Source organism: Eubalaena glacialis, chromosome 3 (genome assembly GCF_028564815.1).
Source record: "Eubalaena glacialis isolate mEubGla1 chromosome 3, mEubGla1.1.hap2.+ XY, whole genome shotgun sequence".
NCBI lineage: Eukaryota > Metazoa > Chordata > Mammalia > Artiodactyla > Balaenidae > Eubalaena > Eubalaena glacialis.
Window position 1 is genome coordinate 34,144,682 of NC_083718.1, and position 137,542 is coordinate 34,282,223.

Sequence of the window (137,542 nt, forward strand, 5' to 3'; positions counted from 1 at the left end):
GCTGGAAATAGCTTGAAATGGCTAGAATTTAGGGTATATGTGAGGAGTAGTAAAAAAAAAAAAAAAAAAATGAGGCTGCAGATGTAAAGTCTAACATGTCAAACCACGGAGTTTAGATTTTATCCTATTATAGCAAACAAGGTTATTATAGCAAACAAAGTTATTGTAGCAAACGTGAAGTTTTCCAGTAAAGGAGTGACATGATCAGATTTGTATTTTAGAAGACCCTTTTGGCTGCAGTTTCAAGGGGGAGTAGGCAACAGAGGAGGCAAGGACACTGTCAATTCAGGATGAAGCCTTGGACTAATGGAGGGACAGTGCAAGTGGACATAAGGAGCAAATTTCTGAGACAATCTGTGAACTTGAGAATGATAAGGTCTTTCTCATATTCCAACAAGTGAATAGGGAGGTTCAGAGGTGGTGTGTGATAAACCCAACGAGTTATTCAGAAGGAGCCAGACCTGGAAATAAGGTCTTATTTTAATCTAATGAAGCAATAACCCCTCAAGTCAACGATCTTTTCTGAAGGAAGAATAAACACAGGTGGCTTGGATGGTTACTTTGCGGTTCTTTGTCCGAGAGATTTGGGTCTACATTTGCAGGGGAATCTTTTTGCCCTTATTTCCCATTACTGTCTATAAACCACTAGTTATCTTTCTACACAAGCAGAACCACTCTACTCCCCACACTACCCTGAGGAAAGGGAGGGGGCTTAACAGTGTCTGGGTGCATCCTCACGCTGCCTGGGTGATGGTCTTCAGCCACTCCTCAGGGGGAATGTGCACAACTACAGGCCAAAGTATCAAGAAAGGCGGCGTGATGAAACCTGAGCGGTGTCCTTAACTAACACAGCCCTCTCTGTTTCCTTCCCTTCTCTACTTGCTTGTTGATTGAGATTCCTTTGAGTCTATTAAGAGGGGGTTTTGGTTTGTTGTAAGCAGTTTTATTCATCCTTTCAACGATATGAAATGTCTGTTCTGTGTCAGGCACAAGGCAGGGCATATGCCAGTGTTCTCACATCTCAGGGCAGGCAGGGCTGCAAAGGAGGAGCGGCTAGGAGGCAGAGCTTCACTGCACATTCCTTTCCTTCTCCCAACATCCCAACACGGCACTTCTTAACAGGTGGTTGTGCACAAGCACACGTCAGTTACATTGAATCGGGGTGTCTCCATGGCTGAGCACTTTCCTATACCACTCGTTCTACGCTGAAAACACTAACTGTGCCAATGAGTTTTCCAAGATAAGACCAACTTCAAGATGGGGGCCGGTATCGCAGAATTCTCTGTGTATGCTGTCTGTTGCCCATGAAAAACCCCATGATTCATTTCTGTCATTAATCCCCGGACATCCCTCTTCTACCCACTAAGGAAAATGAACAAATTACATGGCCAGAGTCCATTTTGAACAACTTTTATTATACGTTTAGTGTTCTCTATACAAAAGAAATCAGTTTTTTTTACAGTGATTCAAAAAAAATTCTGAATAATTTGGCCTTTTCATTGCTCATGCAGTCAGTTTATAAGTCCACATATTAGATGGTCCTCACGACCCAGAAGCCTTCCCTGCTGAAGGTCGAGCGTGACACCCTCAGATACGCATCTGTCACTGACAACGTTGGTTAATGCAAAACAACTCGCAAAAAGGAAAGAATACGATGTGAGAGGGGTTAAAACAAGGTGTGCCATGGTGAGTTAAATATTTAACCAATGGAAGAAAAGATCAGACCAATTTGTGGGTGTGTGGGTAGGTGGGAAGGGATGGAGACATTCGGAAAAGATTTCCCCACTGAAAGGAACAAACTGGAAAATGTGTGCGTTGAAGGGAGGTGAAGGGCAAGAGGTCCTCCAGGGCCCAGCATGGGTGAGGGTGGGACCAGGACAGAAGGCGGCCACGTCACAGGCAACTGATGCTCAGTGCAGGAGGATGTGAGGTTGGCAAAGAGCTGGGAGCTGGGCAGAGGGACAACACTGACTGAGGACGTCGAATTTGGGAATCAGAAAGGAGAGCAGGGCAGGGTCACCTGATCTGCATCCTTTTTGAAAAAGAAACAGAGAAGTACACAAAATCTCCTGGATTTCTTCTCCCAGATTTTTGTATTTATTGCTTCACTGAAGTCTTTACACGTGCTGACCTCCAGCCCAGCAGATCCTGGGGGTGGAGCTTCCATGGGCCCTGCTGCCCCTCGGCACCCTGTGGCCGGGGGTGGAGGGGACAGCGCCCTCCACACCCGCTCTTCCGAGGGACACAGTATGCTGGGGACCCGATGCGTTATGAAGCAAGAGACATCACCCTAGGGGATACTCTAGGCTTCATGGTGACAAACACCAATCAGCTCGTCACTCTCTTCTCCTGGCTTGGGTCTCCCCTTAACAGCACGGCTGGTTCACCACAGGCTGGCACAGACTGGCTGATCTGGGACTCAGAAAAATCTGCTGATTTCATCTGCGGAGGTGTATGGGGATGTGGGAGAAGTGGAAAGAGACGTGGGAGACAGTGAACCAGAAGGCCAGATCTTAAGTAACACCGCTGTTCCCAAGGCGGCAGCTGCGGTGAGATGAAAGAACACTGAACAAGGAGTCAGAAGGCCTGAGCTCAAGCCCTACCTCACCTTGATTTACTAGCTGTGTGACCTCGAGCAAGTCCCTTTACCTCCCTGGATTTTAGCTTACGATGCGTAGTTTCAATCAGATCAGCTCTGCGATCCCTCTGCATGCTAAAATCCGATCCTGTCTTAAGCTAGACAGCTTTATACCTATTTCACTTCCATCCTTATCATTACAAAACATCCATTTAATACTAATGTACTGCTAGAGGGACACTGGTTTGGGGTGTGGCTTGAGACACTGGGTGGTGGGGTCTGGTGGCTTCCCTGGACAGCTGTCCTCCTTTCCCTCTGTTCCTTCTCAGGACCCGTTCTTAGTAGGGGAGGGAAGGAAAGGGCACTGCCCTGGCTTGGGCTGGGCAGGCTGGGGACAGCCACAAGGTTGGCTTGAACTCCCATGGGGTGGCCCCTGTCTGGTGTCAAGGAGGGGCTGCCCAGGAGTCGGGCTCTGACCGGGGCACTGAGTGTCCTCCTGACATTTCAAGCTCTTTGTTTCATTCGTTTCACTCCTCTGATTTTCTATTTTAATCAGGGATCTCCCTATATGCTACTCTTAAGCCACCATGTAAAGATCAACCAGGATCCACAGGGTGATTTCTTTCCAGTGGACCTAGCTGGGTGGAACGATTTACAACACGGGCTTGTGTGTGTGTGGCAGGGGCTGCTGCAGTGGTGACCGAGGTATTGCGGGCGGGCGGGGAGTGGGCTCTGTGCCCTCCCACCGAGAAGTGATTCCTGACACCAGCCCCACCAGCTGAGAGCCCAGGAAGCCTCCCCTTTTCAGCGTGTTAGTGGAGCAGCCTTGCAAAGACTGAGGCAAGAGTGTGTGAAATCCCCACGGCTCTCGTCACACGGGCTGTTTGGGATGCTCTGTGACTTGGCTCTGATACTGCAAAGAGCCCCAGGAGCCTTCAAAAGCTGCTGCCTGTGCTGTTCCTGGGGAAAATTTGCTCTCCTTCGGATCAGACTCTGTCTCTCTTGGTTTGGCCTCCAAGAATTGCCCAAGTGGGGCCCAGCATCGGCAGCCTCCTTCCCCTGCCCTGAGTTGTGCATGGCACTCCACACAGCCCTTTACATTTCATCTCCAGCGGGCCTGGCTATGAACTCATCCTCTTCAAGATAAGGTCGTGATCTGGATTGTTCCCCCGAAAGCGCCGCGCTGCAAAGGGGCCTAGGTCTGCTGTGAGTGTGCCGGTGCAGCTGCCGGCTGTGTGCAGGGAGGCAGTCCAGCAGCTGGAAAAGCCACAGACATCTGTGGGTCTGTTCCCACCCCTTTTCCAGGGCTAACTGCGTGCACGGAAACCATGAAAGCACTCTCTGGGCCCAGGCTGCGGTCCCCTTGCAGGGTGAGCAGTACTGGCACCGGCAGCCTCTCGGACCTTGGGACCTGCCAGGAAGGGGGTAGACCAAATGCCTCCGACCCCTCAGGGCAAAGGCAACGGACGAGGGAAGCAGCTAGTTTTCAGCTGAAACTCTACCATCTCCCCAAAAGCAAGGTAAGGAAAGAAGGGTCCCATTCACCACGATCCAGGCAAGGTGAGAGGCAGCTGTCCCCCGGCCCTGCAGTGGTGCCCTCCCCAGACACTGGCCTCCCCGCTCCTTTAGCTGGGCCCGTGCCCCTCTGTGGGGACAGGTTTTCAAAGGAGGGACTGACTAGGGGAGACAGAGGCACCAAAATACAGACAAGTTCAGCAACTTGCCCCGAAGGGCAGAGAAGAGAGGCTCAGGCAGCAGGACTGCCCCTGTCTTGCCCAGCCTTCAGGACCAAGTTCCCCCTCCAAAGCTCTTCCCTTTGAGCCTGGAGCCACTGGCGGCTTAAGCACTGAGTGCTCCCAACCAATGCCACTCTGTCCCAAGACTCAGTTCCGCGACTGTCAGCCCTTCCCCCATCATCAGTTGTGTGGAGGACCTTCCTGAGGCAGGGGGACGGGTGTGACATCTCACGGTCCATCCTGCCCAAAGAGCTTACTTCCGGTGCAATGAGTTTACTAGTGCGGACCGTGCAATACGGAATGAGGGCCCGAGAGACGGACTGCTCTGCTCAGATCCAGAGTGTTTTCTGGAAAGGCCGGTCCTTTAATTCAGCTCGCAGGCACACTTCCCTGACATTCCCTAGGCTACAGGAATGCCCAGCAGTATCCAGGCAGGTGGAGGAGGAAAGCCAGGGGAGGGGACCCCTGAGCTGGCTCCCTAGCCCCCTGCTATTCACCCTGTCCCCTATCATCACGAGAGAGCTGCCCCCCAGGCTTCCGGGCAGCACACCTGGCTACGGCTTGGACCAAAGGACAGTTACTCGCTCAGGTTCAGACAACATAACTGGCTCAGCTCTGGGCTACATTTTCTCACCTGCAGACAGAGTAGGTATGCCTATGGGCTTGACCTTCAACTGACTGATTATTAAGTGATGCGAGCATTGCTAATACCTTTGTGGCTTAAACATGTGGCAAACGATGCTTTAATAACGTCTCTGAAGGACACAGCCCTGCTCCTGCCCAGGTCGCCTCGCAAGAAGCTGGAGGCTCCAATCAGAGGCTGTGTCTGTGGCAGGTGGTCCACTACTGGGGGTCAGCTTCACCCTCCTGAAACCGACTTTAGCTGCAGCAACAGCTGAAGGGTTACTCTTAGGCTCTAGGTCTCTCTCTTTCTCTCTCTGAGGCTAGGTACCTTTGGTTTCAAAATGGAATAGGTGGGGAGCATGAAGGCAGTGCCTTGGGTCTCAGAGAACTGCAGGTCTGCGAGTGTCTCCATCTGGGGCAACGGGCTGCAGGGCACATTTTGAGTGGCTGCTTCTGGTTCTGCTGTGACACTTGCATAGGCCGCCCCATTCTCCTTGAGACAGATGTCACTGGAGGCTTCAAGGCTTGCAGGGAGGGGCTGGGAACCTGGGAACTGCAGGGACAGGTCAGAGCTGCATAAGGCATACGAAGAGCACTCCCAGGCCAGGCTTTACAGCACTGTTAGTGCCGCGTTCCTGCGGGGCGGGGGGGGGGGGGGGGGGGCGGTGTCTCCTGATAGGTAAATACCCCAAGGAAAGGACACACCGGCTCAGTCTTGGGGGCAGCAGGGCCCCATCCACACGCCACAAAACACCAGTTTCAACATCATACAGAACTGAGGAGCTGCTATCTGCTAGAGACGAAAGGGGGAGCAGTGCTTTCCACCCCCAAGCACACCAGCACAGCCTTCACGTCGCAGGGGTCCATCTCCTGGAGGGCAGCAGCACAGACCCTGACCAGGTGGGAGGCACCCTCTACTCTGGATGCAGCGGGTGTGGTCCTCTCTCCCACATCCTGAGTTTCACTGATGGGGAGGAAGGAAGTCCAAACCTAGCCCTTTCCTTCTCTCTCGAGGTGGGCACAGCTCCCTAGGGACAGACGCCTGGTTTTCCTCTGCTTGAGGTACACAGTCACTGGAGCTGAAGTCCTTCTCACTCCTGTTCCTTAAACTCCTTCAGTCAGTGCAGCTTTTGTCTCAGACACTCCAGAGGAAGGGGCAGGGTAAGAGCGAGGGGCAAGAGGTAAGCCCACCTCCCAACTGAACCAGAGCAAGGCAAGGAGGCCTGCTGACCCTCTCCCTGCCAAAAATACTGTCATTTTCCAGAAAGGAGCCAAGCCCAGCTCAGCAACTGACAAGGCTGAGGTGGATGGGTTGGGGGCCAGGGGAGGCATCTGGCGAGAAAGGCATCCTTCGGAAATACGTTGGCCCAGCCGCGGTTTGAATACTATAGCTTTTCTATATGTTCGTTTACGGATCAATCCTTTTTTTGCCTATCTTTGCAGTTTCCTGGGGGAGAATCCACCTATTCTTTCTTTTTTTCCAGGGACATTTCTTCAAAAGGAAAAGAAAATGGAGATGTTGGGTCTGGAGGAGAAGACCCACAAAACAAAAAATAAAGACAATGAGTAAGTACCGTAACCAACAGAAACTGGTGAGTGTGTGTGTTGAGGTCAAGGGCAGGCAGTGTGGGTAGAGGCTGGGGGTGGCTGTGAGGCTGAGCAAGGGACCTGGGCTCCCTCCAGCTAAGCTTAGCCATGGCTCCAGCTCGCCCACCGGTGGCACCCCGCGGGGGTCATCGGGAGGGGGCTTGCGGTTGGCTGGGTGGTCACTGGTCCTCACAGCTTGGCAGACTCCCATGTTGTACCCTTGTCCCTGAAGGTGGTGGCGGCTTTGTGGTAGGTCTGCAGTGGCTCGTCTCCCCCTCTCCCCTCCTTCTACTTGCAAAGTAGTGGCTGTGCCTGGGGGGCTCTGTTAGGCCAGAGAATAGATGGCGTTGACAGGAGATGTGGCCTCTGAGCTTTCGTTGCCCTCTGTCTCTTCCTTGTCCTTTTTGACTGTGTACTGGCCGATGAAGGAGCCGTCCTCATTGAACTGTCCCTCGCCGCCCTCGCCATAGTCCACCAGGCTGTCATCACTCTCCTGCTGCTTGATGGTGCCATCCAGGGACGTCTGGCTGCCCTGCAGGGGCTTGTTGTCCTCGTCACTGGATGGAGAGAGGACAGAGAGTCAGGGCTGGCCCACCCAGCGCAGCCCAAACCCAGGCCGGGCGGAAGAAGGCCTCCAGCCTCTTGCCAGGCATGCGTACCACACAGCTCAGAGAGGACGGGACCTCAGGGATGACCCAGACCAGCCCTCACTCCCCTCCCTGTCCGGCCAGTTCTGCAGAAGGGAAGCTGAGGCCTAGAGAGGATGGCATCATCTCCCAGGCGAGGGGCAAGCTGGTGCAGAGCTGGGAGGGACCCACACTCCTGGACGCCGGGTCTGGGGTCCTCTCCGGGAAGCTGGGTCACTCTCCGGGGTGGAAGCAGGCAGGACGCCACCCCATGGTGAGGCAGAGCCAGCTGCTTGTAGCCCAGGGGGACAGGAAGGGTCAAAGAAGGGTAGTCAAGGACTTGGAGTTCTGGTCCCATGTGTGTCACTGTGTGGTTCTGTGGCCTTGGGAAAGCCCTTCCTTCTCACTGGGCCTTAGTCCCTCCATCAAGAGGGTTCAACTAGCTTTGACTCTCTGTGATCTGTGACTGTCTCTGGAAAGACTCTGCCCTTGACAAAAAGCAAGGGTCTGGGCCTTAAAGGGACAAACCTCTCCCTGCCTTTCCGCTTCTCTGTCTTGGTGGTGTTCCTCTCAGCTCTGGTTTATCCACAGACAGATGCTGTTTCAGGGCTAGCAAGTGATGGAGGGAGGAGGGAGGGGCATGCAAACGAGATAGGAGGGGCCAGCAACTTGAGACAAAACCAGCAAGGCTCAGAGGATCCAGCTCAGCCCCCCTCTGAGGCCCCAGGTCCTGCCCTTAAGCTCCTCTCATGCAAGGAGAGCTGGTAGTTAAAGTGGCATCTACCCACTGGGGTGCCTGCTGTGCCCCCAGGAAGTGAGATACCCCTAGTGCGCCGGCATCTGCTCAGGCACCACATCCCTTCCCCTGGCTCTTTTAGGCTCAGAGGCGGGGACCAGGTGCTGCTGGCTGCACTTCAGAGGAGAGACGAGGTCCCGTGCAGGGGGCAGCCGGACCTGCAGTGGGCATCTGGGTCCCGGCAGGCAGGACCACAGTGGTGCCAGGCAGTCTGAGCAGACACCCCCCACCCGCACTCCCCTGCCCCAGGCCACACTTAGCCCTTCCTGGGCTTGTGGCAAACCACCAGCTGAGTTGCCATTAGAGTGGGCAGTGCTGGTCAAAGACAGCTGTCGGGGGAGGGCTGCGAGCCAGAGGAGCTAGGCGTCAGAAGATGGAAGGCTATTAGCCCACTGCCCCCATGAGCTGAGTGAATGTGGCCCCGTTACCCTGCTTATCTGTGTTCTCTGACGGCAGTGCTGTGGGAGAGGCAGCTGAGTGAGGGAAGTGGGTGTCTGGGGTTATGTTGTATTTGTTCAGGGGGTGGAATTCACGTTTTGAGAACCAGCAGATTCTAATGACCAGGCTCCTTACCCCACTTGCCAGTCTTTTTCACAGGCACCCTCTCCCCAGGGCCCTCCACTCCCCCTGCAGGGGAGTGACGATTGTGTCTCTGTGGTTCTCGGGAATTCCAGGCCCCCAAGCTAAATGCAATCACTGAACAGGGTGGCCCAGTGGGGGTGGGAGGGGTCCTTAGTGTGTCAGGTTCTCGTGGGGAAAGAGGATCTAGGTCTGGAAAGAACAGACCTCTCCTAAGGGAAGCCTGAAAGAAACCCAAGGACTGTGGTCCCCTGGTCCAGCCACCTGTTATCCTACCTTCCAGGAGACCTTCGAGGACCAGGTGGCCAGACAAGGGAGAGAGAAGCAGAGAGAGACACACCAGAGAGGTGCTTGGGCAGCGAGGTCCCAGACGAGCAGGGTGAGCCAGCCCCCCCAGCCTGTCCTGCCCAGAAACTTGGTTTTTCCTCTAATGTATTAATTTCTCCCCTTTCCCAGTTTCGGACTCTTGGACTCATCCAAGTGGGGGCTCTAGGATGGATGCCGCAGGCCTCCCCAGAGCCGAAGCCAAGGGGTGTGTATGTGCGTGCGCGCGTGTGTGTACATGTGTGTGCGTGGCGTGGAAGCCCGTGCGTGCGTGCACCAGTATATGTGTATCCAGCCTCAGTGTCGGTGGGTCAGGGGGTTGGGGTGGTGAGGAGGCAGGTGTTTTCGCCCAACAGCTTTGGTGTCTGGTGGAGGAGAGGTACCTGAGGAAGTGCTTCTCATAGCGCAGGTTACCTGGCCCTGCATTTGAGGAGGTCCTCACCCTTCCTCACGCTGCACTGAGGGCCTGGGGAGAGAAGGCCCAGGGCCTTTGGAACTGACGGCCAGAGGATAGCTCCTGGCCCATGGGGAAGCTGGGCCCCACCAAGGGTGCTGAGGACAGCCTGGGGAGAGATCTCTCGTGCTTGTTCTTTGGGAGGCTACTGGGGATGCATGAATTGGATGGATAGACAGGGTCTATATGCCGCCAGACGGGCTCCTGTGTAGGCAGTGGCTCTGCCGCCCATTGATCTGATCCTGTTTGAGAGGCTGCTGATGGGCAGAGTGGCGGAGGCCCAAGATAGGATAAGGAGAGGTCAGAGGAGGATGGGGTGACCTGGCCCCAGAGAGTGACTTGGTGGGGGTGGGGAAGGAGGGCTCCAATCAGAACATTTCCTCCCTTTGCACTTGGCCTGGGAACGAGACCTCCATGACTCATCCTGCACCATTCCTTTACTCAAAGCATACTTGCCAATAAAATGGACAGATTACAACTTTTGTTAAGCCAGATACAAAGGCCCGTCCAGGTCTGAGAGGGAGCATGGGCATAAGACAGTGGCAGTAGCTGGACGCTGGTAGCTGGATGTTGGGCACCTGGGCTCTCCAGTTCTGCACTAGCTCACTGAGTGGAGAGTACAGGAATCTTCCAGGTCACTTCCCAGCCTGGGCCTTGGTCTTCTTATCTGGGACGCAGGCACTGGACCAAATGCCTCTCCAAGGCCTATTCCAAGCTGCAGCCCAGAGAAGTCATTCTAGTTCCTAAGGAAAAGGCCTAGAACACCCCCCCACGCCCCCTTCATCCCTCACCTAGTTGAGTTTTAAAGACAATACAACTTCCCCAGGTCATCATCTTCAGAGTTAAGGTGGGGTGTAGTCAGAGAGGAAGCTGAGAGCAGAGCTCATTTCACAGCAAGGGGGGCCTGGGTGCGCTTTCAGAGCGAAAAGGTGGAAACACACATACAAAGAATGCAATAAATCTGAGTTGTGCAGTTGAATGAATGAAATGCTGTTCATCGAATGAGTGTAAGTGTGTTGGGCAGTGCTCCCCGTCCCCGGGGGGATGGGGGGTGCTGTCGCAGAGGCAGAGGTGACAGCCTGATGGGAGAGGACATCCGTGCAGGAGCGTCTCAGCCCAGCTGAGCAGCTCTGAGGGAAGGGGGCTGCCTCGGGGGGCGGTGAGGAGAACCCACCTGACAGGGGGTGCTCTGTGTGAACAGGAGTCAAGGAGATCGCGCACCTGTAATCAAAGGAGCCATCCTCTTCTTTGGGGTCTTCAGGGCCAAGGGGAACATCCTTCTTTTCTCGCACTTGGTCAGTAAGGGAAGCAAAGACACAGACGTGATGACTGAGCGCGCTCCTGCTCTGCGGGGCCCCGAAGTACAGCCAAAGGAGCCGCCTCGGGGTTCCGTGACTCTCCCTCTTAACAAGGCCCCATCCATGCCCCCCTTGTCCTTGCCTCCCACAGTTGATCGGGTGCCAAGTGAATTCTGCTTCCTCCTCCCCGTCACTGGGGCTTTTCTTACATCTCCACTGACAACTGAAATCTCCCCCCACCCGGCTCCCCACCACCGCTCCATGAGGTCTTCTCCAAACACCAAATGGATGTGATCCTTGGCACCTTTCTTCTTTTCTTTTTGGCTGCGGCACGCGGCCTACTAGATCTTAGTTCCCTGACCAGGGGTCAAACCCATGCCCCCTGCGGTGGAAGCGCCGAGTCCTAACCACTGGACCACCAGGGAATTCCTTGGTAACTTTCTTAATCTGGCTCCGTGTTATAAGTATTTGTGCACATTTATTTTGCCTGTAACAGAATGCCAGTTCTTTTCTCGAGGGTGGGGACTGTGTGTTTCTTCAAAGCTCCTAAGAGAGTGCCCTGGGTAGACAGGACACGCCACACACACCTCTGGAATGGAAGGTGCTCTCTTCACTGTGACCTCACTTGTTTGTGCGACTCCCTCTTCCCACACCTCCTCTGTGATGCGTCAGCGTCCCTCCCAGGCCCTGTCTTGTGTTGTGATCCTCCTACTATGCCAGCTGCACTGTCCTTCAGGGAGAGGTCACCTCTCCTTCTAGTATCCTTAGCACCCAGCACAGAGCCTGGCATACAGCAGACACTGAGGTGAGTGACTTCGTTTCTTTCTGAGGTACGAGGCAGGATAATCACCCCTATTTTAGGGGAGGGAAGCTGAGGCCTTGAAGATGTCACATAACTAATTAGCAACTAAACAAAGTTTAAGGTGGAGACTGGAGCCCTGGCCTCAAGGCTCCTGGTTCACTCATCTTCCTAATGGACGGGGGACTTCCCTTGGAGCTGGAGGAAAGGAGATTAGCTGTAAGAAGAACTTTCTGGAACGGGCAGAGGAAGGCTCAGAGTTTATCTGATCAGTTCTCAGGTGCATCAGTTCCACCTGGAACAGAGGGTAAGCTCAGAAAGGCTGCCCTTCTCCTAACTCTGCCTTTCTCCCTTACAGAAGAAAACCAGTCCCAACACAGCACAACAAAGTGAAAGAAAACATCATTCACCAATAAAGAAGTATAATTTCCTGTCCTCCCTGACTTGAAGGAGAGGCATAACTCTTTAGAATCCTAGGGTCTGAGGGCACACGGGCCAGGGGAAGAAAATAAAACAGAATCTCCTCTCTCTTTGAGTTGAGTTTTAGGGGATCGTGGAGGAGGATGTGTCCACAGAGATGCGGAGAAGCCGGCACTTGGGGAGCATGGGGTGTGTCTGGCGATGGCTTGGGGGGCAGGGAGCAATTTCATTGTGCAATCCAGCCGGATTTTCACTCTCAGGGTCATCCATTATCCTGTCTCCTGTCACCCTACCCACTCCATCACAGACAGATGGCTTTCTCATCCCTGTTTGAAAAACAGTCAATATTTCCAGACACAAAAAAGCCAGAGGTCCTTGTCCTTGACCTTGGTTTGTCTGGGCTGGAGGATCTTCAGGCTACAGAAGAGAAATACTGCTCTGGGACTCAAGAAAAGCTCAAAGCCCTTTAAGGACTGGGGGTCCCTCTCAGTGCAACCCACCCCGCAGCCTCTGCCTGCTCCTCATGTAGGAGCATCTGACCCTCTGTTGGTGTATCTGTGATTTCAACCCAGCCACGCTGACAGCCCAGCTCTGCGGCCTCTCTCATGCATGTGCTTCTTCCATCCAGACCTCTCTTCACTCCGGTCTCTCTCTTACGGTTACAGAAAATGCATCTCTCCTTCCCACTTCACTGGGACATAGGATCCTAATGAGATTCAGGCTGAAAAAAGCCAATTACTGAGCAGATGGGTGGTGAGTCAAGGGGAGGGAAGGTCATTCTTAACGGGAGTCAGGGTTCTTTCCATCTCCTCTCTGGCTGCCTGGACTGCTCCATCCCCCCACCTCAGGCGAACTTAATTAACTCAAGTGCTTTCTGGCAACTCTAAGATGCACGGAACAGGCAAGAGGACTGTACGTGGGAGCTTGGCAAGGACCGTGCTCACTGAGAGGACGGAGCCGCCTGGACCTGGCAGGGGACCTGGTGACTCGCAGGAAAGCCTGCGGGCCCTGTCCCCCAAGCCCACTCCCCTGACACATCTTACCTGGGTACTTGCCGCCTCGACTCCTCTTGATGAAACAGACGATGAGCAGGATCAGCACGAGGAGGGCGACAGCGCACATGAGCCCAATGAACCAGCCCTGGGTGGCGATGTCCGCCTGGTTGTTGGTGTAGGCTGGCGGGGGAGGGCCAGAAGCACACACGCGGTGAATGATTCACGTGGGAGGAGGGGAGGAGGGGAGGAGGGGGCGGGGAGGGAAGAACTTCAGTTATTTCCTGTCCAGGTTCCTCCTGCAGCCCAACGGTACCACCCAGCAGCTCTCCGGCCCAAACTACCCTACCCTACTACAGGGACAAAGAGAAAATAATTCCAAAGTCAAGGTCAAAAGGTCAGAAAAGAGGCACAGGAAAGGGGTCCAGGGAGCAGAATAAGCAGCAGAAGGCTGAACAGGGCCTTTAGGAGGGCAAGTTCCCGAGGATGAGGCACGGCACTCTTGCAAACCCGATGGCTGGGCACAGCCTGGTGGGGAATGAGGGAAGGCCAGGGATTCACTGTGATTTCCCACGAATGAGCCAGGGGTGAGCCGGCACACTACCCGTCAGGGAACAAGGTCAGCGGTCACATGGCAAAACCCCTGGAAGAACGCCTTCGCAGGCCTGCACAGGCACAGAGCAGCGGCCTGTCCCACCAGTACGGCCCTGAAGCCAATCGGGCTTCCCGGCAGTGGGTCGCAGGTGGGGTACAGTTCCGGGATGCCCTGTGCTTCCTCGTGTCTCCCCAGCTGCACTGTGGGCTCCCTGACAGCAAAGACAGTCCCTGTGTGGGTAGCCCAGATGGGCCGGTGGCGAGGTTAGGGCCAGGGCTGTGCCTTCAGCACACCCCATGCTGCCGCTTCCAGACCACTTCCATACGTGGAGGCCCCTGTGACAGTGGGCCCCTCGCTGTCTCTGCCTGGACATGTGGAGACCTGTCTCAAAGTGGGCAGACACCTTCATGACGCGAGGGGCAGATGGGCGGGCCTGGAGACCAGAAGCAGATCTGATGGTGTCCTGGAGGACCAACGGCTAAGGTTAGAGATCAGAAGGGGGTGGGGTGGGTAGGAGTCACTTGCCCTCCTCTTTTCTATGGACTGGAGAACAAAAGCAGCAGCCTTCCATGGAAACCATGACGCGGAGCACAGGAAGGATCACGGGGGCAGAACAGACCCCGGGTAACGCTGGGGCCAGCAGAGCGAGCGGAGTGGCCTCTGGGAGAGCCAGACAACAGCAGGAGTGCTGAGAGCCACGCAGCCAGAGCCGAAGCTCGGGGCCTCCTCGGGGAAAAGCACAGGCACAGAGGACGGACCCTGGGCCCGTGCTGTACTCTAGGGTCTGCATCACACACCATTTTGTGGGGCACGTATCTGGTTGCAGTCTACCCTTTGCTCTTCTTGGGCAGAGAAACTGTCTTTATAGCGTTCTCAGCATCTAGCCAAGGGCATTGCACCAAGATGGGTCTCCATAAACAATGAAGACTGATGAACAAGACCTTCCACGCTCTCTGTGCTCTGGCTGCCCAGGCAGCCCGGGCTGGAAAGCAGCTGAGTCCCATGGGAACACGGCTGTGACTACCCTGATCCAGGTACGCTGTGGGGCAATTCCCATCCCTGCTTCCACTCCTGCTTCTGAAGGCCATTTCCTGCACAGGGTCAGAGAGGTCTTCCTAAACCCCATGCAGGATCAGATCACTTCCTCGCTTCAGCCTCCAATGCTTCTTATTACTGTTAGGAAAAACCGTCCATTCCTTATCCTGATCTGCTGGGCTCCATCCGTCCCATCTCCCACCACCCTGGACACTCCAGCCACACTGGCCACTCCCACTCCTGCCTCAGGGCCTTTGCATCTGCTGCTCTTTTTTTCAGATGGCTGCCTCAGCAAAGGTCATCTCTTCAGAAAGGCCTTCCTGGAACTTCCCAGCTAAGGCAAAAGCCCTCTCCCCCACCGAGCCACTCTCTACCTGAGGGCTCGAATTTATCCTCTTCATAGCACTTATAACCATTTGCTATCTTACTACTACTAACAGTTTACACCTATAAGCACTTCCTATGGGCTGGCATGACTCCAAGTGCTTTCCCATGATTATCTAATTTAATCCTCACAACAACCCCATAAGGTGGATTTTTACTATTACCCCTATTTCACAGGTGGGGAAACTGAGGGACTGAGGTTAGTGATTTGCTTAGGGGCCCAGAGCTGGTAAGTGGTAGAGCTGAGCTGTGACCCCTGGCCGTCACAGCTCGAGTCTGTGCTCTTCACTACTCCACTCTCATCTCTCCACCCAGAAAGCTCACTCCTTGAAGGAGGGACTGTCAGGGCTACTGTCATCCCCCCAGTGCTGGGACACAGCTTGGAACATAGAGGTACTTGATTCACATCTGCTTCCTGACTTCCTTCCCTTCACTCAGTCCACTCATCCTCTTGGCCTGATGGGGTCTCTGCTTCCCTCAAACTCCACGCTGCCCTCCCTTCTGCATCACCCATTCCAGCACGTGACTCAACTGCCAGCTGTGGGTCCCCTTGGCAATTACTGCATCTTTTTGTGCTTGCCCTGAGCTTTGCTGGAGGAAGATGAAGACCCAGGCCCCTCACAGATTCATTAAGTCATACTTCAACTGGACCTTCGCTGCAGCCTGGCCACCCTTCCACTCCTTTCTCACTGCCCCTCCCAACTGCTCCCCCTCCCCCTCTCGCTGCCCTCATGTGACCCTCTTTCTGAGTCAGTGTCTCGGTGTCGAGCTCACCTGCTCCACTCTGGAGACCACTGAAACCTCACAGCCTCCATGACTGTCCCTTCCCTCTGTGTCCAGTAGGGCTCTCCTCTCTCCCCTCTGAAGGGACCCAATGCCTCACCTCCTTGGTGGCTCAATCCTGTAAGGATCTCTGAAAACTCTAGCATTTTCAATTTCTTCCTCTGTGCTGTCTCCTCCCTTCTGCTGTTAAACACATTGAAGCTCCTTGTATCTTAAAACAAAAAACCCTCGAGGAACCTGGCAGACTTTTTGGCTCTAGTGCATGCACTGTCCTCTTATAGGTAAACTCTTTAATCTTCCATCATCTCCAGTTCCTGCCAACTCCTTTCTCCGCCCCCAAGACGCTAACCTCGATCCCCTCTGTACTCAGTGCTCATCCACCATCACTGAGGGCATCTTTCCCAGACTTACCTCGACACCCTTGACTCTTACTCTCACCTGCCCTCCAGTCCTGCCTTTCCAACTGGTGATCCTTTTTTCATCTCTCATTGTCCTTCCAGCCGGTTCCACACTGAGGGCTTGCTCCTGACATTTCCTTGGATGGTCCCTCTGCCCCCTTCTTGCCCCCCTGCTTCTGCCAGTGGCTTCACGACTCATCTCTAAGGGCTATCGTTTTACTCCTTCCAAAATGTCTCTCATATTCATGTCACTGCCCCATTCTAAAGGAGTCCCCTCAGCCCGGTGTCCATCAGATCCCAAGGACACAATGACACATCATGTTATCATGTTCCCAGAACACTTCCATCATGCCAGTTGCTCTGGTCTTCCCCTCCCTGCATCCTTCCCATCCTGCCCCAGAGAGCCTGGATTGCCACCCTTCTTGCCCTCCACCTTTCCACATTCTACCCACTCCTTCCTGAATCTCCCATTCCTCCAGCTCACACCAGTCAATGAACTCCCACTTCACCCCTATTTACTCTGCACAATGTAACATTTAATTGCTCTGTTTCCTGGGTTCTGATGTCCAATGATACTATTAAGGCTTGAGAAAAGGGGATTCCTTGGGCCCCCTCGTACTTAAGCATGATGCTGGTCACCAAACAAGCAGTCACTGACTACTTACTGATTAATGACCAATTTAATCCTAATATACTATGGTTAACCTGGGGTATCTCTTTCATTTTCTCCTGATACCAGCTGGAGGGTCACATGGATATTGGTTTGACCACGTGCCACCTGGGCACTGGGATGAAGGAGTCACTTCAACTTGTGTTTGGATGGTGGTCACCACCTTTTGCAGAGAAGTTGGTCTGAATGTCTGCAGTGACCTGTTTGCTCCACCATCTTGCTGATAGCTGTCTCCCACGAGACTCCTTTCTCTTGGGAGAGAAAGTCACAATTCCAGGGAAAGTGGCCATATGGGCAATTTAGAAATTAAATGTAGCTTTCTATTCCTGACAGCACCATGTAAAGTTCAAATGTTACCTTCAGTCCTCACTGAAAAGATCAAAGAAATTTCTGTGAAGTTTGGACACAGACGGCTGTTCAAAACCAAGTAGATTTTATAACTATGTTTGGTGATAGATGTTAACTAAACCTATAGTGATAATCATTTTGCAGTATATACATAGATCAAATCATTATGTTGTACGCCTAAAACTAATCAGTGTCAATGATACACAAAAACAAACAAAGAAACCAAAAACCCAGTGGGATCTGGGGTAAGGTGGGCTCAACCAGACCCCATCAAAATGACTTAGTTTCTCAAGAACCAAAAGAAATTTAGGACACGATCTCACTCACAATGTGACCCCACACACAGACTCTGAGAGGAATAAGGTGTTTTTGCAAGGCTTCAGGGCAGTTACATTTGTCTGCTAACACCACTCTTAATCGATCCGTTCAACATGTTTCCAGATTCCTAATGGACACAGTAATAGCAACATTCCAAGACCAGGGTATATTTACACTCACCACCTTTGCTGTAGCTAACGGAAGCCAGAACAGCACCCGTTCACTGGGTACACACAGGTCCTAATAACTCTTACTCTGGCCTAGAGGCCATATTTTGTGTGCCTTCCACACCACACCCTACAATCCTGCTCAGAAATGGTCAATTCACCTGCAAGGCAGACAGTTCCCATAACTCCTAACTCTAATCAGGAGGAAATTGGTTTGGCCATTGGAGAGAGGCCAGTCACTCAAAGTCAGCAAAAAAATTATATTTCAGAAATAGGGCAGATGAACAAATATGACAGGGATGGGCTTTCTTCAAATGCAGTTTAGCTTGGCTGCTCTCACTTAAGTGTCACTTTACACCTTTCCATCTTCACCTTGCTCCATCCTGGGTTTCTCCCAAACACAGCAGAAAGAGGCCAAATACAAGTAGGTTCCCTAATGTCCCTCCTCCCGGAGTCCCTGAGGTCTAAGGCAGTTTGCTGTCTGTCTCACTGGCCCCCGTCAGCCCCCCATCCCACCCGCCCCAGGATGTAAGAGCTGGCAGGCCTCTTGGAGTCCAGGGTTATGTGTTTGTGGTCCCTCGGGTCTCTTTGGCTTCAAAAGCTTCAAGAAGGTGATTAACTTCCCATGTGGGATCTTTCTGGTGAGAGTCAGGGAGCTTGTTAGCATTCCTTATGGTTTTCTTCCATTTCCTGCCTGAACCACTGTAGTATGTTTGAGTCTATAGACTACAGTGATGGCCTGTGGTTGCCTAAATGACTAGTGGTTGGGCCCAGAGATGATCATAAACTTACTTTGATGAGACACAGGGACCTGGGAGATTGTGTGAACTTGACTCTGGAGTCCAGCCACTCCTTTGTGTGTTTTCAAAGGATCTGAACACACACTCACAGACACACATGAACTTCAGAAAGTGGAAATCTTTTCCTTCTCTATGTGGTTTGCACATAGTTGTTTCCAGCCAGCCAGTGAGGTAAGTGAGCAGTGTGTACTCAGGGCGAGGGTCATACCTGCCCTCTCCAGCTTGCACTGGGAGGAACTGGGAAGACATGCAAGTGCTGAAGGCCTCAATCACTCTGAAAGCAAGTTATGGGATCAGTTTCTCCATAGCAACCACAGGAAAAGAGAAATGAACATCTGAGTCAATATTCAGAAGTGTATTATCAATCATTAGTATTATTTTTCTGTATTGCATGTTTCATATCTCAAAGCAGATTGGGACATACCCCAGGGCAGGGGCTGGTCCTTTTTGCTCTGGCTCTTTCTCCCCAACCCTCACCCACAGTCCCAGGGCTCAGCACTGGGAGGAGTCAAAGTCTGAAAGCAGGCTGAGCTGGCTTTTGCTGCAATCCCTAGGATGGAACGCTATCCTCAAATCTCATCTTCGCTTTCTGCCTCTGTGCTGGACTCAAGTTTGTAATGAGCAAAATCAAATGCATGCACTGGTGAGAAACAGCTTGGGACCCCGACTGGGTCAGACAGAGTCCGGCCACCTGCTCTGCTTGGTCAACTGTCCAGTCCCCTGGCCTGGCTCCCAGGATGACCTGGCTGCTCATGGACATCCTGCCTGAGTTGGCCTGGTTAGCCTCAAGCGGGCAGCCGGACTCTCAGACTCCCCGAGTCTTGATGGCATGGGCATGCACAGGACAGGCAGAGACACAGAGAGGAGGCCAGGACACCCAGACCAGGAGGCACCAGGCTAGAAGGGGTGGAGTGAGGCCCTTATACACATGGGCAGTGACTCTCAAGATGCAAGCTACCGAGATCAGCCTCGTCAAGCCAGGCACAGGGAGAGTAAAACATACTGAAGTCTACATTCAGAAGTTCATATAAACCATTGTGTGTTTTTTCCTTTATCCTGTGTCTAGTAACCTGCATCTGATTAGGATGTGCCTTGAGGCAGGGACTGGTGCTTTCCTCTCTCAGTCTCTTTCCCCACACTCATCCTTACCCCAGGGCTTAGCAAACTGGCCACCTGGCTAGCTTGCCTGGCTGATTTTAAAGAGACACACAGACAAGCAAGTGTCCTCACGGTCTCCAGACTGCCAGCCACCCTGACCGACAGAGAGATTTCTGAACCTTATACCCTTTACTGAGCCCCAGTTGGTATAGGTGAAGAAGCTTCTCTATCCACAGCCCTGATAGATCCAGAGCTCTTTTAGGATTAGAAAGCTTCTTCCCCTCCCCAGTACGACCAAAGGTCAACTACTTTTAAGCCACGACAAACTTGGGGCAAAATTAAACCAAAACAACTTGTGTAACACACTTTCGAATTTTTAAACAACAGATGACAGTGGCAAGGCAGTGACATACATGCTGATCCTTGGTTTGGTTCCTGGGAGGATTTTTGGGTCAAGACCCTTGGGTGGCCTATCCCCTAACCCCACGTGCGAGAAGGAAGCCCCTGTGCCTCCGAGACACACTGCCCCCTGACCCACATACAGGGACCACGTCTGCATATACACCAAGACCTTGTGGTTCAAGCACAGTGGAGGCCAGGTGGTCTCCCCTGCCCTCATTCTACAACACCTCTGTTCCCCTCTGACATTCCACTCATCCCCACAGGGTCAGAAGCATGGTTTCCTATCTACTGGCATGCACTTTTGGCTCGTTTTATCTTCCTGGGAGCTGCAGACTGACATATAAGAAGAGCCGAGCCATGTCATGCAAGGTGAGGAATGGGAGGATGAGTCTTCTTTCTGAGGAGAAGAGACAAGCAGGAAGCCGACAATGAGAACAACATGCCCCATGCTTGTAGGGGACGGCCATGCCAGATCCCCTCTCACCTGTACTGGTCATAAAGGTGATGACGGTACTGCTGATGCCCTCGTTGTCCCGGGAATAAACTCGCAACGTGTATGTCATCCCGGGATAGAGGTCTGTCAGCTGTATGGGCTGGGGCTGGGCCTGGGCCTTAACAGGGACAGTTTTTTTCGTATGGTTGCCTGGGGAACAGAAACCTCAGTCAGCCTAAGGCTGGGCACGAGGAGCTGGAGAGGCAGTGCTTAGGCTCCTGGGCACCTGTCAAAGGTAGAAGCATGGAGGGTGGGGGAAGGGGCCAGGCTGTCTTGCAGACCTGGAGGTCACCGGGCAGCTCCACCAGCTTTCTCACATGCTGACTCTCCTACACAATGGCCCTGCAGCCTAGGACACTGTTCCCTCTCCTGAAGTTTTCTGTCCTCACCCCAGTCTTAAGCACTTAGCACATCATGACCTGCTTCCTTAAGCTCTCAGGGTGTCAGCTAGCGCTCCGTTAACCTGGAGAGGGTCAGAGAGCCAGTCAGCATCCCTCACGGTAACCGGAGGCGAGACGGCCTCTGCTTCTCAGCTCTCACTCCTGGTTTCCCCTCTCACTTCTCGCTGCGTGGTGAACTCACACATCAGGAGAAGCGAGTGCCTGGGTGTCCGAAAAAGTACGGACCAAACTAGGAATTCTGGATTCTGTGGATGTGAATCTCTCTCCAACCGCAGAGAACTAAGAGTTGGCTTTGTTCTCCCTCAAAGAGCTTCGGGTGGATTTCCAGCACAAGCCAAATAGGCCAGCACGGTGGGTCTGAGCCCTCAGGAACAGGGGCCTTCACTCAGAGAAGGCAGACAGCCTGACCACACTGTACAGCCTCACAAATCTGGACGCTTGCTCCGAAGATCCAGTAAAGAATGAACAGCTCAGCTCGAGCCACCAGCTGAGACGAGGGACCCTGGACGGTGTCTCTGACCTGTGAGCAGCTAGTGTCCCTCTGTGAGCAAAGCACAGCTGAACCCCAAGTCTGGACTGGCCCAGCCTGTCTAGGGGAGACTGCTGAGAATCTGGATCCTGAATTAAGGCGATCCAAGCAAAGGTGAGATCTGGCTCATCTGGGGGCCACCAGAACCCTCATCCTGGGCAGGAAATGGACGAAGGGGCCCTCACCCAGGCCGCCCCCACCGCAAGGCACCCCTGGACCTTCACGAACGGCCGCAGAAACCCCTTCCTCCTCCTCGAGTCTGCTCTTCCTACCGCGCTGCTGCCTGAGCACATGGCGACTTCGTTAAGCCACAATGAAGCGGCTGGAAGGCCTCCCTGAGCCTGGGGGAGCGCATGGGATCTCTTTAATGGCATCTCCGCCACCCGCACAGAATGCTTACTGTCGATGTACTCAACCACAAAGTCAGTTCCGGGCCCGAAATTGTGCTTCCAGGTGATGTTGGCCCATTTACTGTTGGGGAGCACTGTGACGTTCCAGATGGACTGCTCATCGGGGGCTGGTGGGGGGGTTAGAAGAGGAGTTAGTGGTGAGGAGGGAGGCAGCACCGGAGACGCACACACACACACACACACACACACACACACACACGGGCAGCTAGGAAAGGGGAGAGTAGGAAGTGGCTGTGTACAGGGCCCGACGGAGCTCCAAGCTGCAGCCTTGGTAGCCAGGCTAGGTACGAGCAAGTACAGTCAGGAGGACCCGTAATGTGAGGGAGAGCCGGAACCTATGTGTCCACGTAGGTGGGAGTAGGAATGAAAGAGTGGGTTTGATCCAGGCCATTGGAGGCTCTAACCTGGGTTTATTCCCTTTTTAGGTCCCTTGTCGTGGATTTGAACAGTGCAGCGAAAGGGGCCAGTGAAAAGCCCCATTAGCTAGGATGCAGATGGGGCGGGAGAGGTGTGCCAGCCTCTTTCCCCTCAACTATAGACATTCTACAGGAAGGAGAGAGGGTATCTTGAAAAGCCACTCGAGAGTCATGATGAGATTTGCAGAAAGGACAGGACCAAACAGGGGAAAGCCTTAATGGCATCCTGAAACTGGAGGTGGAGAATGGCAACCTACACGGGTGACTCTGGTCTGAGGAGCCCCTGGGGTCATTCTTGGTCAACAAGATGCTGAATCACTGAAAAATGGCCTCAGATTCTCTAAGGGGACTTGGGGCCTAAAACCCCAGGTCCCCAAGCAGAGACAGTATGAATCCTTCCTCTCCCTTTCATGGGCTAGAGGGGACCAGAGAAGATAACTCCTTCTTGACACCCAACGTTCAGTGGCCCAGATACCAGAAGAATCCTGCTCTGTTGCCTTCTCAGCACTGTATCTTTGAGGCCTGATCTCTATGTAACACAGAAGACATTAATCCCAGTTCCTATGAGCTGGGAGCTACTTTATCAAAGCCATCACCCTGTCTGAAACCACAGCCTGTGGACAGGAGAATGGCACTAATCTTCAAACGTAATCATTTCTCAGGCATCCCAGCGGTCTGATTACCCCATTTCCCAGCAAAGATTTAATAGTGGAATACTAGCATGAAGCCTTATATTTCAAAGACTTTACAAGTGTGGCTCCTCTATATTTTATTAGCATGCAAGGGGGCACTGTCACCGACTCACTTGTCAAAAACAAATGAATAGAGTACATTTGTGATGCATTTATTCATTATCTATTTGACATGTGACTGAGTCTGCAGGGCTGGGGAAGTGATAAAAGATCTCCTGGTCTCCCCTTCAAAGAAACACCTTCTCTGCTACAACCTTGTCAGTTGTCAGTTGCCCCAGGTGAATATGATTCATTTTAGAAAGAGATTCCATTGATGGCACCAGGCATTCTCCGTGGGGAAGGCAGAAGGCAGCCTTCTTTACTGATCTGCCAAAGGTTTTCACTGTATTGGCTGCTTTAACTCAGCCCAAATCCCAGCTCCTTAGAATCTCATGGTTCTTTCTAGTGGGAATGAATTATGATCAGTTATGATCTGGGGACTTGAGATTTTTCCTCCTCAGCCCTGGGCCCTGGAAATAGCCAAAGAATTTGGGTTTAGACAGTCTGACCACCAATACAACCCTGGCCCAAATCTGACTGTCTTAAAGGTAATGGAGATTGGGGCACTATTACATAAGGTCAAGCAATGGGAAACCAAAATGATTTAGAGGTGGGAGCTGGAAGAAGGCACTGCCATCTAGAGAGACCAAGATGACGATCACTAAAGAAGAGAAAAGCTCAAAGAAAGGCGCCAAGAAGGAAAGCATTCAATTACTATAAAAACAAGAGGAAGAAGTGAGGGGAAGCATGGATTATCCTGTCAGCTCCTGGGATGTGAGACTTAAGGCGTATCCCTTGAAATCTGAAAAAGACAAGTTAAGGACAGAGGAAAAGTCCCATTTCACCACCCAAAAAAGTAAACTTAGGAAACATTTTGTCCTAAGTTGTAAGACACGATAAAGATGAACTTTCATTTTGAAAATCCTGGACAACAGAGCCACTCTGCTGCGTTGAGGGAGATGAGGATGTTGAGGGGAGCCCCCGAGCTCTAAGGATAAGGTCAGAGTGTGGCCAGGTCCCCGCAGCATCTCAGGCTCAGTTAGCGGTTGGGATGTGGGAGTCCATAGGCTAGTCCTCTGTGGCAGCAAGGCCAATCCTTCCAGAAGGAGCAAGACCCACTCCCTGTCTTCATTCTTGGTACATCTCTTCTGTGAACTCGGAGCATTAAAGTGGGGCACGGAGGCCCACCTAAATGCAAAAGAAGCCTCACTGTGGTCCCAAAGAACACCCAACACCAAACTGCCAGTGGCAGCTTCTCATAGCCTAGCAGGTTTCTCTCAGCCAACTTTTCCCTACAGAGCATGCTGTTTAAATTCTCGTTATTGCAGCTTTAAAGCAAATCAGTGTTTTCAAGGTCTGAGGAGCATAATGTCAGCTACGTATCACGTGTCTCCCCTTATGGCTCACACAACTCCATGTAATTGGATTAAAGAAGATACTCACACATGCATTAAGCCTCTATCCTCATTCAAGTGCTGAGAGAAGAGGGGTGGGATGAGTGACAGTGAGGCCTCGGAAGGCGAAGGGACTTGCCCAGGAAACAGAGGGGGCCTACAATTCTACAGCTGCTGGAGGAGGGTTCTGGGTGCTTCCTGCCAGCTGCATCGTGCTGACTTCACAGCTGGCCTGTGGGCTCCACAAGCTAGAGGCCCTCTCCTCCGTGGTAATAAGAGTGTTTGATGTCAGTTCTTAGAAGTACTGCTGGATTCCCGAGGGGCTCTCCTCATGCTGGAAGAACAGAGCTTCCTGGCCTGGCTGCGTGATGCAGGAACAGCACATTCTCTGGGCTCAGCAGGCCAGCCCTGGGACCGATTCTTACCACGGGCCCCTAGAAAGGCTGCGGTTTTCCCTCCGTGTGTATATCTGGGGGCGTGGGGAGAGCCACAGAGTACTCTCTGGCATTACAGGACTCCTGGGTAATACCACTGCCTGGAAGCTCTGACTAGAAAAGTCTGTAAGTGCGCCTTTCGGGGAGAGGTGCAAGGGAGGCGCAGGGTTCTGGGGACAGAGCTGCCTGGCGTGGCTGGCCAGTCCCCACTCCTCGCCCTCTGCTGCGAGGCTGGGGCATCATGGCGGAGACAGGAAGCCTTCTCAGGCTGGTTGGCCAGCGTCAGGCCCTTTCCTTCCCCACTCTCCCACTTCTGGAGTGCTCAGCCCTAAGCTGATCCCTCAGCATGTGGTTGGAGGCAGCCCTACAGTCCGGGGCCTGGGGGCCCTCTGTTAAAGAACAGGGATCCGAGGTTAGGACAGGGGCTCTGAGCAGTGGAGGCCACCATAGGGGCGGGTGCTCTGTGCCTCTAGGCCACCAGACTGAGAATCCAGCCTCCTGTGCTTTCAAAGCGGAAACAAAGGGAGGTGTTGACCAGCACCATCTCAGACCCCGCCTCCTATCTGGGGAAGCCTGTGGGTGGAGGGACGGGAGCACGGATGATGGGCAGTACCGGGTTCTTGAATCTTAGTCCTGGTGGTGGTGGGAGGACTCTCCGTGGTGGTGGCGGCGGCAGTGGTTGCAGTAGTTGTGGCGACGATGGTGGTGGCGATGGTGGAGGGTGCGACAGTTGGGATGGTGGGGACTGTTGTGGCTTCGGTGGTGGCAGCAGTGGCAGTGGCATCAGTACTGCCCACCGTGCCCGTCACACCCACCGTGGTCGGGGGCGACGTGGGAGGAGCTAAGGGGGAAATGTAAAACAGCCAAGTCTGGTCGGTGTGGCCGTCCCCAGCCTGGACACACGGCCCCACGTGCAAGGCAGGCAGCCCGCAGAAGAGATGGAGCTTAGTGACCAGAAGCCTCCCCGAGCAGGATGGACTGGGTCAGACGGGTCGCCGTGAAAGAGAACAGGACCATGGCAAGGGAAGAGAATGAAGCCTGTGTGTTTCATTTTCTTCTCATGGTCTGTGTGGCTCAAAGCACCAGCATGCACACAGCCAAGGGCGGTGATGAAGACGGGACACATACCAAATCACTCAGACCCCAGGGATGACATGGAGTTCCAGGTCAAGCACCACCCAGCACAGGCCAAGCAGCACCACTTGGGTCCAGGCCTGGAGCCCTGGCCTTGGAGGTGGGCAGGTTGCGGGGCCCTGTCCTGCAGGAGCACCGGGAAGCCTGCCATTCCCAACCATTCACTCCAAAATTACCCCCTCTCCTGCCTGCTTGAGTTCTACCACCACCCAAACCCAGTGACAGACAGAGAACGATCCCCACTCTGTGGGCAAGACTTGCACCTTGGTTCGTCTTTCCTGCCTCCACCGCCACCCCCTCCCCAGGCTCTCAGCTCTTGTTCATTCCCTGGCCTCTCCTCCCTTCTTCTCTGCCCAGTGACGGTCCCAGATTACCCCAATCCACCCTGACTTGTAGTAACTGCCTTCCTCTCTAGGACATCTGGGGTCTGGGCACCCGAAGCCCTTTCCCTTTGATTAGAATGTGGGAAAAGGGTACTGATGGACTCACAGTGTGGCCTGCGCTCAGTAACACCATGTTCCCGGCGCACAGTAGATGTAGAAATCCCAGGACATGAGTGAGGCACAGGCTGGGCTGCTCTTTTGCATAAATCTTCAGAGAAGTTCAAATCTGCACTACTTCTTACTTCCTCATCTCCCATCCAAAGCTACCCTTTGTTGTTGGTCAGCCCTAAGGGGCTAAGTCTATCGTGAAAACATTTCCATAGACTGTCTTTCCTTCTACAGAAGGGTTGTGGACACAAACAAAGGGCTGGCCTATTACTCTTTAGTTCCAGTATTGCTAAAGCTGAGGGTATGAGAATGATGGGCAAATCAGAGAGAGACAGAGCTGCCTCTCCTCCTTGCCCTCTATCTCCTGTGATCTGACCACAGTCTACTTTCTAGTGTCACTGCTGATGGGCAGAAGGCAGTGATGTTAAGACATAAGTAGGTAACTCTAACTTTCAAGGAAGAGTGATATCCTACCTTATCTCAAATCTGCAGAAGATCAGGAAAATACTATCCCCACTCTCCAGAAGGGAGCCAGGGCAGGGAGGGAACCAGAGAGAAAATTGCCAGAAAGCCTTTCTCAAGAATGAATCAAGAGATCCTAAGTCTTCTCAACAAGAGCCTGACCAACAAAATCCCTTTCATTCCCCCGGGACTCCAATATTACAAGTCGCCCATAGAGAAGGAGGGACTGTTCCTGGGAACCCAGTCACTTCCCTATTTGTAAGATCATAGGCATTATTGGGCCTGAGGGTGCTGACCACAGAAGTCACACTGGGCAGCTGACTATGCCCCATGCATTCCAGAGATTCCTGGACAAGGTCAAGGCAGACAGCGCTATATTCCCCAAACCCCAGTCAACTCGCAGACATCAGGAAGGGCGGGGGGGCGGGGGGGGGGGAACGTGTGGTGGGAAAAACTCTCCCTCTCACAGTCAGTATTCAAGGATGTATTTCAGTCCAAGGTGGCCCCAGGCCTGGAATGCAAGCTCAGTGCTATAAGAGCTCAGCCTGAGGAAATTCGCCTATCCCACCCACCAAGACACACACACACACACACACACACACACACACACACACACACACACACACACACGGGCCTGAGAGATCCACAAGGCAAAGGTGAGCTCCCTCTCAGGCCTGATGCCTGGCAGCTCCCGTGGCCACGGAACACACATGGGCTTTTCCTGCTGTTCTGAGCTGCTGGAAGGAACCCTGAGAAGCTATTTTGTCCATCTGGATAGGACTGCTCTGCTTTGGCTCCTTATCAATAGTGTATTTTCTAATAATTTCTGGCAAGTGCAATGTTCACAAGGTTCCCCTTTGCTATGACTATTTAAAAGGCGTCATCAAAAAACTGAAAATCCCTTTAAAGTTAAATCATCCCACTCTGTGCAGTGCAGAGACGCGGGCTTCCCTTCCTATGCGCGCAGTGGTGCTGCATTTCCCAGCCCCCGGAAGCTATTCATACTCTCACGTGGGCCCTGGTCCTCATACAAGCAGGTACGCACGCTCATGCTCACACAGGGCCTACAGCCAGGCCCACACGCTTCCCTGGGCGCTCCAGCGAGTAGCCCTAGAAACGGAGATGCTGAGAGAGGCTAGGCTAGAGCGAGTTTCTTCCTGGGTCCTGCTGGGCAGAGACAAGAATGAGCAATGACTGAGGATGCTTCCACACTCTCCTCCCCTCCCTCTGCCAAGTGTGACAGGAGGAAGGGTTTTCTTTGATGATGGCTACCTAGATGCTTTTCCTTCAGCTCAGCAGCAACAATCAGGTATTAGCGAGAGGGGACCAGAAGGGAGTGGGAGGAAAGGAGGCACTTCCCAGGCGTCCTCCCAGAGGGTCCCCAGCACTGGAGGCACAGTGGAGAAGGCACCTTGGCTGGCTGAGGTCACAGCTGGTAAATCAGCATCCTCTCTGGCCTACTCATTAGCTGTGTCTATTGTCCCAGGGTTGGACAGGGCCAGAGAGACTGGGAGGGCAGAGGCAAGAAGGCAAGGCTCTGAGGGAAGGGACAGAAGAGTCAGGTGAGTGAGTTGTTAGTGAGTTGTTACAGGTGGGAGGGGAGGGCAGGTTTTCCACGGGAAACTGTCCAGCGCTCAGGTCTAAGGGGATTCAGATGATTTCAACCCCTGGGGCGGGGTGGGGGTAGCAGATAAATGGGGAATAAGGCCCAGAAGCGGGGCTTATAGTCAGTGTGGCCCACAGGCTGGACAGACTCGTTGCTGGGCTAGGGTGTCATCTTCAGCCACAGCAGGAACTATGGGCTGGAGAACCACCCTGGTCACTGCCCAGTGGAGACCACCAGCCTGGCAACCGAGAGTAATGGAGAGCCACAGTGGGCCTGGAGCTGGAAGCACAGGACCCCTACCTGAAGGCAGTGTCAACCTAATGGGTTACCTAATGCACACAGGAAGGCATCCCAGCTATGGCCAAGGGTTCTCCACCAGAGTTTTGGGCAACACCACGCAGGAGATGGAGAAAATTAAGACAACATGTCTCTTATTCACTTTTCGTTGCCCAGAACCTGCCATGGAGCTGCCCACCAAACACTGGCAGATCTGAGCCGAGTCAAAGACAAGGACAGCAGTTTCCAGACATTCCAAGGTGGAGGGCTCAGTCCAAAAATGTCCACTTGGTGCATGGACTACCCTGGCCAAATCACAGATGGCCAGGACAGATGGGCAGCAACCCTAAGAGACTGCAGATATGGGTGCATGAGAGGGGTTATCTTTACCGGGTGAGACAGGAACAGATCAGTCTGGGGGGGAAAATGCCCACATTTGGAGAAGATGAGAGGGAAGGGAGCAGTGGGCTGGACTCCAGGCCATCAGCAGCATAGAACCTGGGCGCCATCACTTCGCACCTGCAGATCGTGCAGGAGGTTCTTATGCATTTAAGGCTGGGAACAGCTGATGTTACCAGCACAGCTCATTTACCAAGATGCGCGTTGTGCCTCTACCACCATGTCACATGGAAGCTGGAGCCTAGGAAACACATCTGACAGATGGACAGAGGCCCTGGCACCCTCTGCACACCAGGGTGAGCTTGGATCTTTCCTAAACGAGAAGTAGGAAGTGGGGTGTTTGTTTGGAATTACATCCATCCCCCTCATACCTGCCACACATGAGAGGGGCAGCACAGACTGGCACGGGTGCCCACTGAGCAAAGCATACTCCCAGCGATCAGATCCACCTGCTTTGGGTCCTGGGTGCCAGAATGGGGAAGGTGGACTGCAAGCTGCTTGACCAAAGAGCTTCTAGGTGATTCATGGGGTACCCTCCCTGCATCTCCCCTTCCATCTCCACTAAGTCGCTTCGGCTGCCCTGAGCACCTGCTGTAATAGTCCCGGGGAAACCCTTATGCCAACTTGAATCAGGAAGTTAGGGCCACTCCCAGACTGCAAGGATGGCTTTCTCCCGGTCTCCAGGCCCAGGACACCTCTCTGCCTCACATCCCAGCAGAGGTGGGGAGGCACTGGCCCCTGCCGGCCTGGGTTATTTGGGGGCGGGGGGATGGAGAGGACTGGGGGTGGGAAGGATGATGGCAGCGCACCACCCAGATCTGACTGGTGGAGCAAACGCAAACAAAGGAAGCAGGGTGCGCAACAGAAACAGAATCAACCTAAAATGGCGGGGCGGGGGGTGGTAAATGAGCGAAGGTGGAGGGGAACCAAACCGGGTAGGGTGGCGTCCTCTTCCTAAGCCAACCTTCCAGTTCGTCACCTGGCTCGCGGCTCTCCCTGCTGCCTAGAGCCTGAGAAGGCTCTGGCAAACCCTTGCCCTAGAGCCTTGGTTCTGCCTCAAAGGAGGGCAGTGGAAGGCACCCTGGGGCCCCTGCCTAGTTCCTCCAGCTTGAGGACCAGCCTTCGGTCGTGAGGTTCCTCAAACCCACAACATGGGGACTTGAGACAAGGACCTTGGCTAGCAGGTCATCTCCTGCTGCAAACCTGCCTGCCCAACTCCTCACTGTGCGTTCACCTCCCAGACCCCAAGAGTGGACACTGCTCCAAACACCCAAGACTCTGAGAAGCTGGGTTTCTGAGGGGTGAGTGGGCAATCAGCGCATGGCGCCCACTGAGACTCCAGGTCCTGGGGCACCTGGCCCCATCCTGGGACATGCAGACTCGTTCTCACTGACTAGAAGCCATGGTGGATGGCAGAGCTGGTGCCAGGCCCCATGCAGCATGCAAGGCCAGCATGCACGGTGTGCTCACCCACAGACCACCCTTTCAGGGGATGGCAGCCTGACCAGGAGACAGGAGCCAGCTGCCCCCACTCCTTCTAGGGCACAGCTGGCCACCCAAGGGCTGTGGACCCTTTCTCTGTGCTCTGAGATGTCAAGCCTGGGCAAGGCCCCAGGTGGCTCAGGGGAAGTAATCACTCAGCTTCAGAGAAAGCTGCAGCTCCAGAGAACAGGTCTGCAGCCTATGCATGTGGGGCCCCTTCTAAGCCAGCTTCCTTCTCTAGCGAAGGGAGGAGAATGCGTTTGATCTCCTCTGGTCCCATCCTCCACATACATCCTCCTGGAGAGTCTGGCTCCCCAGCCACTGAAAGGGTGAGTCCGGAGCATGCTTTCACCCCAAGCTTCTCCCTCCTTCTCCGCTCTGGCTGGGCTGGACTCCACCTGCATTGCCCCATGCCATGCCCATTACCCCCGCTGCTGGTACGGTACCTGCGGTTGGAGCAGCTTCAGAACACAGCGCCCAAGATAGCCAGAGAGGGAGAGGGCGAAAGAACGAGAGGGAAGAGAAAACAGCACAGGTGAAACAAGACAAGCAATCACAGGACAGAGAAGGTTCTGGCTCAAATCTGACCCACGGTGTGGCCAAGTGCTGGTCACGGCCCTGAGGATGCCACCTGGTGTTCGGGGATCATGTTCAACTCCACTGGGGTCTGGCACGTTCCTACGGAAAACTTTCCTGGGTCTTGGAAACCTTTCTAATATACTCACTTCTGCCTCTACTCAAGGACATCTAAGAGGTGGCAGCCGAAACAGTCCACCTCGAGTGCTATGTTCCCAGGTCTTTCTCAAAGGGTGTGTCCTTTCCTAGCTGGGCTGGGGTGAAGGAGTCTGGGTAACCCTCAGTGACGCCAGGAATTGAGGGCATAAGGTACAGGTGGTTTAGGAGGACATCAACGCCTGTCAAAAGGATGGTTCCTTCATCCCCACTGGCAGGCGTTGAATAGTGCTGGGGTCGGGGGTGGGGGTGGGGGGGAGCGCATTTGGCTGAACGCTCTCCACACCAGCTCAGCCTCGGAAGGCTGGGGCATGTGATGGACTGGAGCCCGGAGCCACTGTCCTGCTGTCCTGCTGCCCCGCTGTATTGTATGAAGTAAGAAACTCAACTGGGGACTGAGAGCCCTAAAAGGAATTCCTGAATTTGCCGCAAACCCCTAGGTTGAGAAGAAAGTCTCTCTTTTTTCTCTTGTCCCCTGGAGCTGAAGATCCTTCCCTGCAGTGGTCACTGGGGCTGGGCAACGGGGCTTTGTTTATCTGATGTTCTGTAATGGGGGGGAGATGGGGAGGGAGAAGAGGCTCTCTTTATGTATCTCCTTACAGAATTAAGTAATCAAGAAAGTGCATCATCCCTGGCCTGGCCTTTGGTAATAGGCATATATTAACCACTTACCCAAAGTCCCCCAGCCCTAATAAATTGCCCAAGTCCCCAGGAGATTGGAAGGGTGCACTAGGAGGGGAGCTTATTGTGTAGCTCACTCCTGGTTTACAAGAGCAGAGAGGTAGAGACAAAGCACTGTCAGCCTTTCTCTACTTTCTGCCTGCCCCCTCTCCTCTCTGCTTCAGTGCTGGCCTGCTGGCCAGGGAAGTGGGGCCTGGGGAGGGATGCAGGGCTGCTTATGAAGCTGCACTGGGAGCCTGGGGTAAGGCAGCAGAGGCAGCAGGGCCTGGAAGCACTGCTCCTCTCCTGGGTTGGGGGTACCGGTGCTCATGAGGTCCAATCAGGCCAGGGTCAGGCCACCGGACCTCAGCCTTCTGGGGAAAGCACTAGACAGGATAACCTGTTGTCAGTTTCAACGATTCCTAATCACATCACCCCTTCTTTGAAGTCTTCCCTTGTAGAATCAACCCCCCTCCCCTGCACGGCCACTGCACTTCTGCCATCTAAACATACACAGCTCATGGTGAATTACAATTAGATATTCCTGTGGACGTCCCTCCTTCTAGACTGTGTGAGCTTATTAGCTTTATATCCCTTGTTTTGGGTACAGCGTCTGGCACCTCATGTTGTGGGTGTGCAAGAAATGAATGGCCTTTGAAGAGGCCATGGTACCTCTGGAAAAGCAGAGCCCCCACCCGCTGTCATAGGGGATCTGCAAATCTCGAGGCTTCTAGAGGCTCGCCTGCCTGAGAGGTTCCTGGAAGCCAGCACATGTGCAGATGGGCCTGGAGCCCCCTCTAGTGGAGTTCTCAGGCAGGCGCAGCTCTGGGGCGGGGTGCGACGCTGCTAGATGCCAGAACCCAGGAGAGGAACTCATGTGCTCTCTGTGGAGCTGGTTTGGCAAATGGCTGTTTCCAAACCCCCTTTCCTCTCCTCAGCCTGACAACTCCCTCAATTCAGGCTGCAAGGAGGGACTACACCTCCTGCTCTACTCATGATCCCGGCAATTAGCTTCAGTCACAGCTGTTCCCCTCTCTTCTCGGCGCCACCGAGAGAGAAGAAGGGGCACCCCCAGAGCCCTCACGGGGCGGTCTCCATACTACTGCTGCCTCCCTCACTAGGCGAGCATCTTCACTGCTCTTTGGAGTTCGTGAGCACATTTACTTCCAGCACGCTTTCTCTCATCCCCTCAACTCAGCTACGATTCACACTCTCTTCCCTATCCCCCCACCAGAAGGAAAGATGACAGATGTTAAGTAGCTGAGCAAGTCAAGGCCAAGTGGGGATCCAGGTCTGACTGCAACAGTAAGAAGATGTGTTTTCCAGATACATCGCCGGTACCTACCTCTCAGCACACAAGGTGGCTCCCTCCTCTGGAGGGCTCGAGGGCCTGCAGCCTCTCCATCCCAGGAGGCCGGGCTGCCAGAGGCCGAGTCCGTGTTTCTCTAGGCATCTGAATTCCCCGGGACCATTCGCCCCGAGGCTGCCGCAGTGCACCTACCTTCATTCGGGGGTGCTGGTGACTCCTCTGTGACTGCTTCCCCAGAGCCCACCTGCGTCCTGGCACTGAGGGAAAAGCGGTAGCGCGACACGGGGTCTGCTCTTTGCATCGTGAACTTGGTCTGATTGGGAGAGAAGTTTTCCACTATCTGCTTTCCTACTTTGGTTCCATTAACTGGGGAGAGACAGGTAAGTGGAATTGAACTTTAGCAACATTGACCATGATGGGTTATATAATCTGCAGCTGGAAGGACGAAGCCTTCCCGACTCTGCTGGGAAGGGAACCCGTGGAACCTGCCCGTGATCTTAAGGACTCAGGGGAGGGAGATGATTCAAAGGCCGAGGGCTGTGCAAGAACTCCTTTCCGGCTCTTTGATGACGCACCAGGGTAACACTTTTTCACTGATCTCATTATCGCCAGCTCAATGCAAAGTTATGTGGCTGATTCTGAAAGATTCAATTTTTAATCCTCAAGCCTTTTCAACAAGGACAGAACTTGAAGTTCCTTTTTTCCTTTCAAACAGAACTAGGGCAAAACCACTAGAGCTTTTTGTTGTTAATGCCTCCTTTGTAAAAGGACTCCTTTGTAAAATACCTCAAAGGGGGAAGGTCAGGTCCAGAGATGGATTCAGAACCACACACAAGCACACAGCTGGCTATTAAAATCCTTAACAGCACAATACCTGTCCTTTGAGCTTCACATTGAGGCACAACATCACCCACTTCAGAAGACTTAAAGTTTTTCAAATGAATGACACTCCTGTCCCTGCCTGGTGATGCTGAACTCTTTAGGTGAGGTCGTCCCGACCCAGGCTCCTGACTGAGCCACTCCAAATTCCGTGGCAGCTCTACATACAGCTGCCTTACCATAAATGGCATCTTATTAAGGTGTCCCCGAGTGTCAGTGTCGTGTGGATTCCTATGCACGTACTATCTGCCCCATCGGATGGAAGGTCCATCAGGTAAGGAAACTTCTCTCCTAGACTTGTAGGCGTTAGACACTCTAAGATTCCTGAGGGCAGGGGTTGAATCCCTCATCAAACCAGAAGTCCCCTTTGTCTCACCGGGCCAACTGGAAGCTCCCTGCAGGAGGAGCTGTGTCAGGAGAGCAGGGATTGGGTCTCACTTGCCTCCCCTAACCCTACAGGAAACTTTTTCCCTGGCCCCTCTATCCCTCCACAACGACCTCTGTACCCATAGGCTTTCTACCTTGATTCCTTAGGAAAAGTGTTGAGAATGGGGTTTCTGATTCTCAGGTTATCCAAGAGAAAGAAGAGCAGAACGTACAGGCCACGTATTTGAGAGTATATCCAGTCAGGATCCCATTGGGGTGTTCTGGATGATCCCATTCCAGGTTGATTGTCTCCAGGTTGGGCTGCCGGACTCGGAAACGCCTGGGGGCACTGGGTACTTGGGGAAGGAGGAGAGAGTTGGGGAGATGGGGGAGAGAAGAGGGGCGGGCAAGATGAAGAAAACACAAAAAACAAAGCACAAGTATGAAGGCATTGACCTCTGGGCAACCCCCGTGCTGGATCACTGTTAAGCCAGAACCCAGAGAACTACGAGGTGGCCAGCGCCCATCGCCCCATCCAGGATGGCGTTTCCCCACATCTAGGACAAGCATGGCTCAGACTCGGTTTACACGGGGAAGAAGTCAGTCAAGTTCTCCTTTAGCAACTACCCTGGATTCAACACATATTAGGCTCTGATCCTGCAAAGAAACCTCCAAGTTGGGCAGTCATTCCCAAGGCAGGGAACCAATTTTAGCCGTTTGGTAATAGAGGCTGCAGTTCCCAGTCCTCAGACAAGGATTCTCACCACTGGGTCCAAGCATCAGGCCCTGGCCTCTGGGCTGAGAATGCCGGGTTCAGGGGTGAAGAGAGAGAAACCCATGACGGAACATGTGGATGGTGCCAAGAGCACGAGCGATGGGGAGAGGCTGGTAATGAAAACCAGACGAGGAGGGGAGACAGGAATACAGAGACAAGAGGGGAGAACAGAGGAGAGGACAAAGGAGGAAGAGAAGAAGAATGGGGAAAATAATAGTTAAGAAGGGAGAAAGGAGAAACAGAAGAGGGCAAAGCCACTGCCCGGCTGGTTCAAGGGGAGTGGCAAGAACAGGAGATGCGCCGGGACCTCGGCCCGTGTCTGCCTCCCAGGACCGGGGCGCCCACTGCAGGGCAGTCTCTAGACTACAGTGGTGTAACAAGAGTGAAGGTCCTCGGGTATGGTAAACCAACCAGGTGCCTCTTGGGGTCAAGGTGCCTGAGCTCCCTCAGGAGGTGGTAGGCAGGCAGCCCCGGCTCCCGCAGTGCCCTCGGGAGTCCGTGTGCACATTCCGTCTGAAATCATGTCAGCAGCCAGCACAGTCTCGTCTTGATGTACAATCTCCCGTCAGGGCGGCCGCCTCGGTGACAGTGCTCCATGAGCACGGCCGGAGCTGCTCAGCTCGCAGGTCATCCCCCCTTGAGGTCAGGCAGAGGTCAATTTGCGCGGTCCAGGCCAAGCCACGCTGGAGCCGCGCAGGGCCACCTGGCCGCGCCACCCTCGTCCTGCCCTACCCAGGGAGCTGCGGCCGGACCTACCTCCTTCCGGGGTGGTGAACGCCTTGGTCTCACTGCGAGGCCCATCGCCTCGCCCATTGACCACAACCATCTCCAGCTTGTAGTTACTGTAGGGGAAGAGGCGGGACACCACGCCACGGAGGCGGTCGCCGGGGAAGCTGGCTTGCTGCCTCTTCTGAGACACCCACAGGCTCTTCAGCAAGCTGCTTTCCCTCCAGTAGTAGGCCTTCAGGACAGAGGCAGGCCGGTAAGGGTTCGGCCAGGCAGAGCCAGGTTAGTTGTTAGTGGCGGTGCTCGTGGTGACCGGTGTTCCCTTTGCTGGCCACAGGCTCCAAATCCCCAACGACCTCGTCAGGCCCACAGAGGGCTGGGGGTGTCCTGACAGTCCCCATTCATTAGCCACTAGTGAGTGGGAATTGATGTCAAACAAAATAAGAGTTTTTGGTTTCAATCATTTTCTGAGCCATGTCGCCTCTCTGGGGAACAGGCAAGTCAGCCAAACTTACAGCTGAGCGGCTCCGTCTTGAGACTTCTTTCCAAGCTGGGAATAGGTTGCTCAGGGAGTCCGTGCCAGAACCACAAATTTGAGCCAAGGGTCCAGGCACGGAAAGCTCTTTTCTGTGCTCAAAGACCGCATCACCTTGAGTTAGATTTAGTATGGTTTAGATTGGCAGCGGGCAGGAGTTGAAAAGCAGCAGGTTACCCCCGGAAGTCTGAATATAAGAAAGGGTTGGTTTAATCCATTGAAGTCAAATGGTTCCTTTTAATACTGTTTAAAGACCTTTAGGGTAGTGACATGTCCAAGCCAATGGGAGACCAGGCTGTGGGGTGGCAAGCGCTTGGATGGGATGGGACGGCCTGTGCAAGGTGGTAGTGTCACAGGTACAGTCGAGAGAGTCTGAGACACGGGGTCTGATGAGCAGTGGAGGAGAAGCCCCAGGTCAGCTGTCACACGAGCATCACCCGGGGCCTCCAAGGGCAAGGTACGGAGGAAGTCCAGACTTAAGAGGGGGACCCAAAGGGAGCTTTAGCCAAAAAAATCTCTAGGCAAGTAGGTTAAGGGTGCAAGTTGGGGAAGAGCTCATTTAAGCATATATATCACCTTGCCTTCCTTCCCCTACCTACCAAATCCATTTCCCGAGAAGAGACTGACTCCCTCTGTGTGCCCCCAACTGTCCATCAGCCAACTCTCGATGACCCCTAAGTCTGTGTTACCCTGGGGGCTACAGCCTCCCCAGGAACTTTTAAAAAGAGCTACTCATCAGGGAGAGCCTTGCATACCCTGGGTTTTCTCTCCCTTCCCTTTCAAAGAGAGAGACATCAGGGATGGAAGAGGTGGCCAGGGGAAGCCAAGGGCCTTGATAATCGGAGTTGGCTGTGACAACAGGGAAGGGTTTGTACCCTTCTAGTGGCTCTTCCGGTTAGTTGGGGCTTCATGAAATCAGACTGGGTGAGGCAAGCAGCCCAGCGGGGGCCATTAGGAGAGGGGAGGGGTGTAGCTCAGCGGTGCCTCAACACTGCTTCTGGAGATACATGTGTGTCCACACACACGTATTACAAGCATAATGTGCTATGTATGGTCAACCCAAACCCAGCACCCTTCACATGATTTCTGCTGAGCAGAATCTCTCAGCATACCCGGTGCAGGATACATCTGGGTGTATATATATTTTTTCTGGGTATATTTTTGAACAGCTACCCCTAGACATCATCTTCTTGAACCAACTCTGGATCCAACAGCTATCCCAAGGGACCCCTTCCAAATATCTCATGGCCCGCATCTGCTACCCCCTCGCCCTGGTTAGCGAGCTGGGTGGTTAGACAGGGCTCGGAGCTGGCTTCCTCACTCGGTACTCTCTGAGCTGGCCCTGGACCGTGTCGGGGTAGACGCGGTTCCACTGAAGGCTGATGGCTGTGCTGTTCAGGACTCGGATTTTAACATCAGTGGGTGCAGCCCTGGGATCTGCAATGTGTTGGGACAGAGAGCTGGTTATGCAGGCGGGGCTGGGCCCCCGACTCCAGAGTCCCCTCTGACTTGTTCTCTGCTGGCCTGCACCTCCAGCCCACTCTGGACACTGGGTACTCCCTGAGGGCAGGGGCCATGCCTCCTCCACCAGCCTGGACTTGGAAGAGTGCGGGGAGGTTCAGGACAAAAGGGCGGCAGCACAGGTGGAGGGCTCTGCCTACACATTTAGAGGGCGATTATGTGCAACCATCACACAGAGTCTCTGTTTTCCCCCCCATCCCATTGTCCACCCTTCCCTACCCTGCTTTGGGTCCCGGGAGGCTTGTCCTCTCTGGACCGTGTCAGCGGGGCTCCCTTGTTCTCAGGCTTCCAGATGGGTCTTCCCAACAGGAGGTACCAACAGGAGTTCCCAGGGCAGGAGAGGGAAGATGGTATCTATTCCCCTGGCTGCCTCTTTGCGGGGTGGCAGGATGACAGCACCGCACTCTTCTACACAAGGGCAGCCCTCGCTGGCCATGGTGACTCGCCCGCCGCCAGCCCCTCAGGGCCAGAGTGGTGTAACAGCATCCTGCTGTTGCTGGCCCTCCAGCTGGTTTGCTGTACCTTGCTGTTGTCCCTCTAACCCTGTCCTCACATTAGAAATAGTCCCCTTTGAGCGGCATTTATTTCCTGCCAGGGCCCTGCAGGAAATGTTGCCTACAGACTAAAGACACCCTAACCAAGTTCAGGAAAAGATTCTGATCCTGTGACTGCTTGCAAAGGGAGGGCCACTCCCTTCCCCATAACTGCTTCTCACCCCCGTTTTCTCTACTCTGCTGCAAAAGCAGTTGTGCCCCATCCTCTCTAAAGCATCTGCCGCAGGGGTACACAGATGCGATGGAAACTGTGAGGTGGTCCGTGAAGTCCATGGCTAGATGCTGCCTTTTCCATACTTACCCTCCAGTAGTCGCTACCGTCTTCTGTCCGGAAGTGTCTGCCACCATGGAGATGAGGAGTGGGATGGACGGAGGGCCTGCTGATCCCCTCTACTTATCTCCCAAGTGGGTCCAATACATAATCACTTCCAGGGACGTGCCCAACCCTCACTTCCTCCCATCTCACTGTTATGAACCCCACTGGCCCCACTCCTGACCCCAGCATTGGCCCTTGTGACTCTGCTCCTCCCCAAGACTCTCCTCCTCCCTTCCTTCTGGTCACCTCATCCACCTACATGATTTCTTCTTGGATCAGACCCAAACACACCAGGACATGGATTGCCCTGACCAGGAGGGGCGTCACCGACCCTCCTGCCTTGCTCAAAAGCCTACAGGATTGATGTGCTGGGAGCAGAGGGGCTACCACCATCTGGAGAGCCAGGCACATACTGCTACATATATGCCCAGAATTGTGTTGATTTACCCAGTGACAGCCTCCAAAGAACTTCTCTTTTTATGTTCAATTCCAAGGGCCAAGAGCAACACTGCGAATGTTGCAGTGCCTGGTCTGGAGCATTCCAGGCTGGGGCTCTGTGGACCTTGCTCCCTCAAGGGTTCCCCTGGGGAGCCCAGGGAGGAGTCTGGCCTGTGGCCCTGCTTCCGGTAGAGGCGTCTAATTATGCCCGTTGGGACGGATGGTCCGTGGTGCTAGCAAGCCCTGGCAGTAAGGTAGATCAGAAGGCCTGGGTTCTACTTTCAAGCCTGACATTTGCTATTGTGCAATATTGGCAGGGGTTTCCCTTGCAGGGCCTCAGTTTTCATGTTGATAAAGTGAGAGTATTGGACTAGGTGACGACGTTCAAGAATACTAACTAGCGTTTGGATGATACCATCTCCGCTCCCGGCATTACCTGGGGCCTGTCTGCTCTAGGTCACTGTAGGGGATTTCTCTTCCCTGGGAACTGGCTGTCCTCCCAGGATGCTCTCGGAAGACCCCTGACCCGCTCTGAGGTTCCTGGTCTGTGAGGGTGGCCTGTGCAGCCCAGCCGTCAGGGTCCTGGGTGGGGACAGGGGAGGGTACTCACAATCTTCTCCAGAGTAACCGATGACAGTGCCTGGTTCAGGGCCCTTCCCAAAGTCATTTTCTGCCTGGACTCGGATCTCATAGGGTACGTAGACGGGGGTCTGCCCCACCACATAGCGGGAGCCCCACACAGTGACATTGTTCCAGGTCTCTCGGGTCTCTCTCCGCCGCCACTTGACGATGTAGCGCAGGTTGGGGCCAAAGGCGGAGGTGGCGTTCATCGGCTGAGCAGGGAGAGAGATGGCAGGAGTGGAGAGGGTGCGGGCGAGGAGCCCAGGCCACCCACGGCTCGCACTCTTTCTGTGCCAGGCACCCTGCCCCAACCTGCCCAACAGCGGCCAGCCCCCTGGCAGAGCTGGGGAGACCATGGCCCCCACTCTGAGTCCCCCCGGAGCCTGGAGTCCTGTGAAGCCAGCAGCGTGCAGATTCTCCACCCAAGCCCTAGTCCCTCTGATTCCGCAGCCAGCCCCCTTGGCAGGTGCACAGGGAGCGAAAGCTTTATTGTCGACAGGACTCTTTCCTGTGATGGAGCAACCAGAAAACAAAATATGGACAGTGATATAATGTCTCCAAAGTCAGAAAGGGGTGGGTTTGGTTCAGCCACAGCATGCCTGCTGCCAATGAACTCAAAATTCCAGATTTCATCCAAAGAAGAGATACAGATTGCCAACAGACACATGAAAGAATGCTCAACATCATTAATCATTAGAGAAATGCAAATCAAAACTACAATGAGGTATCATCTCACACCGGTCAGAATGGCCATCATCAAAAAATCTAGAAACAATAAATGCTGGAGAGGGTGTGGAGAAAAGGGAACACTCTTGCACTGTTGGTGGGAATGTAAATTGATACAGCCACTATGGAGAACAGTATGGAGGTTCCTTAAAAAACTAAAAATAGAACTACCATATGACCCAGCAATCCCATTACTGGGCATATACCCTGAGAAAACCATAATTCAGAAAGAGTCATGTACCAAAATATTCATTGCAGCTCTGTTTACAATAGTCAGGACATGGAAGCAACCTAGGTGTCCATCATCGGATGAATGGATAAAGAAGATGTGGCACATATATACAATGGAATATTACTCAGCCATAAAAAGAAATGAAATGGAGGTGTTTGTAATGAGGTGGATGGAGTTAGAGTCTGTCATACAGAGTGAAGTAAGTCAGAAAGAGAAAAACAAATACAGTATGCTAACACATATATATGGAATCTAAGGGAAAAAAAAAAAAAAAAAAGAGGTCATGAAGAACCTAGTGGCAAGATGGGAATAAAGACACAGACCTACTAGAGAATGGACTTGAGGATATGGGGAGGGGGAGGGGTGAGATGTGACAGGGTGAGAGAGTGTCATGGACATATATACACTACCAAATGTAAAATAGATAACTAGTGGGAAGCAGCCACATAGCACAGGGAGATCAGCTCGGTGCTTTGTGACCACCTAGAGGGGTGGGATAGGGAGGGTGGGAGGGAGGGAGATGCAAGAGGGAAGAGATATGGCAACATATGTATATGTGTAACTGATTCACTTTGTTGTAAAGCAGAAGCTAGCACACCATTGTAAAGCAATTATACTTCAATAAAGATGTTTAAAAAAAAAAAAAAAAAAAAAAAATTCCAGATTTCAGTCCTACTTAATCCCTGCATGTCTGCCCTGTCCTTCCCAAAAGGCCAGAGCTGGGAGTGAGCAAAACTCTGTTTTTGTTCCCTAAGGGCCTGGTCCGGGAAGCAGTCCTCCGGGAGCCTGGAATATAGAGCCGTAGACCAAGAACCGACCCTGGCAAGGTCCTGCAAGATGAGCCCCGGTGTCTTAAGTCTGGGCTCAGCCCAGTTGCCAAGGCTGCTGTGAAATCAGGCTCTCCGAAGATGGGGATGGTCGTGATTCCAAACTCTGTATCTCCCTGTTTCCATCACTCACGGCAACAGCACAAAAATGTTAATATTTCAGTGGCTGAATTTGCATCTCTTAGACTTGGCAGGGGTTTGGAAAAAAGTCATTTTGAGGCCACATATCCCAGTTTTGGTTTGGAAAATGTGGTCAGTGAGCCGAGATGAAGATGAGCTTTTTCAATCCTGGCCCGGAGGACATCTTTTGAGTCACCTTGTGCATCCTGGACTTACAGATGGCTGGCACTGGAGGACCACTCAGAGGCTGGTCTCTCCCCACTCCCAGCAATCTCCAGTGATGGGCTCCCAGAACACACCAAAGCGAGGTACTGGTGTTTGGGCTGAATCTTTCCTACAGACTAATCTAAATTTCTCCCTCTTCTGAAGAAGCCCATTGATCCTGCAGGACTCTCTCTGATTTTGCCAGACTGACAGTCTCTGTTCCTTGGTCATCTCTGCTCCTGTCTCCTGTCTTAAATGTTGCTCTTAGACATTCTGCTGTTTGGTTTCTGGATGCTCAATGCAGAGAAGAGTAGCTCCCGCACCAGCCAGGTAGTCTGAGCCACCCTGCAGCCTTGGAGTCACAGGGGTGTAAAGGGTGAGGGCTCCCAGGCTGCGAGGCAAGCAAGCGCATCATGGATGGGCTGCGAGGGGCTCTTACCGTCCACGTGATCTCCATGTTGTTCTTTCTGGTCCCCTCTCCCTTCACATCAGAGGGGTTGGACTCAGGGGCTGGAATCCAAATGGATGCAAAGTTCAAGTCCAGTCTGTTCATTACCGGGGCACAGTAAGCAACCTCTCTCCCCCAACCTGACTGGTCCCTTCTACGCTCTGTCTTTTCTCAGCATCTCTCAACACACTCTGTCCCATAAGCAACTGAACTCGCTCTGCCACTTTCTCATATGGATGATGTGCCTTCCTAGCTAAGATTTAAACCCCCCAAAGCAGGGATAATTTCTTTTGAATTTTAATCCCTTACAAGACAGCATTTATCATAAGGCTTTCCACACTTTAGATGATCAGTACAGCCAACTCAATGTGGATTATCCCCTTTGTGGATTATCCACTAAGTATGTTTAATACCAGACTGGTTTACCCTGGCATTCAACATTTTTTGGGAGCATCTCCACCCTCAATGAGCCAGCATGATTTTAGAAATCTAAACACTTCATTACCCAAGTGTGTTAAGAAACCTGGTGCAACCCCAGATTATATATTTCCACTGCAAATCTTTGCCATAGCTCTTCCCTTTAAAGCAGAGCATCAAGAATTATTCATAATATTAGTAATAATAAAAATGACAGTTAACTTTTATTGTGTGCTTGCTATATGCACATCACGGTAAGTACCCGAATCCCATTTTCAAACGTAATCCTCACAACAGCCCCATGACGGAGATGGTGTTATTATTCTCTGTTTCACAGATGAGGAAGCTGAGCCTTGGAGAGGTTAAGTAACTTGCCCAAATTCATGTGGCTGGGGACCGGGGGAACTCAGTTTGAACTTGGGGTACCTGGCTTCAGCACCTCCTGTTAGCCCTCAAGCACTCACGTGCTCCACTGGTTCGGTAGCGCTCGGACGGGAGGCTGGGATGGCTGCTGCCCACCTCATTGATGGCAATGACCCGGAACTGGTAGTTGACATAGGGGGACAGCTGGAGGACGGCTGAGTTGACACTGCCTGGGAACTTGGAATGGTCATGCCAGACCCCTGGCTGGAACTGGTCCTCTTCAAACTGGACAACGTAGTCTGAGGGGGCAAGGAAGACAGGGCTGTTTGGGGAGCTGAGTTAGTGAGTTCTTTCTCAAGAGCACTCCTTCATGGTTTCCATTAGTCTTTATAATCTCCCTTGGGTAGACAAAGGCACAGGTATTCTTCCCAAAACCCAGAAAGGGAAACCAAGGTCTCCACGTGTTCTGTCAACAGGCCAGGGCACACGTCAAGTGAGGCCGAAGTGGGACCAGAAACCAGGGCCAGGCCTCTGGCTTCCGGGCTGCCGGCCCTGTTTTCTGGACAGCAGCGCAGGGCCCCGGCTGACCTGTGATGGGGCTGTTGTTATCGTCCCCTGGGATCCAGGTCAGTCTCACGCTCCTCTCGGCCAGGTCGGTGAGCTCCAGGTCCCGGGGTCGCTCTGGCCGTCCTGGCAGCAAAGGGAGAAGACACCACGCAGGCCTCCCGAGTTAGAGCCGGCCCGTCCCTGTGCTGGCCTCAGCCCTGAACACTGTCCCACGGACAGGACTCTGACGGGCTGAGGTCACCACCGCAAGAACCAACCCCAGCCTGTGCCGGAGGGTCAGCACAGGGACTGCCCCCTTCCCTCAGGGTTCAAGGAAGAACAAAGAGACAACCCCAAATTCCACCCCCCCACCAAAATATCAAGGAATGCAGGGCACAGGGAGAGCTGGTGCCAACCCACCCCATTGCTGTGGATGTTCTCGGAGTGCAAGCATTTGGGAAATGCTGCCCTTTGCATTAGACCCATGTTCACAATCTTTAGGAAAACTGGTGAAGAAGTCTGGGATTTTGTCTCATTTTCTCATAATTATCTTCTACTCTGTCTGCCGAGGCTCTGAGGGGGCAGGAGCCGGGGGGTGTTTGGAGAGCTGGGCAGGGCAGACCAGTTAAGGGAATAGGGGGGACAAAGACAGAGGACCAGGCCAGGGAGGAGACAGGGACTCAGTCTAGAAGTTTCAGTGATGGACAGCAGGACAGAGGCCCTAACAAGGGTGGAGGCAGCACCTTTTTGGGGCTCCAGTCTCACTGGATTTCCTAAGTGTGTGTAAGTGCCCTCCTGGCCTGGGGATAAAGCCATCTGGCCACTGACTGGTGAGGGTAGGCGTGATTTTTTCTCCTATCCTGGCTCCTTGAACCCGCTATTTCCACATTTTGGCTGGTTACTGGAAGGATCTGGAAGGTGAGTCACTGGAGCCCACATTTATGTGTGTTGCACACGAATGTGTGCGGATTGGAAATGGGTGTATAGTAGATGTGAAAGGCTGCAAAAAAGATGGGCCTACAGATAACTCAAAGCAAGTGGGTTTCCTGACTGAATACACTTCAGAGGCTAAGCTGGGGGAAGAGAACAGGCCACCCCAAGGGAGTGGTGGGCATGGCCAGAGGTAAGGGACTGGGGTCGCGGGGAGTGACAGCCGGACTTCGGAGCTCAGTCTGTGAAAGGAGCAGGAAGCCGGGAGTCGGGCTGTGATGGGCTAAGGTAGGTGACGTGGGCCTCTTGAGAGGAGTCAGATTTGGCAGGGAGCGGGGCAGGCCGCCCCTTGCCTGTATACAGCACTCCTGTCCGGCAGTGCCTTCCTCCTCCTAGACTCCTCCCTCCCAGACACCTCGAGTGCTTGGCGACGGTCCCCGGGATTAGTATGAATTACCTTTGGGCAGGGCAGCCAAACGGTTAGTTGGAGTGGCCTGATCAGCTGCAAAGGTAAGATGGGTTATCCAGGTTAGCAGGTTATCTGGGGATAAAGGTGCTCTCGAAGGGTGGGAATAGGCAGCCAAGGCTTGAACAGCTGCCCCTGCACAGCTTCACCCCTCCCCCACTTCCATGGAGAGTGCCCCACCCTCACAAAGGCCTTCCTGTGCTCCCTCCACAGCTGAGGGTAGACACCCTGGGTCCTTCCTGTCCCAATGCTACGACTGTGCCTGGGCCCACTGTTCCCTGTGACCATGCAGGGACACTGCCGAGGGACAGGAGTGCACTGAGAGTTATGGCAATAGGGGGCCCGGAGACAGCAGAGATGAGGAGGGGATTTGCTTCCCCAGACGGGAGAGGCTACTTCCCCAGGTCTGGGATGGCTTAGTATTTACAGTCTGGCCTGGACACGAGGGCAGGACAAGACAGGATCATCTGAAATGCACAGCACCCTGTGAAATCCCATCAGGAAAGGGGTGCAGAGAGGAAGGCTAGCAGAGGGTGTTGGAAGGACAAACACAAAGTTCAGTCTTGCTTCAAGGAGGGATCGTTTTAATTGACTTAGTGGTTCAGAGTTAGCTGTAAAGTTGGTAAAAATGATCACAATGAGAACCCCCTGTCCATTCCCTCTCTCCTTCAGGCACCCTTCAGGTGAGGATTTGGGCAAGTTAATGATTCCATTCAGGAGGTAAGGCATCCAGCACAGCTTGTTCTGAAAGGAGCAGCTTCCTAACCCTTAAACCAGAAGGCAGGAGGATCACCAGGCCTGGCTGGCTCGCTGACCACAGGCTCTGCCCTTGGAACCGTCCTCCGCTTCTCTGGCTTCGGGAAGTAGGGGGTGGGGATCAGCGCCAGTGTGGGCAGCGGCAGTTACCTAGCACGGTCAGGTAGGCCTTGGCCAGGTCTTGGTCCAGCTCAGTGCTGGCAACGCACATGTAGCTACCCTGGTCCCGCTCGGCCACACCAAAGATGGTCAGGGAGTCCTCTTCCTTCTTCATCCTGCAAAGGTACCGGGGAGGGGTTGGGAGGAAGGCGAGTAGGGTGACAGTGGAGGGGGCAGGCAGCAGGAGTGCTGGGCACTGCCCGGCTGCTTTCTCCCTGAAGTGGGGACGGTGGGTCAGAAGGCAGGAGGCGGCGCTGTAGTCTGGGCTGGGCAGCCGCAGTCCCTCCTAGGGGACGTGAGGCTCCACCTCAGTGCTTCGAGAGAGGCAGGGTCTTCATGTCACCTTGAGCACTTATGGTGCTTGCTGGAGGGGACGGGAAAGTAGGCGGAGCCAAAGCGGCCCTGACCCGTATTCACTGTCCTCAGTTCCCACACTGGGTCCGCTCTCTGTGCCTTTCCTGTGCTGTGCTCCCCTCCCGAATTAGGGCACAGTTAGGCCCACCCCCAAAAGGCAGGTCTTCTCGTACTTCCAGCTCCGTCTTCAGCCCAGATTGATGCCCAGGCTCAGCCCAGGTGCCCCGGGCTCCTCTGCACTGTCTCCCATAGAGGGAGGAGGGCAGACTGTGAGCCTCGCTGAGGGCCGTAATGCCTGCATCCACCCGCAGGCTACGCCCCTGCAGAAAACCAGATCATCACTGGAAACAGCTGGTACCGATGCTCAACCTTCCCCGAGACGGACGAGGGTGAGTCCTGAAGGGAGGCTCGGATCAGCCGTTCTTAACCCTAGGTGCACATTACAAACACCTGGGGGGACTTTTAAACACTATCTATGCCTGGGCCCTCCCTCAACTCCAATTAAATCCGAATCTGGGATGAGGGATGGATGGGGCAGGCATGGGCCTGGTAAACGGTCCCAGGTGCATTAAGGGCGGAGAACCCCATTAACCACAACGGTGAGAGTCTGCTCGGCCAACCTTGCCCTCTGCTGGAGAACAGGAGCACTGCAGGCAGGGCTGAGCGGATGGGGAGGGAGTCCTGGCTGTGAAAAGGAGGAAGGGAAAGGATCAAAATAAAGGGAGGAGGACAGGAGAAGTGAGGGAAGAGAGGGAGAGAAGTGAAGACAGAAAGGAGTGGGAAGGAGAGGAGAAGAGGGAGGGAGGAGGAGGAGAGAGAAGCAGAGCCCTGACGGGGGAGAGGGGGAAGCTGCAGTGGGAGGGGGGTCTCGCCTGATGTGGAGGGAGTCGCTGAGGCTGTCACGCCCTCCTCAGCGGTTCCCCAGTGACACACATGACACAGGTTCCCTGTGTTCTTCAATGCATCCCCAAGAGCAAGGGAAAAGAAACCGCCCCAAAGGAGCAGCAGGAAGAGAGGAGGGAGAAGCAGAAACCTGTTCCCGATGTAGAGGGGCTCGTCGTCCTTCAGCCAGGAGACTGTGAGCTTCAGGGAGGGGTCGTGCTTCACGCGACACTCCAGCTGCACCGTGGTGCCCCTTTTGGCGACCTGGTCCTCAGGCATCCGGTAGATCCTGGTGGGGTCTGTGGGGAAGCCCCCGGAGCTCGTCTCTGCCACCCCACGCCCGTGTGGCCACACAGTGTGACATGCATGACCTCCAGGTTAGATGGACCACGGAAGTGGCAGAAATAGGATTCGGTTACATGAATGGTAGGGGACGCCTGGTATGGGGGGATCCCAAACAGTAGCCAATCCCCAAATCCTTTCTCTCTGGCTCAGGAACATAGGACGTATTTTCTGGGGTGGTAGTGGGGAGCTGGTGTGGGTAGCAGGTGTCCCTGCCTAAGTCTATTTGGACCAGGCTGGTAATGACTCAGTGCTCACACCACCAGGCCAGCCAGAGGCCCTGGCCACGAAACTTCCATGGAGAGGACACACAGACCTGGAGGGAGGTCCCACTAGGTATTAAACATTAGGTGTGGCACATTTTCAAAGTGAGTGACACACATGGATAACTTTGAGGAGGTGGCTTCCTTGCCCTCCCCACCCCTCCCTCTACCTAGCAACTCTCTCCTTTACCTTTGACCTCCAGGCGGACCTGGTTCTCAGCTTTGCCCAGGATGTTGGTGGCAACACAGGTGTAGATGCCTTGGTCCTCTTTGCGGATCATCTTGATTTCCAGACTGCCGTTCTCGTAGACATGGTAGTTGCCACCATCCAGGTTGCTTCCTTGCCCATTCTTAAACCTCACAACAGAGCAGCAGGACACACAGCATACTGAGAAAGGACCAGCCCGGGCAGCGGGAGGAGCCCCGAGCCTTGGGGGTCTTGCCTCCGACCACTGGGTGGCCTTGGCAAGTCTCTGGGCCTCGGTTTCTTTCTTTGCACAATAAGAGGGTTGACCCAGATGATCTGCCAACTCCTCCCAGCTTCAACCCTTTAAGGCTCCCAGGACTTGCTGAATACCTCTCATGGGCCAGATGGAATGAGAAAGGCGAGACAGATGACCCTGTGGGGGAGGCCTGGTCTCCTGGAACTTACCATCGGAGTGTGGGGATGGGAGACCCAAAGAACGGGCAGTCCAGCCGCGTCCGGTTGTACAGGATCACCCTGATGAGCTGGTTCCGGGGTGACAGCATCCGAGGCGGCACGTCTGCAATTCCCAGAGAACTGACCTTAGGTGGGGAGTCTTCCTCTTCCTCTTTGTGGACCAGTCTTATCTCTCTGTTCCTTCTCCTCACAGCAGCTTTCTCAGCACCAGTGTACCTTCCCCCATCAACCTCCCTCCTTTAAGAAGCCTCTGAGGATTAGGTGAGGAAGGAGGAAGCTTATCCATTTGTCCTTCACCTACCCTACATCCAGTCCAGCTTTTGCAAAGGGTTCCCCCCAATTTTCCAGCAGCTTCTATACCTGCCCCTCCACAGCCCCAAGGCTTCTCCTAGCTGCACCTGCCCACTGCCCTCTCCCTGCTCTGGGAATGTCACGAACATATTCAGGACTATTTCCCACCGAGACCATGGAGAACCCAGGGAGAGTCAACATGGACACACCAAGGAGACGAGACGGTCCCTCCTCTCATCAGGGGAGGAAGGGGACTGAGACTGACTTAGCGCATGGAATGAACTCTGTCTGCACATCCAGCTCTATGGATTTTAAGTCCTCCATCCTCCCCGCAAATGTCATTCTGGGTCTCCGTGCTTCCCCCATCCTGCTGCCCTCATACTCCACCAGCCTGGCCAATCACTGGAGGAGAGAGTGTGTCCATGAGGTGAGCAAGGTCCAGGCAGGCGAGCGGGGGGAGGGGTGCACTCACCCAGCACGCTGACGAAGGCGTTGGCCAGCAGGTAGCCGTGCTCGTTGGAGGTGTTGCACTGGTACACGGCCCTGCTGCTGATCTGGGTGTCCCGGAAGATGATGGTGTCCCCGGCCACCTCACGGTTTGGGTTGGGTGGTGCCGCTACAGTTGGAAAAGACACTCCTTGTGAGAAAGGGGGAGGGCAGGGCGAAGGGCACTTGGGACAGGACTCCCTGGTAGGACTGGGGTGCTGTGGAGGCAGTAGCACTGGGCCAGCTCAGACCCAGCTTCCGGCCCACCACTGCCTAGCTGTGTGGCCTGGGTCCATCACTGAGCCCACTGGAGTTTATTTCTCAATCCATCCAATGGGAATAGGAATCCCGATCAAACCTACACAGCAGCTGGGCAGCTGTGGTTGACAGCGTAAGCTTTGGAAACAGGAGGGGTTTGAATTCTAACCACACTACCTGCCGGCACTATTCAATGGCTCTGCACTTCAGTCTCCTTGTCAACTGAATGGGGATAACATATCACCTTGTGGGGCTCTTATGAGGATGACCGGAGATTCTCTGCATGTCATTAGCAGAGGGCTCAGCACATACTGATTATTACCGTTGTTATTATTTTAATTCAATGCACATATACTCAAATGTGTTTTGAAAAGGATAAAGCAATATCCAACTAGATGGGACCTACCACTTTCCCCTTCTCTGAGCAGAGCACTCTGCAGACATTCACAAAGTTAAATCCGGAAGTCGATGCCTGATGAAAGCTGAATGAGTCCCTGTATTTGCCAAAGCTACCTGATCTTCCCAAGATGAGTGCACACTGAGAGGACAATCCCTGCTGCAGTTCTCCTGGTACCACTGGCTGGGGATGCAGAGAGCAGAGGCTGGGGAGTGGCCGTGGGGTCTCACACCTGTCCCCGTTATCACTCTAAGACCTGGGGCAAATCAATAACTCCTCTGGGCCTCATTTCCTTCATCTGTCAAATGCGGAAGCATTACTCCCATCTTTCCCCTACTCTGAGGAAGGTTAAGATAAGAGAATGATAATGAGATAATGAGCTGTACAAATAAAAGTTTTTTAGAAGTGTAAAGAATCCCTACTTTTCTCCTCTTTCACCACCAGAAGGTGCCTTTCCTCTGTAAGATTTCGGGACTGGGCCAGATGACTTGGTTTGCGTGATCTAGGAACTCATACAGGATCACTCAGACCTACCACAGAAGTCAGCAGAGAAGAACCCAGGGTCTGGCCCCATGGGCTCCACCCCACAGATAGCAAGTCTGAGCCCGGAACTAGGGAATCAGCAGGTGAACAAAGCCGAGGTCAGCATCCTTATCATCCTTCCGGAGTCTCCACTCAGCAAAAAAGCACAAAGGAAGCCGATGCCAGCAACTTTAAGTCTCCTTGCCCGGCAATTCCCACGGACCAGCATTCCTCCCGGTCACTCCCTTGAGTGACGGGGGACCTTTCCCTGGACCAAGGCTCAGCTGTAAATCCTGAACTTTGCATTTATTTAATGGTGCTGTGAAGTTCAGGCCTTTGTTTGCTTTGTCCCCAAACTGCTACCGGGACAGGGAGAAGGGCAGAGGGGAGGCCGTGTCCGTGTGTCGCTTGTATCCAGAGGCAGGATATTTCCTGGGATAACTAGATGCTCAGTACTAGACAGGGTAGGCATATTGCACTGTCACAGCAGCCCACAGCTTCCCCACTCACTAGCCATGTGACCTTGGGCAATTCCCTGCACCATCAGAGCCTCACTTCCTCATCTTTAATGTTTGAGGTTAAAGAGGTAAGAGGAATGCACAGTGCCTGGCACACAATAAATGTCTAGAAAGGTGCATTCTCCTCTACCTGTCTCCCTGCCTCTCCACCTGTTTCTATCAGCTGTTGCTTGTGAGTTACGCTCTGAGGTCTCGCCATCTATTTTTGGCCCCATCGGGTTGATAACGTTGTTTGCATTTCCTCTGACCCCTTAGAGAAAGTAAGGACAGGACACTTAAAAAGTAAATGCAACTGGAGTGAATATGATGTGAAAAGTTGACCTCTGGCTGGAAGGATCCCTGGAGTCACCCACTCCGGTATCTGGGTAGGACTAAATCTTCCTGATGTCTGTGCGCACTCAGTAACTGCACTGTGCACCTCTGCTCTCATAGGGAAGTTTTCCCTCATTTCTGACCATATCTTTCATGTTGTCGCATAACCCTGCCTCTTATTTTGCCCTCGGCAGAGAGAGGGACTTGGGTAAACGATGGAAATGAGTTACCGAGCTCTCCTCTACCTCCTGAGCCCCAGCCATCACTCAGAGCCTATACTCTCAGGAGATACAGGCTGAGGTCTCCAGCCCTTGAACTGGGCTCTGTAGTTGTAAAGGGCAGAAAGCAGAAATTTATGAAAAACCCCAGGGAGCAGAAATCCCCTAAACATGGGAACATAACCACAGGCCTTCTGTTCTCTCTCACACACAAATGAGGCAGGTTTCCTGCCTCTTGAGATGTCCAAAGAGATGGGTTACTCCCTCACTTCTGCTGCAACAGGGCTGGCCCACAGGGATGGGGAGCTGGATCCTCTGGCAGGAGACAGAGCAGAGGCAGGCGGGAGAACAGTGCGTTACTCACATTGCAAAGGTTCCCCATTCACCATCCACTGGACGGTGGGCTTGGGGTTCCCATTGGCTCGACACACCAGTCTCCCGTCCTCACCAGGAGCCAGGATAAGGTTCTTGGGTTCGTCCAGCCAGTAGGGAGCAGCTGGAAGACAAGGACAGGCATAGGCAGGGGTGTCAGATGACAGGAGCAGCCAGAAGGAACCAATGGGCCCCCTCTAGGAATGCAGGAGCCCCCGAGTGCTAGCCCCAGGCCCCCACCACCTGCCCAGGGCTCATCCTGATAGGGTGACAGTCTAGGCTGCCTTTGGTCAGCTTGGCACTACAGATGCTGACTGATTTATTTCAAGTTCACAGAACAAGAGTTCTCAACTGGGGCTCCCTGAAGAGCTGTTAACAAACATGGGTGCCAGGGCCCATCTTCGACCTACTAAGTTAGAATCCTCGGGGGACGCCTGAGCGGCCAATGCGTTGAGAGCTCCCCAGGCGCTTGTGGTGTGCACCCAAGGGCTTGAGCCAGGGAGGGTGGTAAAGTAGCAGGGGTTGGCCCTCTGGATTCCTGCTGTTGTTGCTGCAGGATCAGACCATTTAGGAAAGGCCTGATATTCATTCTTTTAGACACTAAGCTTCGGTTAGAGCAGACGCTCTTAGCTGGCCACCCCTTCCAATTTTCTGGAAATTTTTGTGAATTTGTGGATATGGATTTTTTTGAGAAGAGGGTCCTTTGGATCAGAGTCCCAAAGATCTTGAAACCCCAATAAAGGTTAAGAGCCCCTGGTTCGAGTGTGGTGCTGAAACCAAGGTCACAGGTCAACCTGAGCATGTACTAGGAAAGTTCTTGCACTGTGGTTTCAGACCTCATCACCCCAATCATCCATTCAGCCCACCATTCAGACTGAGAAGTGACTAGTGCACCCCCCTGCCACCCGTGGCTGGGACCCACAAAGGCACGTGCTCTATTGCCTACAACAGCTCAGGTGGCCCATCTATGCTTTGGGGGGAGGGAAGGATTTTTTGAAAAATAATTTGGGCCATGATGACTCCCCATTTTTAAAAGAGAACCACACACAAGTACACAGACAGCACAGGCCTAAGACAACACACCGTGAACAGGACTGAGAAATGAAAGACAGAAAGGTTCTGGGTGATCCAAATAGGCCACAGGAGAAAGTGCACCTGCTGAGGGAGCCCCAGGCACAAAGAGGAGTTGGGCAATGGTCAGGGCGGATTCCCTCCCTCAACACCTCCCTCTTTCCCCCTGCCCTTTTACACACACACACACACACACACACCCGGGGTGACACCATTCCTGCAGGACACTATTGCCACTAATCAGCGTGTTGGACGTTTTCCCCACTCACCCTGCCCCCCAACCACGCTGAGAGGGAAGGGTGGCCATGGAGTGTAGGGCTGGCAAAATCATCGTAATGAGAAATACACACAACGTACCCTTTACTCTCACCGAGATCGTGTGCCGGATGCTGCCCATCTTGTTGGAGGCCAGGCAGAAATACTCCCCAGAGTCTTCCTCGGACACGTTGGTGATACGCAGGGCCTTGTTAAAGTTCTCAAACTTGGCCTTGTCAGATGGGAGGTCCCCACCTTTCTTGTACCATGCGATGTCTGGTGTTGGGCTAAGAGGGACCAGGCGAGAAACAGGGACTTATCACTAAATGTGGCTCTGCTATTATTGTATGGAGCCCGGGACACCCAGGTGTCCTTAAAGTGTACTCGGGCCCAGGAGGATGCATGTCCTCTGAGAGCTGATGCCTCCTATGCAGAGGGGATGCTCAGCCACAGGGCGCCTAAGGGACTTATCTAAGGTCACAAGAGGGTCTAACACACATACAGGAAGCCTAGTCACCTCCCTTCCTCATTATCTAAAAAAGAGAGGCGGCCAGTGGGATGGAGATGACTATGATTTGCATCGTCCTCACTAGGAGCTGTTCGCCTCTCTTTTTGCTCCGCCACACCGCCCCCCCACCCCAAAATGTGGCAAGAACAGAGCATGCACAAACCCCCAGCCCAGCCTCCTGGAGGGTGGCCAGAAGTCGGGGTGCAAACTGTACGTACACCCCGGAGGCGATGCACTCCAGCAGGAGGTCCATGCCACGCAGCACCATCTGACTGCTCGCGGTGCCCTGGGGATACATGAAGCTGGGTGTTCTTTCTGCAACTCCTCGGGCTGAAACAGGATGGAACAAGCTCTCGTGAGCTTATTGCCCAGAGGGCTGACCCAGCTAGGCCAGAGCTGTCGGGCTAGAGAGAAAGGTTATCATGCCCTCCTGCTTACCCCCTTACCCTCAGAGGTACCAAGCCCCAGACCCTCCCCGCTGAGACCACCCCAAGGGCCGGGACATCATTAAGAGAGGTGTGTTAGGAAGCGCGGGGCTCCTCGGCCCCACCAGCACATGTGTGTGAGCAGCTCTACGTTCTGACAGGACCTGCTAAGAGGAGCCCAGCTTCCCTCCCAGTTCAGTAAGCCTCTCTGGCCCTGGAACGGGGGAGGAGTTGCCTGAGCAGCAAGTAGTCTACTCCCCGAGCATCTTGTGTTGGGATCCAGAGGCCAGCATGGTGGCCCCCAGGGAGGCCATCTCAGCAGCAGTGGAAGAAAGAGAAGGAACATCTTGGGGCCACAGGATAACCTGCTCTTTGGGACCCTGGAGACAAGGAGCTGGGATGAAGCCACAGAGACTCAGATGAACAGTCAGAGATGCAGGGAGTATTATTAATGGTTTAGCAAAGACATGGAGAGAGTTAATGAACAGAGATGACAGGAAATCACTTTGGGGCCAAGACCATTCTGCTTCTTCACTACTGACTCTGGAAGGGGGCTGGGGAGGAGGGTGTTAATTGGACGTGAGAGGCTGGGGGAGGGGTGAGAGGCAAGGGGCAGCCAAGATGGCGGAGGCGATCTGCAATTCAACTAGGCTGGAGCAGCCACGGGGTCTGGCATCAATGACATGCACACAGCTTTTGGAAGCCAGATGGCTCACAGAGAGCGACGCTGTCAGGGTGGCTATTTCCCTGTGGAAGGGGTCATGCAAGTCTGGGGACACCCCAGCGCAGCAGACCCCACCTTACCTCAGCCTCACCTCTCCCTCACAGCACAGTTCTATGGAAGCGGATAAGATGGGACGGAGAAGAACAAGGATTTTGCAACCAGGAACCACAAAGCAAAGGGAAACTGGAGCAGTCACCCCTGCTCAAAAGGTGTATGACTGCAAACAAGAAGAGTTAAAAATATAAATATAAGCTGGGCCTACCCATGGGTTTCATGGGTCTTCAACTCAGCTGGAGAGGTGAGAGCTGGAGGGGAGGCAGGGCTGCCAGGAGCTGGGAGCCCTCAGACATGCCTGGAGGGACAGCAAGGCATTCTTCCCGGCAGGAGTCAGGTATTGTTACTGGGCGCTGGCAGAATGAGGACAGAGTGGCAGGGGGAACTCTGTGTCTGTGACATTGCTGGACTTATTGAGCTAGCTAATGGCTGGCTGGAACAGCGGGGCTCCTGTCCTAGGGGCGCCCAGCTTCTCTCCATCAGCCATCAAGGGAGTGGGTTTTGTAGAGTTGGCATCTATTTTATCCTTTTGTCAAGGGGAAGAACTGATGAAACATGTGGAGGTAGTTAGGCTACTGGCACAATATATGGCACATATCGAGTGTTCAGTAAGTGTTTGTGGGATGAATAAATTCAAGAGGAGAAGAGAATAAAAAAGAAGGCAACAATTTACCCCGTGTTATCTCTCTCTCTGTAGATATGCTCATCTGTCCCACCAGCACACACATATACAACAGTGGCTACTGAAGGGGTTAATCCATTATGTGGTTAATTGGTTACTGTCTATAACTCTTATAGCATCCAGCTCTCAGTACCGAAGAAGCCTGATACCAAAGCAGCAGCTTCCTCCCACCCATCATCCCGGAATCACCCAAACGGTCAGACAACACAAGGTCAGGGGCACCATGAGGAGAAGATTTGATAGCAGGAGGCTCTGGTGCCGGTTTGGTGAATCTGGGAGAGCTGGGAACCGTGGGGTTACGTGGAAGCTCAGTCGGCATACTCCCTCCACATGGGAACAAAACCTGCAGAAACCAATTTGTGACCCTGTGGACATTTAATTCACACCACAGTGTGCAGCCCTGCAAGTACACACGACCAGCAAAGCATTAAGTACAGGAAAGGGGGAAATGAACACTGAGGCCTGCTGTGGCTGCCTTGACACACTGCAGCTGTGACTATAAAACGGTTACAGCAATACTTCATTTGTAGGATGTGGGCTAGCAGCCACAGAGTTGTTCCAAAGGAGGAGAAGCTACTGGGAAATGAGCCAAAGTTCAAAACTACAGGGAAGAACATCCTAAAGGCAGAGGTAATAATCAGGGCCACCACTTGGCCGTTTACTATGGGCCAAGCGCTGGGGCTCGGCTCCATCTCCATCACCATCATCACGTTCGATCCTCACAGCAAACTTGGAGGGTATTACTCCCATTTTCCACAGAGGAAACTGAGGCTCAGTGGAGTCAACAGACTTGCCAAGGTCACAAGCCAGTTATATTTTGGATTGTGGACCATCTGGTGTCAAAGCTTGTGTTCTAGCATCTATTCTATATTGCCTCTCTCTTTAAAGATGGATACCCTACTTGTTCCTACTTCTGACAGTCAGCTTTGGGAAGATCTTTCGTACTCAAACCAAAGAATACCAAAATTCAAGGGCAAAAGAGGTAAAGGAGAAAGATATTTTTGTCTTAATGAGCTGCTCTGGTGAAACTCTTCCATGACGTTTTCCTTAAATATTGTTCTTACCATCTCAGCTGAGATTCTATCTCTCCTCGATGGCTATTAAATAAAGTCAGGCCCAAACTGGAAAAATAGAAGCTGGGCTGGAAATTAAGAGGCTCCAAAGACATCTCAGCTGGATTGTTCAAGCCACGGAAAGCTTGAAGAGGAGGCAGGGTGACACATGGTATCATTAAGGGATGAGAAAGCTGGACCCAAAGGGGAGATCGTGAAAAAATGTGGTCTTACATGAAAGGGATTTGCAGGAAAATTTACAAAGGATAATCCAGCTGGTGGCTTTGGGAGCCACTGCTCCCAAGGGAGGGTAGCTCATTTCTTTCCCTGGAGACGTAGACCCAGAAGGAGGGTCGGAGACAAAGACAATTGATTACTCTATGAGACTCTATATGGTGGAAGATGACAGAGTCTTTTAGGGCATCATAGGATCCCACCACCTTCTCAGAGGTGGGGATCCAGCCTCTCCAGCTTGATGACGCTTCACTGACTCTCCCAAATCTTCAGGGCTGGACCTAATATCTGATCATCTCAGAATCCAGATGTTAAAGCTCACATCTGTGAGGATTCGGGAAGAGCTTCCCATGCAGGCCCATCTGACCTCTAGGCCAAGGGCAGCCCATCCTCTTCTGCTCTCACAAGCTGTGGTACGAGAGCAGTTTCCAGGGAAATCTGGTCAGCAGGGGGACGTCAGGAGATGCCTCTGCCTCAACCACCTTGGCTTTAAAGAGCCAATGAAAAATGCCTCAATTGTCTCCTGCAAAAGTACGGGTCAAAATTGCTGAAAACCCGAGTTGCTCCCCCTCTGTCAAGTACTGTGTGTTAGCAGAAGAGAGTTCAATGAATCAGATGTATCTGGAATCCACAAACAGCTTTTAGGGGCGGCTGGATCCTACCTTTAGCTGCTTGTGATTCTCAGAGCTGAGAACTCATGGGCCTGGATCCCTGGCATCTCACCACCTCTCTGGCTCTAGAAACGGCTGACAAAACAACCCCAGAAGACAAGAAAAACTCTTTGTCTAGTAAATTTGATACCTTCTGCCAGGAAATCTCTTCCATAAATCTAACCCAAATCCCTCATGCTGTAGTTGGAGCTTTTTTCTTATCCAGTTCTCAGCATAGCTGAGAATCTGGAAAGCTTTCGTTTTTCTAGTCTGCCCTAAAATTTCTCCCTCCGTAGTACTTTCTTCCCATAATTGTGCCTGCAACTCTCCCCTAAGCTTCTCTTCAAGTTCTCCACGTCCCTCTTAATTTTAGAAGCAAAGAACAATTGTACTTGATACAGTCAACACTAAGCCTTTAACACCAATAATGGTAACATTTATTAATCATTGCTGTGTCTGACACCACACTAGGAACATAAACACTTATCCTGTTTAATCCTCACAACAATCCTTTGGGGCAGGTAATACACCCATTTTGCAGATGAGGAGATTAAAGGTCTGACACACTAAATGACTTGCCCAAGGTCACTCAATGGTATGTCCTGGAGGCTGAGTTTAATTCAAGGCAGTCTGCCTTAGAGCACACATCCTTATCTTCCTTTCTCCTTTCCTGGATGAATCCTAAGTGGCAAGTTACAATTTTCAGACCAGCTTCCCCCTGCTACTTAGCAGGTCAGGGGGCATCTGGCATATGTTCAGAGGATACCAAACCACTATAGAGATCACTAGGACAAAGTATAGCTATGGGCTGGCCCTACTGTTACAAAAGGGGCATATTTCAAAGCCAAGTTCAGAGGTGTACTGGGTACTGTTCATCATACTGTGTTCTCTCTGTCCAGCTCCCTGAACTCAGGAAGGACCTTATCTTCTTTCCTTTCTTTTCACTTTCTGTTTCTTTCTAGAAGCATTCAAGTTAGCTGTCCTTCGTTCAACATGTACCTCACTTTGACTTTATATCCTTTCCAGCTGGGGTCATACTTGGTCAGCCCCACTCTACCTTGGATTGAGGAGATGAGGTCAATCTTCTTCTGAGCTCTTGTGAGTTTTGCTTGGTTTCATAGCCCTGGATGATTCTTATAACTCCTACTTATTTACTTACAATAATATCTACCACTGGTCACAAACTGGTTTAAATGGCTGGAACCACTTAAACTTATATAATTGATAAAACAACTCTATATGCATGTCCCCCTCAGTGCTTTATCTTATATAAAGCAAGGAGCTTGGATCAGATGGCCTCTAAGAGACCTTCTCGCTTTGATAGACTCCAGCTTTAAGAATACTTCCATAACAGATTACCCGGAGTCCAACTGAGAAAAAGGCACATTCCACACCAGTGCTCTGGGGCTCTTGACACAATGGTGGTTGGCCCCATTATTTTGAAAACAAACAATGCCCTGAATCCAACAAAGGTCCCCTGCTTCCTCGGGCAGTAAATCTCTTTGGCAGGATCTCAGTGTGGCTCTGGTTGCTCGGTGCCAAGTTAAAGCCTTTGCCACTCTCGCTGGCTCTCACTCCCTCTTCCCATCCCCCACTCCAGACACCAATCATTGTTTATATTAGCACATCACAATACAGACACTTCCTATCTATTTGAGCCCACAATGACCCCCCTGGGGACCTGCAGCCTCAGCTTCCGAGGCATAACTGATGATGGGAGCCAGCTGCCTCTCCAGAGCCAGCAAATGATGATTCCTCTGGCTGCTCAAGGAAAACAAGACATTCTTGAGCCATGGTTGGGGGTAGCTCAGGTGTGGAAACAGCCAATTACTCTACTAATCAGCTTGAGCAACCAGTTGTGTAATGAGTTAGAAATATGCCTCATGGAAATTGTTCCATGACTTGCAAATGTGTGGGTGGATGGGCATTGGATTTGCATGCACTCTCACAGGAGGGAAGAGACCCAGGTGATAGATTGCAGTGGATGATCCAACTTCTTTTATACTTACCTTGAAAGAGAACTCAGAGCTAGACTCTTCCTCCTATTTCCCAGATGGATTTTAAAGGGATATGGGACCTGTGAAATGGTACCCCCAGTAACTAAGGCTAGAGCCCAACACAGGCAATTCATATCCAGACACTTAAGAGCTAGCTAAGCACACACTACAAAGCTTTCTGTGTTCTTTAAACCGCTGATAGAAACGAGACCTCCCCTTTCCTCCTGACTGTGGGAACTCCCTGTCCTCAGGTAGTCTCCATCCATCCACCACTGATTCCTAAGTTTCTACTGAACCCTCCAAGAAGCTCTTTTGAAGTCCTACCCTGGCTTGACCAACTTGTCCAGAACTCAGACTGGAGGCTGGCACATTCGAAGAGATCGCACCTCCCCTCCCACACTGGCCACCTTCCTCCCCGTGAGCAGTGCTCTGGAGGTGGCGCCTTGGTATCCTGACCTGGCCAACTGTCAGACTTGGCACCCAGCATGAGTTAATGGCATGGTATCAGTCAAGTTAGGCAAACTGGGGTTAGGACCGGCAAGGTTACTCCCAAGGTTACCACGGCGACTCACCACTGTACATGTCAGGGTGGTTTCTTAAGGACGAGTCATTATAGGGGTGGTCTGCAATAAACAAAAGAGGGTGAGCAAACAGGGACCACGGAGAGGTCATGGAGGCATAAACGGGAGAGAACAACAGAAATGCAAAGCCACAAAACAACCAGGGAGCACCAGTGGTCTTTTGCAAAGGAAACACACAGCATATTTGGAAAGGAAATATGCTTGGTGAAGAACAAGCAACACAAAACAGCCCCCGAAAGGGAAGAAAAGGTTAAATCCTGCAAAAGAAGGCAATAATGTTTCTTTTTTAATAAAGAAATTAGGCTTGACCTTTAATTGCTTGGTCATACTATATTTTCAAACAAATGAGATAAGAATTAGTGGTATCCTGTAGCAATTGCAACAACTCTTTCCCACCAAAATCCTCAGTTCCCAGGACTCTGGATCAGGCCAGCTCCTGGGGTCGCTGAAGAGAAAGGAGTGTTAGTGAGCCCTGGGGCAAGAGCAAAACCCTACCTGAGCAGAAGTTAACTTGCAAGGGGTGGGCGGTAAATGAGGGGAGAAGACAGAGAGAAACAGATCATCAGCAGAGTGGGACAGAGGGACCCTTGGCAGTGCCCAGCAATCATGTGCTGACCAGCAACAAACACTCCCCAACCTGTCCAGGTGGGCACCGCCCTGGTCTCCAAGATGTGTCTGTTGGCAGAAAGGCCTCCTTCTGCGGAGGTGAGGAGTGGTCCAGGGAGGCGGGACAGCCAGGCTGAGGTTCAGATTTTAGGATTAGAAAGGCAGCCTGGGACAGGGGAGAGAGTGTGAGCTGTGAGTTCTACACTTAGAACAGGGAAAGGCCTGCTGACTAAGATGGAGGTTCAGAGCTCTCTAGACTAGCTTGGGATGAAGCCATTCCTTAAGGAACAAGATCAGTGGGCTCCAATGTTAGGTAATTAAAACCTTTGGGCATTTCATCCTCAGTGAAAGAGACATTCTGGAATAGGGCACAATCATGCCAACATCCTTAAGTAGATTTTCATTCTCCTATCACTGTCCCCTTCCAGCTACTGGGTTCAAGTTTTGACAGCACCAACGGGGGGGTGGGGAGTGGAACAGCCGGCTGGAAGCCAAGCAGACGGCCCTGAGAAACCTGGACCGAGCCCAACTGCCTGAGGGGGGAGAGGTGCTGCCAGAACATTTGCATATTTGAAGACAGATCAAATCCTGTTACAACTCATGCCAGGGAGGCAATGCGAGCTCTTTTCTGGGACCCACATTGTGCTGCATCCCAAATTTGCTTAACACCTGCTAGAAGGAGTTTCATTATTCAGAACCATGCTTTAAAATGGAGCGAGTTGTAGAAGACCTAGCCTGTGTTTGGGAAGTTGGCTTGGGTTTATCTGGAGCTAAAGGTGGGAACTGATCTGCAGTGGAAAGAAGAGACAGGGTGGCAAAGGGGCAGGAGGGGCAGCAACTGGCCTTGGGCAGTAATGTTCCCCTCCTGGGGAGGACAGGGCACACCCAGGTGAAAGGGCCCTTGCTTCATGCTCCCAGTGCCACCAGGTGAAACAGAAGTGACCAAGCTCAGGATTGACCTCTTGGTTTGTGGATTCTGGAGCACATCTGAGAGATTTAGGGAGACTTCCTGACTCCTTTAAGAAGGTCCCTGAGATGACAGACATTAGAAGGAAGCAGGGTTAGCGCTCCACCGTCCGCCTCAGGGCCAGCACTCCTCCCTCACCACGGCTGCCTCTTGTCCCCAGGAGGCACCCGGTGCCTGTGTGGTGTGGACAAAGTGGGACAGGCATCTCTTTGTTACTCCGACTTCACTGTTCGTCTTTGACTGCATCCCAAAACAAAATTTTAAAATGATTTTATATTGCCCAGTATTTGGTATTAGATCCCTTTCTCTCCTTCCTTTAATGCAGGTAATAAAAAATGGGCTGTGATGAGATGTATTTCTTCCCCAATGGGCAGACTGTGAAAGAAACCCCTGGTGAGAACAGTCTTTGAAGCTGTCCCAACTTGTCTGTTTTGTCTCCCACCCCCAGACCTGGTTCTGAAGGTACAAGAAAAAGCTTGTGTCCTTTCCAGGCAGGAAAGCAGAGAGAGCACAACTGAGTTATTTTAAGCAACTGTGCCCAATTCTGGGCTGGCTCGGATGCCCAGAACTTGCTCCCAGCCAAAGCTGCCCTTGGGAGAACTCCAGGAAGCCGACAGGGTTCTGTTCCCATCACCCAGGGGGTTTCTCAGCATTTGGGGGAAAGCGATTTCGGTGGAGTAGGGGACCCAGAAATGAAGCAGAAACAAACATCCCTTACCTCCTCTGGTAGGGAAAAGGATGTTTCTGGAAAGTTCAACTTGTAAATGTTGTTGAAATCTCCAGCTGCTTAATTATACAGAGGAAGGCTCTTCCCCGCCTCTATCTCCCTGCTTCTACCCCGTGTAACAGTGAGGGCCTCTGCTCAGGACTGCAGATGGTCACCTGACTCAGTCCCCAAACAGCAGGCAGATTTCAAGGTGACGGCACTGAAGGCTATCCAGGGAGCATCTTGCGCTTGATGTTCCTGTCTCCCCCACTGCCCAAGGCTGCCTGCTCTGTCCTGGCTCCGGAGGCCCCTCTGAGGTCCTGGGCAGACCACACTGTCCTCTCCAGCTCAGCCAGCTGGCAGGCGATCGCCCCTGCACTGAGGCGACAGCTCAGACAACCCAACTTTCTTCGCAGGGGTCCCCTCTGGGCCTGGGTCCGGAATAAGAAAACCAGGGAACAGGTAGCAAGTGGATCGGAGCTGGGCGACCCTGCCAGGAACAAGGGGGGCTTGTCCCTGGGTTGCTGGCCATCATGTTGGCTACCAGAGCACGGGCAGCTCAGAGCAGTGTGTGGGGAGCTGTACAGGCAGGAGGGGGAGAATTAGAGGAGGGTGAAACGGGGTTCAAAGAGAGAAAGATGAGAGGGGAATAGAAGAGAGAAAGAAAGAGGGAGGCGAAACAGTGAAGAAGGAAGTGAAGAAGAAAAGGGAAGAACATGAAGAGAAAGGAAGAAAGAAAAGGCCCACAACAGGAGAAGGGGAACAGGAGGGACGCTGCTTCTTGTGGGTCCCCCTCCATGCTGCGGTGGAGACGGAGTGTGGCGCAGGGCTGACTCTCAGCACCAGGGGTTCCCATCACCGGCAGGGACTGGTGGGGAGAGAAGACCCCACCTGTCCTGACCGAGGGGTGAGATCACCCGCGCCTCCCCCCACCACCCCCGCCTCCTGCGCCCACCCAGGAGGTGTCGTCAACCTCCCACCCACTTCCCGGGTGCGCTCTGGGGAGCCAGGGCTCAGCCTCTTTCCTTCGACCTGCAGAAACTGCCAGCGCCCAAGTGGGGCCCTCTGCCTGGCCTCCCCCACGACTGCCTCCGCCCATGGCATTGAAAACAACACTCATAGCTGTGTCAAACAGACGAAGGTCTTTAGGGGGGGCTTTTCTACAGAAGGCCAGTTACAAATCCATGGTATAAACCAACACAGCCACTTTCAATGTCCTGAGCAGGCTGAGGACTTTGCAGCCAAAGCTCTAGGCCGGCTGGCGCCTGGCAAAAAAGTGTCTCTCTGACCTGACTGGCTTCTCTCTCTCCTGGTGGAGGGTCACCAATGCTAAAATGGGTCAGGAAATGCTGATTCACTCTGGTACCAGCCAAACAGAATCAGGGAATAAAAATGAAAACAAATAAAACTAAAAGATAAACCTGAAACTTTTAAACACAGCGACTCCACATGGTCCAGCATATACTTATTACAGAATCAAACACAATTCATTTTGCTGTACTCACTAATTTGGATATTCCATACTATTGCTTTATTCTAGAAATAAAGATAACCAAACAAGGACTAGAAATAACCAAGCTGGCTGCATGAGAGCGATGGTGGATGACCACTTACAGTAGAGCTTCTCGAACTGTGGTGTGTCCCAAAACACCTGGCGAACTAATGAAGCCCAAAGAGGCCCCGGACTGCCGGGCAGGAGAGGGCTAGGCTTAGGTGCAGGTGCCAAGTTTGCCAGGTGATTCTGATTCCACCAAAATTTGAGAAGCGCTGGCGTGGAGTAGGACCAAGTTTAACTCAAGGCTCCAGAATCAAGAGATGTGGCTGAAGAGCAGCTAAAGTCACTCAGGCACAATGAGCTGCAAGGATTTCTAGGTCAAGATTGGGGACAAGGCTCTTCCCAGACCCAGGTGCCAGGGGCCGCTTGGGCTCAGTGGGCTGCTGCCCCCGGCCCCCAGCTCCCAGCCCCGGGCAGGGGCCTGCACTTACTGGTAAGGACCTTGAGGTTGAATGGGTTCTTCTGCTGGATGGTGTGGGTGAAGTGGAAGCGGGCATTGCAGCTATAGTCCGTCTGCATGTCCTGCAGCATCACATTAGAGAAATACAGGTCTCCGTTATGGCCCTGGGAGACACGCTTGTCTTGGGTGATGGGCTCCATGGCTATAAGGAAGCAGAGGTACAGTGGGAGGTTAGCAGTAACGATAACAGTAATAAAAATCATCATAGTTCTGGCAATTGAGCACCTACAGAGGGCCAGGTGGGGGCCGGGAGCTTGACATTATTTGATTTAATCCTTTCAACTCTGAGGCAGGGCTTATTCCCATTTTAAGGATAAGAAAGCAGAGGATTTAACATGATCTGGGTCGCAAAAGCAGCGAGAGGGGAGTAGGATTTCGATTCAGACCTGCCTGCCCCCATGCTCATGCTCCGTGACCATGCTTTTCTATCTCCTATTCATGCCACAGACGATCTGACTGGCTCCGAGGCCAGAGGGAGGAAACACAATCCTTCAGATGCTCCCCAAACTGGGAGTCAAGCTCACCTGTTTTATTTTTTAAATGTCTACTCATCCCCAAGAAAGAAAAAAGCACCACCAATTATAATTGTAAGATGTATACCAATCAATGATGCGTACCAACAATTTTAGGACACCTTCCAATTTTAGAGATGTTAAAATATGAAAATGTGTGCTTTTTAGAATTAATGACATCATAGGAGTGGCTGAGAATGCTGACAACATAATCTACATTTTTTTCAAGCACTGCATCTGTAAACTCAAATGATCAGATTTCTAGGCTGTTAGGTTTATAAAAATATACTTAATAAGGCTGACTACTCATAGGTATCTCCTTCTTATCCCTGATGATTGTTTCTCAAGTCACCATTTCTTTTTTTTTTCTCTTGAAAAGTGGTTCTATTTTATTTATTTATTTACTTATTTTACAATGTTGTGCTACTTTCAGGTATACAGCAAAGTGATTCAGTTTATTTTTATATATATATATATATATATATATAATACTTTGTCAGATTCTTTTTCCATTATAGGTTATTATAAGGTATTGAATATAGTTCCCTGTGCTATACAGTAGGACCTTGTTGTTTATCTATCAAGTCACCATTTCTTAAAGGTTAATGATGCCGACTTTCCAATGATGGGCTGGTGAGCTTTTCAATTCATTTGTCAAAGATTTACTGTAGGCTTACTATGTGTCAGGCACTGTGCTAGGCACTGTTGAAAGAGAGCTAAATAAGAAAGATAGTTCCTACCCTCAAAGCACCTTCGGTCTAGTAGAAGAGACAGCAGATAAATGCAATGCAGTGTGGTGAGTGGGAAGCCCCAGATAAGAAGGGGATGAGCTGAGAGAAGGAGCACCCAGTCCGTTCTGGGGTTTGAGCTGACGCTTGAAGGCTGCATGACATTTACCAGGCAGAAGAGAAAGGACCTAAGCGGTTTCTAAGCAGCAGGAACAGCGTGTGCTAAAGGAAAGAATCCACAGCCTGAGCAGGGGAGTTGGGGTGGGGAGAGGCAGGGGGTAGGGGAAGGGCTGGAGAGTCAGAGGGGACCACATCAGGAGCTGTGTGCCAGGGAAAGGAATCTGGACTTTATGGGAAGTGATGAGGAGGCAGTGAAGGACTCTGAGCATGAATGAATCAGTTTTACATTTTTAGAAAGACAGAGGAGGCCAGGTACAGATGATTACTCTAACCCAGGGAAAAGCCGACGGTGGCCTGTGCTGGGTAGATGCTAGAGAGGATGGAAAGAGGAGGGCCATGAGATTTGCTCGGGAGGTAGCATGGACACAACTTGGTGTGATGCGGGGGATGAGAGGAGAGTCTGAACTGTTAGCTAACAAACCACCCCTCCAGCCTGTGGCCCACATATACACACGGTGATGAGGCAAGGCAGGGACAATGATTGAGCACAAAGCCATCCTCACCTCGCAAAACAACTGAAAGCAGCCTCTTTCGGAAGCAGGATAATAAGAATTCAGAGATGGGGACTTCCCTGGTGGTCCAGTGGCTAGGACTCCACACTCCCAGTGCAGGGGACCCAGGTTCGATCCCTCGTCAGGAAACTAGAGCCCACATGCCGCAACTAAGAGTTCGCATGCCGCAAGGAAGATCCCGCACGTGGCAAAGAAGATCCCACGTGCCGCAACTAAGACCCGGTGCAGCCAAATAAATAAATAAATAAAATAAATATTAAAAAAAAAAAAGAACTCAGGGATGGAGAGAATGATGGGTGATAGAGAGGAGTATCTATAGATTGATGAAAGGATGGATAGATAGGGAAGGAGGAGGGGAAGGAGGGGATGGGAGGTATTCAAGAAGGGAGGGAGGAAGGAAGCCAGGGTGATGCTCAGGTAGATAGCAGTCTTCTATCCATCTTCATAATGCCCCCTCCCTTTATTTGACTGAAAACACAGGAATAAACATTGGTCCAGAGCAGTTAAGTGAGTCTCTGTCCAAAACTGAGCCAGGACAAGCTCTGAATGATGTACTCTGTCCCCGACTCCAAACATCCTGTCTCCCCATCACTCCTTTATCAAAAGTTTCATTCCTGAATCCCGCTTCTGTCCTACAAGAAGAGTGAATCGGAGTAAATCCAGATGGACCAAAGATTGAAAGAGGAGGCTTGCTTTCAACCTGCCTTCAATTGGCCGACTGAAAACCAGTTTCTCCTCCGTCCCATTCCCTTTGCTCTTCCTCTTCTTCATCCTCACAAATATTACTGAGCATTTATTGTGTGTCTGGCCCTGTTCTAAGCACTTTGGACGTATTAACTCATTTACCCTGACAATAATTCTATTAGGTAAGTACGATTACCAGCCCTATTTTTTCCAGAGGAGGAAACTGAGGCCCAGAGATGTTAAGTAGCTTGCTCAAGATCACACAGCTAATAGCAGCCAGGCTAAAAAGTGAGCCCTAGCAACCTCTCTCTGCAAAGCCAGTGTTCTCTGCCACATGGCCACCTTATATCTGCTTCTCACAAGTCAAGGTCGTCTAGCCTTGGGAAGACCCCTCTCCATTTAACACTCCCTAAGATTAAAAGAGAAATAAAACACCAGGCCCCCAAGACTTACAGCTGCTCATCCAGAAGATGACTGGGGACGGAAGTCCGGGTGGGGGGTTGCACTGGAGCGTCAAGGGAGCACCTTCTTGAACGACGACAGGGTCTAGGTTTTCCTTGGGCCACAGAGGAGATTCTAGGGAGAAACAGACAAAGGAGGATGCGATGAGGGTGATGGTTGGGCTGGGGCAAGGAGCAGGGTTAGAGCCTGGCACGCAAGGAGGGCAAAGAGGAGAGTAAATGGGAGAACAAGGGAGGCATGAGAGAGGGACGGGGCCTATGAGTCCAAGCGAGGCGCAGCCCTTGAGAGGCGGGAGAGGCCTATTTCATCTGACTGAATGGATGTACATCTTTAAAGCCTCTTCTCCTTCCCCGCCCTGCGCCCAGAGTGGCCAGTGAAGTTGTTCACAACCGGTTTGGAAACTTCTTTTCCAAGGAATCTTTTTGAGTTGGGGGAGATGAACCCCTGCTCAGAGGCGGAAAAGCAAGCAGGACACGCGGGGCACCAAGGTACCTGCAGGACAAGGGTGGGGCAACCCTTCTGGAATGACCCTCCATGCCCTGCCCTCCACTGACCCAGAAGCAGGGCATCCTGGGCCTGCCCCATGCACTCACTGGACACCTGCAGGCGGATCCTATTGGACAGGGCCGTGCCAAACTTGTTGCGGGCAAAGCACTGGTATTCCCCCTCATACTCCTCTGGCCGCCCGCCACTGCGGAAGTCGATCACCAGGGTGCCAGACCTCCTCCTCATCGACACCCGGGGGTCCTTGGCGATGTTGAAGAACCTACTGTTGCGAGTCCAGTGGAAGCTGTGGACAATGAAGGGGGTGGGGTGGAGGGGGGTGGTCAGGGACAACGAAGAGTAGCAGGGTGGGCTCCAGGCTCCGAGCTCCAGGTCAGAATCTCGGGGCCCTAGACTCTGACTCAGGCCCATAACTGCTCCTCCAGATCAATGGGCCCCAGCCCTGGCTGAGTAGCAGGACCTGCTAGGACGCCTGATAAAATGCCAGGACCCAGGTCCCACCCAGGTGAACCTCTGGGGCAGGTCCCTGACATTAGTAGTTTTACCCAATCCAGGCTGGGAGTCATGGCTCTAAGTGATAGATACCAAGTAGCCTCTAGGGGATTGTGCTCTTTAGAGGAGTAGGCAGCAATTTTGATTTTTAAAAATCCATTGTATATATGTGCCACATCTTCTTTATCCATTCATCCGATGATGGACATTTAGGTTGCTTCCATATATACAATGGAATATTACTCAGCCGTAAAAAGAAACGAAATGGAGTTATTTGTAGTGAGGTGGATGGAGTTAGAGTCTGTCATACAGAGTGAAGTAAGTCAGAAAGAGAAAAACAAATACAGTATGCTAACACATATATATGAAATCTAAGGGGAAAAAAAAAAGGTCATGAAGAACCTAGTGGCAAGACGGGAATAAAGACACAGACCTACTAGAGAATGGACTTGAGGATATGGGGAGGGGGAAGAGTAAGATGTGACAAAGTGAGAGAGTGGCATGGACATATATACACTACCAAATGTAAAATAGATAGCTAGTGGGAAGCAACCGCATAGCACAGGGAGATCAGCTCTGTGCTTTGTGACCACCTAGAGGGGTGGGATAGGGAGGGTGGGAGGGAGGGAGATGCCAGAGGGAAGAGATATGGGAACATATGTATATGTATAACTGATTCACTTTGTTATAAAGCAGAAACGAACACACCATTGTAAAGCAATTATACTCCAATAAAGATGTTAAAAAAAAAAAAAAATCCAGAGTCAGCTGCTACTTCCACCCCCAAGCATTCCCAACCTCCGACTAGGAATGCAAACCCAAATTCCTATTCCAACCCGACCCCAACACATCAGGGAGCCAGCCCTGCTCCTCCTGGGTCTTTATTTGATAATCGAAATGGCCCAGGTTATCTATGCCGCTGCTCAGTGGATGTAGATTATAAAACGGTGGCTGTACATTTCGGGAGGAGCAATTTTGAAAGAAAAGGCAGCCTTAATAAAACTGAGCCCCGGGGTGGAGAGACTAGAACATCCCTCTGCTTCTCCTGGGGGGACGTGTGTCTGCAGCTGCCCAGGACATAAGTAAAAGAAGCAGGAGCAATAGTGGCTGCTCAGTGTCTCATTGTCCCTGCGAAGGACCGTGGAAGAAAGACCAAACCTCAGAAGCAAGGTCACCAGTGCCCTGCCTGACTTTTCAGGGTGACTCCTGCTTCTCCCGTCATGGGCAAGAGAGGCCCTGCTTGCTCCCGGGCTCACAGCTCTGGGCCAGACCATCTCAGGCACACCCGGGGAGGGAGGCAGAAGCAGGATGCCACACACCTGAGGCAGGCTCCACTCGCCTCATTTCTCCTGCTGAGAGACACACTCTACATGGGGGCCTGTCACGTCTGGGTCTGAATCCAGCATGAGGCTCCTGAAAGCTCCAGTCTGTGGATGCTGTTTTGAAGATGGTGGACGCGTAGTGCATCCTTATCACCAATGCTTATCACTTGGTAGAAACGAACCGGGACTGGGCAGTCAGAGGCCTGGGATTAGGTACTTCACACCTCTGTGCCTCCATTTTACTTCCTCTTCACCAGGACATGAGTCCTTCCCCAAAGGGCAGTGAGGTGGTTGAACAGACAGTGTGAGGAACATCTAACACAGAGCCTGGCACAGCAGGCTTGCAACTTGTGTCTGCTGACATCTCATGTGATCCTGATGTGCACATAAATAAGCAGAGACGAGCTCAGAATGAAAGACTCGTTAGCTTGAAGAGGAACTTCCTATAACCTAAGCATGGGGTGGATGCTGGGAACACAGGCAGTGGGAAGAATGTTTTACTCAAAGTCAGAAAACTTAATACCTAGTCCTGGCTTTTTGGTGTGAACTTAAGCCAGTTAAGTTTTCTGGCCCCCAGTGTCCTCATCAGCTAAATTTCCTGGCTATCCAAATTGTACCTTCTACCTTGTGGGTGCCTAATGGACACTTTTTGAATGGATACATTTAATTTCTCAGCTGCTTCAACTATCATCAGACCCAGGGGGAAGGGGATGGTTTAAATGCCCTCTTTGCAGGCCCCTTTCCCTCCACCCAGCTTGGATTTACCTGTCAGTACACTCACCTGGGGGCAGGGTTCCCTTTTGCTTCACACTCAATCAAGATGTTATCACGGGGATCCACGATGTGGTCCTTCACTGACTGCTTGGTGATGGTTGGGGGCTGGGACACTGCAACAGCACACACAGTGGGCAGTCAGGGCTGCAGGGACCTGCCCTTGGGGAGCGGCTGAAATTAAGAGCTTCAGGAGCCACACAGACAAGCAGGCAAGCGGGGGGTGAACAGTGCCCCATTCTAGAGACCCAGCTCCTTAAACGGGGCTGCAGGAAAGGGGGTGTGTGTCAAGGACCAAGCATAAGAAGAATCCCTTTAAGATCTCATAATATCTTTGTGAGAAACTGAAGGCCAGGCTTTTGTTTTACTCATTCTTGTACTCCAGTGCTTAGTACAATGCCTAGCGTACAACAGTTCTTGACAAATGTTTGTTGAATGAATAAAGGAGCCAAAAGCTGCTCGATTTCCAGAACCTAGCGGCCATGATGGTTCTGAGCCCTGGGGGATCAACAGTTGGCCAAACTGTGGTGAGGCTGGAGCTGAAAGACGCTTCAGTCCCCAGAAGCCCTCCCAGGGACTTGTCTGCAGCTGAAGAGCCAGCTCCTCTCACTCCCAGCCCCGAACTCCAAAGTTCTCCAGGGATCTCCTCCCTGGCCTTTTCCCGCCCCTCCTTGCTGCCCTCCTAACTCCCAGAGGCACAAGTGCAGACAGGCGCCCAGGGGACTTACGCTCATTCTGAATGCTTGCTGTTAGTTCCCGATGGGTTAGCATCGTGAGGGGGAGAAAAGAAGACAACGGTTATCGGTTATCTGTGGTCAGACACGACTGATCGCCCAGGTGGCCTCACACCCCAGCATACAGGGAGAGGGCAAGGCAGGTCTGGGGAGGGCAGTGTGCGGGCTGTCTCCTCCCAGCTGCGGAACTCCGTGAATAGCCACGCAGGGGTGGGGACAGACCCGGCAAGTGCTTCACGGAGGAGGTGATGCCTCCCCCAGGAGACCAGACTGCGCAGTTGAGCAGAATGACCACCTTCTGACCAAATGACGACGCGTCCAGGGATGTCTCCCATCAGGAGCGGCAACGCTGCTCAAAAGAGGCTGGGGTCCGAAGACGCAGCCTGTCATCCCCAGATGCCCCGAGAAAAGCAGGTTCCTTGGCCAAGGGTGCAAGGGTGAGGCTGGGGGCACCAGGGAAGGAGTGGATCTGAACCACCGCTACAGGGTGAAGCCCGAGGGCCCAGCCAGGTCCACAGGCCTCACTCCTCCCTCTACACCTTCTTCTCTTTCACACCTGAAAGCACCTTCTCTCCTCATGGTCTCCTCCTTTGCCATCCTTTGGAAAACTCGAGGGACGGATGAATTATCGTCGTCTGCTCATGGCAGAAGTACATTGTTCTATGGAAACTCTGCTTCTGAAAAACTCTGGGGATGAAGCAGAGCCCACCACTCCTTTCTGTGCTTTTTACAAAGAGGGTAAAGAGGCAGGTGGCACAAATTTTCCCCGGCGCTCACCTGAGATGTGCACGTGCTCATGTACGGGTGTGTGCACGTTTGGGGTTTGGGCTTCTCACACTTTGAGAAGCATGAGAATCACCTTGCAGGGGGGTCTGGTTAAAATGCAGGTTCTGACTCAGTAGGTCCGGGCGGGGTCTGAGCTTCTGCATTTTTGACAAGCAGCCAGGTGATGCCGGTGCTGGTGGTCTGCGGACCACACTTTGAATAGCAAGGTTTCAGAGGTTTTAGAGGGTTTACTCTTTGGGGGGAGAAGGGCTTGGTTAAAATTTGTCTGCAGAAAAGAGAACATGTGTTGCTATAACTTTTTAACTTTTTCCCTTACGATTATACAATATATGTATTACATGATTATATTACTGTATGCCATTCTTATTTCATGCTGGTGGGGATGTCAGACACTGCCGGTGTTGTGAGCTGACCTTTTCCGAGTGAGCGCTTCCTGGGGGAAGGCTGAGCCATGGTGACCTCAAAGCTTTCTGACTTGACCGCAGTGAGATATGCAAGAGGAGTTTAGGGGCTCAGAGAGGGGGCGGCCTGGAGAAGGCAGAGTTAAGACAGGACTAAGAGATGCAAGAGGAGCCACAGGAGAGAGAAGGCAGACAGAGAGGGGAGATGGAGGGTAGCAGGGATGAGGGCCCTGCTACACATGCTATCAGGAAGTGAAAGTGTTGAGAGTAAGGCTTATGGAGAGGTTCAAAACAATTCTTTCATTGGGCCAGGGTTGTGTGGCCTGTTTGGGCACTGAAGAGAAATTTTATCTGCTTCACCATGTGCCTGGGGCAGCCTTGGCAGGAAACAAAAAGGAAAAGAAAAGTCCAAGGGAACAGCAGAAATCTGTGGTTTCTGAACACAGGCTCTGTGGAGCTCCCCACTGCAGCATCTTCACCCATCTATGATTTTCCTGCCATGGCCCAAGAAAGGTAATTCTGGAAAATCAGTGGGGCTGGGCAGGGAGGGGGAGGTGGGGAGAAGGGACCATTGTCAGGAGCAGCAGGGCTGACACCTGACCCACTCCTTTGAAAACCAGCCCAGGCCCCTGGTTTCTTCATCTCAAGACACAGTTTACATCTCTTGGGTCCTCCTATCCAGTTGAGGGCTCTGGCCTCACCCTGGATGGAAAGGCTGACAAAGGATCTGCTTTGCCCACATGGGCTTCAAGCCTCTTTTATATAAAGGCCAGTTCAATGGAAACAGCCCTAGACGTTGCCCAGGGTTCTTGGAAGGGAAGTCACTCAGTTAAGGTCACATAGGAAGTTTGGTGCAGAATAGGAATGAGAATCAGCTCTCCCACTGCTGGTCGAGAGCTCTTTTTGCAAATCCATCCTTGGTCGGAGAGATGAGCTAGTCTGGTGGGGTCTTGGCACTCCGTTCTCCTTGACACTTTGGACAGAGCCTGGGGAAGGGGAGACTCTCAGGATGCTGTCCCCAGCCCCACACTGAAATCAGGCCGGGGGCCTCCTGAGAAACTACTTGCCTAAAGAGGTAATGACATCTGCAGCCACCATGGTGCTACCAAGGGGTTTACTACAGGGACACAATCAACCCAGAGGACATGCCGCCACAGGGAGAAGACAGCAAGGACAGCCTGCCTAGGGACAAAGGCGACCCATCTAGTCCCGGGAACGCCCCTGCCCCCCATGTCACACCACCTGCCTTTCTCTCCTTCTATGGAACTTGCTGGATGATGATGTCAAGTGGAGAATGAATTTGCTCTTTTGACTTCCAAGGGGGAGGAAAAGTCTTCCAATGGTCTCTGCAGGGGGTGAGGCAGATGCCTGCCCAGTCTGCAAGGTTTCTTTATTCATGAACCACTTTTCTTTCCCTGGCTCTGATATCTACCACCCCAGCAGTCATCCCTTGGAGGATGGAGTGTGTGTGTGTGTGTGTGTGTGTGTGTGTGTGTGTGTGTGTGTGTGTGTTTGTGCTTTGCTGAGGTGTCCTGCAGCCTCACTACCCGGGATGACAGTGAGGAGGAAGTGTTTCTCCTACCCCAGGGCCCTCCTCTGTGGGTTCCTAGGAGAAAAATGCCGAGTTCCTTGATGTGGGGAGGGAGACGGAGAGGCAAGCTGCCAGCAGACTCACTTTTCTGGCAAGATCACTCCGGTGGACGGGGCAACCCTTTGCTTTTTCCAAAGGCCATGCTGTTCTGCTCGGGGTGGTGAGAGTTGGGGTACATGTGACTCGGCTGGCAGAGCAGTGGGAGCGGGAGGCCGGTGTTCGATGAGGGACTGTGCTCGGCCCAGGGGGTCTGTTCCAGGAAGCCTGCTGCACCCAAGCTCCCCAGGGCAGAAGCAGCGCCCTGGGCCTCAGGGCACAGACGACGCCCTCGCAAAGGGGAAGCAAGCGGAGGGCACACCGGGCCGGGGAGCCTCTGGCCTGAGCCCCTCAGTCCCTTCCAGCCAACACACAGAGAAAGTTACGAGTGCCTGATCTGAGGTGGTTCCCATTGGCTATTGTGAGCAATGCTGCCTGAACATGGGGAGGCAGATACCTCTCCTGCCTTCTGCAACAACATGGATGGACCCTGAGGTCATTATGCTAAGTGAAAATAAGTCAGACAGAGAAAGACAAATACTGTGTGTTTTCACTTATATGTAGAATCTAAAAAAGTCAAACTGAAAGAAATAGGGAGTAGGATGGTGGCTGCCAGGGGCCAGGGGTGGGGGAAGTAGGGAGATGCTGGCCAAGGGGCACAAACTTTCAGCTACAAGATGGATAAGTTCTGGGGATCTCATGTACAGCATGGCAACTACAATTAACTGTACTGTACTATATACTTGTAAGTTGTTATGAGAGATCTTCAAAGTTATCACCACACACACAAAAAGGTAATTATGTGAGGAGATGGATGTGTTAACTAACCCTATTCTGGTGACCATTTCCTACTGTATATGTGCATCAAATCATCGAGTTGTACACCTTAAATTGACATATATGTCAATAATATCTCAATAAAGCTGGGGGTGGAGGGGAGAAAGCCTGATCTGTCCCCAGCCCATTCCACTGGGGCTCAGCCCAGGGTGAGATGGAAGGACAGGCTCAGATAATCTGGGGGGCGTCTATCCTGGGCTCAGGGGGAGGGAAAATCCTGGCTGAAGAGGACTTCTTCCCATGGCAACTGGGTATTCTCTGAAGGGCTTGCCTCACTCCTGTCTTGCATTCAGCTTTTGTAGACTCAGTCTGGAGACGTCGCCACGGCCACTGTGCCTGCAGCAACCAGGGAGGCACAGTATGTATGAGGCAGGCTCCCGGCAGCAGCTCCCAGGGCACTGGGAGTGGCTTTGCAGAAGGACTCACCTCTTCATTCAGAGAAACACTGGCCCTGCCACTATGAGCAGAAGAAAACAGCTTTGTTTTTCTGCTCCTCAGATTTCTAACCTGTCAGCTAAGGATAATACCTACTTCATGGATTCGCTGTGAGAATCATGGGAGATGATGCCTGGAAAGCCCTTAGCTCTCTATTAAGCACACGGCAGCTGCTATTCCAAGGAGAATAACAGGGGCTCCAAGAGGAACTAAAAGGGGGCAGACTACCAGAGGTAGGGGTGCGGCATGTTGTGCCAGACTGGGGAGCCAAGAGGCCTGGGTTCTTTCCATGAGTCCATCACCCGTTTGCTGTGTGACCTTGAGCAAGTAGGGACCTGAGTTCCCGTGAACACATGGGAAGGGGTCCTCCAGACCCTCCTCAGGGTCCTGGCAGCTCTCTGGCCCACAGGTGGTGCTCTGGAGAGACTGACTGCGGGGGTCCTGTCCGGGGCGCGGCTGAGCTTTAGGACTCCAGATTCCTAACACAGACATCAAAGCCATCTGTTTACAGGTTCACCTTGCAGGAACCCCTCACCCACCAGCCCCGGGGATCAAAGTGGCAGGTGAGTGAGTGAGGAGAAGCGGCAGAAGAGAAACGAGCCTTCACCACTTCCTTCATAACCCAATTTCCTCTGCAGCCCCTTTCCTCTCCAAGGACGTGGCCTTATCATGCTTCTTATTAGACTATCGGCCTGGGACTGTTAATGAGAAACTATCCTTGAGCCAGCAGTGCAGATGGTCTCCACGGGAACAGTCCCCTTTACAACTCCCCTCTCCCTCCCTCCCTAAGTGCATGAGCGCGAGTGCGCGCGCACACACACACACACACACACACGTACACACATACACACGTATACACATACACACGTTGGGGCCATAGGGAGGGCAGTAGGGACCTTGTCCATCTTTCTCTGGGTCCAACTTAGAGTTTCTCCTGGCCTTCTCCATCCAGAAGCACCCACTCCTCTGAGCAACTATTACTGGCAAAGTGGGGGGCGGGGAGCAGAGATACCTGCAACTCTTCTCCAAGCTGTGCTAATTCCAGCCCCCAGGGGCTGGTTTTGGAGAGCTCAGTGGGGACTTCTTGGAGGCTATATCACTCTCTCACCCCTCCCCAGACACCTGTCACCTGGAGAGAGCCCAAGTCAATGCTGGCATCACGTGGGCCCCATCTATTCCTAGAAGCAGGGAACAGGGGACAGAGGTGGTATGTCTACATCATAGCACTGGGATGCCAAGACTTTCTGGCAGAAGTGTCAGAATTGTGGCAAAGGTGGTACACATCTAAATGCAGAGCCAAGGAGCATGGCTGCCAGTCAATGGGCCATTTACGAATGCAACACCAGATATGGTTGGTGGAGACATGGCTATTAGATCAGCATTTTAAGCTTTACTTTATAATCCTGATGGCTGAATAATGCCCCCACCATGGGAAACAGATGCCATGGATTTTACTTTTCAACTTTACCATGGGAAAGTTGAAAACAAACAGAAGGAATCCATGCCTGGTTCTCCCACGGTGACATTATAATGGGGCTCTATTTTAATGCCTCATTTAGCAACAGTCTTTTGCAAAAGTAATCTCCTTCTCAACCCTCCCAGGCCATCTGTCCTCATCACTTCAGCCAAGAGGACCTGGACATATGAGAAAGGCAAATAAGAGCTGTCCACCACGCTTGGCCCCTGGAAACTCCACTTCGATAGGTAAGTCAAGACCACGGCGGGCCAAGGGAGGGGTGTGGAGGGAAGAACTCCCCAGTGACACTCAGACTTCCAAACTCTGCCGGCTCTGGTCCCACTCAGCAGGCTCCAGGCAGCCATCAGCGCAGCCATGGCCCTGAGAGATGGCACTGCGACTCAAGGTCTCAGGTTCCCAAATATGAGGCCACCTGCATCGATTCTTCGGAGGGAAACCCAGCTCTGAATCCAGAAGCCACTGCTTCCCCGTCCCCAACCTTCTATGAATGGTCTTCACTCTCCCCTGACCTTCCCTACCCTCCAACTCCTCTGCCACAAATCAGGAGAATAAAAGAGGACAGCGCAGGACTCACGATCCATAGGAATCTCGATGGCCCCGCTGAGGCTGAGCAGGCAGAAGAGGAAGGCTGTGTGGACCCAGGGCGATGGCTGCTGCCTGGCCATCCTGAGCACTGGGTCTCGCTCCCTGCTCCCTGGCCCACAGCCTCCAGCCGCTGTAACTGGGCCTCCCGGACAGAGCTCAGCTGTGGAAAGAAATGTGACGACAGGTGAGTTTTTCTTGAACTCCTGGTTTGCTCCAGCAATCCTACAGGGCCTCGAGGACTCAAGGGTCCCCTTGGTTATAGACCTATGTTCTAATACAGGGTTTCTTAACCTTGCACTATTGACTTTTGGGACCCAGTGATTCTTTGTGTGGGGAACTGTCTTGGGTATTGTTGGATGTTGAGCAGCATCCCTGGCCTCTACCCACTAGATGCCAGTAGAGCTCACTCCTGCCTCCAATCAAAAAACGTCTCTAGACATCGACAACTGTCCCCTGGAGGGCAAAACCACCCCCTGTTGAGAACAAGTATTCTAGAAGGAAGCATAGAACAGTCTGTTCAGCATAGAACAGTCATGAAAACAAACACTGGCCCCTAGGTCCAGCACCTAGAAGGTGCCATGCACTGAGCCAGTAGGAAATGCACCAATCTCACAGCCTCTATGAACCACGTGTGATGAGTGGACCCGAGGCCGAGTGTGTCTGGGGTAGCAGCACAGAGACAAGATCACAGTGCTGTCCTTTGACCCAGAGAGAGGGGGAGGGGGCAGCACTGTGGGCCAGAAGTTTGGTAAGTGAAAACTTGGTTGCCCCAAAGACTTTTTGTAAATGAATGATTTCTGCAAACACTTTGTGCAGCTAAATATTTGGTGGTGGTCCCTGATGTTGTCCCTTAAGAGATAAAGGCAGTGCTGAGATGAGGGCCCAGGACAGGAGGCTCCAGGAGGTTGGTAGAATAAGCAACATTTATGACAGCACGATGTTCACATCCTCAAGCACAAGACATCATTCCAGGGCTTACAGGGGTAAGGGTTAAAAATGGCTGTCCAAGGAGCCTGGAACAGGTCCTTGAGAGACAAACCCTTTTCCCTTTGTCCTGAGAGAGAAGAGCAAGAATGGCCTACAGCTGAGGCTCAGATACTGAGCTATAAAACTGCCTGAGGCTCTGAAACACAGAGTCGTAAAAACTGGTCCATTTTGCTGTTCTACCTACCATGGGGCCAAAGAAAGCAAAGAGGACAGTGGGAGGCAGTTTCCCCACAATTCCTCCAGCTTTGCTGGACCAACAGCTATCTATCAAATGGGCACATTGTTTAAAACAATTTGGCAGCAATACGAAGCCTCTATCACCTGTACAACCCCACCGTCTCCCAGGTTTCCAGACTGAGGGTGTAAGGCATGCCCTGTGCTGGGATGTGAGCAAACTAGAGGATGCTGATTCAGATTTCAGCAATTTCTTTCCTGAAAGCTGGGCCCAATACCAGCCTCCAACCTCATGTGTATTTCTGGACTCCATCTGCTGGTCTCCTTTCCCATTGCTTCCTCCTTGGTTTTAGGCACCACTGTTTCACGCCAATTACTGCAACAGCTTCCTAAGTGGTCTCTCCCCACTTCTACTCTTGCCTCTCTGGTTCATTCTCCAGCCATAACCAGAGTGCTTACTCCTCAAATGCAAGTATAAATACGCCACTCCCCTAGTCAAACTCACTAGCTCACTGCTGCTCCAAAGTTGAAGATGAAGTCCGTGAAATGGCTCAGAAGCCCTGCATGATGTAGCCCCGTCTGCAAGGTCATTTCTTATCACCATCCCCTTGTGTTCTGTGTTCCAGCCAACATGGGTCTTCTACCAGGTCTCTTAGTGCATAATGCTCTATTGTGCTGACTTCTGCACAGATTAACTTCTGTCTAGAACACTCTTTGCACCTGCCTTCTCTCATTAGGCTATGCTAAGTATGACTTATGTGCCCCCTTGTCTGCGCTCCTGAACACCACTCATGACCCCCTATTATAGCACTTGTCACTTTGTATTCACTCTAAAAGTCACTAGTCTGTACCCCCTATAAAAAGGAAGGTACTGTAAGGGAAGGTGCCTCATCTTGTTATTCCTAGAATACAGCATAGTGCCTAAAACATAGCAGGCATTCAAAACCATGTGATGGGTGGATGAAAAATGAGCAAATAAAATAATAAACCACTTGGATCACATGTTTTAAACCTGTTTAAAACAGGTTTTGTGTTTCCCCACAAAACCACCAGGCGGCGCAGGAGAACACATGCTTTGGACCTGGGCAGCAAACTGTGAAGGCTTCCAATCAGTGGAGGACAAAATTCCCTCCCTACACGGGCACTGTTCTCTGGCCAGGGAACCATCCAGCTGTAAGAGAGTTAAGAAAGTAGAAAATCTCCCAAGGGGGGGACTGTCTGGCTGGAAGGCATCACAGCAGGTCTTTGGTTCTTTCTCCTAAGATGATCCTCACACTGTCTCAGAAAGACAGCCTCTCCATGGCTCCTGCATTTCCAAAGGCTAGACTCAGGTTATCCAACTGAAACCTTAGTGCTGAGGGAACCAGCACCAGGGGGAGGTTCAGCTTTCCTTCCAGGAGGACAGCGGGGATGGCTCCAGTCTTGGCTCCATGACCGCCATGTTTTGTTCAGGAGCTGCCAAGTGGTAGGAAGTGATGGGAAAGAGAAGGATATCTTATTCTGGGAATCTTGATGGAAACGGGAAGCCAGAAGCTATTCATTAACCAGATACACATTGGCAAGAAGAAAGTCCAATTATTTGGGGTGTCTTTAACTCACAATTTAAAAACACAGTAGGAAAAGAACAGAGAAATAATCACATTTAGCTGTTTGACAATTCTCTCTCTCTCTTCTCCTGGAATCCAATTTTTCCAATAAAATCTTTAAAAAGGAAGATAATTTAAAGAGTATTTAGCTTTATGCAATCCCCTTACTTCTCAGATGAGGAAACAAGAGCCCAGAAAGGGGAAGTGATGTGCTCAAGGTCACTGTGTAGGTTAGTGGCAAAGTTAGGAAAAGAACCCAGGTCTCCTGATTCCTAGCTCAGGGTTTTTCCATCCAATTTCCCTGTCTCTCAATATGCATGACAGGTCCTAAGCAAAGTTGCAATTTAAAAAAGAAATGTATAGTTTGGCAGTACCTCAAAAAATTAAGCAAAGAATTACCATATGAGCCCGTATTTCTGCTCTTAGGTATATGTCCTAAAGAATTAAAAACAGGGACTCACACACGTACATGTACACACATGTTCATAGCAGCATCATTCACAATAGCTGAGAGGTGGAACGAGCCCAAATGTCCATCAAAGAATAAATGAATAAACAAATTGCAGGTTATCGCTAGGAGAGGAGAAGCATACCATCCAGCCGGGGGCAGGGCTTGGGGGTGGAGTTGTCAGGGCTCTTCAAGGGAAATGCAATCTAACTATGGAGCATCCCGTGGAGGAATAAGGAAAATCCCATATCCTTGAGAGGGCAGATAGAGGCTGCAGAAGAGGGGGTGGTGATGACTGTCTTGGAAAGTCTGAAGAGGGCGTGGAATTTTTCTGTTTAGCTCCATGGGGGCAAAAGAAGAATCAAATGGGAGGAAGTTCCAGAGAGGCAGATGCTTCTCTGAGATGCAAGGAAGAATAATCCACAGCCATCGTACAAAACCATTCATGAAAATGAAACACACCACCCACACACGCTACCACTATGATGTATCCGAAGGATCCTTTTATATCCAATCAAACAGGTAAGAGGTGAACTGTAAGACTATAAAATACATTGAAGGGGGGCCTACTGCATGGGGAGTGAGGAAAAGAACAAAAATAAATAAAACCAAAGGAGAAATCTTTTGTGGACTGTTGGTGTACTATGAGCTGGAGAATGTGATTAATTCAATTCTTGTATATCTGAGATGCCCGCACCCCAATCCACTGTGTGCAAAGAAAAGCCAAAAAAAAAAAAAAAAAAAAAAGAAGAAGAAGAAGAAGAAAGAAAAGAAAAGAAAAAAGAGAATAGAGTCACCTGAATATGAAGTGTTCTGCATGTGACGTGCTGAGCTCACTGCTTTTCATAAAGAATCCAAACGGCATTTGGTCAGGTGTGTCCCTGACAATGTGCCCCCGCATGAGGAAAACTGGATGCTTATCAGGATCACCTGGGTGCTCTTTAAATACACAAATCCCTGGACCCTCAAACTTCTAGGTAGGGCGTCAAATCAAGCCTGCAGATTAGAAAATTTTTTTAATTTGAATGTCCTTAGAACCTCTGTTATCTTATATGGGGGTGCTTCACACACTTAGGCAACCTTCCTGAACTCAAGGCCTTTAAATTTGCAAGCCCTGAGGGAGATTTGAATTTAAAATATCTAAGATGGGGCCCAGGAAAGCACACGTGAGTTGAGTGATGATCAGCCACTGGTGGGGACAGCAGACATGACAGCCTCTCTTGGTTGAGTTCAAGAGCATTGGCCAGGCAGCAAAATCACCTGGGTTTGAAGCCGCTCCCCACTTACAAGGTGGGGATCACGGGCAAGTACTGAAACTTTGGGGCTTTGTATTTCTCATCTGAAAAATGCAGATAATAGAAGCATCTATTCCAGAGGGCTGCCGCTGTGACTTGATATCCCAAATCCTATATAAAGCACTTAACAAAGCATGGGGGCACAAGCTCAAGAAATGTTAGCTACTGCTATCCATCGGGCTTTGAACTACCTCCAGGACACTACCAGCAACAGCTCCAAGGAGCAATACTACTTATCCAACCACAATCAGTGTGCTTTTCTATTTTTCCTTTTTTCTGGGTCCTGGTTTGCTTTCTTTCCCCAGATTGGGGGGCCCCTGGTGTTGATCCCACAAGCTGTCCCTGGCAGATGGATGAGAGGCCCACAGCTCCCACCAAGCTGTTGCCGTCAGGAGCTCCCCGCTTTCCCGCAGCCCCATTCTGAGCAGGCTGCACCGATGGTCACAACACATCTGAAGTGATGGGGAGAAAAGACAGGTTGCGCTGAGACACGCCTCAGTCAGCAGCACCACGGCCCCTGCAGCAGAACCCGCCTTGGACTTTTGGCCAGCAGTCAGCCGGCCATTCGTTCACTTACCAGACCTGGTGGCAGGCACCAGTCTAGAGAATATACAGGGACAAGAGCTGAGGTTTCTCTACTCTTGCAGAGCCTACGTCTCAGTGGGGAAGACAGGAAATAAATGTTGAACAGCAACAACAACAACAAAATCAGGCAGCAATAAGTGCAAAGAAGAAAATACAATCTGACCTGCACACAACGTTTACAGTAGCCTTTTCCATAATTGCCAAATTTGGAAGCACCCAAGTTGTCCTTCAGTAGGTGAATGGATAAATAAACTGGTCCATCCAGACAATGGAATATTTTTTTAGCACTAAAAAGAAATGAGCTATCAAGCCTTGAAAAGACATGGAAGAAACTTAAATGCCTATTAGTAAGTGAAAGAAGCCAATCTGAAAAAGCTACCTACTGTATGATTCTAACTATGGAACATTCTGGAAAAGGCAAAACTATGGAGACAATAAAAAGATCAGGGGTTGGAGGGAAGAAGGGATGAATAGGTGGAGCACAGAGGATTTTTAGGGCAATGAAACTACTCTGTATGATACTTTAATGGTATCATTATAATTTGTCAAAACTCATAGAATGTACAATACCAGGAGTAAACCCTATTGCAAACTATGGACTTTGGGTGATAAGGATGTGTCAATGTAGGTTCATCAGTTGTAACAAATGTACCACTCTGGTGGGAATGGTGATGACACAGGGGTGGCTGTGCATGTGTAGGGGCAGGAGGCATATGGGAAATCTCTGTACCTTCTGTTCAATTTTGCTGTGAGTCTAAAAGTGCTCTAAAAAATAAAGTCTATTAAAAAAAAGAAAAAAGAAACCAGTGATGGTGATGTGATAAAAGAAAGTGAATGGTCAAGGAAGGCCTCTGTGAAAAGGTGACATTTGACCAAGATCTAAACGGCAATAAGGAGTCAACCTTGTAAAGATGGGTCAGAAAAACATTCCAGGCAGAGAGAACTGCCTGTGCAAAGGCCCTGTGGCAGGAAGCAGATGGGGACATGCAAGAAACTGAAAGAAGCCGGTGTGACTGGAGCTTGGAGGGTACATGGGGAAGAACAGAACAAGTCATAGTCGGAGAGAGAGACAAGAGTATACTCCCAGAGGGCTGAAGGCCAAAGTAAGGAATTAAAATATATTCTAAGCATCAGGAAACTATTGTAGGGTTCTAAGTGGTGAACCAACCCGATAAGATTTGTTTGTAAAGACCACTCTGCTGTGTGGAGGGTGGAATGTAGATGGACAACACTGGAAGCAGGGAGACCTTGTAGGAGGCGCTGCATTCTCTGGGGCAAGGTCAGCCCCTCAGCTTCCAAACCCAGAAACTTCATCACACAAAGTATTCCCGGTGGTGAGGGCAGAGCTGAAAAATTTTGCAAGAATCTTTTAGTGCTGGGTGTTTACGATGGGTCCAGAGAAGCTGGGTGGCTTCTTTGGAAGTGCCTCAGGTCCTCTCCGAGGGGGAGGGTGGGTGGCTAGCTGCTTCACAGTCCTTGTTTTACATTGGGCTTTTGCATAAGGTTTTGTTTCAAGAAAGGATTCTGTTAGTAAAACAAAGAACTGAAAACCCCTGTGCAACAGCCTAACTTCCCAAAGGCAGAAACCCTGCGCCCAGTGGCAAAAACATGTGAGTGCAACAGCCAGGTGCAGGCGTGAGGAACAGCACACCAGGCTGGGGCCGCAGCACTGCACTGGAAACTGTCTGGCTTCCCGGGGCTAGCATTTCCTCAGTGAGGCCTGGGGTGCCTTCTCGGGACAGCCTCACAATCCCTGACACCCCTGGTCAACATGTGTCCATCCCCACCCCAGCTGCTTCTGTCCTTTATGTCTCTCTTAAAATAAAACGTGCTTCGGAAGCCCTCCCTGATCAGGCCCTTGCATACCTGCCCAGTCTCATCCCCCGCTCCTCCACTCACCCCCAGTTATACTGAATTATTCCTAGTTCCATGAATAGTCCTTGCTCGCTCACCCACCCACTGAGAGAGGACTGCACAGACGACGGCCACACCATCTATGACAGCAGGAGCCTGGCCCACAGCCTCTGCAGCAGACAGCCCAGAGTGGTCAGGACTTGGGCAGTGACTACAGGCTTTCAGATATTTTTTACCAGTATTTCTAACTCAAGACCAACCAGGGAAAGACAAATATGCTTCTCAGACCAATCACATCGGATGCCTGCTTCTACTTAGCCCGCCTCCAGGTGCCCATGTCAGTCTGAGCATACAGGAAGCCTTCCCTTTCTTTCACTAAAAACCTGTCCTCTCCCCTCTCTACCTTTAAGTCTCTGCCAAAGCAAGTGATGGTGGCTGACTCCCTTGCTATAGCTCACTCCAAATAAATAGCTTCTGCTTGTTCTCATTTGGGTGGCATTTATTTTCACACTAACTTTACATAAGTTACTCTCTTTTCCTACTCTGCCTTTTCTGCTCTTTCACCCAACTTTCTGTTATCTTTCAGGCTCAGGGCAGGTGACACCACCTCTGGGAAGCCTTCCTTGGTTTCCCCGCAACACCCTATCCCACCAAGGCTGGATGCAGTCCTCATCCTCCTTGCTCCCAGAGAATTCTGGGATATACTCGCTGTAATGAGTGCTAGGTCTTTGGTGTGGATTGTTGTCTCCCCAGTGAATTCCTTGAGGCTGTCAAGCACACAGAGAACCTAGTGGGCATTTACTGGATGTTTATCCAGCATCCTTGCTCTCCTCCTCCTGTACCTGTGTTCATCAGCTAGCACTGCCATTACAAAATACCACAGACTGGAAATTTACTGTCTCACAGTTTTGGAAGCTGGCAGTCCAAGATCAAGGTGCTGGCAGGGTTGGTTTCTCCTAAGGTCTCTCTCCTTGGCTTCCAAATGGCTGCCTTCTTACAGTGTCCTCACATGGCCTTTCCTCTGTGCAAAGGCACCTCTGGTGTTTCTTCCTCTTCTTATAAGGACACCAACCCTATTGGATTAGGGCCCACCGTAATGACATCATTTAACCTTAATTACTTCTTTAAAGGCTCAGTCTCCAAATAGAGTCACATTGTGGGTAGCCTTCAACATATGAATTTTGCGGGGGGACACGATTCTGTCCATAATAGTACCCACATTTTTCTTCAGCAAATTTATCTCTGCCTCTTTCTCAGAATGATCCTACCCCAATTCCAGGGTTGGCTTGTGATTAGTATAAGAAAATTAGCATTCCCTACCCCTCACCACTATGGTTGGTTTAGGAAAGGATACTTCATCCAGCCAGAGGCAGTGTGCTTCACGTAGACTTCTGCTAAAAGCTCTGGGAAAGACAAGTTTCCCCCTCTCTTCTGAAAGAGATCCAGTGAGGAACCCCCTTAAGGGGAGAGGATGGAGCTTCAGCGAGTAGGAGTAGGGGGGTCTCCAAGCATAATGTGAGGATACTCCAACACTGCAGAAGGCAGAGAGAAGACACAGGAAGACCTGATCCTTCGCATCACTGAGTCACTGATTGAGCATTTCCTGAAGCAAGCCCTACTTGGGGATTTTAAATTACTTGTGTGTTTATATTAAAAATTCTCTTGAATTTTTAAGCCATCTGGAGTTGAGTTTTCTATCACTTGGAAATGACAGTGCTATCAGAATCAGAAATGTCCCTAGTATGTTGGTTGAACACATAAGCTTCCCGTGACCTCCACTTTCTGTATTAAAAAAGCATTCCTCCCTCCACCTACCTGCCTGCCTCTGCCTGGACCCGGCCCCAACCCTCTGCTCTCAATTGGTTAGCTAGTGGGAAGCTGCTGCATTGCACAGGGAGAGCAGCTCGATGCTTTGTGACGACCTAGAGGGGTGGGATAGGGAGGATGGGAGGGAGGCTCAAGAGGGAGGGGATATGGGGATACATGTATACATATAGCTGATTCACTTTGTTATACAGCAGAAACTAACACAACAATGTAAAGCAATTATATTCCAATAAAGATATTAAAAAAAAAAAGAAAGAAAACTCAGGGCATTTCTATCTCCTGAGGCCCTTAAGATGTAGCCAAAGTGTGTACTGTGCTGGAAACGAAGGAGATAAAGCACCCCCCACCCCAGCAAACCCTCCCGTGCTAATGGGGTGTGTGAAGAGGGACACAGGAGGGTGTCATAATCAGTGCTTTTTCCCCCATCTTAAAATAAATAAATAAATTGGAAAAAAAAAAACCCAAAAACTATCTGCTCTCGCCTGAATTTCCAAACTCTTCTCAACTTGCTCCCTGCCTTAGCAGAGAAACATCTTCATGAGTTTCGCTCATAACAAAACCATAACATCATTCTCTATATCTCACAGCCTCCCTATATGTACCTGAAGTTTTTTCTTCCATTTCTTCTCATGAAAGTTTTTTTTTTTTTTTTTTTTTTTCAACAGTGGTCAATGGCTTCTGCCTTTTCTTATTTCATTCCCATTCACTCCTCATCCAACAACATCCTGGAACTCTCCTGTCTGGACCTCCCATTGGCCTCCTGATGGCCAAAACCAGTGTTCTCAGTCTTATCTTGCCAGACCTCTTGGAGGCACTAACACTTGTTAACCACCCCAGCCATCCCTCCTAACATCCTTTCCTCCTTGGCCTCTGAAAAACCACCCCGGGGCCTCGTTTTCTCTCTGTCCCTTCTAACCTCCACGGCGGCACTGATCACACTGCTGGATCCTCTTCTGCCTGATGTCCTCAGTGTCTCCATCAGGGTCCTGACCCTCCATCTCTATTCCCTGTCTTTGTTGGTGGTACCCACCTAAGTCACCAAGCTAGACACCTGGAATCACCCTTAAATTCCACCTCTTCTCACATCTCACATCCAGGCACCAAGGCCCTTGGACTGTCTCCTTCCTGGTGTCTCTCATTCCCCCTCCCTTCTGCATGTTCCCACCTGCTTACCTCTGATAAATATCATGTCTCATGAACCACTGCAATAACCTCCCAATTGGTCTCCTTCCAATCCATTCTCCGTGTTGCTATTACAGTGATTTTTCTAAAATCCCACCTGATCATGTCAGTGCTCTGCTGCAAACCTTTCCATTTCTCCCCATCAATCTATAAGATCAAATCCAAACCCCCAAGCGTAGCATATAAGGCTCTTTGAAATCAGGTTCCTGGAGGCCTCTCCAAGCCCACCCAAACCCTAAATGCTTCCTTACTGAATGCTGTGCCATTTTCTAAGCATACCACACCATTTACAACCTCCATACTTGACCCGTGCCATCCCCTGTGCCTGGAAAGGCCTTCCCTCCTTGTCATGTGATTAATTCCTACTCAGTCTTCAAGACCTCACTGCTCAGTGAAGAATTCCTTGTGCTTCGCCTGTGCCCCCCACCACCAAGCAGAGCTGAGAGTCCATCTCATCTCTACTGTAGCTTAAACCTGCCTCTCTGAGGCCCTCAGCACACTGGCAAAACTATGTGATTAAAGTAAGGGTTGGAGACCTTTTCTGTAAATGTCTGGACAGTAAATATTTTAGGCTTTGTAAGACAGACGGTCTCTGTCACAAGTACTGAACTTTACTATTACAGCGTGAGGGCTGCCATAGACAATAAGTGAACGGATGGGCATGGCTATGTTCCAATAAAACTTTATTTACAAAACAGGCAGTGGGCTGGGATTGGCCTGAGGGCTGTAGGTTGCTCACCACTGGCTTACGCTGTCTCCCCTCTTTGTGGAATTCGTGAGGCTCAGACAATGCCCTGATCATTTTTGTGTCCCTAGTGTCTGGCAGGGTCCCTGGCAGGAAATATTTATGGAAAGGAAGATCCAAGTAAAGCTCTCAGTCCTGCCACTTCTCTTTTGTTAATTACTTGTTTTCTAAGCCTTTTTTAAAATCTCAAAAATGGAAATAAATATTCCCGCTTTGCCTGCTGCAAATGCTCATTGTGAGAATCACATGAATAATGCATAGGAATGTGAAGCACAGTACAGATGGAAGCTGTTTCACTTTTCAAGTGACTCCACTACACACAGACCTTTATCAGGTAAGCCTAAGTCCTAGAGAGGGCCTGTGATCTGCCCATCGTTCTGTCCATCTGCTGGCTGGTCTAGGGCTTAGCCACAGGCCACTCTCTGCCCTAAATCATCCTCCTGCTCTGGAAGCGAAGCCCAGGGGTGAGGTTTCTCGACCACTTCTCCTCTTCCCGTCACTCCACCTGCCTTCTGCTAGATTCCAGATTCCACAGGTGCCCCTGGGCAGGTGTGAAAGAGACTGTGTGTGTGACAGATGAATGGCTTGATGGCCTCCAAGGCCTCCCTGAGATTTGAGGATGGTCTCTGGGTTAGATTCAACAGGGTTAGAATCTGATGACCGACTGGTAGTGGATGGCGAGAAGGAGGATGGCATCAAAGCTTCTAGGTTGGGAAACTGGATTAGGATGACACATAACTGGCATCAAGAATAAAGAAAGGGGAAAAGTCTGGAAGTGGTTGGGGCTCAGGGAGATCATGAGCCTGGAACCAAGTTCAGTTCGAAATGCCCAGGGTCGTGAACAAAACAGCTCTGCAGGTAGTCTGAGGCTGTGCTCCCGAATTGCTGCCTGGGGATACACACACCAACAGATTAGTGCTATGAGGCCACGTGCCAGCAGCTAGCTCCTAGAATAAACTAATGGAATGACTAGAATAGTACTACAAGAACCAACTAAGGAATACACTCACACATCACTGCCACAGGATATTGTGGGGGAACACAGAGATAATAAAAGCCCGACAGAGCCAACGCAAAACTCAGCCATTCTGCATTAGATTAAAAAAAACAAACAAACACGCAGCAGGGTTTGTTACTATAGGTGCCCAGAAGCAACCTGTTCAGAAATCAGAGAGAGGAGCTGAAACAAAAGAGGAGACAGAGGCACGTCAAAATAAGTGAGGAAGGGCCGTGTGTGTGAGGTCTGAAAAGAGCTCGGAAGTATTCCAGACTGGGCCGGGGGGTTCCTTGTAGACAAGCAGGCAGGCCCTCTTAGCTGGAACTCAGGACTAGGATATAAGGAATTTCTCAAGTAATCTGTTCCCAGTACAAACCAAGAACAGTTGTAAATGATTTATACATAAATATAAATCTGAGTGGCTCAGGTTACTGCTATAATAATCACATTTTCCCTCACTTTCTGTTTTCTTTCTTGAAGAACAGAGAAAGAGCCAGTGTGTGTCCTCTATCACGTTTGTTTTGGCAGAAAAAACAGTCGAGGAACTGGCCTAAGAGACAAAATCTACACTCTCTGTGCACCATGCAAGCCCCTGTGACCGGACTCCCGCCCCGCTCAGCCTCCTGTCCCGCAGGTCCAGCCCAGACCTCGCACCACTCCCCAGACCGGCCAGGAGCTTTCTGGACCTTTGGCCACACTCTGCATAGGCTGGAAGTGCTATCCCCTTACCTCTCTACAAGGCCCTCAGTGGCAACCTCTCCGCGATGCTGACCCTACTTTCCCACTGAAAGTGGGCTGCAATTTCCCCTGTGCTCCCCAGCACACTCTGTTCCAGGGGTCATTTCCTCCTGCCTGTGGGAATAGTTGCTCCAACCTCCATCTCCTGCATCAGACTCTGAACTTCTTGAGGTCAGAGTCCGTGTTTTGTCTCCCTTTGTAGTGAGACAATACAATAAATATTCGTGGGGCGAGTGAACAGCCATCTTATCAGATACTTCCTATTACTGAGAGATATGCATCCCATCAATTCATTAGTATATTATAAACCCTTGATTAAATCACAAATGATAAAAACTGTTGTTACAGTATAAGCCTGAGTAATAAAAATAACAGCAATAACCTAATAATAATATCTATTAAGCATCCCATGAAGTAGATAGATCCTGTCCCTGCTCAGCAGACACACTCATCTCCTTTTTTCCTGAAATCCTCCCCCACTCCCTCTCAGGGTTTCTGTCTGATCGCAGTCGGGCCACCCTGCTTTCTCCATCCCACAGACAGACTCTCAGAATCTTGGGATTCAGCCGCTCCAGGCACTAACCCCAGAAGGGCCATCACCTCTGTTCCCAGCCTCCCCGCGTCCTCATCCCAAGCGCTTCTGCTTAGCTGCCCTGGTTCTGAGGTCACCTTCAGCAGAGGGTTGCCCTGGGCACTGTGGAGGACCCTCCTCCCTGCTTCCCCTCCTACCTCGGGTCCCCTCCTCCCTCCATCTCTCATGCCAAGGAAGGAACCATGCAACAGATGGTGACCCGAGCCCACTCACTCCCTCCACTCACAGGCATCTGAAGGCCAGAGGGGTTTCCTAGGAAACTGGAAATGCCCCCTATTAATGATCATCAGCCTGTCCCAAAGAGACAGAGCGCCAAGCAGGGAGAAGGAAGATAGAGGGGTCTCTGGAAGAGGACAAGACAAGACGGGGAAGCCGCAGGGGGAGCTCCCTGCCTTCCTCTTGAGAAAGCCCCACGGAAGCTTGATATTTCACATCTCCCCTTCACCGCCCACGAAATGACCGCAGTCTCAGCATCTTTACAAAGTCTCTTTGCCCGCGCAATCCTCCCACCTCCCCTTTATGGGGCTGTAACTACACTGAACCCTCCCGGGCCCCAGGACTTGACAGCCTAAGAAAGCACTCACCAGCCTGCTTCTAGATCTGCCTCTCCCCCTGCCCAGGAGGGGAGACCCCGCCTCCTCCCTGTGTGGGGTTGAACCAGTTGTCTTCTAGGATTTTCCAACAGCTAAAGACACCTTGCTATGGGATTCAAGCCCCCTCCCCCCTCCTCCCTTCTCAGGGTTGGAGGGGGGTGGTCTCCATCTGCTCGGTGGCTGTGTTTCATGCTTGGCTCCCTTGCGTGGTCAGGGGGAGAGATCTGGGAGGAGTGAGGGGCTGTGTGTTTAACCATTGATAGGGTTCCGCTTGGTGGCAGGGGCACCAGCAGGTCTGGCCCCTCCTCTCCCTGCCTGGGCTAAGTTCACAGAGGCCAACAGGGTCTCAGCAGGAGTGCAGGGTGGGGGAACAACAGTATCAGGTGGCCCTGATTCCCGCCGAGGGGGTGGAGGGGAACACCTGGGTTTAGGATTAAGGATTTGGCTGAAAACAGCTGTTTCCTGCTCAACACCCAGAACTAATCTATAGGTTGAAACCTGAACCACTTGGCTATTTATTAAGTTGTGGGTGAGGGAAGGAGGGGTCGGGAAAGAAGAAAGGGGAAGGGACCTTTTCCTCGAGGTGCCCACCATAAATATCTAGTGAATTTCTCGAGTTCACTCCAGGCTCTCTGGGGCACAAAGCACTTGCAGGGCACCTTGGTGTGCAAAAGCCACCAGGCAGCCAGGCTCCACACGAAGGCTGTGCCCACCAGGAAAGTGCCCCCCTTCTAGGGGGAAAGGTGCAGGCACCTCACTGCGGGGGCAGAGCTGGTTGAGACACTAAGTCAACAGAGCTTGGACATAAGAGACCTGCTGCATACTTTTTCATAACTGATTTGTGTGGATCTACAACAAATCTTTTAACCATCTGCTTATAGTGGACCTTTAGATTATTTTTCTTTATTTTTTCTCCATCACCACAATGCTACAATGAACACCCTTGTACATACAACACGATATATGGAAGAAGTGGGGTTGCTGCCTTATCCTATTTCTTTGACCCCAGGCCAACTGGAGCCTGACACATCTTAGCCTGGCATAGCAAGACAGCCCAAAGTATACAGGCAGCTGGGTCCACAGCCCAGCCCTGGACAGCCGACCGCACAGGCCGGCAGTTGCTGGGCACACTGGGAGGGATACCGCTGGTGCTATAATCCAGCCAAGCCAGCTTTCTGAGGTTCTTTGGGGCTGTGCATTTTCTCCTCATTATTATTGCTTATTCGTTCATCCTCCAAGAGGCAGGACTGGGAAACATACATGGAATGGAAACGACTCTCAAATGTAGTCAGTATAGCTGCCTGATAGCTGATGTGACACACTGTGCAGGGGCTGCCTTCAATAAGGTTGGTGGATATCTGTGAATTTCCCTTATTCCGGCTCCACTCACTGCCCCTGCTCAGGGTTAACTGAGCTCTGACCAGTTTTCTTATAGAGATTAGCAGGTAAAGCAAATTGCAAAGGGAACAAAAGTTAACATGTAGGGTATGCAGACAGCCTCCACCTTGGAGACATCAGCTAAAGACACAGGAAACAATCTTCCCTCGGTGGGGGGAGAAATTCTGCCACCTCCAAGAAGAAGAAGAGCCCCCACCTCTCTACAACTTAAGAACCAACTTCACACTCATCTCCCTGTTTTCTACCCTCAGGGAGAAAGTTTCACAGCAATTAGACACGCATCTTCTTCACAGCTGGCGGGAGAAGAGAGAGGGCTGTGAAGCTCTCCACCCCCCTCCAAGTCAGGGAGAAGACACCCAGGATAGCAGAGCCGGCTCCTCTGGGCCTGTTAGTAAAGGGAAATGGCTCTGAGGAAGGCTGGAGGGGGAAGTAATCATAATCCTATGGACATAATCCTATGTGTCCAAGGGTACAGCCCAATATTTGGGAGGGGTAAGAAGGAGGGACCTGAGTGGGAGAGAAGGTAGAGACTGAAGGTAGAAGGCCTGAAAGGGAAGCTTAAATTTAGTATGAGAAGACCTAGGGTTCCTCAAAACATGAAACACAGAATTACCACATGACCCAGCAATCCACTCCTGGGTATATACCAAAGAGAACTAAAAATGTATGTCCACATCAGAACTTAAACATGAATGTTCACAGTAGCATAACTGATCATAGCCAAAAAGTTGAAACTACCTAAATGTCCATCAACTGATGATGGAGAAGTAAAATGTGGTATATCTATATATAAAGGAATATTATTCAGCCATAAAAAAGGAATGACATATGGACACATGCTACAACATGGATGAACCTTGAAAACATCATGCTAAGTAAAAGAAGCCAGACACAAAAGACCACATATTGTACCATTCCGTTTATACGAAATGTCTGGAATAGGCAAATCTACAGAAGTGGGAAATAGATTAGTGATTGCCTAAGGCTAGAGGAAGACCAGGGTCGGGGGTGGGAAGAGGAGTGACTGATAATGGGTATGGGTTTTTTTGGTGGAAGTGGAAGGTAATTAAAATGTTCTAAAATTAATTATGGTGATTGGTGCCCAACTTGGTGAATATATTAAAAATCAGTGCATTGTATACTTAATTTTTTTTCAAATTTATTTTTTATTGAAGTATAGTTGATTAACGAGTTGTATACTTTATATAGGTGAATTGTATGGTATGTGAATTTTATCTCAATAAAGCTGTTATTTAAAATATCAATGAGAAAAAAGAATTAATTACATAAGAACTTGGAAGACTTTGTTAGAAAATTGTGATACTTCAAAAAGGGAAATGAATGATTAAATTTATAAATGCAGTTTCAAATGTTCAAAGGAATTTAACTAAGTTTATTAATGGAATCAAACAAGCGATTGTTAAAATTTATGAGATTTATGAAGAGAATTGTAAAATTTGTCAGTTGAAATGAAAAGTTTAAGAAAAATTAGGTTTGGGGATTCCTAACTTTAATATATTGAATATTGATTTTTAAAAAAAGACCTAGGGCTAAGTTCCTGGATGCCACCCAGAACAAGTCACTGTTTGTCTAGTCCCTATCTCCACAGTAAATTGCAAAATGCTGTACAAAGGGAATGCTGCAGAAAGAACAGCCCGAAACCTCAATCTCTGTCTCGGCAGCTTTCCTAAAGGGTGATAGCTGTACAAATCCCTAGCCACCTTTCTTTCAAACCCCAGCTCCTCGTTCTAGTCACTGACCAATGCATTCCCAGGCTCCCTGAGTGGGGTGTCCATTTGGAGTCTGGGCCTCTGTCCATCTGAGGAGCTACCATCTGGACCCATCTGCTCAAATGTCACTCAAGTTAAGCTGCTTACTCCTCCCTCGATTTGTGGGATTCCAAGCCTAGTTTCAACAGACCAGGGTTCTAAAGCCATTTGAAAACCATAGGATGAGCTCAAGCAGGAAAAAAAAAGGGGCGGGGAGGCAAGACTTTTGAAGAAGCTTGGGATGAGGGAAAGAGAGATGACCTCCAGCCCCTTAACCGGACTGTGAGCTTCTTGAGGGTGAGGGCAGTGGCTTCTACCTTTTTCCTGTGTTCTTCATAGAAGCGGGCGCCAGCTCAAAGCAGAACAGGGCTAGCTAGGAAGATGCAGACCAGGGGAAACACACCAGACATGGATTCTGAGATGCAGCTTCAAGAGTAAGTGACGTAGTATAATCCCTCTGGCACATGGAAGGGGCATGGACTTGCGAGCCACACACCTGAGTTTCAATCCCACCTCAGCCATTTACCTGCTGTGTGGTCTTCAGCAATTTGTTTACTCTCTCTCTTAGAGCCTCAGTTTTCTTGTCTTTGAATGGGATAATACACTTACTTATTATAAGATTATTGTGATGATTATTAACTGAGTTGATTTAATTCATTTTAAATGAATTAATGGGCTAATGTTTATGTATAGCATCTAACACAAGGCCTGGCCCAAACTAGGCATTCAAAAACTATTGGTCATTTTCCCTTCCCCACAAGTTACAGCTGGTGCAATGTTTTGCTACATGACTTTGGACAAGCTGGACTTCCAAACCTACAGATCTATTCTGTAGATGTACAAAATACACAATGCCTGTGCTAATAACCATACGTTAGCTCTGTGGCCAAGGAGTTATTATTCACTCTTAGAGCTGACATACGGTTATCTGCACAAGTGTTGTCTACTGTGGACCAGAGAGAAGGGAGGTTCCTGCAAGATTCCAGACCAGCCAAAGCAGCCCTGCGCTGCCCTCTCTCCTGCCTTTACCCTGGCCTCCTTAACCAAAGTGCTTCAAACTCCTGGAGACCACCCTGCACGGCTCCAATCCTGCCCTTGTTCATGCCAGCTTCTTCCACCAGTGGTCCATGACCTATGACATCAACTGCACCAGACTGGAGTCAACCTCAATGGAGCCAGGTCAGTTCTTCCGAGGCTTCCATCCTGCTGTCAATATTGGTCTAGCTGCTGATATTCCAAGGACTGCACAACCCCGGTTGCATTTTTAAGATTCCTGTCTGACATGATAAGGAGGCACAGGGAGGAAAGGACTAAGACAGCAGGAGAGAGCAGCATCTGTTCTTCCTCTCTCTCCAGCCCTCTGCATTCACATCCAACACAGACATTGGTCTGGATCCAACTGCCATCCTGGCAGGCTTCTACAGGCTGGAGGAGATGTGAAAATACAGGCGCGTGGAGGGGAGGTGGAACAGACAGGGGAAGGTTGTTTCCTGCATTATAAGATGCACCATTTGTCTAGAAGTCTGGGGCAAAGTGCTGGCTATTATGCTCACGCCGAAGACACCATTGGCTCCAGCGGTGTAGGGAAAAGCTTTGTGTTAATGCCCTGAGTGAGCGCATACACCTGCTTGTAGAAGGGCCTCCCTTTGCTAGTCTACAATCCTCCCATTAGAAACGGAAACTCACAGGGTGACATACTGTCTCAAACCCAACAGCCCAGCCTCCAGTAAAAAGGTGGGTTTAGTAGGGCAGCAAGGAAGGCTGAGAGGGGTGTAGAAGCGATTGCATCACCTCAGCAAAAACAAGGTAGATAGCACACGCTACTGAGGGGAATAGCTTTCACTGCTGCCAGCTGTGGCTCCACACCTAGCTCTGCAGATCTCAGCGCCCAGGAGAAGGTGGCTAAGCATGGATGCTGCCTCAGGGGCCCGGAACTGGTCCTGGGGCAGGGAGTGTGGAGGCAAAACAGTTCCTAATGCAGTTCCACGGCCCTTCCCCAATCATCCCACAGCGGTGTGTCCTGAGCCCACGTTGGCCACAGCAGCCTGTTGTAATGTTTCTGGAGAGAGAAGGCCCAGCTTCTCACCAACAGGCAGAGGGGCTGAGGAGTGTGAGTGCCATTAACCAAATGACTCCATTTGAGAAACTGAAGGCCTGGGGGAGCTGGGCGGTTCTTCTGCCTTGCATCAAAGGGCAGGTGTCTGCTCTGAGTGCCTGGCGAGGCCCAGGAGCTGAAGCACTGGGGCAGGGGAGAGACGGGATGGGAGAGATTAGTCTGTGTGGGAAGGTGCCTCACGCTGGGGCTGCAGGAGGAGGAGGGAGGGAGGAGACCTGTGCTGGGGAGCAGATGCCTGGGGCCGCTCCAGATGGCAGTGGCCCAGAACAAAAGGAGAAGAGCCAGAGGGAAGGAGGACAGAGAAACAGAGGACTTGCTCCTCTGAGGCTTCCCAAGTGGAGAGACAAAATCAAATTCTTACCTGGAACCTGGCCAGAGGCTTGCTCAGAAACATCTATGCAGCCCCACACCACCCTGAAAACACCCTGCAACCCCAAGCCCAAATGGTCAACCGTGTGGGTCCCAGAGCTGGAGAACTGCTGGGATTCGAATTCAGGTGCTGCCGCTTTCTCAGCTGTGGGGCTCTGAGCATGTTCCTCCACCTTTCTGTATTTCTGTCACCAGTAAAATGTGGGTAACAATGGGCCCTATTTCATAGGGTTCCTGTGAGGAGGATTAAATGGAAAATGCACAGTGCTGGCGGCTGGGGAGTCCTCCAGTGCTGATTCTGGCAAGGATGGCTGTTACCACCTCTAAAGAACCGCCTCAGCGCCCCCCCAGAGCTGAGTGGTCCTCAGGTGGCCATACGTGTGTGCTCTTTTCTTCTTTTGTTAAAAGTTTCCCTGTGTGTCTGAAGGTCCTCTGATCCTTTGACACTTCCTGAAGTGTGGGTGCCTCAGACTGGAGGAGGCAGTGTGGCGCCCCAGCAAGAAAAACGGCCCACAATTCAGGACATCTGAGTTCTTTCTTTTTTTTAAAAATTTATTTATTTTTGGCTGTGTTGGGTCTTTGTTGCTGTGTGAGGGCTTTCTCTAGTGGCGGCGAACGGGGGCTGCTCTTCGTCGTGGTGCACAGCCTTCTCATTGCGGTGGCTTCTGTTGTTGCGGAGCACGGGCTCTAGGCGCTCAGGCTTCAGTAGTTGTAGCACATAGTCTCAGTAGTTGTGGCTCGTGGGCTCTGGAGCGCAGGCTCAGTAGTTGTGGTGCACGGGCTTAGCTGCTACGCGGCACGTGGGATCTTCCCGGACCAGGGCTCGAACCCGTGTCTTCTGCATTGGCAGGCGGATTCTTAACCACTGCGCCACCAGGGAAGCCCCAGGACATCTGAGTTCTAATATGAGTTCTGTTGCTGTTCGTTTTGTGGACGTTGGAGAAGTAACTTCTTGAGCCTCATTGTATTCATCAATCAAATGCGAATGATGACGCCAGCCTTGCCCACATCACAGAATTGTCGTGAAAGTCAAATGACACAACTAATGTAAATGAATGCACTGTAAAAATATAGTGAACCAATATTAGGTTCCAATTTTAGGGCTCGTGGATTAGACTGGAAGTGTCCAGAGGTGCAAGCTAGAATAGGTTTGCTCTGCATCAGGCAGGAGGCAGCAGGGTGTGACTCTGGCTGCCAGTCAGATGTGCTGCTGGGTAGTGGCACTGCTATCATCAGAGAAGGTGGGGGGGCTCCCAGGTTCCTTAGGCAGGGATCTGGTTAGGCAACCCAGAGTATGTGTGACCAGGGAGGAGTGTGGAAGGGCCTTAGGAGGGGGCGCAGAGATAGAAAGTAGGGAGGGTTCATGAAAAAGTGCCAAGAGAGGGGCCACAGTGACCACAAAGCTGGACTAACCCCTGATTCTGGCACAAACCTGGGGATCTGTTCCCATGCTGTTTTGCATATATTTACAGGCCCATTATAATAAACTGTACACTATTTTTGCAATCAGAGTCCTCCAAATACAAACCAAAAGAATGGTGTCCCCCCCTGCTACTGCCAGTATGTTAAAGTTCAATACTTAGTAACAGGTGAAAAAGTCCTGTGGTCAGATGGATTTCCCTGGTGGTCCCTGAAACCTGACACTGTTCTAAGGCAAGTCGTAGACCTAAGAGAACCCACACAGAAACTACCTTCATAAAACAAGTATATCTGAGCCGCTGTTGATATGACAAATAATTTCATTTACTGAATACCTAGTATAAGCCAGGCACAGTGCAGGGCTCTTTATATGTTTAATCTTTACAACAAGATGTCCATTATTATCCCCACTGTATAAACCTAGAGTGGTTCGAAACTTTCTTACAGTCACAAAGCAAGGACAGCCAGAATCCATGTCATCAGCGTATTCTGTTCCTACCTTTCAACTCCCTCCCTGCCTGCATCCTCCCAGCCCAAATCTCCAACTCTTTCTGGGAGAACAGAAGCCATCTGAAAAGGGAGTTGGAGCAATGAGGCTGAGATGCCCACACTCAAGAACAGGGAAACCTTTCTCTGTTCAGGCCTCCAGGCCAGACTCCGCCAGCCCAGAAGCCTCCAGGCTGCCAGCGTGTGATTCAATGCCAATTACTCCTTGGTTAAATTTGTAGCCCTTATTTCTTGCATGTACTCCCCTGCCATCCCTGCCTTGAGACTAAGACAGGAGTTGCTGGGAGCAGCAGGAAATCTTACCCCAGAATGGAACAATGCAGACCCTGGACACAGGGTGTGGCTTCAGTGATATCAGCTTCAGCTGTTTACGGCACCCTGGACAGCTGTCCATCTGCCAGGGCCCACTGCTCCTCCCAGAGGAGGGGTTCTCAGACTGCCCCCCATATGCTGGGGCTGTCACTCAGGAGGCTCCCAGGTTGTAGAGGTCAGGCTAAGGGGGAGTGAGGGCCACAAACACAGCTGTTTCCCAATTTTTCAATTGAAGTGAACAGTTGGGACAATGGCAGGGCTAATGCCGGCTCACTGCATCCGCTGGAGAAAAAGGAACAAATGCTTCCCCAAAGTCAGCCTCCTGGCCTAGGAAGGCCTTGAGGTCTGGCTCTGTGGCCAACTCTGGGGAGAAGGAAGGAGATGTCCCCTCAGAAAATTCCGGGGCCTGAAACATCTCTCATCAAAGAGAAGGGGCAGGAGGTGAGAATTTCTTCCCACCCTACCCCTGAGACACGGGGCCCAGGCCCAGGCCCAAGCCCCACTCACCGTCTCTGCCTCATTCAGCCTCCTTCCTGTAACACCAGAGGGGGCTCCCTTCCAGTCTGCAGCGGGAAGGAACACTCCAGCGTCCCAAATTGCACATAAGTCAATCAACCTGTCACAAAGCAAGCACAAAGAAGAACCCCAGGGTCACTTTAGGAAAGGAAAAGAAAAGGCTTTGTGCTTTGCAGCTTGTTCATTCACTGGGAAATTACATCTTTGTCCACACCCATTTGGACAGTTTTACATAGCATAACAGCATCTTTGTTCACAGAAATTCAAAGCACTCTGCAAGAAATGGGGCAGATTCTGCAAGGTGCCTAAGCATGCTGGACTTTGGGAAGGGAAGATCATCTCTCTCTTCATAAGATCATTATTGTGGCCTGACATCATAATCGAATTGCTGAATCCCTAGTCACCTGAAGGAGTTAAGCCATTCCTCAAAGAATCTCTCCTACACCCAAGGGAGAATTTACCCATAATTATCTCATTAATTTTTTTACTTAGGAGAACTATTATGTTTTTCTTCCCCATCTACAGATAATCAAACCAAGTTCACCATAAATAAATTACCCATTAAAAGGAGATCTAATTTTAGTGTTAGGAGACATAGGTTTTAGGTCCTAGCTTGTTCTATCATTTTGCATGGATCACGTCCCTACATGTGACTCATTTTCTTCAGCTGTTAAATGGGGAGAAGGTACAGGACAGTGGGTCAGACCACTAGACCATTAGTTGGCATTTCAAGGGTTCAAGTCCCAGGTCTGGTCCTTTGGGGCAATCATTTAGCCTTTCTCACTACAGATAACATATCTCACTTAATCATTTGCTTTAACATTAAAACGTGTCTGCAGAAAATGGTCACATCCACCTTTGTAGAGGGGAATGCGGTAATATCTATCAAAATAAGTATGCATTTCCTCTTTGTCCCAGTAGCCTCAGTTCTAGGAATCTTTTTGAAATATATCTTATATGATGCCCAAGTTGTGACCTACAGGATTATTGTCAAGTGAAAAAAAACACGACAGGAAAAAGTGTGCTTAATATGCTACCATTTATTTAAGAAAGGGAGAATGAATGCAAAGATATATATGTATTTGCTTATATTCTGAAAAGACAATAAAAGGATAAAGCATAAAATAAAATTTAAAGGACTTATAGGGAGGGGGAGGAATGAGGTAGAGGGAACAGGGATATTGAACATACCTTGTTTTGTGGATTTGCTTTGGAACATGTAAATATTTGACATAATTATAAGGAACAATATTTTTGAAAGAAATTCCTAAAATGAAAGTGTAGCAAATGAGTCTGTATGTCCAGCTGGTTGGCATAACTACACATAGAGAAATTAAAACACAGTAATTTGACTGTAAATCCTTGGAGGGATATACCCTAAGAATAAAAAGAACTGCCCCATTCCCCTGACCCCAAAATCCTAAACTGTTTTCAACAATCATATTATTGATGACGCTATGTTATTATTATTGTTGTTGTTATTCTGAGACATTTGTATGTGTATTGTGGGATAAACCAAATGTGTCATAATATTTATATTACTGAAAAACAAGAGTTTCCTATTGCAAGAAGATACAAATGTAAGCTCGATGAGATCAGGTTAAAATTTTGTAGTCCTGATTGTGAACTGGGAGTATCAGGATGAACTCCATATGCTTTATGTTACATCCATCCACACACACACACACAGACACACAGACACACACACACACACACTGCCTAGCAAGGCTTAGAAACAAGGATCATCCTGGAAGGAATGAGTACCCCTAGCAATCAGATTATGAACTCTATATACCATCCCCCCCAAAGAAATCAGGCTTCCTTGGAGAAGGGTCTGAAGCAGCAAATATATAAGATGAGCCTAGAACATCTTGTCACACCATAAAAGCAAACAAAGCATCAAAGATTACTAGAGTTGGGGGGACCTTCAAGATGGCGGAGGAGTAAGATGTGGAGATCACCTTCCTGCCCACAAACACATCAAAAATACATCTCCATGTGGAACAACTCCTACAGAACACCTACTGAACACTGACAGAAGACCTCAGACTTCCCAAAAGATGCCTGAGAGCGACCTATATGCAGAGGTGGGGCCCAAACCAAAGCTGAACCCTGGGAACTGTGCGAACAAAGAAGAGAAAGGGAAATTTCTCCGTGCAGCCTCAGGAGCAGCGGATTAAACCCCACAATGAACTTGATGTACCCTGCATCTGTGGAATACCTGAAGAGACAATGAATGTTCCCAAAACTGAGGCGGTGGACTTTAGGAGCAACTGTAGGCTTGGGGTTTGCTGTCTGCGACTGATTCGTTTCTGATATTTATGTTTATCTTAGTTTAGTTTTTAGCGCTTGTTATCATTGGTGGATTTGTTTATTGGTTTGGCTGCTCTCTTCTTTTCTTTTAAAACTATTATTATTATTTTATGTTAATAATTTTTCTTTTTAATTTTTTTTCTTTTTTTTTCCCTCCCTTTTCTTCTGAGCTGTGTGGCTGACAGGCTCTTGGTGCTCCGGCCTGGTGTCAGGCCTGAGCCTCTGAGGCAGGAAAGCCGAGTTCAGGACACTGGACCACCAGAGACCTCCCGGCCCCATGTAATATCAATCAGCAAAAGTTCTCCCAGAGATCTCCGTCTCAATGCTAAGACCCAGCTCCACCCAACGGCTAGCAAGCTCCAGGGCTGGATGCCCCATGCCAAACAACTAGTAAGACAGGAACACAATCCCACCCATTAGCAGAGAGGCTGCCTAAAATCATAAGACGTTCACAGACACCCCAAAACACACCACCGGACACGGCCCTGCCCACCAGAGAGACAAGATCCAGCCCCACCCACCAGAACACAGGCACAAGTCCCCTCCACCAGGAAGCCTATACAAGGCACTGAACCAACCTCACCCACTGGGGGCAGATACCAAAAACAACGGGAACTATGAACATGCAGCCTGCAAAAAGGAGACCCCAAACACAGTAAGTTAAACAAAATGAGAAGACAGAGAAATATGCAGCAGATGAAGGAGCAAGGTAAAAACCCACCAGACCAACCAAATGAAGAGGAAATAGGCAGTCTACCTGAAAAAGAATTCAGAGTAATGATAGTAAAGATGATCCAAAAACTTGGAAATAGAATGGAGAAAATACAAAAAATGTTTAACAAGGACCTAGAAGAATAAAGAGCAAACAAACAACGATGAACAACACAATAAATGAAATTAAAAATTCTCTAGAAGGAATCAGTAGCAGAATAACTGAGGCAGAAGAATGGATAAGTGACCTGGAAGATAAAATAGTGGAAATAACTACTGCAGAGCAGAATAAAGAAAAAAGAATGAAAAGAATTGAGGACAGTCTCAGGGACCTCTGGGACAACATTAAATACACTAACATTCAAATTATAGGGGTCCCAGAAGAAGAAGGAGAAAAAAAGGCACTGAGAAAATATTTGAAGACATTATAGTTGAAAACTTCCCAAACATGGGAAAGGAAATAGTCAATCAAGTCCACGAAGTGCAGAGAGTACCATACAGGATAAATCCAAGGAGAAACATGCCAAGACACATATTAATCAAACTATCAAAAATTAAATACAAAGAAAAAATATTAAAAGCAGCAAGGGAAAAGCAACAAATAACATACAAGGGAATCCCCATAAGGTTAACAGCTGATCTTTCAGCAGAAACTCTGCAAGCCAGAAGGGAGTGGCAGGACATATTTAAAGTGATGAAAGGGAAAACCTACAACCAAGATTACTCTACCCAGCAAGGATCTCATTCAGATTTGATGGAGAAATTAAAACCTTTACAGACAAGCAAAAGTTAAGAGAATTCAGCACTACCAAACCAGCTTTACAACAAATGCTAAAGGAACTTATCTCGGCAGGAAACACAAGAGAAGGAAAAGACCTACAAAAACAAACCCAAAACAATTAAGAAAATGGTAATAGGAACATACATATTGATAATTACCTTAAATGTAAATGGATTAAATGCTCCCACCAAAAGACATAGACTGGCTGAATGGATACAAAAACAAGACCCGTATATATGCTGTCTACAAGAGACCCATTTCAGACTTAGGGACACATACAGACTGAAAGTGAGGGGATGGAAAAAGATATTCCATACAAATGGGAATCAAAAGAAAGCTGGAGTAGCAATTCTCATATCAGACAAAATAGACTTTAAAATAAAGACTATTATAAGAGATAAAGAAGGACATTACATAGTAATCAAGGGATCAATCCAAGAAGAAGATATAACAATTGTAAATATTTATGCACCCAACATAGGAGCACCTCAATACATAAGGCAAATGCTAACAGCCATAAAAGGGGGAATCAACAGTAACACAATAATAGTGGGGGACTTTAACACCCCACTTTCACCAATGTACAGATCATCCAAAATGAAAATAAATAAGGAAACACAAGCTTTAAATGACACATTAGACAAGATGGACTTAATTGATATTTATAGGACATTCCATCCAAAAACAACAGAATATACTTTCTTTTCAAGTGCTCATGGAACATTCTCCAGAACAGATCATATCTTGGGTCATAAATCAAGCCTTGGTAAATTTAAGAAAACTGAAATCGTATCAAGTATCTTTTCCGACCACAACACTATGAGACTAGATATTAATTACAGGGAAAAAAACTGTAAAAAATACAAACACATGGATGCTAAACAATACGCTACTAAATAACCAAGAGATCACTGAAGAAATCAAAGAGGAAATCAAAAAATATCTAGAAACAAATGACAATGAAAACACGATGACCCAAAACCTATGGGATGCAGCAAAAGCAGTTCTAAGAGGTAAGTTTATAGCAATACAATCCTACCTCAAGAAACAAGAAACATCTCAAATAAACAACCTAACCTTACACCTAAAGCAATTAGAGAAAGAAGAAGAAGAACAACAAAAAAAACCCCCAAAGTTAGCAGAAGGAAAGAAATCATAAAGATCAGATCAGAAATAAATGAAAAATAAATGAAGGAAACAATAGCAAAGATCAATAAAACTAAAAGCTGGTTCTTTGAGAAGATAAACAAAATTGATAAACCATTAGCCAGACTCATCAAGAAAAGAAGGGAGAAGACTCAAATCAACAGAATTAGAAATGAAAAAGGAGAAGTAATAGCTGACACTGCAGAAATGAAAAGGATCATGAGAGATTACTACAAGCAACTCTATGCCAATAAAATGGACAACCTGGAAGAAATGGACAAATTATTAGAAGAGCACAACCTTCCAAGACTGAACCAGGAAGAAATAGAAAATATAAATAGACCAATCACAAGCACTGAGATTGAAACTGTGATTAAAAATCTTCCAACAAACAAAAGCCCAGGACCGGATGGCTTCACAGGTGAATTCTGTCAAACATTTAGAGAAGAACTAACACCTATCCTTCTCCAACTCTTCCAAAATATAGCAGAGGGAGGAACACTCCCAAACTCATTCTACAAGGCCACCATCACCCTGATACCAAAACCAGACAAAGATGTCACAAAAAAAGAAAACTACAGGCCAATATCACTGATGAACATTGATGCAAAAATCCTCAACAAAATACTAGCAAACAGAATCCAACAGCACATTAAAAGGATCATACACAATGATCAAGTGGGGGTTATCCCAGGAATGCAAGGATTCTTCAATATATGCAAATCAATCAATGTGATACACCATATTAACAAATTGAAGGATAAAAACCATATGATCATCTCAGTAGATGCAGAAAAAGCTTTCAACAAAATTCAACACCCATTTATGATAAAAACTCTCCAGAAGGTAGGCACAGAGGGAACCTACCTCAACATAATAAAGGTCATATATGACAAACCCACAGCCAACAGTGTTCTCAATGGTGAAAAACTGAAACCATTTCCTCTAAGATCAGGAACAAGCAAGGTTGCCCACTCTCACCACTATTATTTAACATAGTTTTGGAAGTTTTAGCCACGGCAATCAGAGAAGAAAAAGAAATAAAAGGAATCCAAATCAGAAAAAAAGCAGTAAAGCTGTCGCTGTTTGTAGATGACATGATACTATACATAGAGAATCCTAAAGATGTTACCAGAAAACTACTAGAGTTAATCAATGAATTTGGTAAAGTAGCAGGATACAAAATTAATGCACAGAAATCTCTTGCATTCCTATACACTAACGATGAAAAATCTGAAAGAAAAATTAAGGAAACACTCCTATTTTCCATCGCAACAAAAAGAATAAAATACCTAGGGATAAACCTACCTAAGGAGACAAAAGACCTGTATGCAGAAAACTGTAAGACACTGATGAAAGAAATTAAAGACGATACAAACAGATGGAGAGATATACCACGTTCTTGGATTGGAAGAATCAACATTGTGAAAATCATTATACTACCCAAAGCAACGTACAGATTCAATGCAATCCCTATCAAATTACCAATGGCATTTTTCACAGAACTAGAACAAAAGATTTCACAATTTGTATGGAAACACAAAAGACCCCGAATAGCCAAAGCAATCTTGAGAAAGAAAAACAGAGCTGGAGGAATCAGGCTCCCTGACTTCAGACTAGGGGAACCTAGGGACAGGAGAGGAATAAAGACGCAGACGTAGAGAATGGACTTGAGAACACGGGGAGTGGGAAGGGTAATCTGGGACGTAGTGAGAGAGTAGCACTGACATATATACACTACCAAATGTAAAATAGATAGCTGGTGGGAAGCAGCTGCATAGCACAGGGGGATCAGCTCGGTGCTTTGTGACCACCTAGAGGGGTGGGATAGGGAGGGTGGGAGGGAGATGCCAGAGGGAGGGGATATGGGGATATATGTATACATATAGCTAATTCACTTTGTTATACAGCAGAAAGTAACACAACATTGTAAAGCAACTATACTCCAATAAAGATGTTAAAAAAAGAAAAAAAAAAGATTACTAGAGTTACGCCAAAAGGACTTGGAAGCTACCCAGCATAAGGTGTCCCTGGTCAAGTTGACCATTAAAAAGGATCATGACTACAATAGGTTGAAACATAACAAATGTGTTTAAACATTTAAATCTTATAAATCCCTAATAATATTCTTTAAAACCCCAAATAACCCGTGAGTCACCTTTTAGGGATGTTAGGAATACACTTTATTATTTTAAAATCTGGTCAGTAAAGCAAAAGAGAGAGGAGTGGGTAGAGGTATCACTAAGACAAGACTGGCCTTGTACTGATCGTTGTTGAAGAGAGTGATAGATACATCAGGTTCATTATATTATTCTCTCTTCTTTGTAACACATTTTCAAAATAAAAATAAACTTTAAATGATAGAACAGGTTGAGAAATGAGAAGTCTTAGAATGTCTTGAAACTCTTTAGAACCATAGTCATTTAATCCTAACAACAATCCTATATGGTGACCAAGGATATAGATATTATTATCCCCACTTTACCCTGGAGGAAATAAGTGTAAAGAATCCTTTGAGTCAGGATTCAAGCCCACATGTTCTTAGCCCAAAGGCTCACTATTTCAGAGTTGCCTCTTTAATATTCTCATCTTTTATATCTGCATTAATAAAACTTTCCTTGCCTATATGAGGTTAATGGGGGGCTGCAATGAGAAAAGTACTTGGAAAACAAATCTTTATATAAATATTTTGCTGTCATTTGAAAATTGGGGATCAGATCTGCCCTATGCGGTTGCTGTGAGGATCCACTGAGAACTGTGATTTGAAGATAGATAGACAGATATCAAGAGAGAGAAACAGAAAACCCTCAAAGATGAGTGAGGTTGCAATTACCCTGATACCTCTATCATCACTCACAGGACTTCAGGGTTAAATGAGAAGTGCGGCTTCAAACCCAGGGTCTAGACACTCCAGCTGACCCAGGGATAGGAAGGTTCCAGGAGGGACACCTGATGTTCTGGGGACGACAGGGATCAAGAAAGACACCTGATACCCTGCAAGCTGCAAGAAGAGCAGCTCTGAGGCCCAGCTGGGTGGGGACCATGGCCAGGTTGCTGGGCATCTCAGGCACTGACTCCAGGTTCCAGAAGGTCAGACACCTGCTCTCTCTCAGCGTTCATATCTTAATGTCTGCCTGGAGAGTACCTACAGATCTCTTCTCAGCAAATGTTCATTCTCAGATTGTCCTTCCCTCTGCCACAGAAGAAAAGTGGGTCTGGGGACTCTCTAAGACTTTTTCACCTTGGAATTCCATGATTCTATAAATGCTTATTTCTGAAGAAGTACAAAGTCAAACTTGTCCTGAGTCCTGGTTCATGTGCTCCCTCCCTCTGGATATTTAGTCTGAGCTCAGGGAACAAGAACTCTCTCTGTCTCTGTCTCTTGCTTGAGGTTCTTACTTAAACATTTAAAAAATTACTTTATTTGTTTTTTGAATAGGTAACCCCTTCACATGATATGAAACTCAAAAGATACAAGAGTGTATAGTAGAAGTATAGTATATATAAGTAAATTTCCCTCCCAGTCTTGTCCTGCAGCCTCCTAGTCCCACTGAGCCCCTCTCCCCCACCAGCCACTCTTACCAGTCTCTTGTGTATCCTTCCAGAGACGTCCATGCATACATAGATACATTTTAAAAATTATAGCATACTATACAAATTTTCTCCTAACTTGCCTTTTTCAGTTAATATCTTAGATGTCTTTCTATATTAGTTCATATGAAACTGCCTTATTACTTTTAGCAGCTGTATAGTATTCCATTGTATGAACATATAATAATTTACTCAACCCTCTACTGATAGACATTTAGGATGTTTGTAATCCCTGGATGTAGGAAATTACTGCAATACATATCTTTGGATAAATATGATTTCTCTCATTTGCAAGATTATTTTTAGGATAAATTCTTGGATGCAGAATTCTTAGGTCAAAGGGAATGTGGCTAAATTGTTCTCCATGAAAGTTTTCACAACTTAAACTCCCATCAGCAATTTATAAAAGTTCCTGTTTTCCTTCTCCAACATGCTGTTATTATTATTTTTTAATTTTAACCATCTGATGCACAGAAATTGGTGTCCCTTTGTGGTTCTCTTACTATAGTGAGGTTGAGCACTTTTCTTTTCTTTGAATTATTGTATTCTTTGCCCAGTTCTCTACTGGGTAGTTGGTTTATTCTTATCAGTTTGAAGGAACTCTTTATTTTTTAGGAATATTACCCCTTTATTTATAAGAGGAGCTGCAAACTGTCCATATCATTATTTTTATCCTGACTTTATTTATGGTGTTTTGCCATGCAAAAAAAAGTTTTTTCATAGTTATAGATCTTTGTCATTGTTTTTGTCATACTTAGGCCTCTTCTTTCAAGAATATTTTTAAGTATTCCTATGTTTTCTTTAGCATTTCTATAGTTTAATATTTATGTTTCAATCTTCTATTCATCTGGAAATTACTTTGAAATCATAGGAGGGAGGACTATAACTTTATAAATATATAAGATGGCTTTTTCCCAACACCATGTACTGAAGAATTCACATTTTACCCTTTGATTTGAAATGCCTTTTTTTTTTTTCATATATTAAACCCCCTTATGTGTTTGGGTCTATTCCTGGATTTTCTCTTCCACTCATCTATTTATCTCTTCATACGCAGGTACCACACACTTTTAATTACTGTAGTTTATTTGATTTGATTTTTAAGAATTTTCCTGTTTATTTTTGCTTTTTTTTTTTCACATGAACTACAAAATCAGATTCTCTAGTTTTTTTTTTTAATCAGATGGTATTTTAAAAAAATCATATTAAAATTATAAATTAACTTAGAGAGAAGTGACATATTTATGATGTTGAATCTACTTAAGAATGTGACATACCTTAAATTTGTTTAAATTTTCTTTGGGGTTTTTCAACTACATTTTGAAGTTTTCTCATATAGATTATATACATTCTTGTTATATTTATTATTATGCATTTGATCTTTCATTAAGCTATTTTAAAGAACTGTTTTAGGGACTTCCCTGGTGGCGCAGTCGTTAAGAATCCGCCTGCCAATGCAGGGGACACAGGTTCGATCCCTGGTCCGGGAAGATCCCACATGCTGCGAAGTAACTAAGCCCGTGAGCCACAATTACTGAGCCCGCGCTCTAGAGCCCATGAGCCACAACCACTGAGCCCGCGTGCCACAACTACTGAAGCCCACGTGCCTAGAGCCCGTGCTCTGCAACAAGAAAAGCCACCTCAATGAGAAGCCCACGCACCGCAATGAAGAGTAGCCCCCACTCGCCGCAGCTAGAGAAAGCCCGCACGCAGCAACAAAGACCCAACGCAGCCAAAAATTAATAAAATTAAAAAAAAAGAATTGTTTTATATTAATTTTGAATTCCACTATTTTGAATTTTATTTCCTAAATAATCCATCATTCAAAGGGAAAGCTTCAAGGGAAATTAAAAAAATACATTGAACTGAACGAAAATTAAAATACAACATATCCAAATCTGTGGGACACAGCTAAAGCAGTGCTGAAGGGAAATTTGTAGCACTAAATACATATGTTAAAAAAAAAAGGAAAAGTTTCAAATCAGTAGTATAAGGTCCCACTTCAAGAAAGTAGAAAAAGAGGAGCAAAATAAACCCAAAGCAAGCAGAATGAAGGAAATAAAAAACAGAAATTAATGAAATAGAAAACAAAAACAATAGAAAAAAATCAATGAAATAAACTGGTTCTTTGAAAATGTTAATATGATTGACAAACCTCTAGCAAAACTGAAGAAGAAAAAAAAGAGAGATGACACAGTGGCCAACATCAGGAATGAAAAAAGCAAATGTCATTACAGACCCTGCAGACATCAAAAGAATACTAAGAAAATACTATGAACAATTCCACACCCATAAATTTAAAAACTTAGTTGAAATGGAACAATTCTTTGAAAAACACAAACTACCACAGTCCTCAGTAGGTACTAGATAATTTGAATAGGTTTATAATCATTAAAGAAATTGAACTCATAATTTAAAAATTCCCCAAAGAGAAATCTCCAGGCCCAAATTCTTTCACTAGAGAATTTTAACAAACTCTTAAAGATAATCAACACCAATTCTATAAAATCTCTTCCAAACTATAGAAGAGGAGAGGACACTTCCGAATTCATTTGATGTAGCCAGTGTTATCCTGATACCAAAATCAAACGAAGACAGTATAAAAAAGAAAGAAAGAGAGAGAGAGAGAAAGGAAGAAAGAAAGAAAGAAAGAAAGAAAGAAAGAAAGAAAGAAAGAAAGAAAGAAAGAAAGAAAGAAAGAAAGAAAGGAAGGAAGGAAGGAAGGAAGGAAGGAAGAAAGAGGAAGGAAGGAAGGAAAAAAAAATAGCAGATCAATAATACCTCTCATGAATATAGATACAAAAATCCTTAACAAAATATTAGCAAATAGAATTCAGCAATATATAAAAAGAATTATACACCATGACCAAGTAGGGTTCATTCCAGGGATGTAAGGCTGGTTTAATATTCTAAAATCAATCAATGTAATCTACCATATTAACCAGCTAAAGAAGAAAAACACATGACCATATCAATCAATGAAGAAAAAGCATTTGACAAAATTCAACACCCAGTCATGATAAAGAAAAAAAGTCTCAGAAACATAGGAAGTGAGAGAAAATTCCTCAACTTGATTTTTAAAAATCTACAAAAATCCACAGCTAACATTATACTTAATGGTGAAAAACTGAATGCTTTCTCCCTTAACACTGGAGACAAGGCAAGGATGTCTACTTTCACCACTCTTATTCAACATAGTGCTGGACGTTTTAGCCATTGGAATAAGACAAGAAAAGGAAATAAAGGGTGTACAAGTCAGAATGGAAGAAATAAAACTGTTTCTATGTACTGATAACATGATGGTCTATGTAAAAAATCCAAAGAAAACTACAAAAAAATGTCATAGAACTGGAGCCATCAAAGTCTCAGGATACAAGGTAAACATACAAAAATCAATTGTATTTCTGTATATAAGCAATGAACCCATGGAAAAATTTAAAATACCACTTACAGTCCCTCAAAAAAATAAATACCTAAGTATAAAATGAACAAAACATGTACAGGACTTGTATGCTGAAAACTACTGATGAAGTAAATCAAAGATCTAAATAAATGGAGAGACATATCATGTTCATGGATTGGAAGACTCAATGCAGTAAACATGCAAATTCTCCCCAAATTGATACACTGGTTTAAAGCAACCTTTATCAAAATCCCAAGATTTTTAGTAGATATAGACAGATTATTCTAAAATTTATATGGAAATACAAAAGAACTAGAATAGCTAAAATAATTTTGAAAAAGAAGAAAAATGGGAAAAATCAGGCTACCCAATTGAAAGACTCATTATATAACTACAGTAATCAAAACTATGTGGTATTGGTGGAGGAACAGACACATAGTTCAATGGAACAGAACTGAAAACACAGAAATAGCCCAACACAAATATGCTCAACTGATTTTTGACAAAGAGGCCAAAGCAATCGAGGAAGATAGCCTTTTCAATAAATGGTGCTGGAGGAATTGGACATCCATAGGATCCACAGGCTAAAAAAAAAAAAATTCTTAACCCAAGTCCTTACACAAAAATGGGCTCCAAATGGATGGTGGACTTAAAATGTAAAACTATAAAACTTGTAGAATAAATACAAGAGAAAATCTAGGCAAACAGTTCTTAGATTTGATGCCAAAAGCAAGATCCATAGAAGCAAAAATTGATAAACTAGACTTCAAAATTTAAAACTTTGCTTTTCAGGAGATAAGAGTGGGAGAAACCACGCATATGACAAAGAACTAGCTCTTTGTCATAGAATATAACTAGAATATAAAATAAAGAACCTAAAAACTCGGCAGTAAAGATGCAAACAACCCAATTAGGACATGGCCAAAGTCATGGTAAAGACACTTCACTGAAGTAGATATTCAGATGGCAAATAAGCACTTGAAAAGATATTCAACATCATTAACCATCAGGGGAATGCAAATTAAAACCACAATAAAAAGAAAAACCCAGTGAGATATCACTACACATCTATCAGAATGACTAAAATAAAAAATAGTGACAACAGCAAATGCTGACAAGAGGTGGAAAAACTAGATCACTCATACATTGCTGGTGGAAATGCAAAATGGTACATCCAGCCTAGAACACAGTTCGGCAGTTTCTTCAAAAAAAAACTACACGTGTAACTATCATGTAACCCAGCAAATGCACTTCTGGGCATTTATCCCAGAGAAATAAAGACTTATGTTCATACCAAAACCTGTACAAGAATGTTTATAGTGGCTTTATTCATAATAGCCCAAAACTGGAAACAACCCAGGTATCCTTTAATGGATGAATGGTCAAACAAACAGCAGTATGTCCACATCATGGGACACTACCCAGCAATAAAAAGGAAAGAACTATTGAAACATACATTAACTTAGATAAATCTCCAGAGGATTATGCTGAGTGAAAAAAGTCAACCCAAAAGGTTAAAGTGTGTAATTCCATTTATATAACATTCTGGAAATGACAAAATTATAGAAATGCAGAACAGATTTGTGGTTGCCACGGGTTAAGGAAGGGGGGTGGTGATGGGAGGAGGTGGGTGTGGCTATAAAAGGTCAACAAGAGGTATCCTTGTAGTGATGGAAGTGTTTTTTATCTTGACAGTATATCATCAATAGCCTAGTTTTGCAAGGTGTTACTACTGGTGGAACCTGGGCAAACTGTGTAAGTGATCTCTCTGTATTATTTGCTGTAACTGCATATGAATCTATAATTGTCTCAAAATTTAAAAATTAATTAAAAATAGTTTTCAGTTGATTCCTTTTGAATTCCATGTAAATAATTATATCACCTGTAAATAATTATAGTATCTCCTCATTTCCAATTTTTATACCTCATTTCTTTCTTTTGGCAGATTCAACTTAATGTTAGGCATAGGAAAACAAATTAGGAAAGAAAAATCTGCTATCATATAAAGTAATACAAACTGGATGGAAATAATTTTTTAACATATTCTCATTACAGGCTAGTACAGATTACAGAATTCTGACAGTATTTCTAAAACCTAGATGTATTTAAAAGCGATTGCTCCTCAGAACAAATTGCCCAATGCTAAGAGCATCATGAATGTTCAAAAATGACATTTCCAAGAAAAGAGATTCGTTAGCCTTCCTTGATAACTTGCTTCACTAAGTGGGTCTCACATTCCAAATGAACAAAAAAATCCCACTAAAATCCGACACTGTTATTTCAGTACAGCTGGACCTGCATTCTGAAGCCATCAGCAAGAGGAAAAAGAGGTTCTCTAAATGCAAGAAAGATGGGCATTCACTCTGGAAAGTTCCAGACAGATGTGAGCACTCTCACTCACAGTTTCAGCAAAGTTAGACCAGTCAAACAGAACAGTAAACAATGTGGAGAAACATTATCTTCAAAATGTGCCCAGGGTATAGGGGTAGAGGATCAAGAGGTACAAACCATTACGTATAAAATAAGCCACAAGGATATGTTGTACAACACAGGGAATATAGCCAACATTTTACAGTAACTATAAATGGAGTATAACCTTTAAAAATTGTGAACCACTATATTGTACACCTGTAACTTATACAATATTGTACATCAATTATGCTTCATTTAAAAAATGTGCCCAGAGTGATTGCTGGTGATAGTGGGGAGGCCAGCATCAAGTGGGCCCCTGCAGCTCTGCCTGCTGCATAGTAAGGGGAGGAACAACCAGGAGAGGCTAGAGGGGTCTGCACAGCCACTGGAAAGACACTGGTCAGAGAACAAAATGACAAGCCACAGACTGAGAGAAAATGTTTGAAAAACATAAATCTGATAAAGGGATGGTTGCAGAATATACAATGAATTCTCAACTGAATAATAAGAAAACAAACAACCCAATAAAAAATAAGCAAAAGATCTAAACAGATCTTCACCAAAGAAGATATATTTGGCAAATAAGCACTCAAAAAGATGTTCAACACCCTTAGTCATTAGGGAGGTGCAAATTAAAACCACAATGAGATACCATGAGATACCATTATATACCTGTTAGAATAATGGCTCAAAAAACCCCCAAAACTAAAAACCTTACAATACCATGTGCTGGTGAGGATGTGAACTGAAACTTGCATACATTGCTGGTGGGAATAAAAAAATAGTACATCTACTTTGGAAAACAGTTTGGCAGATTCTTAGAAAGTGAAACATACAGTTACCATATAACCCAGTAATCCCACTCCTAGGTATTCACAAAAGAGAAATGAATATATATGTCTACACAAAAACCTACATGTGAATATGTATAGCAAGTTTATTCATAATTGCCAAAAACTAGAAATAAGCCAAATATCTGTCAACAGGAGAGTGGATAAATAAACTGTGGTACATAATACTATGGAATACTGCTTACCAATAAAAAGAAATGACCTACTAATACATGCAGCAAATCAGAGGCATCCCCAGTGCATTGTTAAGTAAAAGAAGCCAGTCTCAAAAGACTACATCCTATATGATTTCATTTATATGACATTTTAGGAAATGCATACTCTAGGGACATAATAAAGATCAGTAGTTACCAGAAGCTGGGATTGGGGGGTAGAAGATTAACCAAAAAGGGGTACATGAGAACTTTATGGAATGATGGAAATGCTCTGTATTTTGATTACAGTGGTGGTTACATAACTGTATGTGTTTGTAATATTCATAGGACTGTACACCTAACAAAAGTGAATTTTATTCTATCTAAGTTATACCTCAAGAGACCCAACTTGGGGAAAAAACCTCTTAAGGTATGGGAAAAGACAAATTAAAACCTAGGAGAAGATATTGGATATACACATCTGACAAAGGATTACTATCAAGAATATATAAATAAGTTCTATAAGTAAATAAGAGGATAAACAATCCAATAGAAAGATGGCTAATAAACATATTGATGATTGGGAAATGCAAATCAAGACCATAATGAGATACCAATTTACACTCATTCGATTTGCAAAAATTATTAAATCTGATGATATCAAGTGCTGAAAGAGGAACAGAAAATAACAGTGTTGGTGAGGATGTGGAGAAACTGGAACCCTCCTACATTGCTGGTGGGAATGTAAGATGGTGCAGCCTTTATGGAAAACAGCATGGTGGTTCCTCAAAAAATTAAAAACAGAATTATCATATGATCTGGCGATTCCACTTTTGGGTATATATAAAAAAGAATTGAAAGCAAGGTCTCAAAGAAATATCTGCACATCCATGTTCACAGCAGCATTATTTAAGATAGCCAAAAGGTGGAAGCAACCCAAGCATTCATCAACAGATGAATGGATTAACAAAATGCAGTATAAACATATAATGGAATATTATTCAGCCTTAAAAAGGAAGGGGATTCTAATGTGTGCTACAACATGGATAAACTTTGAGGATACTATGTAAATTGAAATAAGGCAGTCACAAAAGGACAAATACTGTATGATTCCACTTATATGAGGTACCTAAAGTAGTCAGATTTCATGGAGACATAAGTAGAATGGTGGTTGCCGGGGGAGGAGGGATGGGGAGCTGTTCTTTAATGGGTACAGGCTTTCAGTTTTGCAAGATGAAAAGAGTTCTGAAGACTAGTTGTACAACAATGTGAATGTACTTAACACTACAGAGCTGCACACTTAAAAATGGTTTAAATGGTAAATTTTATGTCATGTATATCTTACTACAATTAAAAAAGAAAGATAATGATTACTTCTGGTAGTGGGGGAGGTGGAGAGAACAGCTGAATGGTTGTAGTGGGACCATAAGATTAGATATTTGTTATTCTCAAAGTCCTACTTTTTGCAGTAGGTGGTAGATTTGCAGGTACTTACAATATTACTATAGATAAGTAGGTACAAAAATAGCCAATTAGGAAGGAAAGCAGGTAGCAAGGAAGGAAGGTAAGAAGGAAGGAAGGGGGGAAGGAGGGAGAGAAGGAATAAAAGAGAGAAGAGAAACAGCAGGGCATGCATGGACCAATGATGAGAATTAATCATGAATCAAGGATTATAATTAATCCAATGCTGTGTACCTAAGGTTCTCCCCTGCAAAAGTCTGTTCCAATGGGTCAAAGGAATCCTAGATTACCTAAAATGAAAGGATCTCAGAAATCTCTAATTGAATTCCATCATTCAATGTGATGAGAAAAGGGATGCAGAAATAGATGAGAAATGTGAATAATGCTCAGAGATGTTCAATGATCTCTCTGTCACACAGCTATCTACGTTCTAATCCTTTCTCAGCCATGTTTGTTAAAACAGGCAGCAGCAATGAGGGCAAATTAAGAACAGACATCCATTCTTACACTAACCATCACTTTTAATCCTTACAACATTCCTATAAGGAAGGCATCATTATCCTGATTTTACACATTAGAAATCTGAAGCTTAGTGATGTTAAAAAAAACCAAAAACTTGCCTAGCATCTCTCAGCTGGTGAGTGGCAGAGCCAACACTCAAACCCAGGTTGGTGGGTGTCTCCAGAGCCCACACTCCTTTGATGCCACGTGGAAGCCTAGTTCACAGCAATAAAGCAAGATTCCAACTGCTACTTTGTGAATGGCCCTGGATTTCTTTTAAAAGTTCTTCTTGTGATTATATCAGAAAATTGTCATTATGCCCAAGGGGGAAAAGGGGTATAATTACACTTGGTTTATATATTCCATATGTCTTGGTTTTAAAATATACCATGAATGAGAGACAAATTTGTAATGGTAACATGACCTTGCCAGAGAAATGTTTTGATTTATAGAAAACTCTTCTTAAAGAAGATAAAGTAGGTATGTCATAGCAATTGGACCCCTAGTTCTGTGACTAGAACCTAGGAAGAAATGCTCCAGTGAAAGACAGGTTCCTGCTTCAGATGGAAGAGGCTTGGAAAAGATCACAAACTGGTAGACAGGAGGGGGTGAGGGCAGCACTCTACAAAGGCTGAGCCATCATCAGGGATGTGGGAAACACCCTGAGTCTTTGACTCCCAACTGGGCCTCAACGACATGCTTCACAGAACAAGCTAACAAGTGAAAATGGGAATCTGACTCTATCAAATTATCCATGACATTTTTCACAGAACTAGAACAAATAATCCAAAAATTTATATGGAATCATAAAAGACCCAGAATTGCCAAAGCAATCCTGAGGAACAAAAACAAAGCAGAAGATATAACTCTCCAGACTTCAGACAATACTACAAAGCTACAGTAATCAAAACTGTAGTATGGGAACAAAAACAGACATACGGATCAATGGAACAGAATATAGAGAGCCCAGAAACAAATCCACACACCTATGGTCAATTAATTTTCGACAAAGGAGGTAAGAATATAAAATGGGAAAAAGACAGTCTCTTCAGCAAGTGTGCTGGGAAAGTTGGAGAGCCGCATGCAAATCAATGAAGTTAGAACACACCCTCACACCATGCACAAAAATAAACTCAAAATGGCTTAAAGACTTAAATATAAGACATGACACCATAAAACTCCTAGAAGAGAGCATAGGCAAAACATTCTCTGACCTAAATCGTACCAATGTTTTCTTAGGTCAGTCTCCCAAGGCAATAGAAATAAAAACAAACAAAAACAAATGGGACCTAGTCAAACGTACAAGCTTTTGCATAGCAAAGGAAACCATAAAAAAACCTAAAAGACAACCTACGGAATGGGAGAAAATAGTTGCAAATGAGGCGACTGACAAGGGCTTAATCTCCAAAATATACAAACAGCTCATACAACTCAACAACAAAAAAAACTAACAACCCAATAGAAAAATGGGCAGAAGACCTAAATAGACATTTCTCCAAAGAAGACAAACAGATGGCCTGTAGGCCCATGAAAAGATGCTCAACATCACTAATTATTAGAGAAATGCAAATCAAAACTACAATGAGGTGTCACCTCACACCAGTCAGAATGGCCATCATTAAAAAGTCTACAAATAACAAATGCTGGAGAGGGTGTGAAGAAAAGGGAACCCTCCTGCACTGTTGGTGGGAGTGTTAAGTTGGTGCAGCCACTACGCAAAACAGTATGGAGGATCCTTAAAAAATCAAAAATATGATCCAGCAATGCCACTCCTGGGCATATACTTGGACAAAACTATAATTCAAAAAGATATGCACCCCTATGTTCATAGCAGCACTATTCACAACAGCCAAAACATGGAAACAACCTAAATGTCCATCGACAGATGAATGGATAAAGAAGATGTGGTTCATATATATAATGGAATATTACTCAGCCATAAAAAGAACAAAATAATGCCATTTGCAGCAACATGAATGCAACTAGAGATTATCATACTAAGTAAAGTAAGCCAGAAAGAGAAAGACAAATACCATATCATATCACTTATGTGTGGAATCTAAAATATGGCACAAATGAACCTATCTACAAAACAGAAACAGACTCACAAGGAGATCAGACTTGTGGTTGCCAAGGTGGGGGGGGGGCGGGGAGGGAGAGGGATGGACTGGGAATTCAGGGCTGGTAGATGCAAACTATTACATTTAGAATGGATAAACAAGGTCCTACTGTAGAGAACAGGGAACTATATCCAATCTCCTGGGATAAACCATAATGGAAAAGAATATTAAAAAAAGAATGTATATATGTGTAAAACTGAGTCACTTTGCTGTACAGCAGAGATTGACACAACATTGTAAATCAACTATACTTCAATAAAAAAAAAGAAAATGGGGATCTGACATTGTTCATGAGAGACATTACTATCACACTTGTCCCAGCCATGTGCACATGGGGAGAGGACTCACAAACCAAGATTACCCGCTACTTAGGACCAAAGGGGAGGAGCATGAGACACAAGGCAATTGAAACCACTTCTATTCCCACTTCTTTTTGCTTGTAGATGCAACCAAGTAAATCTTTTTTTAAAAAAGTGGTAAAATATACATAACATAAAATTTACCATTCTAACCACTTTGTGTACGGTTCAGTGGCATTAAGTACATTCACCTTGTGGTGCAACCATCATTACCATCCATCCTAAGAACTTCTTCATCTTCCCAGACTGACACTCTGTACCCATTAAACAATATATCCCCATATTCCCCCCTCCACTTAGCACCTCCAAATAAATCATTTTAAAGTACTTGCGATAGAGTATCGAGTTTAGTCAAAACATGTGGGTGGGCTAGGGAATCAGCCAGTCAAATTAGCTGTGAAGTCACTGAAGCAAAGACAGAACCCTAGTCCTCCAAGACTTTATCAACACAATGGGAGGATGATATTCTCAATTCCTGTACTTGGTTGGCTAATCCCACAATGCTTCACCTACTCTGTGCCCCCACATGTGCAGCTGCCCGTGGCTGAGGAAATACATACCTCGATGCTGTCTGGCTTCATTTTAATTCATGCTTTTGAATCTTAAGGGGGCCTTTAATGGCATGTGACAATCAAATGCATCTCCCCCTCATCTGCTCTCCCAGATGGCAATTCATACCTTCCCCTTTCTTCTTAACCTCCAATCTCTCCTTCTCCATTCTTTTTTCCTTTGTTTTCATTTTTATGATGAACTATAATGAAGTACTATGAAGTATAGTGAGTGAATCTCCATATGTACACCAGCCAACATCGACAATTACTGACCCAAGGCCAATCACATATTATCTAACACACACACACACACACACACACACACTTCTCCCCCACTTCTCCACTGGATTATTTTGAAGCAAACCCCTGTTACTGTATAATTTCATCTATAAATATTGATTTTTTGGCATCTATCTCTAAAAGATGACCCTTTTACACAACATAACCTCAGTAACATCACACCTCCAAAATTATCAATAATTTTTATTATCAAATATCCATTCAATGTCTGAATTTCCAATGGGCTCACAAATGTCCATTTTTTTACTGTTTGAATCAGAATCCAAATAAGGTCCACACATTAGCTGATATTTATGTCTCTTTTAATCTGTAAATTTCATTTCTTTATTTCCCTTACACTTTTTTTTTTTTTAAAGAAACTGGGGTTGCATCTCTTTTTTTTCCCTTACACTTTATTTTTTTTAAACTGGGATTCCCCCACCATTTCTTGGCTGATGGCCACTTTTATTCTTTGACAGAAAATAGAAGCAATGAGTAAGAACTTCCACAGGTGCCACCGCTCCATTTGCCTACCTACCTCTGTCTTGTATGTTTCACCTTCTCTCCCATATCTGTGGATGACCCATCTGTGCTCTGGACTCCATCCCCTCTTGCCCACTCAGCAACAGTGCTCCAGCAATTCTTCTCTTCCTCCTGCCTCATCATTACTGGATCCTTCCCACCAGCTTACAATGCTGTGATTTATCCCAACCCACAGATTAGCCTTCTCTTGCCCACACTCTTGCCTCTGGCTATGGCCCTATTTCTCTTCCCTTTACAGGAAAAATCCTTACAGATCTGCCCACGCTTACGTCCTCCAATTTCTCTTCTCCAAACTTCATTTAAACCCGTACCAGTCAAGATTCCCCCTGACAATTCAACCAAAACTGGTCTTATGAAGGTCACCTCAATAGCGTAAGTCCAGGGGTAAATAAACTCCTAGCTCTCATCTTTCTTGCTCCTAACACAAGTGATCACTCTGTCCTCCTGGAGCACTTCCTTCACTTGACATCTGGAACAGCACAATCTCCTGATTTTCCTCCTTCCTTATTGCTGTTCCTTCTCCATTTCATCTGCTGGATCCTCCTCTTCCTCCCAACTTCTAGTGTTGGAGTACCCCAGGCTCGGTCCTAGGTCTTCTCTACATGGGCCCTCTGCCTTGTGATCCCATCTAGTCTCACAGCATTAAACACCATCTGTATGCTCAAAACTCCCAGTTTTACATCTCTAGCCCAGATCTCTCCACCAAACTTGGGACCCACGTGTCTAACTGCCATCGTGGCACCTCCGATTGTATTTCTAACAAGTGTCTCAGAGTCTGAAACTCAGCTCCTGATCTCACCTTCTTCCTCCGGCTCCACCGGCACAGTGGAGTCCCATTTCATTTAATGACAACTCTTCCAGGTGTTCATGACAAACCCTCGAGTCATCTCCGACTCCGCTCTCTCCCTCTCACCTTGCCCCTGAGCATCAGCAAATCCTATCACCTCTTCCTGGAAAAGGAGTCTGCTCTCTCCTCGCTTCCTCTGCTGCTCTTCTCCTGGTCCACACCACCATTCTCGTCTACTGCTTTATTTTTCTCCCTCTGATCTTTGCTCCCACGTTCCCTTCTCAGTAAGGAATTCCTGGTCACCGTGTCTAAAATTACAAACCATCTTGCCCCAACAACCCTCTCTGTCCTCCTTACCTGCTTTATTTTATAACTTCTTAGCACTTATTACCTCCTAATGTACCACATATTTTTACTTATTTTAGCTTGGTTATTACCTGTCTTTCCCTATTAAAATGTAAGTTCCTTGAAATACAGGGATTTTATCTATTTACCATTATATTTCTGACATCTAGAACAGTGTCCAGCCCATAGAAGGTGGTCAAAAATATTTGTTGAATAAATAAATACATTTATACATGCAGCTATAGTAAAAAGTATCTCCTCCACACAGGCTTCCTGGAGTCCTCTGAACCTCCCCAGCACTTAGTCTGAAATGCAGCAGTTAGTATTATGTATTACTGCCACGACTCTTAGTCTTATTTCTCCCTCTAGACTCTGGGTTCTCTGAGCCTGAGACCTGGTTTCCCACTTATCCTTTCTCCCCCTCAGCCCTACACAGCGTTGATCATGAACTAGCTGTTCCTGCTGCTCAGGCTCTCAAACCTGTGTGGCCTCAATATTTATTTTGGCTAATATTAATCTCTTATATTTTAATAAACTTTTTGTTTTCACAGATGATCTTTTTTTTCAATATTATCACCACCACAACCATGTGAGGAGGAAAGGGAAGGGTATCTATCTATCTCCCCTTCAAAAAATAACACTGGTTATTAAATGATTTAAAATTGTCAAAGTATTTCAGCATATTCACTATAATTGACCCTCATAACCTCCCAGTATGGTAGACATTACTGTCATAATTTCCATCTTACAGGTAAGAAAACTGAAGCTCAAGTGATTTTTAAAAATCCTTTATCTGGGGATTTCCCTGGTGGTCCAGTGGTAAAGGATCTGGCTTCCAATGCAGGAGACGCGGGTTTGATCCCTGGGCAGGGAACTAAGATCCCACATGCCGCAGGGCAACTAAGCCCGTGAGCCACAACTACTGAGCTCGCGTGCCTCAACTAGAGAACCCACGTGCCGCAAACTACAGATCTTGCGCATCACAACTAGAGAGAAGCCCGAGCGCTGCAACGAAGAGACCTCACGCCGTAAAGAAAGATCCTGCGTGTCTCAATGAAGACCCCGTGTGCTGCAACTAAGACCCGATGCAGCCAAAAAAATAAGGAAAATTTTAAAAATCCTTTATCTGAGGGAAAATGGATTCGCCTTACCCAAGGTCATACAGTTAGAAGCAGGAGAGCCAGGAATTGAACCTGGGTCTCATGATTTCACATCGCGTGGTCTTTCCTGTCCACCATGCTTCCTTAGTTTAATATTGATGGGAAAACGGTGGTCCTGGTAGCAGAGAAAAGGAATGGAGGAGAATTTGCTCAAGGTGACATGTAAGTCATTTGTGGGACAAAAGCAACAGCTTCCTGATTAATCCAACATCGCCTTCAGTAGACCTCGAGTTCTCTTTCTCTCTTGCCTGACATCAGCAGTCATGGTCTCCACGGGAGATGCGGGGGAGGAAGGGCAGGGAGACAGAAGGATTCCATTTTTGCCAAGGATGGCCAGACAAATACAACGCGTGCTAGACAGTGCTCTAGAGGCACAGCTGTCCTCCAGAGGCGGGAACTGGCCCAACCCGTGCCACCAGCCTCGCCTGTGCAGCGGAGTGTGAGTTGTGAGCCAAGCTGGGGTTTGGATGAGGGGAGCAGAGAGATAGCCTGGGTGTGGCAAGCTATCTGTCTCTGTTCAGGAGCTTCTCCTTCCCTCCTGCCAGGGTCACAAGGAGGCACCTGAAACAAGCCCTGGGCAGAGGAGACTGGCTCAGCCAAGACGGGCACAATCTCTGACATGACTGACTTCACTGGCTTCCCATTTTACAGATGTGATGAGCACTTGCTGCTTTTGCAGCTTGCCAGGAAAAGGCAAGAAGAAGCAAAGGTTTCAAAGCCCTCTGGTGGCAGTGTGGAGTCAGAAAGGCTGTGACTTTTCTTTATAGCTTTGGTAACTTTGATCATTGTGCTCTTATTTATTCTCCTATGTCTGTGCTTTCTATCTCTCCCATCAGCCTGGGGGCTCCCTGGGGCTGGTCTGTCACTCCCCTTCAGGGTGACTTCATGAACACAGGAGCTGTGCCTCTCCCATCACATTGGGAGCTGTCCGAAGGCAGGGGCTGTGCCTCTCCCATTAGACTGGAAGCTACCCAAGATTAAAGGTCATATCTCCCAATAGCTTTAGAATCCTCTGAACCCCAGGGATCCCATCTCCTCTTTTAACCTCCCCCAACACCAAGGACAGGGGCCTGTATTCTCTCCTCCCCTGCAATCTGACCTCTCAGAAATCCATGAACCACACAGGACCCAGTCAGGCTCCTGGGAGGAGATCAGGCACTCAGCTCGTCCTGCGATGCCCAAATCTCACATATCTGGACTGAGATGCAGAGCACACAGGCTGCACTTGGTCTCTCCGTTCCCTCCCTGCCTCTCCCTCCTGGCTTCTGGCCCCATGAGCCATGCTGCCCACTCTGCGAGCAGAGAGAAAGGAAGGGCTCTCTCAGCCTAGCAGCACAACCCTAGTTTAATCACAGAGTGCTTTGCCCTCACAATTAGTCGTTTCATGCTTCCTCTTACAGTTTAATGATAGGAAAAAGAAAAAGGTTCTTCCTGAGGAAGAAGTCTACTTCATTTTTTCAGATAACAAGGGTTAGCTATACAACTTACAGTGTCTCCTTTTATACCGTATCTCCTAAGAAACTTAGTGGGGGAAAAATCTGTGCTCAGATGGAATTTATATCTCCTCTCAGTTCATGGGTTTTATTATTTTATTCCAAATTTAATCACCTTGTTTTATCTAAGCCATTATAAGAGTCTTCAAATCCTAAATTATACAGAGATGCATTAAAAATTATATTGTGTGTATATTTTGTCTTGTTAATGACCTGAGAGGACAAAATTATGTAGTGGTTCATAAAATGGGCTTCAGAATTAGAGACCTGGATATACATCCCAGCTTTGATTAGTTTACCAGTGAATTACTAACTGTGTGGCTATGGGCCAATTACTCAACCTCTCTGAGCTTTGGTGGCCTCATCTATACATTGGGGACAGTATCTCTTCAATCCATTCTCACTGGATCTAAATTCCTTACCCTGGTTTACCAGGCCTTCCCCTCCTGGCTCCTGCCTATCCCTCTGCTCAGCTACCATACTGTACTTCACAGCCCCACATGCTCACAGGCTGTTCCCGTTGCCTGAAACTCGCTCCATCCCAGCCACACCTGTCATCTTCTTTCCTGCTGGGTCCTCATCACATCTCGGTTTAACAGTCACTGCCTGGGCGAGGCCTTCCTTCATCCTCTACTTTAGACCAAGCTAATCCCTGTCTGCCGGCCAGTGCTTCCCAAACTTCAGTGTACATATAAATGAATCACCCAGTGATCTTGTTAAAATATGGCATGTCTGGGTGGGGCCCTACATTTGTTATTTCTAACAAGCTGTAGGTGATCTGATACTGTAATCGAGCAGGACCCTGTGGGGCCTTCCCAGGACAGACCCCTATGCTGTAGTTTCTCTCTGAAGTACTTAGATAATAGTATCTGATGTGTATTTCCTGGGTTGTTATACAGATGCTAAAACCACCACCAAATGGAAGAAATGGACTACATGGTGATCATGAGCATGTAGCCCCCAGACCTACTGGCACCTAAAGATTGATAATGTTAACCCCTGTGACACCACCTTCAACCTCACCATCAACCAACCTCACCATCAACCAACCAGAGAAATGTTCATGAGCTGATCACACACCTTGGGATGTCCTTCCCTCACCTTGCCTTTGAAAATGCTTTGCTGAAACTCTTCGGGGACTTCAGGGTTTTAGAGCATGAGCCACCTGTTCTCCTTGTCTGGCGTCTTACAATAAACGCCGCACTTTCCTTCACCACAACCGGATGTCAGTAGATTGCCTTTACTGCGTGCGGGTGAGTGGATCTGTTTGGTTCAGTAACAATGCTGCTGGGAGGAGTACCCTTGAGAGTGACACGGCACCCCTGCATGCCTGTAATCACTTGTTTAATGATATCTGTCTTTCTGCTAGACTAAGATCCCTACTCCAGCCCCTAGAACAGTGCCTAGACAAGAAGTGCTCAAGAAGTGTTGACTGATCAAACTGAGCAATATCTATAATGTCTTTAGCCTGGTTTCTGGTCAGACTAAAAAGGATTCAATAAATGGTATCAGCCATTATTATTAATAATATTATTATATGCTCACTACAGCTTCTTGAGGCAAGAACCATGTCTTTTACTTCTTTTCCACCCCAAATAGTTCTTAGAATGGTCCTGGACACAAAACCAAGGCCTAGAATGTGTTTATTGAATGGATGCCTAAAGGAACAGTGAATGAGAGACCCTGGTCCATGGCCCTTTATGAGTGTCCAACGTACGTAGAATATCACAATTAATACATCCCCAGCCTTTCATATAAACCCAAACCCTCCTTTCTACCAATTCCTGCTTGTGGTTAGGAGCACAGAGTTAGGAGCACACACACAACAGAGACCAAAGAGTTACTGAGAAATCCTCAGAGCAAACAAACAAGTGACAGCCCAGGAAGGAGGGTATTGTTTTAAAAATTATTTCCTTAGTCCTCAAAGAACTGGAACAAAGCAGGATTGTGTTGGCTGCCTCCCCTGCAAGAATTCACATTCTAGGCCTGTCTAAATGCTACTCAGAATACAATTACTAAACCCAAAGAGCAGCAGCCACAGGCGGGGGCTGTGATGCTACCCCTCCCACCAGCTTCACAGCAACTTCAGGCAGTGAACCTCAGCTCTCTGCATTCAGCTTTTCTGATTACCCCACCCGGCTCCCCGCCTCCATTTTGTTCCTTTTGGCCTACTCCATGCTGTCTTCTTCAGGCCAGAGAGTGGGCAGAGCTGTGTGCAGTTCACAAGCTTCTAAACAAAACAATCTCAAGGAGATGAGCGGACCAGGCCATCTCCAGGCAACCTAACCCACTGGCAGAATGAATTCCCTTCATTCTCAACCTCCTACAGATTAGGGAGGAAAGTAGAAACCTGGGGAAGGCGCTTGAAGACTTTGTACCTCCAAGTAGGTGCTTATAGGGCTAGAGGGACCACTTACTTATACAAAGGGGGTTGGAAACATCAACCCGCAAACTCAAATGTAGGGTCTTAAGTATTTAAAAAATGAGTCTTGAGTGCTGATCTGCATTTTCTTCATATGAAGAAAATGTAAGAAAATAGGATTAAAATCAAACCAACAAATATTTACTAGGAAAGATACTGTGGGGGGTAAATAGAAATAAGATAGGACACTGTCCATGTGGTTTACAATCTTGTTACGGGGATGAGATAAATAAGAATAGTAAATAACAATGTGGCATTTAAGTAATGCCTCAAGGCTACAATATCAGAGATATTACATTTAAAAGTCAAATGAATAGTTCAGGTATTCCAGTTTATAGGCAAGGCCTTTCTGGAGACCACATCTTAAAGCTCACTTTTGTAAGGTGAAATCCTGTTTCGGTCACTCCAGCCACATTCCGTGTCGTCAGCTAAAATCAGAATGTGAATGAATAAAAGCAGTGAGAATGGATGCTCTATTAGGCAGTACCCAAAGAGCAGAGATCAATGACACAAAGGGGCAGATGTGTTCAGAACCCTGATGTACAACAGCAAAAGTGCTTCGGAGTTCAGAGAAGGAAGAGCTGGTGGGAGACTCATGGGGAGGGGTGGTGGCTGCCAGGAGGTGGGATGGGGACTCTTGAGCAAATTGTTAGACAGTCTAGGTCTTGGAAGATTAAAGAAGGGGTAGAAATTAAGTCTGGCAGGAAAGGCATGAGTCATTTGATACTAGGTTGTGTTTGTACAACGATTCAAGCCTGGTCTTGAGGGTAGGAAGGATGCCAATTTGAATGGAGAGGAAAGTTCGTGTAGAAGAGCAGTGGAAGAGGACTTGGAAAGAACGTGGAAAACTTTGAATGCTAGACTAGAGGTTTTTTCTTTTTAAATTTTGCAAGTTACACAGAATACATTCTTGCAGTAAAAGATTCAAGTAATACGGAACCCCTCAACACCTTCTTCTCTCACTCAAGTCTCTTCTACATAGACAACACTGTTATTGGCTCAGTGGCTATCCTTCTGTCAGGCTAGAGACTTCATGTAACAGGCAGTGGGGACTCACTGGAACTTTCTAAGCCAAGGACTGTGTTCAAGTTGGGAACAGTCAGCAGAGGTGAGCAGGTGACTCCTCAAGAACAAAGTAATGCAAGGCACGAGGTTGAAGAGACTGAATGGTGTAGGAAGAAGAGAGTGAGCAAACAAGCTTGAAGACACATTGAGATTGACCGATGGAAACTGGGAATGAGGGAGATTCATCACAGACAGAAAGGAGAATAGGTGGTAAAATATTTTAAAGGGAGGAGCTGAAGGGGAGACCAGGAGTACAGAGGACAAGGTCCACTACAAACAGAACAAAGATGATAGGAATACAGTGTTTCCAAAGTCAGGACTAGCTGCACCAACCAAGATGGTGAGGCAAGTGGCTGCAATATCAATTTAGAACTGAGCAGAACCCAGAGGGCTGATTCAGTATCCCAAGCAGGAAAGACCTCCAAGGAATAACAGAGGCCAACGAAAGGTGGTAGGCAGAAGGATCTAGTCAGTATTTTAAAACCTGACCTGTTACCTGCCTCAGTGGTAAAATAACTGTTTTTGCTACACAGTAGCCACTCAATAAATGTTGGATTGAATGTTCTCAAGCCTAAGTTACACGGACCAAAAATATGGGTACGGAAGACAGCATTGGTTTCCTACCCAACATCCATCCCTCCTTCTTCCTTAGTTTTTAGGACCCCATTTTTTCCTGATGGTACCAGGCTCAGGGAAGGTGAATCTTCCTCTTGCTCCAAGGGATGAGTCATGATTTGGCTAAATCAGAATGGTAACACCATCTCCTTTTGCTTGTGCTTGGTTTAGTAATGGCCAAGTTGGCCTATGAGACATAAGAGGAAATCAGCTGGGGAAACTTCTGACAAAGATTTTTATCTCTGTCAAAGATACAGCAGAGGCCTGACATTTTATTCCTTCCAAGAACTTGACTATTTTAGGATATGATGCTTGGAAGTATGGCAAACATCCCATAAGCATGAGGTGCTAAACCTGGGGACTAAGGATCAACAAACTTAAGATAACAAAGAGGAAAGACAACAAAAGTTGGGTCGTTTATAACATAAGTCCTGCCCCAAACCTGAAGCTACCTACCTTCAGACTGCTTATCATGAGAGGTAATTAAGTGTCCTTTTACTTAAGCCTCTGTTATCTGGTCATTCTGTTCACAGTCATCTGAAGGCTGGCAAATGGTAACTGGTGAGATAATCAGCTTTTACTAAGACCCTGAAATGTTTAACTGGGCAACAAAGTTCTTGCTGTATACTGGACACAGTGAACAAGAGGAGGGAAAGGGGGAGAAGCTGAACAGAGCAGGGAAAAAGCCTAAAACAGCTAGAGCAGCCCAGGAAGTAGTAAACTCAATTCAGTTCAAACCAGTGCAGTGCAATACAATGCAACTTAATTTAATTCAACAAATATTACTACCTGTCTTCTCTGTACAAAGCCCTTTGGGGAATAAAATGCTAAACACATGGCCCACTATGTTCCAGGAATCTTTTTCTCCTTTTCTTTAGCAATTAGAGATTAAGTACCAAGCTCTGTTACTAGATCACTTCTTGGGCCTATTTCGAAGGTTCTGTTTCCCTTCCCTGTACTTCAAACATGGCTATTTCCCAGGGTCTCACTCTCAAGCAATATCTTCTTAGTCTACACCTCCCTCCCCCAGAGAATCTTATCTTTGTCAATGGTTTTAATTACCTCCTACTCGATAAGGCTCCCAATCAATTTCTCATGTCCTTCCTCCTCTCCCACAATTAAATCCATATTTACAGTTGTTTACTGACCATCTCCGCTTGGGTCTCCCATAGGTACTTTAAAAACAACATAATTAAACCAGACCTATGATCTTCTCTACCAAACCTCTTCCTCTTCCTTATAGTCACATTATCAGTGAATGACACCATTATCCACTTGGCTAGACTTGAGAACCCTAAGCCTCCCACATCCAATTCCTATCTATAGATATTTTGGCTCCCAGGTATCTAATTATTCTATCCCTTACTATTCATGCTTCCTGCTGTGCTTTAGTTCAAGTCTCCACAGGACCACTACAAAACCTGGTAATTGTTTTCCTGCTGCCTAATAATATTTATCTTTGAGCTTCAGCAAGGTATATGGTACAGTTCTGCTTTGCTGTGGCCACAGAAGCTGCAGACTTCCTTAGGACCTAGAGCATTTGGGTCAAAAGGCTAGGTGGATTTCCTCAGCCCAGCTCAGTGACTGTCACTAATTACAGTCTCTACTTTTCATCCTTTGTTCCAGGTTGGGTTGGGGGTCCTGCTCCCCATCTTGTCCCACCTGGTCCAGCAAGGTGAGTGAACATCAACTGACTACAGCAGAATATCAAACTGTAGGACTCTGAGCTACTGTATCTGCTTCTGGTGCTTGGGATTGAGTTGGGCTGCCAGTGGCATGAAGGCATGGGATGTGATGGGGAAGGGTTTGGGGGTGTCTAGAAGAAGGGAAGCACCTAAGCTGGAGAAGCAGATGGTCCATTGAGAAGCCTGGGATTCAATGACACATCATTGAGGGGCATAAGCAGTGCAGCCACGGCCTGGATGGCAGGAGTCCTGGGCTCTAGCTCTTACCAAGTCATTTAACCCTCTGGGCCTTTGTTTCCCTCCTTCACAAAACAGAGGTGTTACAAAGCAAGACTCTGTATGCTAGTCCAAGCTCCCCAACCTTAAATAATTCTGGATCCTTCTACCAGAAGTGAAATGTATGGGCCAGAGGTGAAAGGTAGGACTGTTTACCTAGTTCATCATTTATATGTATAAACTGTGAAATTACATCATAGTTCCATTTGTAACGCAACTATATATTTCATTCATATAGTATAATGCTGTCCAGTAGAAATATAATAATGCAAGCCATATATGTAATTTTTAATTTTCTAATAGTCATATTAGAAAACTAAAAAGAAACAGGCAAATAGAAACAGGTGAAATTAAGCTTAATATATTATATTTAACCCAATATTTAAAAATTAGCATTTCAACATGTAACCAATATATCAAAGTTATTGAGATAGATTACACTGGACACAGTTACTAAGTCTTCAAAATCCAGTGTATTCTACATTTACAGCACACCTCAAATCGGGCCAGCCACATTTCAAGTGCTCAATAGCCATATGCGGCTAGTTGCTACTGTACTGGACAGCATAGCCCTCGACCAAGCAGCTGGCAGCAGCACATACCAGATGTGCAAGGCCAACTTACATCATCCTTTTGGGCCACCAGGTGACTGCAGCCACATGAGTGACTCCAGGCATGACAATCAGAAGAATGTCCCAACCAAGCTCTGCTTAAATTGTTGACCAGAGAATTGTGAATAAATGATATGGTGGTTGTTTTAAGCCCCTAAGTTTTGGGGGTGGTTTGTTACGCGGCAATAGAAAACTGATACAGCAGTAGATAGTGCTGCTGTCTTTACTAAAGAAACGAAGGTCTTAAGAGTTCAAGGGACGAAGGGGTTAACTATTCAAGAGGGTAAAGAAGGGTGAAAGTAAAAGTAATTTTCAAATTGGTAGTCAGTGTCAGAGATTCACTTTATTTCAATTCTGCCGACTCTAAGCCCCCCTTTTATGCTTGTATATTGCTTGCTAAACCATCACATGCCTACACAGATGCAAGGCACATCCTTGGTGCTAAGTATTAACAGAGGAGTCCACAGAACCTTTTTCCCTGGGCTGGGTTAGGTGCAGGGCTCCATGGAGGAGGACTGGAGAAGATAACATTTTCTTTGTAGACTAGTTTTGTTTGACCAGAGGCTGGGGCATGGCAGACTAAACGGCAGCTGTTGTTGCTACCTGGGCATCTTTCCTCTTCATCTCCATCCACAGGAAAACTAATAATGCTTCCTGGCACCACCCCCAGCCCCACTCTGTGCCCCACACTCTTGCTGGTATTGAAAGAAAATCTATCTTGCCTCCTGTCCATTGTGGTGTACGGGTGTGTGGTCAGGTGCCTCTCAGCCACATCTGTCACCAGGGCCTTTGGCCTTTCCTTCCAGCCCCAGACAATGCTGTAGTGACCAGCTCTGTAGAGCTACGTACTTCACACAGGCACCACCCAACCGTGCCTAGACTTATGCCCACTTCCTGTACCTCCTGCTTCTGGCCCTAGGGCTTCCTATGACACTGGGGGTTGAGACACAGCAGGGCCTACTCAGGGAGACTGGGCATGTGCAACCCAGAAATGCAGGGGAATTATGCCCAGTGGGATAAGCCTTTGGCCCATGGGAGAGGGGACCCCTTCCGCTCCTGACTGATTGTCCCGAGGAGCAGTCAGTTCTTCAAACCCTGAAAGACTGAACCACCGGTTGGGCTTGATACCAAGTGCTAGCCAGATCAATAAAGTATCCTCATGTTGGCCTGCCCTTTCCCTGCATCTCGCCTTCTCCTTCACTTCTGTTCTCTGGGATTGCACTCCCTGATAAAGGTGCAGCACATAAGCCTTTGCCTTAGGCTCTGTGTTCTAGGGACTCTGGGCCAGATGCCAAGTAATCTGGGATTTTTCCAGCTGGTAGATCTTTACGTTCCACCCTCAAATATGACGCTAGGCATCTTATGCTTAGCTGCCTCAATGAAGACCCAAATTTCTTTGGCTCCCAATTGAGGTAACACTTTCTCTACCATCCCACTCTGCTTGCCCAAGAAGGCCCGGCCCACGACCAGAGCACCAGACCAGTGGGCAAACACCAGGGCATACATGCACTGTCATTCCCCTCTACCACTCCTCTTGGAAAAGGGCCCCTCACTTTCCAAAGACACAGACACCGTTTTTCTTAAGTACTTTTACTTATGATGCTTAAAATACTTCACTTCTCCCCTTCTCCTGGTATTACTTCATGCCTAGTTTAGGAACAAGAGCTTGAGTTTCACATGCTCCCTTGATTTACCTGTAAAATGCATGGGTTGCGTGCCTTACAGCCTGCCTTGTATTGCTGCCTAGATCTTCATGTAGAGCAGACTGGTTTTCTCAAGCATCCTGGAGGCACTGTGAAGGCACACGCCAGGTCTCACACAGCTCTGGCCCCTGGGCCACTCCCAGCACAAGCACACCCGGAGCAAACATTATCTGAATGAATGGATGGGGGAAGGGGTGGATGTTACCAAGGAAGTGTCTCAGGGGATTTAAAGTGCTAACTCTTCCGCAGGTCTAACACCCAGCGAGTCAGCCGCATCTGCCTCCGTGCTGTGCAGCACCCTAAGCAGAGGTAAGAGGGCAGCTCTCATAGACAGGGGAGGCCCACAAAGACCCTTCTGGTCTCATGTGATCACTCTGTTACAGTGCAACCGGAAAGGGTAGTCAGTTACTGCGCAGGAATTGCCCTTTTAAGCCTCAGCATGATGCTGAGATAAGGTTGGGTCTGGTTACAATTAGTTGCAAGCATTGATGTTAATGGATTCTACAAATTTGTACTCTGAAGACCTGATGACAGCTCCAAGCAGCCAGAGAGATCACCGACTACCACCCAGTACGTTTACCTTCCATGACTGTTCCTGGGATCTGGGAACTCTTACAAGCCTCTATTTTAACCCGACTGAAGGAAACAAGGATGATAGACATTTGGAGCTAGACTACCTGCTTCTGGGAAAATGGCCTGGAGGAAGAGAAACACAAAGTCCTGGGATCTAACAAGACATTTACCACTGTGGAGAGACATGGGTAAAGCAAACTGTAAACCATGAAACTCTATACAGAAAGGCAGTATCATCTGCTGATACAGCGTAGTAAAAAAGATGGTATTCTGAGCCAACAGGGATTCTGTGGATTAACGACCACATCTGTTTCACTGTTCCCCTCTGTTAACCTGGATAATGGAGCACTAGAACAAAAAGAGTCATTTCTGATGACCTCAGTAATGGGCTTCTTGCTTTAAAATTTAAAAAGGAAGTAACCTAGCCACTTAGTTCCCTGACCCTGGATAGGGTGGAAAAATGATGCTGATACACACGTTTTAGGAATTCTACACCTGGTTGCTATTGATCTAACTGCATTGATAGAAGGATTTTATAAACAAACCACAAAGAAAATGCTGTATAGTCTTAGTTTTCCTTAAATTTAAAAATATAATAATTGGTTTTAAGTCTCACAATATCCTCTTGAGTCACCTGAAGAGACATTTGGGTTTTTGCAGACTTGGGCTGGAACAGTGAGTTGGCGAGTCTACAGCCTGTTCTTTCTTCTCCTTCAGACCCCAACACGCTGCCAATTCTAGGAGTCGCTGCTCTAGATCCCTCCAGACAAGACTGGATCCCAAGGAAGACACATTCTTCAACCCTCAAGCTGGCACCTACTTGGAAGCAGAAGGCACTAGGCCTCCCAATTGGCCCCTCTAATTCCAGGGCAGCACAAGATTCCCTGGAGGTGGTATAGCCCCAGAGACTGTTGGGTGGTGGCAAAAACCAGTCCAAGTAGTTGGTTATTTCTTGCAAAATGCCCAGCCCTGGAATCCTGCCTGACAGCATTCTAGCCCTCTTGTCACACTCATTCATTAATTCTACAATTATTTCTTAATCTCTACTACATGTGAGGTCTTCCCACGCCACCACCTGGCATGCTGCCTCCCAGATTGCAATCATATTCCATATAGAGAACTTAAGGTGCAGTGTAATGGGGTTGGACCCACTGATTCCAGACTTCATTCTGCAATACAGTGGGAGTGTTTGGGGCTGGCAAGATTTGATGGACAAGAATACAAACTATCAGATAAATGCCCAAAGACAAAGAGGGAGGCAAATATGAGTGGAGACTGGTGGCAGTGAAGTCAGAGCAGAGCCAAGGAGTAGAAGACCGAACACCTAGGAAACATTGCAGTCTCTGGTAGTAAACTGGAAATAACAGGGTCTCTTTATCACAAGGCCTTAGGGCAGTTGATTCACCTTCCAACATTAGCACCAGATAGATAAGAGCCAGGGACTGTTCCAGCTCTGTTTACCCACTAGTTTGTTAATAGCAGGTCCATATTTCTAGCCTCAAGCTCCCAGAATCAAAAGCAAATCAGGTTCCTCAAAAAACTAAATATAGAACTACCATGTGATCCAGCAATTCCACTTCTGAGTATATACCCCAAAGCACTGAAAGCAGGGGCTCGAAGAGATATTTGCACACCCATGTTCATAGCAGCCTTATTCACAATAACCAAGAGGTGGAAGCAACCCAAGTGTCCATCAATGGATAAACGGATGAATAAAATGTGGTGTATACATACAATGGAATATTATTCAGCCTTCAAAAGGAACTGAATTCTGACACATGCTTCAACACGGATGAACTTTGAAGACATTGTGCTAAGTGAAATCAGCCAGACATACAAGGACAAATACTGTATGATTCCACCCACATGAGGGACCTAGAGTAGTTAAAGTCATAGAGACAGAAAGTAGAATGGTGATTGCCAGGAGCTGGAGGACAAAGAAATGGGGAGTTGTTGTTTAGCGGGTACAGAGTCTCAGTTGGGGAAGATAAAAAAAGTTCTGGAGATGGATGTGGTGGTGATGGCTGCATAACAATGTGTACTTAGTACACTTAAAATGGTTAAAATATTAAATTTTGTGTTGTGTGTATTTTAGCACAATTTTTAAAAAAGAAAATCAAACACAAGTTATTCCTGTGGTGAAATAAAAATCATGACACAGTTATACTAAAGGGCCAGATTATTTGAAATCAGGAAGGTCGTACAAAATCTTAAAACCTTACACTCACGTTAACTAGTCTCCACCCAAGAAATAATAATTTGAGAAGCATTGGACTGGGCTTATTGAATGCCTGGGTTTCAGATCCAGCTTTGTCACTAATCTAATTATACAACACTTGGTGAGGGAGTCACTCCTCCCTATACCTCAGTTAACTGACATGTACAATAAAGGGGTTAGATTTGATGACCAAAGCCCCTTTCAGTTAGGTCAGGGGGTCTCAGAACATGGTCCAGCAGCAACAGCATCACCTGGGAGTATATTAAAATGCAAATTATCGAGCCCCATCCAAGACTTACTGAATCAGAAGCTCTGTGCATGAGCCCAGCCACCTGGGTTTGAATAAGCTAAGAGGTTTGAGAACCACTAACATAAAACATTTTATGTTTTTATAATTGATAATGAACTCAGTAAGCCACATTTTTAATAAAATAAAAAGCACAAATATCCAAACACATAAAACAAATGCATTAGGAAATGAAGAGGACAATCACTTTTTAAAAACATGAGATGTAAATATAAAGTAGCAAAATCATTTAAAAAAATCAGAATTAATGTACCCAAACGAGTACTGTCCTTAAAATAATAAGAACCTATCACCTGTGTTCTAAGGATGCAGTCCTTGCACAAAACATCTTTTAAATTTTATTTGGAACCGTTTTCTGAGTCAGTGTAGAAGCTGGATGAAATCAGCTTCATTTGTTTGCAACTGAAAGTATCTTCATTCAGCTTGATCCTATACTTATTTTCTTGATTAGGCTGCTCCCCGAAATCAAATTCCCTCTAAGAAGAAGACTACCCTTCACTGAGGAAGAATGAATGTGCCACAGGCTCAAAGGCAAATTCCAAAGCAGAGCTCACACGTGTTCTAAATAATGACAGACGTGTGTGTTTGGCATCTCAGAGTGCCCATCTGGAAAGGGCCAACACTCGCTGCATCTGAGCTCAGACCTGAGAGCTGGCGGTGGAGCAAAAGACTACCCCACCTGGCCAATTCCTCCCTTCAAAGTGAGTGGAATGGCCAGCACCACTTCACAGGTGAAGCCGTTAAGGCCAGAGGGGCTGATGGATTTGTCGAAGGCGAGGGAACTAACAGGTGGAACAAGAACTGCGCTTTCCTAAAGAACCCTGCATAGGTTCTTGGAGCTCGGGAGTGGGAGCTGGACGAGAATGGAAGGCCCAACCCACCAGGCTATGACGTCAGATCGGAAAAGGAGGCTCCAGCTCAGCTGCTTTCTTCAGCAAACAATAGACTCTTTTGAATTAATCGAATATTTTGGCACCAGCCCTGGTCGATTCTTTCTCCTGCTGTGGGTTGGAAAATATTTCTAGCATCCCACAGAGAGTCCAGTGAGAGTGAAGAGGGTGAAAGATTCCTCCTCTATCTAGCCACACAGACTTTCTGGCCTTTGGGAAGGAGGCACCCATGGACCAAGCCCCTGGGAGGGCAAGGCGAGGGTAAGGATGGAGCTTTCTGTTCCCCCGGCTACTGGCCACTCGGAACTTCTGCCTGCCCCTCAGCGGGAGGACTTTCTCCTTGCTCCACGTGTGTTATTCTAAAGTGTTCACTTGCAGGGGCGGGGACATACTAAAAGTGGAATATTACTTTGAATATATATCAAGTTTTTTCCTAATCCCACCCGTAACTCCTCAAAAGACCTTTAAAATCCTCTTCTTCCCTTTGCAGATCTCTCCCCATTTGAGATTTCTATGTATGTTGTGCACTATCCTTTGTTTTATGTGTAATTCTCCCGCCAGACTACGTGCCCAGTGGCTGATGCGTGATCCTCTTTATTTTTCACAGCATCCTGCGTAGTGTTGGGCACCGTGCAGGCACTCAGCTGTCCTGTGGTGCTGATGGGGATGCTAAGTTACCT

At 48.4% G+C, this 137,542-nt stretch overlaps 1 protein-coding gene across 8 annotated transcripts; it reads right to left on the minus strand.

Annotated features, from left to right (window-relative positions):
* Window positions 1–1,494: 1,494 nt before the first annotated feature.
* Window positions 1,495–77,627, minus strand: NFASC (neurofascin). Of its 8 annotated transcripts, XM_061187430.1 has the most exons (30): window positions 77,537–77,627; window positions 71,394–71,411; window positions 70,676–70,781; window positions 68,170–68,366; window positions 67,568–67,690; window positions 64,470–64,640; window positions 54,024–54,135; window positions 53,400–53,584; window positions 51,964–52,095; window positions 49,361–49,504; window positions 48,589–48,700; window positions 48,127–48,293; window positions 47,483–47,630; window positions 46,087–46,211; window positions 45,172–45,216; window positions 43,827–43,928; window positions 43,340–43,537; window positions 42,450–42,520; window positions 39,891–40,113; window positions 37,773–37,888; window positions 35,947–36,151; window positions 34,649–34,771; window positions 33,363–33,536; window positions 30,916–30,930; window positions 25,233–25,460; window positions 21,635–21,751; window positions 20,296–20,454; window positions 12,865–12,996; window positions 10,526–10,595; window positions 1,495–7,082 (listed from the first exon to the last, which is right to left on the minus strand). In XM_061187430.1, the coding sequence occupies exons 1-30, from the start codon at window positions 77,625–77,627 to the stop codon at window positions 6,851–6,853; spliced, it is 4,041 nt and encodes a 1,346-aa protein (XP_061043413.1). In that variant the 3' UTR covers window positions 1,495–6,850. The 8 variants fall into 8 exon arrangements, with proteins under 8 accessions (XP_061043413.1, XP_061043414.1, XP_061043415.1 ...); XM_061187431.1 differs by lacking the exons at window positions 35,947–36,151; window positions 37,773–37,888; XM_061187432.1 differs by lacking the exons at window positions 20,296–20,454; window positions 21,635–21,751; window positions 25,233–25,460; window positions 71,394–71,411 and adding an exon at window positions 60,196–60,246.
* Window positions 77,628–137,542: the final 59,915 nt, after the last annotated feature.

What these genes read in the sequence shown, in the direction of transcription:
- NFASC (XM_061187430.1), bottom strand. Translation starts at nt 77,627, where the DNA reads ATGGCCAGGCAGCAGCCATCGCCCTGGGTCCACACAGCCTTCCTCTTC. An exon ending in GGCCTACCTGACCGTGCTAG is followed by an intron (nt 45,217 to 46,086) that starts GTAACTGCCGCT and finishes TTACCTTTGCAG; the next exon opens with CTGATCAGGCCACTCCAACT. An exon ending in CTACCGAACCAGTGGAGCAC is followed by an intron (nt 42,521 to 43,339) that starts GTGAGTGCTTGA and finishes TTTGGATTCCAG; the next exon opens with CCCCTGAGTCCAACCCCTCT.